At 53.9% G+C, this 141,631-nt stretch overlaps 12 protein-coding genes across 13 annotated transcripts in view; 10 read left to right on the top strand and 2 right to left on the bottom strand.

Moving 5' to 3' along the window:
* The first annotated feature begins 37,213 nt into the window (after positions 1 to 37,213).
* LOC138242606 (mucin-2-like) lies at positions 37,214 to 52,335 on the top strand. Its single transcript, XM_069198148.1, has 9 exons — positions 37,214 to 37,265; positions 38,207 to 38,469; positions 38,651 to 42,100; positions 42,695 to 45,698; positions 45,939 to 46,459; positions 46,694 to 46,947; positions 47,017 to 47,502; positions 47,917 to 51,594; positions 52,158 to 52,335. Exons 1-9 carry the CDS (start codon positions 37,214 to 37,216, stop codon positions 52,333 to 52,335), a joined length of 11,886 nt encoding a protein of 3,961 aa, XP_069054249.1.
* Positions 52,336 to 56,878: 4,543 nt separating this feature from the next.
* Positions 56,879 to 59,955, top strand: LOC138242605 (mucin-2-like; the record flags this gene model as incomplete). Its single annotated transcript, XM_069198147.1, has 4 exons — positions 56,879 to 58,146; positions 58,266 to 58,509; positions 58,634 to 59,214; positions 59,778 to 59,955. Coding segments are annotated over 4 exons (2,271 nt in total), but the record flags the coding sequence as incomplete, so codon positions are not given.
* A 1,000-nt stretch (positions 59,956 to 60,955) lies between these two features.
* LOC138242604 (uncharacterized) lies at positions 60,956 to 63,033 on the top strand (the record flags this gene model as incomplete). Its single annotated transcript, XM_069198145.1, has 3 exons — positions 60,956 to 61,724; positions 61,938 to 62,333; positions 62,801 to 63,033. Coding segments are annotated over 3 exons (1,398 nt in total), but the record flags the coding sequence as incomplete, so codon positions are not given.
* An 868-nt stretch (positions 63,034 to 63,901) lies between these two features.
* LOC138242603 (salivary glue protein Sgs-3-like) lies at positions 63,902 to 66,027 on the top strand (the record flags this gene model as incomplete). The annotated part of the gene is made up of 2 exons (XM_069198144.1): positions 63,902 to 64,583; positions 65,762 to 66,027. Coding segments are annotated over 2 exons (948 nt in total), but the record flags the coding sequence as incomplete, so codon positions are not given.
* Positions 66,028 to 67,357: 1,330 nt separating this feature from the next.
* Positions 67,358 to 68,686, top strand: LOC138243055 (mucin-2-like; the record flags this gene model as incomplete). The annotated part of the gene is made up of 1 exon (XM_069198548.1): positions 67,358 to 68,686. A coding segment is annotated over one exon (1,329 nt), but the record flags the coding sequence as incomplete, so codon positions are not given.
* A 294-nt stretch (positions 68,687 to 68,980) lies between these two features.
* LOC138243056 (salivary glue protein Sgs-3-like) lies at positions 68,981 to 69,547 on the top strand (the record flags this gene model as incomplete). Its single annotated transcript, XM_069198549.1, has 1 exon — positions 68,981 to 69,547. A coding segment is annotated over one exon (567 nt), but the record flags the coding sequence as incomplete, so codon positions are not given.
* Positions 69,548 to 70,897: 1,350 nt separating this feature from the next.
* On the top strand, positions 70,898 to 71,590 carry LOC138242602 (salivary glue protein Sgs-3-like; the record flags this gene model as incomplete). Its single annotated transcript, XM_069198143.1, has 1 exon — positions 70,898 to 71,590. A coding segment is annotated over one exon (693 nt), but the record flags the coding sequence as incomplete, so codon positions are not given.
* Positions 71,591 to 71,771: 181 nt separating this feature from the next.
* On the top strand, positions 71,772 to 76,140 carry LOC138242601 (mucin-2-like). Its single transcript, XM_069198142.1, has 3 exons — positions 71,772 to 73,207; positions 74,138 to 74,985; positions 75,882 to 76,140. Exons 1-3 carry the CDS (start codon positions 72,038 to 72,040, stop codon positions 76,138 to 76,140), a joined length of 2,277 nt encoding a protein of 758 aa, XP_069054243.1. The 5' UTR covers positions 71,772 to 72,037.
* Positions 76,141 to 78,289: 2,149 nt separating this feature from the next.
* LOC138242600 (mucin-2-like) lies at positions 78,290 to 87,693 on the top strand (the record flags this gene model as incomplete). The annotated part of the gene is made up of 3 exons (XM_069198141.1): positions 78,290 to 81,721; positions 83,828 to 86,490; positions 87,591 to 87,693. Coding segments are annotated over 3 exons (6,198 nt in total), but the record flags the coding sequence as incomplete, so codon positions are not given.
* Positions 87,694 to 87,853: 160 nt separating this feature from the next.
* On the top strand, positions 87,854 to 97,771 carry LOC138242599 (mucin-2-like; the record flags this gene model as incomplete). The annotated part of the gene is made up of 9 exons (XM_069198140.1): positions 87,854 to 88,424; positions 88,707 to 89,729; positions 90,624 to 92,842; positions 93,265 to 93,329; positions 93,420 to 93,562; positions 93,667 to 94,436; positions 95,293 to 95,357; positions 95,456 to 95,610; positions 96,588 to 97,771. Coding segments are annotated over 9 exons (5,184 nt in total), but the record flags the coding sequence as incomplete, so codon positions are not given.
* A 2,462-nt stretch (positions 97,772 to 100,233) lies between these two features.
* On the bottom strand, positions 100,234 to 133,472 carry LOC138243206 (uncharacterized). Its single transcript, XM_069198726.1, has 11 exons — positions 133,149 to 133,472; positions 132,232 to 132,281; positions 109,876 to 109,896; positions 108,936 to 109,208; positions 108,403 to 108,687; positions 106,286 to 106,582; positions 103,283 to 103,546; positions 102,583 to 102,719; positions 101,744 to 101,842; positions 101,523 to 101,606; positions 100,234 to 101,258 (listed from the first exon to the last, which is right to left on the bottom strand). The coding sequence occupies exons 1-11, from the start codon at positions 133,310 to 133,312 to the stop codon at positions 101,154 to 101,156; spliced, it is 1,779 nt and encodes a 592-aa protein (XP_069054827.1). The 5' UTR covers positions 133,313 to 133,472; the 3' UTR covers positions 100,234 to 101,153.
* Positions 133,473 to 135,918: 2,446 nt separating this feature from the next.
* The window catches only part of LOC138243046 (uncharacterized), a 9,556-nt gene continuing 3,843 nt past the window's right edge, over positions 135,919 to 141,631 (bottom strand). The window contains exons 4-11 of one of the 2 annotated variants that reach the window (XM_069198535.1): positions 141,290 to 141,386; positions 141,067 to 141,241; positions 140,461 to 140,525; positions 139,215 to 139,363; positions 138,743 to 138,990; positions 138,197 to 138,261; positions 137,937 to 138,085; positions 135,919 to 136,844 (exon numbers count right to left, since the gene is read on the bottom strand). In XM_069198535.1, coding sequence (XP_069054636.1) covers positions 136,684 to 136,844; positions 137,937 to 138,085; positions 138,197 to 138,261; positions 138,743 to 138,990; positions 139,215 to 139,363; positions 140,461 to 140,525; positions 141,067 to 141,241; positions 141,290 to 141,386 — 1,109 coding nt within the window. In that variant the 3' untranslated portion in view covers positions 135,919 to 136,683. Of the gene's footprint in view, positions 136,845 to 137,936; positions 138,086 to 138,196; positions 138,262 to 138,742; positions 138,991 to 139,214; positions 139,364 to 140,460; positions 140,526 to 141,066; positions 141,387 to 141,631 lie in introns of both variants that reach the window. The other variant, XM_069198534.1, reaches the window with a different exon arrangement.

Raw genomic sequence — 141,631 nt, 5'->3', positions numbered from 1 at the left:
TTATAATAATAGTACTACCCTCTATGTCCTGAAGCCCCACAGTCATTCAGTGTAAACCTGTCGATACCTAAGCGCTTTGTACCATTAATGCTGGACGTGCTTTGCCTCAAAAGTTCCATCTCACTTCATTATTTCACATCACCAAAACCACAAAACCTTTACAGAAAACCTTTAACTAATCCAAAAGTGTACAAACTGTTTTTCACAAAACCGATTTTAGAAATTGCATTGGACCCCCCACAGGGCCACACGTGTGCTGTCCCCGGCGTGGTCGTGCACGTCCGCGGGGGGAATCAATATATACCTTTCATTTTTTATCGTTTTTTACCAACAAAACCAAAAAAAAACATGTTATCAATCGAAAAAGGACAACCGGAGCTTTAAAAAAAACGTGTTTTTTTTTTAAACCAAGACAATCGATCACAAAGTCACTTTCTATCCGATGAGGCACTTTCAAACTTCCAGTATGCATCAATAACGCAATCAATAAGCCAGACCGCAAAAGCAAAACCCAGCAAAATATATATATATATATCCCATGTTTTTACCTTATTCCGAAGCTGATATATATCCAGAGTACCCAGACCAGCTCATCTCCACACCTGCACGCTATCGACTCTGTAGTACAGAGATCAAGCGATCTGATTGGTCAACAGCGCCGTTATTCACTGTGTTTCCAGCCATTCGGAGCCCTGAGGGGGTGAGACTTCCTCTGGAAGCCTCAGGCTGTGTTCCGCCCGCCTTCTAGCTGTCAATCATTGACTCAGAAGGGGTAATCGATCAGTTTCTTATCAGTGCTCCTTTTTTCACACCAGACTGCAGCTCTGAGGTGTTTTTCACTGCCTAACAGCAGATAAAGGCTCTCTAGCAGTGTCTAAAGGTTTTTACAGCAATTCCAATGGTTTATTGTTATTATTTTCATGATTTTTTATTACAGGTGTGAAATGTCATTCCAGGTCCAGTTTTGTGTCCAGTCAATCACAAAACATGATGTAGAATTTTTTCTAATTGATCCATTTGTCCCAGATTTTTATCCAAGCTAGTAGTCACCTAGAACAAGGTCTTCACATCATTCCCAGGACCCTGACAGGCCTAAAACTGAAAATTCTGACCTCTGAAGACCAAAACAACATTTCTGCCTGCTGTTTTTTTCTATATGTTTGTCTGCTGAGTGGAAACATTAAGACATATCAGAAATTTGACTGTCCACCCTCAAAGCCAAGGGGGTTAGCTTCAGTTTAAGACCTGAACCGGGCTCCTGCTGTGTTCTGCTGCAGAGATATACCAAAGGGGAGGAAATTCCAGGCGGACTAAATACTTCATCTTCCTTTGTACAAAACACACCGCAGGTGATCTCTTCCTGTCACGATTGTAGTCCCTCCCCCTTAAGGACGCTCCGTCTCTTTCACTTCTGACTTCATTTTGTGCACCTGCCCCCTGTTCCAGCCCACCTTAAAAGCCAGACGCGCACTCTGTTCTGGGCTCTGCCTGGTCCGGAACCTGTAATAATAATAATAATAATAATAATAATAATAATAATAGCTCTTTACAGGTCATCGGGATCCCACTACCGCCACCAGTGTGCAGCTCTTGAAAGGTCCTGGGGATCCCACTACCGCCACCAGTGTGCAGCTCTTTACAGGTCATGGGGATCCCACTACCACCACCAGTGTGCAGCCCCACCTTGATGATGCTCCAGTCCACTCCCCACACACTAGCTCTCAGTGGGGAGGAGAGCTGAGGGATGAAGCCAGTTCAGAGAGGGGGGTTATTAGGAGGCCATGATGGATAAAGACCAGGGGGGTAATTTGGCCAGGACACCAGGGTGACACCCCTACTCTTCTCGAGAGACACCCTGGGATTGTTAATGACCACAGAGAGTCAGGACCTTGGTTTGACGTCTCATCCGCAGGACGGCGCCTGTTTACAGCCCAGTGTCCCCGTCACTATACTGGGGCATCAGGACCCACACAGAGCGCAGGGTGAGAGCGCCCCCTGCTGGCCCCACTTACACCTCTCCCAGCAGCAGCCTCAGTGTTTTCCCAGGAGTCTCCCCTCCAGGTACTGGCCAGGCTCACACCTGCTGGGTTCCAGTAGGGCTGCCAGCTGGGAGCTGCAGGGTGATAGGGCTGCTGGCAACCTGCATCGCCCAGTCCTCCCCGCATTGTGTCGTCTGCGTAGAGTCAGTTACAGTTCCCATGTATGACAGAAGTTTCCTCTGTCGATTGCTGGAGCTCTGCGTCAGAAACGCCCTGCCTCGACTGCCTGCAGGGTGAGGCTGAACTGGTCCGATGAAATGTCCTTCTTGCATCCAATATTCCGAGTTTTAACATGGTCTCACTTTCCCACATAGTCCCACTGGCCTGCAGACTATAATAATAATAATGCCAATACTCATCGTCATAATCATCTTTATTGTATATAGCGCCTTTACAAGTGGCTTTTCGAGACGTGATACAGCACGAAATAAAGCACACAGCAGAACAAACACCGTGTCAACAGGAGTCTGGGATACAGGAGGAGTCAGGGTTCAAGAGAAGGGACCGGACTCACCCAGCTCGGACCCACACCACTCGTCGAAGGGATCGTTTTAAAGGAAGCCCTTCCAGCCGGGCTAGAGACCCCCACACGTAATGTTAATGGAGAAAAAGAGAAGACAGGAAACACGCCGGTTTCTGACCAGCCCGCTCTGTCGCCTTTATAACATCATTCCGAACAGGAGTGCCACTCCGCAGCCTCGTCTCAAGGAAACTCACGTTTCCCACCGTTTTCTCCCTCCAACAACAGGCTACCCTTCCTGATGGCAGCAACAAAACAGCCCCACACCGTCACCGAAGGCGGCTCCACAGCCCAAACGCTGTGTCTCTTTTCCAGCAGGGAATAAGACCTCTCCCTGATCCTGGGCTGCCTTACTGGCTCTGTGAAGTCATCGGGACAGTACGGTGACACGGTGACATCATCTTGAGGATATCATAATACACAGCGGGCGACATCATCTTGAGGATATCATAATACACAGCGGGCGACATCATCTTGAGGATATCATAATACACAGCAGGTGACATAAGGTTAATCATTAAGGACGACGATACGAGAGTAGATGCGACGCTGATAATACTGGCACAGGGCATGACCTCGCATTACGTGCTGACTGCCATCAGGGAAAAGACTGAGGTCAGCTGGCACCAAGACCACAAGACCACAAGACAGGCAGTGACTCTTAATAATCACCCCCGTTAAATCACTTAAAGTTGTGTGATTAAAACTGAATATTGGTTAGTTCGTTTACAACCACGGCATTACGTGTATGAATGATTATATAATCTGTATGTGGTTATTTAATATGGACGGTTTAATGATCACTTATAAATACGTATAGATGGATGGGGTTATCACAGGTAGGTAGAGTCCTGACACGTGCAGGTAGTGCAGTGTGTGTTTTTCCTCTGTTTGCTGAGATGCAGTTCGTGTTTTGTGTGTCTGTGTATACGGGGTGTGTTTGTGTGCGATTAGTGTGTGAGCCACCCACCAAGTCCCGTTCCTTGTGACAACTTATTCAGCCAATAAAGCGATCAATCGATCAATCTCAATTGGACTGTGTGCGACTCTGAAACTCGACAGCGATATCGCCAGATTGCCATCGTGACGTCACGGGATGACATGTGATGTCATCGTGTGATGTCATTGCGCCGACAGAGTGATGATGCTCGATGTGACCCGCCACCGGGGAGGGGCGGCGCTGAGCCAGGCCGGGCCGGTTCGGGGTGGATCCGCTCAGGAGCCCAGCTTGTCGGAGGTGAAGACAAAGGCGGAGTCCGGGAGCCCATCGGAGAGGGGGAGATGGGTGCAGGGCTCGTCGGCCTGGAGGGGCAGGACGTCCTGGGGGAGGAGGAAGAGAGGCGGTGTGAGGGAGCCCAGCAGGGGGCGCTGTTGACACACTGTTGACTCCCGATCCACCCATACGGTCCACCCTGTACAGTCCAGAGAGCCGTACGGACCCCCGATCCGCCCTGACTACGGTACAGAGAGCCCTACGGACCCCCGATCCGCCCCGACTACGGTACAGAGAGCCGTACGGACCCCCGATCTGCCCCGACTACGGTGCAGAGAGCCCTACGGACCCACGATCTGCCCCGACTACGCTCCAGAGAGCTGTACGGACCCCCGATCCGCCCCGACTACGGTACAGAGAGCCCAACGGACACCCGATCCGCCCCGACTATGGTACAGAGAGCCGTACGGCCCCCCGATCCGCCCCGACTACGGTACAGAGAGCCGAACGGACCCCCGATCTGCCCCGACTATGGTACAGAGAGCCCTACGGACCCCCGATCCGCCCCGACTACGGTACAGAGAGCCCTACGGACCCCCAATCTGCCCCGACTATGGTACAGAGAGCCGTATGGATCCCCGATCTGCCCCGACTACGGTACAGAGCACTACGGACCCCCGATCCGCCCCGACTACGGTACAGAGAGCCGTACGGACCCCCGATCTGCCCCGACTACGCTCCAGAGAGCTGTACGGACCCCCGATCCGCCCCGACTACGGTACAGAGAGCCCAACGGACCCCCGATCTGCCCCGACTACGGTACAGAGAGCCCTACGGACCCCTGATCCGCCCCGACTACGGTACAGAGAGCCGTACGGACCCCCGATCCGCCCCGACTACGGTACAGAGAGCCGTACGGACCCCCGATCCGCCCCGACTACGGTACAGAGAGCCGAACGGACCCCCGATCTGCCCCGACTACGCTCCAGAGTGCCGTACGGACCCCCGATCCGCCCCGACTACGGTACAGAGAGCCGTACGGACCCCCGATCAGCCCCGACTACGGTACAGAGAGCCATACGGACCCCCGATCCGCCCCGACTACGGTAAGTAGAGCCGTACGGACCCCCGATCCGCCCCGACAACGGTACAGAGAGCCGAACGGACCCCCGATCCGCCCCGACTACGGTACAGAGAGCCGAACGGACCCCCGATCCGCCCCGACTACGGTACAGAGAGCCGAACGGACCCCCGATCTGCCCCGACTACGCTCCAGAGTGCCGTACGGACCCCCGATCTGCCCCGACTACGGTACAGAGAGCCGTACGGACCCCCGATCAGCCCCGACTACGGTACAGAGAGCCGTACGGACCCCCGATCCGCCCCGACTACGGTACAGAGAGCCGTACGGACCCCCGATCCGCCCCGACTACGGTACAGAGAGCCCTACGGACCCCCGATCCGCCCCGACTATGGTACAGAGAGCCGTACGGACCCCCGATCCGCCCCGACTACGGTACAGAGAGCCGTACGGACCCCCGATCAGCCCCGACTACGGTAAAGAGAGCCCTACGGACCCCCGATCTGCCCCGACTACGGTACAGAGAGCCGAACGGACCCCCGATCAGCCCCGACTACGGTACAGAGAGCCCAACGGACCCCAGATCAGCCCCGACTACGGTACAGAGAGCCGTACGGACCCCCGATCCGCCCCGACTACGGTACAGAGAGCCGTACGAACCCCCGATCCGCCCCGACTACGGTGCAGAGAGCCGTACGGACCCCCGATCCGCCCCGACTACGGTACAGAGAGCCGTACGGACCCCCGATCCGCCCCGACTACGGTACAGAGAGCCGTACGGACCCCCGATCCGCCCCGACTACGGTACAGAGAGCCGAACGGACCCCCGATCCGCCCCGACTACGGTACAGAGAGCCGTACGGACCCCCGATCCGCCCCGACTACGGTACAGAGAGCCGTACGGACCCCCGATCCGCCCCGACTACGGTACAGAGAGCCGAACGGACCCCCGATCCGCCCCGACTACGGTACAGAGAGCCCAACGGACCCCAGATCAGCCCCGACTACGGTACAGAGAGCCGTACGGACCCCCGATCCGCCCCGACTACGGTACAGAGAGCCGAACGGACCCCCGATCCGCCCCGACTACGGTACAGAGAGCCGTACGGACCCCCGATCCGCCCCGACTACGGTACAGAGAGCCGTACGGACCCCCGATCCGCCCCGACTACGGTACAGAGAGCCGTACGGACCCCCGATCCGCCCCGACTACGGTACAGAGAGCCGAACGGACCCCCGATCTGCCCCGACTACGCTCCAGAGTGCCGTACGGACCCCCGATCTGCCCCGACTACGATACAGAGAGCCCAACGGACCCCCGATCAGCCCCGACTATGGTACAGAGAGCCGTACGGACCCCCGATCCGCCCCGACTACGGTACAGAGAGCCGAACGGACCCCCGATCTGCCCCGACTACGCTCCAGAGTGCCGTACGGACCCCCGATCTGCCCTGACTACGGTACAGAGAGCCGTACAGACCCCCGATCCGCCACGACTACGGTACAGAGAGCCCTATGGACCCCCGATCCGCCCCGACTACGGTACAGAGAGCCGAACGGACCCCCGATCAGCCCCGACTACGGTACAGAGCCCTACGGACCCCCGATCCGCCCCGACTACGCTCCAGAGTGCCGTACGGACCCCCGATCCGCCCCGACTACGGTACAGAGAGCCGAACGGACCCCCGATCCGCCCCGACTACGGTACAGAGAGCCGTACGGACCCCCGATCCGCCCCGACTACGGTACAGAGAGCCGTACGGACCCCCGATCCGCCCCGACTACGGTACAGAGAGCCGTACGGACCCCCGATCCGCCCCGACTACGGTACAGAGAGCCGTACGGACCCCCGATCCGCCCCGACTACGGTACAGAGAGCCGAACGGACCCCCGATCCGCCCCGACTATGGTACAGAGAGCCGTACGGACCCCCGATCCGCCCCGACTACGGTACAGAGAGCCGAACGGACCCCCGATCTGCCCCGACTACGCTCCAGAGTGCCGTACGGACCCCCGATCTGCCCTGACTACGGTACAGAGAGCCGTACAGACCCCCTATCCGCCACGACTACGGTACAGAGAGCCCTATGGACCCCCGATCCGCCCCGACTACGGTACAGAGAGCCGAACGGACCCCCGATCAGCCCCGACTACGGTACAGAGCCCTACGGACCCCCGATCCGCCCTGACTACGCTCCAGAGTGCCGTACGGACCCCCGATCTGCCCTGACTACGGTACAGAGAGCCGTACGGACCCCCGATCCGCCCCGACTACGGTACAGAGAGCCCTATGGACCCCCGATCTGCCCCGACTACGGTACAGAGAGCCGTACGGACCCCCGATCCGCCCCGACTACGGTACAGAGAGCCCAACGGACCCCCGATCTGCCCCGACTACGGTACAGAGAGCCCAACGGACCCCCGATCAGCCCCGACTACGGTACAGAGAGCCGTACGGACCCCCGATCCGCCCCGACTACGGTACAGAGAGCCGTACGGACCCCCGATCCGCCCCGACTACGGTATAAAGAGCCGTACGGACCCCCGATCCGCCCCGACTACGGTACAGAGAGCCGAACAGACCCCCGATCTGCCCCGACTACGCTCCAGAGTGCCGTACGGACCCCCGATCTGCCCCGACTACAGTACAGAGAGCCCAACGGACCCCCGATCAGCCCCGACTACGGTACAGAGAGCCCTACGGACCCCCGATCCGCCCCGACTACGGTACAGAGAGCCGTACGGACCCCCGATCCACCCCGACTACGGTACAGAGAGCCGTACGGACCCCCGATCCGCCCCGACTACGGTACAGAGAGTCGAACGGACCCCCGATCAGCCCCGACTACGGTACAGAGAGCCCAACGGACCCCAGATCAGCCCCGACTACGGTACAGAGAGCCGTACGGACCCCCGATCCGCCCCGACTACGGTACAGAGAGCCGTACGGACCCCCGATCCGCCCCGACTACGGTACAGAGAGCCGTACGGACCCCCGATCCGCCCCGACTACGGTACAGAGAGCCGAACGGACCCCCGATCCGCCCCGACTACGGTACAGAGAGCCGTACGGACCCCCGATCCGCCCCGACTACGGTACAGAGAGCCGTACGGACCCCCGATCCGCCCCGACTACGGTACAGAGAGCCGAACGGACCCCCGATCTGCCCCGACTAAGCTCCAGAGTGCCGTACGGACCCCCGATCCGCCCCGACTACGGTACAGAGAGCCGTACGGACCCCCGATCCGCCCCGACTACGGTACAGAGAGCCCTACGGACCCCCGATCCACCCCGACTACGGTACAGAGAGCCGTACGGACCCCCGATCCGCCCCGACTACGGTACAGAGAGCCGTACGGACCCCCGATCCGCCCCGACTACGGTACAGAGAGCCGAACGGACCCCCGATCTGCCCCGACTAAGCTCCAGAGTGCCGTACGGACCCCCGATCCGCCCCGACTACGGTACAGAGAGCCGTACGGACCCCCGATCCGCCCCGACTACGGTACAGAGAGCCCTACGGACCCCCGATCCACCCCGACTACGGTACAGAGAGTCGTACGGACCCCCGATCCGTCCCGACTACGGTACAGAGCCCTACGGACCCCCGATCAGCCCCGACTACGGTACAGAGAGCCCTACGGACCCCCGATCTGCCCCGACTACGGTACAGAGAGCCGTACGGACCCCCGATCCGCCCCGACTACGGTACAGAGAGCCGAACGGACCCCCGATCCGCCCCGACTACGGTACAGAGAGCCGTACGGACCCCCGATCCGCCCCGACTACGGTACAGAGAGCCGTACGGACCCCCGATCCGCCCCGACTACGGTACAGAGAGCCGAACAGACCCCCGATCTGCCCCGACTACGCTCCAGAGTGCCGTACGGACCCCCGATCTGCCCTGACTACGGTACAGAGAGCCGAACGGACCCCCGATCTGCCCCGACTACGGTACAGAGAGCCGAACGGACCCCCAATCCGCCCCGACTACGGTACAGAGAGCCGTACGGACCCCCGATCCGCCCCGACTACGGTACAGAGAGCCGAACGGACCCCCGATCTGCCCCGACTACGCTCCAGAGTGCCGTACGGACCCCCGATCTGCCCCGACTACGATACAGAGAGCCCAACGGACCCCCGATCAGCCCCGACTATGGTACAGAGAGCCGTACGGACCCCCGATCCGCCCCGACTACGGTACAGAGAGCCGAACGGACCCCCGATCTGCCCCGACTACGCTCCAGAGTGCCGTACGGACCCCCGATCTGCCCTGACTACGGTACAGAGAGCCGTACGGACCCCCGATCCGCCCCGACTACGGTACAGAGAGCCCTATGGACCCCCGATCCGCCCCGACTACGGTACAGAGAGCCGAACGGACCCCCGATCAGCCCCGACTACGGTACAGAGCCCTACGGACCCCCGATCCGCCCCGACTACGCTCCAGAGTGCCGTACGGACCCCCGATCTGCCCTGACTACGGTACAGAGAGCCGTACGGACCCCCGATCCGCCCCGACTACGGTACAGAGAGCCCTATGGACCCCCGATCTGCCCTGACTACGGTACAGAGAGCCGTACGGACCCCCGATCCGCCCCGACTACGGTACAGAGAGCCCAACGGACCCCCGATCTGCCCCGACTACGGTACAGAGAGCCCAACGGACCCCCGATCAGCCCCGACTACGGTACAGAGAGCCGTACGGACCCCCGATCCGCCCCGACTACGGTACAGAGAGCCGTACGGACCCCCGATCCGCCCCGACTACGGTATAGAGAGCCGTACGGACCCCCGATCCGCCCCGACTACGGTACAGAGAGCCGAACAGACCCCCGATCTGCCCCGACTACGCTCCAGAGTGCCGTACGGACCCCCGATCTGCCCCGACTACAGTACAGAGAGCCCAACGGACCCCCGATCAGCCCCGACTACGGTACAGAGAGCCCTACGGACCCCCGATCCGCCCCGACTACGGTACAGAGAGCCGTACGGACCCCCGATCCACCCCGACTACGGTACAGAGAGCCGTACGGACCCCCGATCCGCCCCGACTACGGTACAGAGAGCCGTACGGACCCCCGATCCCCCCCGACTATGGTACAGAGAGCCCTACGGACCCCCGATCTGCCCCGACTACGGTACAGAGAGCCGAACGGACCCCCGATCTGCCCCGACTATGCTCCAGAGTGCCGTACGGACCCCCGATCTGCCCTGACTACGGTACAGAGAGCCGTACGGACCCCCGATCCGCCCCGACTACGGTACAGAGAGCCCTATGGACCCCCGATCCGCCCCGACTACGGTACAGAGAGCCGAACGGACCCCCGATCAGCCCCGACTACGGTACAGAGCCCTACGGACCCCCGATCCGCCCCGACTACGCTCCAGAGTGCCGTACGGACCCCCGATCTGCCCTGACTACGGTACAGAGAGCCGTACGGACCCCCGATCCGCCCCGACTACGGTACAGAGAGCCCTATGGACCCCCGATCTGCCCTGACTACGGTACAGAGAGCCGTACGGACCCCCGATCCGCCCCGACTACGGTACAGAGAGCCCAACGGACCCCCGATCCGCCCCGACTACGGTACAGAGAGCCCAACGGACCCCCGATCAGCCCCGACTACGGTACAGAGAGCCGTACGGACCCCCAATCCGCCCCGACTACGGTACAGAGAGCCGTACGGACCCCCGATCCGCCCCGACTACGGTATAGAGAGCCGTACGGACCCCCGATCCGCCCCGACTACGGTACAGAGAGCCGAACAGACCCCCGATCTGCCCCGACTACGGTACAGAGAGCCGAACAGACCCCCGATCTGCCCCGACTACGCTCCAGAGTGCCGTACGGACCCCCGATCTGCCCCGACTACAGTACAGAGAGCCCAACGGACCCCCGATCAGCCCCGACTACAGTACAGAGAGCCCTACGGACCCCCGATCCGCCCCGACTACGGTACAGAGAGCCGTACGGACCCCCGATCCACCCCGACTACGGTACAGAGAGCCGTACGGACCCCCGATCCGCCCCGACTACGGTACAGAGAGCCGTACGGACCCCCGATCCACCCCGACTACGGTACAGAGAGCCCTACGGACCCCCGATCTGCCCCGACTACGCTCCAGAGTGCCGTACGGACCCCCCATCTGCCCCGACTACGGTACAGAGAGCCCTACGGACCCCCGATCCGCCCCGACTATGGTACAGAGAGCCCTTCGGACCCCCGATCTGCCCCGACTACGGTACAGAGAGCCTTACGGACCCCCGATCAGCCCCGACTACGGTACAGAGAGCCCTACGGACCCCCGATCCGCCCCGACAATGGTACAGAGAGCCGTACGGACCCCCGATCCGCCCCGACTACGGTACAGAGAGCCCTATGGACCCCCGATCTGCCCCGACTACGGTACAAAGAGCCGTACGGACCCCCGATCCGCCCCGACTACGGTACAGAGAGCCCAACGGACCCCCGATCTGCCCCGACTACGGTACAGAGAGCCCAACGGACCCCCGATCTGCCCCGACTACGGTACAGAGAGCCGTACGGACCCCCGATCCGCCCCGACTACGGTACAGAGAGCCCAACGGACCCCCGATCTGCCCCGACTACGGTACAGAGAGCCCAACGGACCCCCGATCAGCCCCGACTACGGTACAGAGAGCCGTACGGACCCCCGATCCGCCCCGACTACGGTACAGAGAGCCGTACGGACCCCCGATCCGCCCCGACTACGGTATAGAGAGCCGTACGGACCCCCGATCCGCCCCGACTACGGTACAGAGAGCCGAACAGACCCCCGATCTGCCCCGACTACGCTCCAGAGTGCCGTACGGACCCCCGATCTGCCCCGACTACAGTACAGAGAGCCCAACGGACCCCCGATCAGCCCCGACTACGGTACAGAGAGCCCTACGGACCCCCGATCCGCCCCGACTACGGTACAGAGAGCCGTACGGACCCCCGATCCACCCCGACTACGGTACAGAGAGCCGTACGGACCCCCGATCCGCCCCGACTACGGTACAGAGAGCCCAACGGACCCCCGATCTGCCCCGACTACGGTACAGAGAGCCCAACGGACCCCCGATCAGCCCCGACTACGGTACAGAGAGCCGTACGGACCCCCGATCCGCCCCGACTACGGTACAGAGAGCCGTACGGACCCCCGATCCGCCCCGACTACGGTATAGAGAGCCGTACGGACCCCCGATCCGCCCCGACTACGGTACAGAGAGCCGAACAGACCCCCGATCTGCCCCGACTACGCTCCAGAGTGCCGTACGGACCCCCGATCTGCCCCGACTACAGTACAGAGAGCCCAACGGACCCCCGATCAGCCCCGACTACGGTACAGAGAGCCCTACGGACCCCCGATCCGCCCCGACTACGGTACAGAGAGCCGTACGGACCCCCGATCCACCCCGACTACGGTACAGAGAGCCGTACGGACCCCCGATCCGCCCCGACTACGGTAGAGAGAGCCGTACGGACCCCCGATCTGCCCCGACTATGCTCCAGAGTGCCGTACGGACCCCCGATCTGCCCTGACTACGGTACAGAGAGCCGTACGGACCCCCGATCCGCCCCGACTACGGTACAGAGAGCCCTATGGACCCCCGATCCGCCCCGACTACGGTACAGAGAGCCGAACGGACCCCCGATCAGCCCCGACTACGGTACAGAGCCCTACGGACCCCCGATCCGCCCCGACTACGCTCCAGAGTGCCGTACGGACCCCCGATCTGCCCTGACTACGGTACAGAGAGCCGTACGGACCCCCGATCCGCCCCGACTACGGTACAGAGAGCCCTATGGACCCCCGATCTGCCCTGACTACGGTACAGAGAGCCGTACGGACCCCCGATCCGCCCCGACTACGGTACAGAGAGCCCAACGGACCCCCGATCTGCCCCGACTACGGTACAGAGAGCCCAACGGACCCCCGATCAGCCCCGACTACGGTACAGAGGGCCGTACGGACCCCCGATCCGCCCCGACTACGGTACAGAGAGCCGTACGGACCCCCGATCCACCCCGACTACGGTATAGAGAGCCGTACGGACCCCCGATCCGCCCCGACTACGGTACAGAGAGCCGAACAGACCCCCGATCTGCCCCGACTACGCTCCAGAGTGCCGTACGGACCCCCGATCTGCCCCGACTACAGTACAGAGAGCCCAACGGACCCCCGATCAGCCCCGACTACGGTACAGAGAGCCCTACGGACCCCCGATCCGCCCCGACTACGGTACAGAGAGCCGTACGGACCCCCGATCCACCCCGACTACGGTACAGAGAGCCGTACGGACCCCCGATCCGCCCCGACTACGGTACAGAGAGCCGTACGGACCCCCGATCCCCCCCGACTATGGTACAGAGAGCCCTACGGACCCCCGATCTGCCCCGACTACGGTACAGAGAGCCGAACGGACCCCCGATCTGCCCCGACTATGCTCCAGAGTGCCGTACGGACCCCCGATCTGCCCTGACTACGGTACAGAGAGCCGTACGGACCCCCGATCCGCCCCGACTACGGTACAGAGAGCCCTATGGACCCCCGATCCGCCCAGACTACGGTACAGAGAGCCGAACGGACCCCCGATCAGCCCCGACTACGGTACAGAGCCCTACGGACCCCCGATCCGCCCCGACTACGCTCCAGAGTGCCGTACGGACCCCCGATCTGCCCTGACTACGGTACAGAGAGCCGTACGGACCCCCGATCCGCCCCGACTACGGTACAGAGAGCCCTATGGACCCCCGATCTGCCCTGACTACGGTACAGAGAGCCGTACGGACCCCCGATCCGCCCCGACTACGGTACAGAGAGCCCAACGGACCCCCGATCTGCCCCGACTACGGTACAGAGAGCCCAACGGACCCCCGATCAGCCCCGACTACGGTACAGAGAGCCGTACGGACCCCCAATCCGCCCCGACTACGGTACAGAGAGCCGTACGGACCCCCGATCCGCCCCGACTACGGTATAGAGAGCCGTACGGACCCCCGATCCGCCCCGACTACGGTACAGAGAGCCGAACAGACCCCCGATCTGCCCCGACTACGCTCCAGAGTGCCGTACGGACCCCCGATCTGCCCCGACTACAGTACAGAGAGCCCAACGGACCCCCGATCAGCCCCGACTACGGTACAGAGAGCCCTACGGACCCCCGATCCGCCCCGACTACGGTACAGAGAGCCGTACGGACCCCCGATCCACCCCGACTACGGTACAGAGAGCCGTACGGACCCCCGATCCGCCCCGACTACGGTACAGAGAGCCGTACGGACCCCCGATCCACCCCGACTACGGTACAGAGAGCCCTACGGACCCCCGATCTGCCCCGACTACGCTCCAGAGTGCCGTACGGACCCCCCATCTTCCCCGACTACGGTACAGAGAGCCCTACGGACCCCCGATCCGCCCCGACTATGGTACAGAGAGCCCTACGGACCCCCGATCTGCCCCGACTACGGTACAGAGAGCCTTACGGACCCCCGATCAGCCCCGAGTACGGTACAGAGAGCCCTACGGACCCCCGATCCGCCCCGACAATGGTACAGAGAGCCGTACGGACCCCCGATCCGCCCCGACTACGGTACAGAGAGCCCTACGGACCCCCGATCTGCCCCGACTACGCTCCAGAGAGCCGTACGGACCCCCGATCCGCCCCGACTACGGTACAGAGAGCCGTTCGGACCTCCGATCCGCCCCGACTACGGTACAGAGAGCCGTACGGACCCCCGATCTGCACCGACTACGGTACAGAGAGCCGTACGGACCCCCGATCTGCCCCGACTACGCTCCAGAGTGCCGTACGGACCCCCCATCTGCCCCGACTACGGTACAGAGAGCCCTACGGACCCCCGATCTGCCCCGACTACGGTACAGAGCCGAACGGACCCCCGATCTGCCCCGACTACGCTCCAGAGAGCCGTACAGATTCTCTCAGTCTGTCTCAGGTACCTGTTTGTCCTCTGGTCTGGGGATCTTCTCTGACGAGGCACTGGGAGACGGGACCTGATCATCATCAGTCACACTGGGGTGCACCTGAACCACAGTTAGAACCATTCAGATCAGAGAACTATTTAATAAGACCGGATCAGAACCACTGGACCAGCTGTCCTCCTGGTGTAACCGGACCGGACCCGAACCGACTGCCTTCACTCTGCGTGTCGGCTCCCCCTCTAAAAGTCCACAGTACCTTTCTCTCCTCTCGTCTGGGTCTCCTCTCTGCGGGTCGGCTCTCCGGGTCCTGTCCAGAACACAGCATGGCGTCCTCGTCCACGAGGCTGGCCGGCTCCTGACGGGAAACACACAGCTGTCAGCTACAGCACAGCATCTGCTGGTGAAACTGGACCGGAACCACCGGACCGGCTGTCCTCCTGGTCTAACAGGGCCGGACCTGACCCAGCTGTCCTCCTGATGTAACAGGACTGAACCTGAACCACTGGACCGGCTGTCCTCCTGGTCTAACAGGGCCGGACCTGACCCAGCTGTCCTCCTGATGTAACAGGACTGGACCTGAACCACTGGACCGGCTGTCCTCCTGGTCTAACAGGGCCGGACCTGACCCAGCTGTCCTCCTGATGTAACAGGACCGGACCTGAACCACCAGACTGGCTGTCCTCCTGGTGTAACAGGACCGGATCAGAACCACCAGACTGGCTGTCCTCTTGATGTAACAGGACCGGATCAGAACCACAGCTGTCCTCCTGGTGTAACAGGACCAGACCTGAACCACCGGACCAGCTGTCCTCCTGATGTAACAGGACCGGATCAGAACCACAGCTGTCCTCCTGGTATAACAGGACCGGATCAGAACCACAGCTGTCCTCCTGGTGTAAGAGGACTGGACCTGAACCACTGGACCAGCTGTCCTCCTGGTCTAACAGGACCGGATCAGAACCACAGCTGTCCTCCTGGTCTAACAGGACCGGACCTGAACCTCTGGACCAGCTGTCCTCCTGGTCTAACAGGACTGGACCTAAACCGCTGGACCGGCTGTCCTCCCAGCGTGACAGGACCGGATCAGAACCACAGCTGTCCTCCTGATGTAACAGGACCGGACCTGAACCACCAGACCGGCTGTCCTCCTGGTGTAACAGGACCGGATCAGAACCACAGCTGTCCTCCTGGTCTAACAGGACCGGACCTGAACCTCTGGACCAGCTGTCCTCCTGGTCTAACAGGACTGGACCTAAACCGCTGGAACGGCTGTCCTCCCAGCGTGACAGGACCGGATCAGAACCACAGCTGTCCTCCTGGTGTAACAGGACCGGACCTGAACCACCGGACCAGCTGTCCTCTTGATGTAACAGGACTGGATCAGAACCACAGCTGTCCTCCTGGTGTAACAGGACCGGACCTGAACCACCGGACCGGCTGTTCCCCTGGTGTAACAGGACCGGATCAGAATCACAGCTGTCGTCCCAGTGAACCCAGCCCGCCGCGGTTCCCCACACACCTGTCCCGGCTGTTCCCTGGCCCGGCGGGCCTCCCCGCAGCTCATCTGCAGGAAGGTGACGATGGAGGCGCAGATCACGACGGCGGCCACGGTGGCGAAGGTGATGAGTACGATGGAGTACGGCGGCAGGTCGAAGGCTGCGAGGGGGCAGGAAGTCTGGTTAGCCCCGCCTCCGGGGGGGAGGGGCTGGGCCGCGTCGCCCCTGGCAACGGCGCGTTATTGGCCGGCCAGGTGAGTGAGTGACGCTGGAGCGGTCAGGTGGGAACGACGAGGGGAACATCCACTGGTGATGGGCCATCGAGAACGTTTTTAATTGATGTACGTTTAGACGTTTGTTAGAGTTACAATCAGGTGTCTTTTGGGGTAAATAAAGTTTCATTGGATCGAGAAAAGAGATATAATCGGCCAACCCACGGAATGACAAACAAGCAAACACTAAGCGCTAGAGGCACTGCTGTACACAGAGAGGAGCGGGAGAGGGGAACAAGCCGATACCCTGGCTTCTCTCCAGACACAGCTGGGTGAGCTCCTCCAGTCAGGACAGGGGGCTCTACTGTACACAGAGAGGGGTGGGAGGGGGGAACAAGCTGATACCCTGGCTTCTCTCCAGAAACAGCTGGGTGAGCTCCTCCAGTCAGGACAGGGGGCTCTACTGTACACAGAGAGGGGTGGGAGGGGGGAACAAGCTGATACCCTGGCTTCTCTCCAGACACAGCTGGGTGAGCTCCTCCAGTCAGGACAGGAGGCTCTACTGTACACAGAGAGGGGCGGGAGGGGGTGAAGGAGAAGTCGGACTCACGCTCCACCTCCAGACTCAGGCTGTGAAGGACGTTGCCCTCCAGGTCTCGCACCTCGTAGACGCCCTGGTCTCTCGGGGTGACGCGGGCCAGCGTGAGCGTGTCGGGGCTCAGGGCGAGGCATCCGGCATACTGCCGGTCCACGACGGCCCCGTCCCGGGCCAGCAGCCTGGGGGCGCCCCCCGGCCTTGGCCGGAAGAGGAGGGAGACGCCGGCCGGGAGGGTGAGGGAGTCCTTGTAGCCCAGGCGCGCCCGCCGGCGGGTCCCTGCGCGGGGGCGAGACGCGGCAGCCCGTGTTACCGCGGTTACGGAGTCGCCGCATGACCGAAGACAGCGCCTCTTTCTTTGGAACGAGAAAGCATGAGACGACCCCTGTGTGTGAGGGAGACCCTTAAAAAGATATATATGTGTAAATAAAAATACACGAATGGATATACTGCCGTGTCAGTGACATTCTTAGGTGACACTTCCGATGAATGTCCACTAGGTGGCGACACGTGTACACCAGTCGAATGAGGCTGAAACATTGTGTTCAGAAGCTCAGTTTGGGCTGCAAATTCAAACACATCCAGAGGCCTAGAGAGCACTTAGTGACCCTGAGCTCAGCTGCCCCACAATGCCCTGGGACAGACGTCCTTGGCTACTGGACTTGACATCTTGCGCCCGGTGGAACTTCATGTTTGTCAAGACGGGACCTGAGTTTTCAAAGGTCAGCTTTAGCGTCTTCTCCCGGCGATGTCATTCAGACGTATCACAGATTCCCGGTGGAGTCCGAGCCTGGCTCTGGGGTTTACAGGGTGAGGTGCTGGTCCAGATCTGCAGCCTGACCTCACACTCCCCCTGCTGCGGACCTCCTGGAGATCTCCCTCTTCGCCCACCTTCACCTGCATCTCCGAACCATCTCTGACGTTCCGGGCCACTTCAGCCGAACCCGAGCCCGAGCCACTGCTGTCACAGGTGTGGAGCTTCAAAGCGGTCGTCGTCGGATGTTCTCCCAGGGCCACTAACACGTTCCCTTGCTGGCCTTTGTATCCTTGGTCAACAGGTGAGGGGTCCACCGTGACTATAACTCAAGGGAAGGGGGCAAAACTTTGTCATTCCTGAACACACCCGGCACAGATCTGCTCAGTTAACAAGACGGGGACGAAAGACCAGGTGATGATTCCTTTAAGAAATGCAGGTCCACCTTTGAGACGGAGGGCAAGGGCTTCGTACCCGTTTCACTGTTTCAATAAAGTTTTCATTGGACCGAGAAATAACCGGCCGACCCACAGAATGACAGACGAGCAAACGCGAAGCGCTGGAGGCGCTGCTGTGCACAGAGAGGGGCGGGAGGGGGGAACGAGCTGCCCAGCCCTATTGCTGAAGCTGATGCTGGGGCCAAGGCCATCAAACGACAGGAAGAAACCGGACCCCGAAACTCCGGGGACCCTCGGGATCTGAGAATATGTTTGACAGGGCCACAGGTGTGGGAAACTGGCCACTAACTGCCCCCTGATACACACGCCGAGCTCTCAAGGCAGCTAGGAGGACAGATTTCTGGGTTGTCTGGCCTCTTAACTGGTTTCTTTGCAGCAGGTCTCCCTGGTAGGCCAGCGACACGCACAGATGGCCAAGAACAACCCAGGACTCAAGGGGGCGCACTCAAACTTGTGACCGGTGCCGTACACGGTGTGTTATTGTAATGTACATGATAAATAATGACATCCGTCTTCTCCTGAATTGACTACTGCAATCCTCTACTCTCTGGGGTATCTAAACCTACACTGAACAAACTCCAGTATGTCCAAACCGCAGCAGCCAGAATCCTGACCAGGTCTGGTCCAAGTGATCACATCACTCCTATCCTGGAGTCCCTGCACTGGCTTCCGGTCAAATTCCGTGAGGACTTTAAAATCCTCCTGCTCACCTAAAAGGCTTTACATGGCTTGGCACCTCAGTACCTGTCTGAACTATTATCGCCCTACTCTCCACCTCACAACCTTCGCTCTGCTAATTCTGCCCTCCTTACTGTCCCCCAAGCCCCTCTACACTCTTTGGGTGACAGGGCCTTCTCCTGTTCTGCCCCCAAGCTCTGGAACTCTCTCCCCAAGGATATCAGAGAGTCACCTTCTCTAAACTCCTTCAGATCCAGACTCCAAACCCTCTTCTTCAGAAAAGCCTTTACTGAACTGGTTCTGTTCTTCACTCCTCTGCTCTTCTTAGTACCACCATCCAAAGTCTCCTCTGTGTATTGTAATTGTTTTATCTTGTGTATTTTTCTTACTTATTGTTGTTGTCATTCTGTAAAGCGCTTAGAGAAGCCACCTTTATAGGTGCTATATAAAATAGTTTATTATTATATTATTACAATGTAATATACATTATATAATGTACATAAATATATGTATATATATGTGTAAATATACGGGAGCATCACCCAGGTGGGGCTGCACATTGGTGGTAGTAGTGGGATTCCCCATTACCTGTGAAGAAAGATGTGAAGACGGGGGTTTGAATTTAATCTTTTCTGTAGGGGGTTTAGACTTCCAAGTCACAAGCTGGGGTTTATGGCAGGAAAGGGGGTTAACTGATAAGGATTGCAGATGCCAGCTAGGAACCCCCCTGGGTGTAATGTTAAACTGACCATTTGCCCAGAACATCGTAGACTGGCCAAATACCATGAACCCCCCTCTTTACCATCAGACCGAGTGACGTCAGAAACGGAGAAGAAAACTGTATATAACCCAAAAGTTTGTAACAGTACGGGGAACAATACTTCGGTTTTGTTGTTTCTTGCGGGAAACAAGACTTCGGCTTTATTGTTCCTTGCATGCAATAAACTCATCTGTTTTACTTCATCTCGGGATCAAGAACCTTATTTCTTCTGTTACAACAAATTTGGCGTAGTCGGCGGATGCTCCAGAAGGCGCAGAACTTCCCATCGGCAGGAGAGACGGTCAGCGCGCACATAACTAAGAGGTAAGGACTCCTCTTTTATTTAAAAGTCCCGACTCTCTCTGACCGATTGGGAAATCTCTGCTCCCTGCGAGAATCGCCCGAGATGACGGAGTAAACGTGAGTTTCTGAATTCCTCTGGCCCGGGGAAGGCACCGGTGTATGTAATGGGTTGGTTGCTGTAAGACCAGAATTTGGTCTGGCAGGGGTTCCGCGGTATTGTGTACAGGCATTCGAAGCTGGTGTATGCCTTAATTGCGCGTGGAGTTTTGAACGGGTTTTGGACCCTTACCGTGAAGTTCAGGACTGGTGTGGGTCTTAATTGCACCCGGAGTTCTGAAGGTCAGAACTGGTTTGGGTCTTAATTGCACCCGGAGTTCTGGTGCTGAGTGGTGCATTAAATGCATGTATAATCCAGGATTGGTGTGGGCTTTAATTACGCCCGGGGTCCTGAGATTAGCTACGCCTTGATCGTGCACAGATTGGAGTGGCGTGGTTTCTGGCGTGGCGTGGTTTTTTTTTTTGTTTTAAAGGAAACAGGAGTAGAAGAGATATATGTATGTATGTTTTTGGTGTTTTCCTTGTTTGTGAAATACATATACACACGCACGACACTAACATAAACACACCTCATAATAAAAGAGCAAAGCATTAAGTAGCAGGATTTAAAGGACTTTGAGACCCGAGAATCGCCCTGATTGAGCTCAGTGCGTAAGTCCACCCCGGGGCAAAAGCAGCGATGCTGGCGTTCTGGGGATGGTGAATTACTGATCAAGAAAGGGGGTTTTCGAGGTCTCGTTTCTTACCTGTGAACAGTGCGGTGTAAATCCTCTCTAAAGTCTCTGAGAGGTATTTAGATCCGGAGGTAACAGACGCCCTTGGCTGAATGAGTGCAGGAATGCACAGGTTTTTCAAGTCAAAGCATCCCCCTACTGAATGAGCTGTTACCTCACACACGACAAAAGTAAATCTTAAAGAGACCGAACATGTGCGCTAACTGATGGTTTGAGAAAGTGGTGGAAGGGTCCGTTTAAATATCGGAAAAGTGTAAGTTGACGGAAAAGAAGGAGAAAAATATGGAAAAAGCTGAGTTTGTCAGAGGGAATTTGGGGCGAAGACGCCTGTAAAGAAAGCATATATGAGTACTGATTGGCAAAAGCACAAGCATATAGCTCCCACCCTGGTGCACGGCCGGCACCAGTGGTGGCAGATACATGACGAAAAAGAAAGAAATTGGGATGTGACTTAAAAGTGTGTTTACGGGGAAAATAAAAACCCGGAAGAAAATATACTTTACTCGCTACGAAAGAGTATAGGAAAAAGCTAGAAGAGGCAGTAAAGGAGAATGAGAAACTAAAGAAGGAATTAACTCCTGGTCACGCTGCACTGGTTAATGTGCTGCAGCCGGCGACTAAGTTATATCCTGCTCTCCCACAGGGGAACAAACAGGCAGGAAACGAAAATAATTGGGATCAATTCCCTCAGTGGCCATATGGAGAAGGGGGGTCTGATTGGGATAACACTTGGTATGAGTGTGATAAAGACGGATCAGGGTCTCCCCTGTTAGAGGGAGGGCGCCCGCAGATCTGTACTCTCACTCGAAGTGGGAAAGGACTTGATGTAGCAGGGGCTGGCGCCGTTGATGACAGCGCCACTCTAACACTGTCTCGCACCCCATCGAGGGGGTCTGCACTCGCACCTACCTTCCCTGATTTCCCCCATACGATCAAATCCAAAACTGTAAGATATTGACCGGTGGGCTAAAGTACCGCACCCGAAATTAGAAATGCAGCGAACCTGGAGTGCGCTTCAGGAATTAAAAGGATTCATGTAGAAGTAAAACAAGAATACAGCACATTGTATTACGAAGAGAAAAATATATTCTCGATGTGTACAGTATGTGTGTTTTATGAATTTGTGTGCCGGCATGTATGTGTGTAACTGTGAGTTTTGGTCTACTAAATGACGGTGTGAGTGTGTTTAGCCAGCGGGACTGGCTAGAGACGTAACTAAAGAGACTTGACGAAAATCAACTTGGAAAATATAAGAGCGTCTGAAACGTATAAGTACAGTACAGGTGGACGTTAAAGTAGTTAAACAGTTTTTTTTATTTTTATACAATTAGTTGCAATAATGGAAACAATTTGGTTTTATTCGAATGTCTCGAAACCAGACATGCTGAAACGACTGTAGGTTTAGAATCGAGACTGGGGAGAATAACGTCTTGTGAGAAATCTGTTTACCTAACGATTAGATCCTGTAAATCCCTTGTAGCCTCCCTAAGTCTGTCCCAGTCCAGTGGATAAAAATGTACTGTTAATGGAGTGTTGGTTTCTCTGTTAGGGGATACTGGAGCACTACTGTCCTGCTTGTTTCACTCCTCTGTTCAACAGTGTGCTATAGAGTAATGCATATAGGAAGACGGCAGGAGGCCACAGGAGTATTGGGACAGCAAGTTTTACTTGCCGAGTACCAGATTTTAATGGGTGGTTTTATCCCAGATCTATTGGGTTGGAATATTATGCATTACAAAGAATGACTATGCAGAACAGGGTATCACGTGGCTTCAACTGGCTGTGATCACTCAGTATGTTGATGGTATTCTGAGTGCTTCCCCTGACGAGGAAACCCACAAGTCTGAGTTGCTTCAGCTTTAGAGTGTCTAATAGAAGCAGTTATGATAAGGCCCTTTTGTGTCTAGCATTGTGAAATTTTAACAGGGCCTGGGTGCAATGTTTTTTACAGGGTGAGCACAACTCTTAACAGATCTGCTTAAGGGGGGAGTGCAGTACAAGGACAAGATTGCCTTGGTTCCCGCAGCAAAAGCCGCCTTTAATAATTTGAAACAAGTTCTCTTACAGGTGCTGAGACTGGGGTTTCCTCAGATGGGTCAACCATTCCTTTGTATTATTGCAAGTTGCTGACAGAGGCCACCCAAGGAGCCCGCGAGCAGGTCCTGGAGGCGTGGGGACCACCACCTGAAGGAGGGCACGACCTCATCCCAGGAGAGTGGGTGTGGATCAGGAAATTTCCTTCACAGGTTCTCCAGCCCAGGTGGGACGGACCCTACCAGATCCTGTTGACAACCGAGTCTGCGGTTCGAGTGGAAGGAAAAGATCGCTGGATCCACGCGCCACACTGCCGACGAGCCTCATCCCCATTTACAGACTCAGAATGAAATCATTTCTGTTTATAACAATAATTGTTGCTGTAGGACTATGTTCCGCAGGAATTAATGATCATCTCTCCCACAAAGGAGAACATGGAATTAATTCCTTTTTAGGCCTCTCCTATCTGACAGCTAAGAAAACCAACCAAAGTGCCTGCTGGGTGTGTGCCGCATTACCCAAATATGTACAGGGAGGACTTCCTATGGGAGCCATTCCTTGGCGTCGCGAGGAAGTCATAGGCAGGATCATTTGGAGGGATAATTTAGGAGATTTTAATATGACAAACTATGGGGGGTTGCCATAACATGACTTTAACCTGCACAACATTACAATATCTACAGGAGCGAGGCTTAGAGCCCACGGGTTTCACAGGCTCTTACGCTTCTAAATATAACAGAAGCCATACACCACCATACCTGACTCTCAATAAGGAACGTGAGGGAAACATATGTTTTCAGCACACTAATGGTCTGCACTTGGTTGGATGGAGTCGTTGCAACCTTACCATCGCTGCAAATATATCCACCTCTACCTTCCAAATTCCAGGATGGGATCGGCACACCCCACAATTCAGTATAAGCTTCTTATTTTCAGAGGCATGGGGAGCGCCAAACGGAACATCTTTCATTTGTGGAAAACGAGCCTACCCATGGTGCCAGCCCAGTGGTCTGGCTCATGTTATTTAGGATATGTGGTTCCTCATATCCGTGTTCAAATCCACAGCCCCTTCGGACCTAACCACAGACCACAAAGAAAATTGGCTGATTGGGAATATTATTTAGGTATAATATTTCCACAGCCGGCATGAACTTTCTGAGTCGAGAGTTAATTCAAATGGCCTCGACTTTAGAAGAATTAGCAAATTCTACCTCATCTAGTCTGAAGGCTGTTAATGATGAGATGGTAGCCCTCAGAACAGTGGCCATGCAGAACCGACTAGCTTTAGATTATGTACTGGCGGCCCAAGGAGGAACTTGTGCAGTAATTGGCACTGAATGCTGCACATATATCCCTGATAATTCTGAGCACATCTCAGATCTGGCCCAACACATTTACAATGAGGGACAGAAATATCAGGACTATTATACTGAAAATTGGGGAATTGGGCCTTGGGTAAAGTCTGTGTTTGGGGCCTGGGGTGGAACCTTTTTATAGTGTTTATCTGTAGGAGTAGTATTGTTTATATGTATAATTGTAATCATCACATTCACAAAAACATGTATCACATCTTGCTATGCAGGCCTGCGGGCGAAATCAACCAAGCAGCAACTTTATACAAATAGGAAGGAAAGCCAGTAGTGCAATAGTAATAATGTAAAACACAGTGAAATCACCCAAAAACACGATTGAATGCGCCGAGAGTAGGCGCAGGTTAAACGAGACAGATGACAGAAACTAAAACAAAAATACAAATAGCAAGGAAAGCTAGTAGAGCACAGAGAAAAAAACAAAACGACAAAACCCTCAAGATTGTTCCTGGTGAGAAACGACCGGCCGAGGCAGACAGGAAGTTATAAAAGGAAGCCGTAGTCCTCTCTACACGAAGAGGTGAGAGCTTCAGTCTCGGGAATAATCCGGGATTCCGGGAGAAATGAATACGCGAACATCCGGCCTGCGATTTTAATATTTCCACACGCGTTTTCTGCGATTTGAGAAACACGATTGAACGCGCCGAGAGTAAGCGCAGGTTAAACGAGACAGACGACAGAAACTAAAACAAAACAAAAAAAAAACACCTTTTTCCGCACGCTTTAATTTCATTTAAGACGTCTCCGACCGGTGTAACCGGGTCTCTAATTTAGGATTGAACCCCAGTGCGTGACATACTGCAGTCCCGGGCGACGACGTGTCCTGATGCTGTACAAGCCCGTAAATTTCAGGAGAGGACGGGTCCCCCGCTGGGGACTCGAACCCGGGCTTCCGGCGTCACTCAACAGGGACCCAGCCCGGTGAGGCTGAAGGCTGCGGTCCCAGCTCTTCACAGGGAAGGGCGGTGACGTCACCTGCGCTACAATACTACATTTCTTTTCATCTGGATTTTATTTCTTCCGCCCGACGCAGACGTACAAGATGGCGTCTTCTTACAGCCACAGGTGTTGAATATCCCGGCCACTGTCGAGAGCACGGTTTCTTGACTACAGACTGACTACAGCGGCAGTGGCCGAGGCAGGAGAGAGCGAGGTCTGAAGGGGCTTTGGTTCGGCCCAGAAACCCACCCTGTGACATTGCGCAAGTGGGGAGTCCTAGCGCGCGGGAATCCGAGGGGCTCCGTTATGAACGGGGGTACCGGGGACACCTGGTCGCACGGCTCGGGGTCAAAGTGTTCAGGGCGAGCGCAGCCAACGAAGGGAATTCAAGCTTCTGTGCGACCAAACACACGTCCCCCAAAACCACACACATCTCTCGTCTGTCCCGGGACAGAACTGACGGCCCGTTTCACCTGAAAGAGACGGGCGCAGAGTACAGCAGCCCAGCTCACCCGCGCTGTTAAAACGACACGCGTGGGAGTCGATCTGCCGTGTACAACACACACCCCGCGGGGAGCTACTCATCAGCGCAAGAGCTCTGTTTAAAAACCCCGCACCTCCAACACTCCCAGCGGGAACCCGAGGTTGTCTGAACATTAATAGCACAAATTTGTAAACGGTGTCTGTTTTATTATTAATTATTATTATTATTATTATTATTAATGTTATTATTGTTATTTATTATTATTATTAAAAATACCTTTTTATTATTCGCGTATTTATTCCCTATCCTAAAAGGCTCTGTACTATTCGATACTGTTGTCTTCAGAAGTACAGAACGCCAAGCTGGGGTATACAGCTATTCATCGGTCTTCTCCGCTTTCACAGGTGGGAGCAGACAACGTCCCGCGAGGTACCGGGGGGGGGCACTGTGGGGGTGACCCATCTCCCCCTCCCCCCCCCCAGCGCAGCCAGACTGGGACCACGGCGTTTGCGTCTTGTGAGCCGGGCTCTTTAAAAGAAAGCGCCAGATAGCTTCAGGACGGCTGCGGTTTTCACACCGGCCAGTCGACGCTCCGCTCTGGCAGAAGACGACACGGTTCGTCACCCCCCCGTGTCCAGAACCGATTGTACCAGATAGCAGCGAGTATATTTTCCATTTTCGTGCATGTTTTTTTTGTTTGTGTCCTGTTCAAAGCGGGTTTCTGCACCGCGGTCGCCTTCTTAAAAAAAATCGATCGCGGATCCCGCTTCCTGTGGAACAACAACATCATCGACTGGTAAAGCAACAGCAGTTCTCTAGAGGCACCTGCCTGGACCCGCGATATGGACGAGTAGCCTTAAAACACACGCGAGTGCTGCTTTCGAAAAGCGCTATATGCAACAGTTTATTATTATTATTATTATTATTATTATTATTATTAATAATAATAATAATAATAATAATAATAATAATGCCAAGACCGGGGTAAAGCTAGCTTGAAGTTCGAAAACGACGTTGGCCCGCCTGTAGCACTTTCTCGAAACCTCCTCGGGCTACGAGAACACCTGTATAGAGGACACGGTGGCTGTTTTCCCAGCCCCCGCTGTGTGGTTTTTGTGCCATTCTGTTTGCCCACGCAGGAATATTCTTGTGTCCAGATCTTCGTAAAGGAAACACAGAAAGCCAGATGCGTTTTAAAGACCTCGACTTGTGAAAAGTTTCACAGCCCCTCCAGAAATGTATCAGTGAGCTAATTATTCTTTCCGGACACTCGGGGTTCTGATTGATGCGCAATTACTCATGATCTGGGACACTGGGGGACCGCTGTGTACATACAGTACTTTCACAATGCAAGAAATACCACTCAATAGAGTTTCACGCGAAAAACCCGTATATGACCATAGGAAGAACAGAGCAGCGCAGTCTCCATCACCCAGACTGTGAGCAGGAATAATACAGCTTTGTGTGACCTCTGAAACCCTTTCTTTATAAATAGATAGATACTTGATTGATCCAGAGAGGGAAATTGCAGATTGTGCATTATGTCCTGTTTTCACTCAGGTGAGGCTCAGCTATACTCACAACACTGCTGATAGCAGGGAGATTCAAGTGTTCTCAGTAAAAACAGCTCCCATGATGTGCAAACTGCTTGTTTACACACAGAGAGGACTGACACAGCTCTGCGTTGTCAATCTTTTTCTCCACTCTGCTCTGGGACAGGGGGATGCTGCTCACAAGCCAGTAGCATTTAAACCACAGCACCCAGTGCTGCAAGCGAGTGTTTCACACACTAAACAGCTCCTCTGACCTTTCCCAGCCTTGCGTTGGCCTGTGAAACCTTTCTTGAATTTTGTATGATTAAAACATTAGTCTCGATTTCTCACTAGGTTTGGCCAAACACGGATATCACGAATTGTGCGAGCAGTTCAAAATCAAGTCAAGTGTTCTCAGTGCTTAAAAACCCAGCCCCCCGTGATCATTTTGTTCAGGACAATAGCCACTGAAGACTTAAAGTGAAATGGATTATTATATTGTCACTTACTTTATTATCAATAATAAATAATAATTGTCATCAATAAAACAACAGAAACCCTTCCTGGATGGAAAGAGCTCCGATATTGTGCTCTCATCTTTATGCATTTGTGAAATATCTGCTGTATGTCTGTGGAGAAAATGTACATTTTCGGAATCTGTTTCAATCGTATTCAGATGGAACCGCTGTCAGAGAACAACCAAAAAGGTGAATTAAAATGGTCGCGGGGTCACAAATCTTTCATTATCTTTGATTTACAGTTAAAGGTTTGCTCTCGCTGGACAGGGTCAGTTAAAAAAGTTGCCAATGAGGGATTTAAAGGCTGTAAAATTAGAGAACAGTCTTCATCCTAAAGTAAAAAGGGACTAACTTCCACGATTATGGGAAGACTAAGATGGAATGAAGAACGTTTATGCATTTTATATAGTAATATAATAATAAACTATTTTATATAGCACCTATAAAGGTGGCTTCTCAAAGCCAGAACAGAACGACGACAACAATAAATAAGAGGAATACACAAGATAAAACACAATTACAACACACAAAGGAGACTTTGGATGGTGGTATTAAGAGCAGAGGGGTGAAGAATGGAACCAGTTCAGTAAAGGCTTTTCTGAAGAAGAGGGTTTGAGTCTGGATCTGAAGGAGTTTAGAGAAGGTGACTCTCTGATATCCTTGGGGAGAGAGTTCCAGAGCTTGGGTGCAGAACAGGAGAAGCCCCTGTCACCCCAAGAGTGTATGTAACTCAGTTAAAGTTGAACAATTAAAACAAAAAAAAATAAACCATCTTATTTACCGAAATTGTATATACAGAAATGTTTTTCCACACGATGGAAATGTGGTCTTTCACTGGTAGAAAGGTGAATTTCAATATTACCTAACTGATCAAAATACAAATATTGTAAATGGTTTTGCTTCCCTGTGTTTTTGCTTCTTTGATTATAAGAGAGAGCAGAGCGGAGGTTGTGAGGTGGAGAGTAGGGCGATAATAGTTCAGACAGGTACTGAGGTGCCAAGCCATGCAGAAACTTACAGGTGAGCGTGAGGATTTTAAAGTCCACACAGAATTTGACTGGCAGCCAGTGCAGGGACTCCAGGACAGGAGTGATGTGGTCTCCTGCACTAGAGCTGGTCTGGACTATAACAAAAATGAACCGCACAAGTGGAATGCGACTACAGCGAAATCCATTTAGTCAACCAAAAGCACGATTCTAGCGGGGGTCTAGCCAACCAAGTGACAGAAATGCGCGCGACTGCAACGTGCCTAAATCAGAAATCGCCACTGGACTGAAGGCAAAGGAACGGCATCCTCAAGAAAGGCCGAGGGAACGGAGCTCTCACCCACCTCGGACCCGCAGCCGGGTGACGTTGCCGAACCGCGGTCTCCCCCCCTGCTCGGCCGAGCAGACGTACAGGCCCGCGTCGCGCCGGGTGAGGTTGTGGAGCCGCAGGTGGACGGAGCGCGCCGCGGGGGTGAACAGCGCCGACACGCGCGGGCCGGCGCGGTAGTAGTCCACGGCCGGGTCCGAGAGGCTGCTGACCAGCAGGGGCACGGGCGCCCAGTCCGCCGGCAGCCGGTACCAGGTGACGCGGTGGGAGGGGACGGCGCACCGCAGCGTCACGGCGGCGCCCGGGGGCGCGCACGTCTCCTCCGGCGGCGCCCGGGGGCGCGCACGTCTCCTCCGGCGGCGCGGGTCCCGAGGCTGGGACTGGAGAGAGAGGCGGGTCAGGTATCACACTCACACACCCTGGACAGGACACCAGCCCATCACAGGACACACACACACACACACACTCACAGACCTTGGACAGGACACCAGCCCATCACAGGACACACACACACACACACACACACACACACACACACACACACACACACACACACACACACACACACACACACACACACACGCACACCATGGACAGGACACCAGTCCATCACAAGACACTCACACACACACCTGGGACAGGACTCCAGCCCATCACAGGACACACATACACACACCCTGGACAGGACACCAGTCCATCACAGGACACACACACACACCCTGGACAGGACACCAGTCCATCACAGGACACACACACACACACACACACACACACACACACCCTGGACAGGACACCAGTCCATCACAGGACACACACACACACACACACACACACACCCTGGACAGGACACCAGTCCATCACAGGACACACACACACACACCCTGGACAGGACACCAGCCCATCACAGGACACAAACACACACACCCTGGACAGGACACCAGCCCATCACAGGACACAAACACACACACACACACTCACAGACCTTGGACAGGACACCAGCCCATCACAGGACACACACACACACACACACACACACACACACACACACACACACACACACACACACACACACACACACACACACACCTGGACAGGACACCAGCCCATCACAGGACACAAACACACACACTCACAGACCTTGGACAGGACACCAGCCCATCACAGGACACACACACACACACACCCTGGACAGGACACCAGTCCATCACAGGACACACACACTCACACACTTTGGACAGGACACCAGCCCATCACAGGACACACACACACACCCTGGACAGGACACACACACACACACACACCCTGGACAGCACACCAGTCCATCGCAGGACAGATAGATACACTCACCCTGAGACAGAAACACTCAATAACACAGACATACACACACTGACACACACAAATTCACTATCCCAGCAAGCAATGGGCATAAGACAGGACACACACACACACCCTGGACAGGATGCTAGTACATCACGAGACAGACCGATACAGACACACACACGTGCACACAACAGTGTCAATTTTCCCAGAAGCCAATTAATCCACCAGCATGTCTGAGGACTGTGGGAGAAGAACACGCAAACTCCACCCAGACAGCCCCGCAGGAATCGAACCCAGAGCAGTGCTGAGCCCACATACCTGCCGAAGGAAACGTGCTATTTCCCGAACAGCTCGGACAAAGGGACGAAGCACAGATCACGAGGACCGCCAGGGCGCCGCGCAGACGAGCTGCCATCTCTGCTGCGCCTCAGGACAGGACTGGACCGGCGCTCAGGGGCAGTGAGCTCACTCCAGCGGGAGAGAGGCATCACAGGGCAGGAAGAGGAACACCCTGTGGTTTCAGCTGCTGAGCCCCCGGTCTCTGACCACACGCTGCCGGCCTGACACAGAGGGGGGCGGGCGAGGAACAGACAGCCCAGCCCTGCTGTTGAAGCCGATACCCTGGCCTCTCTCCAGACACAGCTGGGTGAGCTCCTCCAGTCAGGACAGGAGGCTCTACTGTACACAGAGAGGGGTGGGAGGGGGGAACAAGCTGATACCCTGACTTCTCTCCAGACACAGCTGGATGAGCTCCTCCAGTCAGGACAGGAGGCTCTACTGTACACAGAGAGGGGTGGGAGGGGGGAACAAGCTGCCTAGCTCTAGAAACTTCTCTCTTGTGTGAGGTTTCTTCGACGTCTGAGTGCTCAGCGGCAGGCAGTGACGTCTGCGACGTCAGGTCCTTGTGTAGCTGAGGAGGAACCTGTCCTGACAGGTTTTCATATATCAAGCTGAGGAATGTGGTTCCACATGTCTGTCATGTCTGTGGTTATCACGGAGATGTTTAGCTGAAATAATTTAAGGTCTTTTTCCTGCATAGTCACTATGTCAAGAGCTAAAGAGATACTGTGATATTACATGTGATATAAAATTGGATACACAGTGTGAGATGAAGTGTGATATATTCAGATATTCAAATATGAGCTATTGAGATATTCAGTGCGATATAAAGTGAGACATTCAGTGTGGTATAAAGTAAGATATTGAGATATTCAGTGTGGTATAAAGTGAGATATTGAGATATTCAGTGTGGTATAAAGTGAGATAATCAGTGTGGTGTAAAGTGAGATATTGAGATATTCAGTGTGGTATAAAGTTAGATATTGAGATATTCAGTGTGGTATAAAGTGAGATATTCATGTGGAATAAAGTGAGATATTCAGTGTGGTATAAAGTGAGATATTGAGATATTCACTGTGGTATAAAGTGAGATATTGAGATTTTCAGTGTGGTATAAAGTGATATATTGAGATATTCAGTGTGGTATAAAGTGAGATATTCAGTGTGGTATAAAGTAAGATATTGAGATATTCACTGTTGTATAAAGTGAGATATTGAGATATTCACTGTGGTATAAAGTGAGATATTCAGTGTGGTATAAAGTAAGATATTGAGATATTCAGTGTGGTATAAAGTGAGATATTCACTGTTGTATAAAGTGAGATATTGAGATATCCACTGTGGTATAAAGTGAGATATTGAGATAATCAGTGTGGTATAAAGTGATATATTGAAATATTCAGTGTGGTATAAAGTGAGATATTCAGTGTGGTATAAAGTGAGATATTCAGTGTGGTATAAAGTGACATATTGAGATATTCAGTGTGGTATAAAGTGAGATATAGAGATATTCAGTGTGATATAAAGTGAGACATTCAGTGTGGTATAAAGTAAGATATTGAGATATTCAGTGTGGTATAAAGTGAGATAATCAGTGTGGTATAAAGTGAGATATAGAGATATTCACTGTGGTATAAAGTGAGATATAGAGATATTCAGTGTGGTATAATGTGAGATATTGAGATATTCAGTGTAAAGGTCAAGCAGACAGAAAACAAAAGCCTTGCGAGTCATAAAATTGAACGTTGTGAGTCACAGTATTTCAGCCTTACCCTGTGAATACCACAGAAATCAGCCTGAGGGCTGGACTCCCACACACACACACAGACACACACACACACACACACGCACACACACACACACACTGACACTGGTCCCTAGCCTCCGGGACACAACACACACACACACTGACACTGGTCCCCAGCCTCCGGGACACAACACACACACACACTGACACTGGTCCCAAGCCTCCGGGACACAACACACACACACACACTGACACTGGTCCCCAGCCTCCGGAACACAACACACACACACACTGACACTGGTCCCCAGCCTCCGGGACACAACACACACACACACTGACACTGGTCCCAAGCCTCCGGGACACAACACACACACACTGACACTGGTCCCCAGCCTCCGGAACACAACACACACACACACTGACACTGGTCCCAAGCCTCCGGGACACAACACACACACACTGACACTGGTCCCCAGCCTCCGGAACACAACACACACACACACTGACACTGGTCCCAAGCCTCCGGGACACAACACACACACACTGACACTGGTCCCCAGCCTCCGGAACACAACACACACACACTGACACTGGTCCCCAGCCTCTGGGACACAACACACACACACACTGACACTGGTCCCCAGCCTCCGGGACACAACACACACACACCCTGACACTGGTCCCAAGCCTCCGGGACACAACACACACACTGACACTGGTCCCCAGGCTCTGGAACACAACACACACACACACTGACACTGGTCCCCAGCCTCCGGGACACAACACAACACACACACACACACTGACACTGGTCCCCAGCCTCTGGAACACAACACACACACACACTGACATTGGTCCGCAGCCTCCGGGACACAACACAACACACACACACTGACACTGGTCCCCAGCCTCCAGAACACAACACACACACACCCTGACACTGGTCCCCAGCCTCCAGAACACAACACACACACACCCTGACACTGGTCCCCAGCCTCCGGGACACAACACACACACACACTGACACTGGTCCCCAGCCTCCGGGACACAACACACACACACACTGACACTGGTCCCCAGCCTCCGGAACACAACACACACACACACTGACACTGGTCCCCAGCCTCCGGGACACAACACACACACACCCTGACACTGGTCCCCAGCCTCCGGGACACAACACACACACACACACTGACACTGGTCCCCAGCCTCCGGGACACAACACACACACACACACACACTGACACTGGTCCCCAGCCTCCGGGACACAACACACACACACTGACACTGGTCCCCAGCATCCGGGACACAACACACACACACTGACACTGGTCCCCAGCCTCCGGGACACAACACACACACACTGACACTGGTCCCCAGCCTCCGGGACACAACACACACACCCTGACACTGGTCCCCAGCCTCCGGGACACAACACACACACACCCTGACACTGGTCCCCAGCCTCCGGGACACAACACACACACACACACACTGACACTGGTCCCCAGCCTCCGGGACACAACACACACACACTGACACTGGTCCCCAGCCTCCGGGACACAACACACACACACCCTGACACTGGTCCCCAGCCTCCGGGACACAACACACACACACACTGACACTGGTCCCCAGCATCCGGGACACAACACACACACACTGACACTTGTCCCCAGCCTCCGGGACACAACACACACACACCCTGACACTGGTCCCCAGCCTCCGGGACACACCACACACACACACTGACACTGGTCCCAAGCCTCCGGGACACAACACACACACACTGACACTGGTCCCCAGCCTCCGGAACACAACACACACACACACTAACACTGGTCCCCAGCCTCCGGAACACAACACACACACACACTGACACTGGTCCCCAGCCTCCGGGACACAACACACACACACCCTGACACTGGTCCCCAGCCTCCGGGACACAACACACACACACTGACACTGGTCCCCAGCCTCCGGGACACAACACACACACACCCTGACACTGGTCCCCAGCCTCCGGGACACAACACACACACACCCTGACACTGGTCCCCAGCCTCCGGGACACAACACACACACAAACTGACACAGGTCCCCAGCCTCCGGAACACAACACACACACACCCTGACACTGGTCCCCAGCCTCCGGGACACAACACACACACACACTGACACTGGTCCCCAGCCTCCGGGACACAACACACACACACACTGACACTGGTCCCCAGCCTCCGGGACACAACACACACACACACACTGACACTGGTCCCCAGCCTCCGGGACACAACACACACACACACACTGACACTGGTCCCCAGCCTCCGGGACACAACACACACACACCCTGACACTGGTCCCCAGCCTCCGGGACACAACACACACACACACTGACACTGGTCCCAAGCCTCCGGGACACAACACACAAACACACTTACACTGGTCCCCAGCCTCCGGGACACAACACACACACACCCTGACACTGGTCCCCAGCCTCCGGGACACAACACACACACACTGACACTGGTCCCCAGCCTCCGGGACACAACACACACACACTCACACTGGTCCCCAGCCTCCGGGACACAACACACACACACTGACACTGGTCCCCAGCCTCCGGGACACAACACACACACACCCAGACACTGGTCCCCAGCCTCCGGGACACAACACACACACACTGACACTTGTCCCCAGCCTCCGGGACACAACACACACACACCCTGACACTGGTCCCCAGCCTCCGGGACACACCACACACACACACTGACACTGGTCCCAAGCCTCCGGGACACAACACACACACACTGACACTGGTCCCCAGCCTCCGGAACACAACACACACACACAACTACACAGACACACCCAACACCTACACAGACACAGACACCGACACACACACACCCCACAACTACACAGACACAGACACACACACCCCACAATTACACAGACGCAGACAGAGACACCCCACAATTACAGACTGTATTGGGATACAGTAGTGTGTGTGTACAGGTGTAAGGAGGTACAGTAGTGTGTGTGTGAACATGTGTAAGGAGGTACAGCAGTGTGTGTGTACAGGTGTAAGGAGGTACAGTTATCATGTGTGGCTGTGGTTAAGTGCTGAGAATTGATATTGACTCTTCAGACTCTCCCCGATTCTTCCTGTTAAACCTGTATCTGTGTAGGAATTCGATGTGGATTCCAGAGCACTGCTGATTTGTGGCCGAACCACATACCTCCTCTTTTCTGCCCCATTTGAGGTCCGCGCGATGCGAGGATATCGCAGGAAAGGGCGGGGCTTTTCAGAGAGCGTCAGGGGGTTTGGGGGTGATGCCTACAGCTCGCTGCACGAGTGTTTAGTTTGGAATGTGAGAGCCATCGGTCCGGTCCGTACCCAGGTTATAAGAGCCGGGAGACGCAGGACCTGACAGAGACAGATCACAGGTGAGACAGTGCAGGTGGATCAGCCCTCTGGAATAACAGGACATCTCCAGCTGGACCGGACCAGACCAGAACTCGCAGGACTCCTGCTGCCCCAGGTGAGTCCAGACCTGTGAACTCCCAGCTGGGAGCTGAGAGAGAGAGACACAGGAGGACAGAGACCCCACACTCTCTGTGTCTGCTCAGGGTGAAACAGCACAGTATACTGTCATTTACTGCAGTGTGCTCCAGCACAGTATACTGTAGTTTACTGCAGTGTGCTCCAGTACAGTATACTGTAGTTTACTGCAGTGTGCTCCAGTACAGTATACTGTAGTTTACTGCAGTGTGATACAGTACAGTATACTGTAGTTTACTGCAGCGTGATACAGTACGGTATATTGTAGTTTACTGCAGTGTGCTCCAGCACGGTATACTGTAGTTTACCGCAGTGTGGTACAGGACAGTATACTGTAGTTTGCTGCAGTATAATACATAGATTATAGTATAATAATTCAGATTATATTATAGTTTACCATATTGTTGTATTGTATACCGTAATTTCCAACAGTGTATTATATAGTAGAATATCATACTATTAATACTATAATAGAGAGTAAGCTGAACGATAGGATAATATATTCATAACAGAGAAGAGTCTGTCGGAATTGTAGAATAATATTTTTATAACAGATTGTGGTTAACTCCTCATGATGAGTAGTGTAGTGCAGTAGAGTTTAGAAGAGTGTGGTAACATCTGAATAATAATACAGCATATATAACAGAGATAAATCTGTCTGAACTATGTTAATATCACAAAATATTATATATAACATATTTATAACAGAGACAATCTGTTTGAAGCACATAACAATATATTTAAAACAGACACGACTCTGTCTGAACTGTGTAATAAAATATTTATGACAGAGATGACTGTGCCTGAACTGTGTACCAATGTATTTAGAACAGAGATGAGTCTATCTGAAACAAACTAACAGAGCCTACTCTGCTTGAACTATCTAAAAATGCATCCCTTACACAAATGAGAATATCTGACGCATACAAAACATATTTATAATGGAGATGACTCTGTCTGAACTATGGAACAATGTGTTCATAACAGAAATGAGTCTAATTACTACATAATAAGACTTTAAGGAGATGAATGAGTCTGAACTACAGTACATTTCTAAGAGAGCTGAGCCTGAGTGAAGTGTAATATGATAATTATTTATAATAGACAAATCGGTCGGTAATACAATAGTATCTTGTAACAGAGATGACTGAGCGTGACCGATATTGCATTTCGAACTCCTCCAGGTCGTCACCATGGGGACGATGGGGACGATGGTGGGACCTGTCCTGATTCTCCTGCTGGCCAGTGAGTATCTCACTCAGAGAAACAGCACTGCGTCGAGCTGACAAGTATTCAAGTAATCAGTAATCGTTACCAGTAACCCTGTCCTAAGACGAGTACGAGCAATACTGGGTGTTGGTACTCATGCTCAGAAATTATTGCTTGCGAAAACAGAATAAATATTTTTACATCGGCAAACCCTTCACATGAATGTAACAACCAAAGAGCCTGCAGAGACGACTATGTCATGTGTTAGGATGAAGTTAAACCTCACTATCTCTTCTCCCATAGCAACAGCTGTGGCAAAAACTGAAGACACGACCTCAGCAGCAACTGTGGCACAAAATGAAACCTCAGTAACAACTGAGCCTAACACAACAACTACACCTCCCACTACAACGACACCTCCCAATACAACAACCGAGCCTCCCACAACAACTACACCTCCCACTACAACCACACCACCCACTACAACAACTGAGCCTCCAACTACAATACCTCCCATTACAACTGAGCCTCCCACTACAACAAGCACACCTCCCCCCACAACCACACCTCCCACTACAACAACCACACATCCCACTACAACAACCGAGCCTCCCACTACAACAACCACACCTCCCACTACAACAACTGAGCCTCCCACTACAACAACTGAGCCTCCCACTACAATAACCACACCTCCCACTACAACTACACCTCCCACTACATCAACCGAGCCTCCCACTACAACCGAGCCTCCCACTACAACAACCATACCTCCCACTACAACAACTGAGCCTCCCACTACAACAACTACACCTCCCACTACAACAACCGAGCCTCCCACTACAACAACCGAGCCTCCAAATACAACAACTGAACCTCCCACTACAACAACCACACCTCCCACTACAACAACCACACCTCCCACTACAACTAAACCTCCCACTACAACAACTGAGCCTCCTACTACAACAACCGAGCCTCCCACTACAACTACATCTCCCACTACATCAACCGAGCCTCCCACTACAACAACCGAGACTCCAACTATAACAACCACACCTCCCACTACAACAACCGAGCCTCCCACTACAACAACCACACCTCCCAATACAACAACCAAGCCTCCCACTACAACTACACCTCCCACTACAACAACCGAGCCTCCCACTACATCTACACCTCCCACTACAACAACCGATCCTCCCCCTACAACAACCACACCGCCCACTACAACAACCGAGTATCCCACAACAACAACTGAGCCTCCCACTACAACAACCACACCTCCCACTACAAAAACCGAGCTTCCCACTACAACCACAACTCCCACTACAACTACACCTCCCACTACAACAACCGAGCCTCCTACTACACCAACCACACTTTCCACTACAACCACTACTCCCACTAAAACAACCGAGCCTCCCACTACAACAACCACACCTCCCACTACAACAGACCCTCCCACTACAACCACACCTCCTACTACAACAACCGAGCCTCCCACTACAACTACACCTCCCACTACAACAACCGAGCCTCCCACTACAACTACACCTCCCACTACAACAACCGAGCCTCCCCCTACAACAACCACACCGCCCACTACAACAACCACACCGCCCACTACAACAACCGAGCATCCCACAACAACAACTGAGCCTCCCACTACAACAACCACACTTCCCACTACAACCACTACTCCCACTACAACAACCGAGCCTCCCACTACAACTACACCTCCCGATACAACAACCGAGCCTCCCACTACAACTACAGAGCCTCCCACCACAACAACTACACCTCCCACTACAACCACACCTCCCACTACAACAACCGAGCCTCCCACTACAACAACCACACCTCCCACTACAACAACCGAGCTTCCCACTACAACTACAGAGCCTCCCACCACAACAACTACACCTCCCACTACAACCACACCTCCCACTACAACAACCGAGCCTCCCACTACAAAAACCGAGCCTCCCACTACAACCACAACTCCCACTACATCAACCGAGCCTCTCACTACAACAACCGAGCCTCCCACTACAACAACCACACTTCCCACTACAACCACTACTCCCACTACAACAACCGAGCCTCCCACTACAACAAAGCCACCCACTACAACAACAGAGCCTCCCACTACAACTACAGAGCCTCTCACCACAACAACAACACCTCCCACTACAACCACACCTCCCACTACAACAACCGAGCCTCCCACTACAACAACTACACCTCCCACTACAACAACCGAGCCTCCCACTACAACTATGCCTACCACTACAACAACCGAACCTCCCACTACAACTAAACCTCCCACTACATCAACCGAGCCCCCCACTACAACAACCGAGCCTCCCACTACAATAACCGAGCCTCCAACTACAACAACCACACCTCCCACTACAACAACCACACCTCCCACTACAACAACTGAGCCTCCCACTACAACTAAACCTCCCACTACAACAACTGAGCCTCCTACTAAAACAACCGAGCCTCCCACTGCAACTACACCTCCCACTACATCAACCGAGCCTCCCACTACACCAACCGAGCCTCCCACTACAATAACCGAGCCTCCAACTACAACAACCACACCTCCCACTACAACAACCACACCTCCCACTACAACAACCGAGCTTCCCACTACAACCACAACTCCCACTACAACTACACCTCCCACTACAACAACCGAGCCTCCTACTACACCAACCACACTTTCCACTACAACCACTACTCCCACTAAAACAACCGAGCCTCCCACTACAACAACCACACCTCCCACTACAACAGACCCTCCCACTACAACCACTGCTCCTACTACAACAACCGAGCCTCCCACTACAACTACACCTCCCACTACAACAACCGAGCCTCCCACTACAACTACACCTCCCACTACAAGATCCGAGCCTCCCCCTACAACAACCACACCGCCCACTACAACAACCACACCTCCCACTACAACAACCGAGCTTCCCACTACAACCACAACTCCCACTACAACTACACCTCCCACTACAACAACCGAGCCTCCTACTACACCAACCACACTTTCCACTACAACCACTACTCCCACTAAAACAACTGAGCCTCCCACTACAACTACACCTCCCGCTACAACAACCGAGCCTCCCACTACAATTACAGAGCCTCCCACCACAACAACTACACCTCCCACTACAACCACACCTCCCACTACAACAACCGAGCCTCCCACTACAACAACCACACCTCCCACTACAACAACCGAGCTTCCCACTACAACTACAGAGCCTCCCAGCACAACAACAACACCTCCCACTACAACCAAACCTCCCACAACAACAACCGAGCCTCCCACTACAACAACCGAGCCTCCCACTACAACCACAACTCCCACTACATCAACCGAGCCTCTCACTACAACAACCGAGCCTCCCACTACAACAACCACACTTCCCACTACAACCACTACTCCCACTACAACAACCGAGCCTCCCACTACAACAAAGCCACCCACTACAACAACAGAGCCTCCAACTACAACTACAGAGCCTCTCACCACAACAACAACACCTCCCACTACAACAACTACACCTCCCACTACAACAACCGAGCCTCCCACTACAACTATGCCTACCAGTACAACAACCGAGCCTCCCACTACAACTAAACCTACCACTACATCAACCGAGCCCCCCACTACAACAACCGAGCCTCCCACTACAATAACCGAGCCTCCAACTACAACAACCACACCTCCCACTACAACAACCACACCTCCCACTACAACAACCGAGCTTCCCACTACAACCACAACTCCCACTACAACTACACCTTCCACTAAAACAACCGAGCCTCCTACTACACCAACCACACTTTCCACTACAACCACTACTCCCACTAAAACAACCGAGCCTCCCACTACAACAACCACACCTCCCACTACAACAGACCCTCCCACTACAACCACTGCTCCTACTACAACAACCGAGCCTCCCACTACAACTACACCTCCCACTACAACAACCGAGCCTCACACTACAACTACACCTCCCACTACAACAACCGAGCCTCCCCCTACAACAACCACACCGCCCACTACAACAACCGAGCATCCCACTACAACAACCGAGCCTCCCACTACAACTACACCTTCCGCTACAACAACCGAACCTCCCACTACAACTACACCTCCCACTACAACAACCGAGCCTCCCCCTACAACAACCAAACCTCCCACTACAACAACCACATCTCCCACTACAACAACCGAGCCTCCCACTACAACAACCGAGCCTCCCACTACAACCACAACTCCCACTACATCAACCGAGCCTCCCACTACAACCACAACTCCCACTACATCAACCGAGCCTCTCACTACAACAACCGAGCCTCCCACTACAACTACACCTCCCACTACAACAACCGAGCCTCCCACTACAACTACACCTCCCACTACAACAACCGAGCCTCCCCCTACAACAACCACACCGCCCACTACAACAACCACACCGCCCACTACAACAACCGAGCATCCCACAACAACAACTGAGCCTCCCACTACAACAACCACACTTCCCACTACAACCACTACTCCCACTACAACAACCGAGCCTCCCACTACAACTACACCTCCCGATACAACAACCGAGCCTCCCACTACAACTACAGAGCCTCCCACCACAACAACTACACCTCCCACTACAACCACACCTCCCACTACAACAACCGAGCCTCCCACTACAACAACCACACCTCCCACTACAACAACCGAGCTTCCCACTACAACTACAGAGCCTCCCACCACAACAACTACACCTCCCACTACAACCACACCTCCCACTACAACAACCGAGCCTCCCACTACAACAACCGAGCCTCCCACTACAACCACAACTCCCACTACATCAACCGAGCCTCTCACTACAACAACCGAGCCTCCCACTACAACAACCACACTTCCCACTACAACCACTACTCCCACTACAACAACCGAGCCTCCCACTACAACAAAGCCACCCACTACAACAACAGAGCCTCCCACTACAACTACAGAGCCTCTCACCACAACAACAACACCTCCCACTACAACCACACCTCCCACTACAACAACCGAGCCTCCCACTACAACAACTACACCTCCCACTACAACAACCGAGCCTCCCACTACAACTATGCCTACCACTACAACAACCGAACCTCCCACTACAACTAAACCTCCCACTACATCAACCGAGCCCCCCACTACAACAACCGAGCCTCCCACTACAATAACCGAGCCTCCAACTACAACAACCACACCTCCCACTACAACAACCACACCTCCCACTACAACAACTGAGCCTCCCACTACAACTAAACCTCCCACTACAACAACTGAGCCTCCTACTACAACAACCGAGCCTCCCACTGCAACTACACCTCCCACTACATCAACCGAGCCTCCCACTACACCAACCGAGCCTCCCACTACAATAACCGAGCCTCCAACTACAACAACCACACCTCCCACTACAACAACCGAGCCTCCCACTACAACTACACCTCCCACTACAAGATCCGAGCCTCCCCCTACAACAACCACACCGCCCACTACAACAACCACACCGCCCACTACAACAACCGAGCATCCCACAACAACAACTGAGCCTCCCACTACAACAACCACACTTCCCACTACAACTACTACTCCCACTACAACAACCGAGCCTCCCACTACAACTACACCTCCCGCTACAACAACCGAGCCTCCCACTACAATTACAGAGCCTCCCACCACAACAACTACACCTCCCACTACAACCACACCTCCCACTACAACAACCGAGCCTCCCACTACAACAACCACACCTCCCACTACAACAACCGAGCTTCCCACTACAACTACAGAGCCTCCCAGCACAACAACAACACCTCCCACTACAACCAAACCTCCCACAACAACAACCGAGCCTCCCACTACAACAACCGAGCCTCCCACTACAACCACAACTCCCACTACATCAACCGAGCCTCTCACTACAACAACCGAGCCTCCCACTACAACAACCACACTTCCCACTACAACCACTACTCCCACTACAACAACCGAGCCTCCCACTACAACAAAGCCACCCACTACAACAACAGAGCCTCCCACTACAACTACAGAGCCTCTCACCACAACAACAACACCTCCCACTACAACAACTACACCTCCCACTACAACAACCGAGCCTCCCACTACAACTATGCCTACCAGTACAACAACCGAGCCTCCCACTACAACTAAACCTCCCACTACATCAACCGAGCCCCCCACTACAACAACCGAGCCTCCCACTACAATAACCGAGCCTCCAACTACAACAACCACACCTCCCACTACAACAACCACACCTCCCACTACAACAACCGAGCTTCCCACTACAACCACAACTCCCACTACAACTACACCTTCCACTACAACAACCGAGCCTCCTACTACACCAACCACACTTTCCACTACAACCACTACTCCCACTAAAACAACCGAGCCTCCCACTACAACAACCACACCTCCCACTACAACAGACCCTCCCACTAAAACCACTGCTCCTACTACAACAACCGAGCCTCCCACTACAACTACACCTCCCACTACAACAACCGAGCCTCCCACTACAACTACACCTCCCACTACAACAACCGAGCCTCCCCCTACAACAACCACACCGCCCACTACAACAACCGAGCATCCCACTACAACAACCGAGCCTCCCACTACAACTACACCTTCCGCTACAACAACCGAACCTCCCACTACAACTACACCTCCCACTACAACAACCGAGCCTCCCCCTACAACAACCAAACCTCCCACTACAACAACCACACCTCCCACTACAACAACCGAGCTTCCCACTACAACTACAGAGCCTCCCACCACAACAACTACACCTCCCACTACAACAACCGAGCCTCCCCCTACAACAACCACACCGCCCACTACAACAACCACACCGCGCACTACAACAACCGAGCATCCCACAACAACAACTGAGCCTCCCACTACAACAACCACACTTCCCACTACAACCACTACTCCCACTACAACAACCGAGCCTCCCACTACAACTACACCTCCCGCTACAACAACCGAGCCTCCCACTACAACTACAGAGCCTCCCACCACAACAACTACACCTCCCACTACAACCACACCTCCCACTACAACAACCGAGCCTCCCACTACAACAACCACACCTCCCACTACAACAACCGAGCTTCCCACTACAACTACAGAGCCTCCCACCACAACAACTAAACCTCCCACTACAACCACATCTCTCACTACAACAACCGAGCCTCCCACTACAACAACCGAGCCTCCCACTACAACCACAACTCCCACTACATCAACCGAGCCTCTCACTACAACAACCGAGCCTCCCACTACAACAACCACACTTCCCACTACAACCACTACTCCCACTACAACAACCGAGCCTCCCACTACAACAAAGCCACCCACTACAACAACAGAGCCTCCCACTACAACTACAGAGCCTCTCACCACAACAACAACACCTCCCACTACAACCACACCTCCCACTACAACAACCGAGCCTCCCACTACAACAACTACACCTCCCACTACAACAACCGAGCCTCCCACTACAACTATGCCTACCACTACAACAACCGAACCTCCCACTACAACTAAACCTCCCACTACATCAACCGAGCCCCCCACTACAACAACCGAGCCTCCCACTACAATAACCGAGCCTCCAACTACAACAACCACACCTCCCACTACAACAACCACACCTCCCACTACAACACCTGAGCCTCCCACTACAACTAAACCTCCCACTACAACAACTGAGCCTCCTACTACAACAACCGAGCCTCCCACTGCAACTACACCTCCCACTACATCAACCGAGCCTCCCACTACAACAACCGAGCCTCCCACTACAATAACCGAGCCTCCAACTACAACAACCACACCTCCCACTACAACAACTACACCTCCCACTACAACAACCGAGCCTCCTACTACACCAACCACACTTTCCACTACAACCACTACTCCCACGAAAACAACCGAGCCTCCCACTACAACAACCACACCTCCCACTACAACAGACCCTCCCACTACAACCACTGCTCCTACTACAACAACCGAGCCTCCCACTACAACTACACCTCCCACTACAACAACCGAGCCTCCCACTACAACCACAACTCCCACTACATCAACCGAGCCTCTCACTACAACAACCGAGCCTCCCACTACAACAACCACACTTCCCACTACAACCACTACTCCCACTACAACAACCGAGCCTCCCACTACAACAAAGCCACCCACTACAACAACAGAGCCTCCCACTACAACTACAGAGCCTCTCACCACAACAACAACACCTCCCACTACAACAACTACACCTCCCACTACAACAACCGAGCCTCCCACTACAACTATGCCTACCAGTACAACAACCGAGCCTCCCACTACAACAACCGAGCCTCCCACTACAATAACCGAGCCTCCAACTACAACAACCACACCTCCCACTACAACAACCGAGCCTCCCACTACAACTATGCCTACCAGTACAACAACCGAGCCTCCCACTACAACAACCGAGCCTCCCACTACATCAACCGAGCCCCCCACTACAACAACCGAGCCTCCCACTACAATAACCGAGCCTCCAACTACAACAACCACACCTCCCACTACAACAACCACACCTCCCACTACAACAACCGAGCTTCCCACTACAACCACAACTCCCACTACAACTACACCTTCCACTACAACAACCGAGCCTCCTACTACACCAACCACACTTTCCACTACAACCACTACTCCCACTAAAACAACCGAGCCTCCCACTACAACAACCACACCTCCCACTACAACAGACCCTCCCACTACAACCACTGCTCCTACTACAACAACCGAGCCTCCCACTACAACTACACCTCCCACTACAACAACCGAGCCTCCCACTACAACTACACCTCCCACTACAACAACCGAGCCTCCCCCTACAACAACCACACCGCCCACTACAACAACCGAGCCTCCCACTACAACTACACCTCCCGCTACAACAACCGAGCCTCCCACTACAACTACAGAGCCTCCCACCACAACAACTACACCTCCCACTACAACCACACCTCCCACTACAACAACCGAGCCTCCCACTACAACAACCACACCTCCCACTACAACAACCGAGCTTCCCACTACAACTACAGAGCCTCCCACCACAACAACTACACCTCCCACTACAACCACATCTCCCACTACAACAACCGAGCCTCCCACTACAACAACCGAGCCTCCCACTACAACCACAACTCCCACTACATCAACCGAGCCTCTCACTACAACAACCGAGCCTCCCACTACAACAACCACACTTCCCACTACAACCACTACTCCCACTACAACAACCGAGCCTCCCACTACAACAAAGCCACCCACTACAACAACAGAGCCTCCCACTACAACTACAGAGCCTCTCACCACAACAACAACACCTCCCACTACAACCACACCTCCCACTACAACAACCGAGCCTCCCACTACAACAACTACACCTCCCACTACAACAACCGAGCCTCCCACTACAACTATGCCTACCACTACAACAACCACACCTCCCACTACAACAACCACACCTCCCACTACAACACCTGAGCCTCCCACTACAACTACACCTCCCACTACATCAACCGAGCCTCCCACTACAACAACCGAGCCTCCCACTACAATAACCGAGCCTCCAACTACAACAACCACACCTCCCACTACAACAACTACACCTCCCACTACAACAACCGAGCCTCCTACTACACCAACCACACTTTCCACTACAACCACTACTCCCACTAAAACAACCGAGCCTCCCACTACAACAACCACACCTCCCACTACAACAGACCCTCCCACTACAACCACTGCTCCTACTACAACAACCGAGCCTCCCACTACAACTACACCTCCCACTACAACAACCGAGCCTCCCACTACAACTACACCTCCCACTACAACAACCGAGCCTCCCCCTACAACAACCACACCGCCCACTACAACAACCACACCGCCCACTACAACAACCGAGCATCCCACAACAACAACTGAGCCTCCCACAACAACAACCACACTTCCCACTACAACTACACCTCCCGCTACAACAACCGAGCCTCCCACTACAATTACAGAGCTTCCCACCACAACAACTACACCTCCCACTACAACCACACCTCCCACTACAACAACCGAGCCTCCCACTACAACAACCACACCTCCCACTACAACAACCGAGCTTCCCACTACAACTACAGAGCCTCCCAGCACAACAACAACACCTCCCACTACAACCAAACCTCCCACAACAACAACCGAGCCTCCCACTACAACAACCGAGCCTCCCACTACAACCACAACTCCCACTACATCAACCGAGCCTCTCACTACAACAACCGAGCCTCCCACTACAACAACCACACTTCCCACTACAACCACTACTCCCACTACAACAACCGAGCCTCCCACTACAACAAAGCCACCCACTACAACAACAGAGCCTCCCACTACAACTACAGAGCCTCTCACCACAACAACAACACCTCCCACTACAACAACTACACCTCCCACTACAACAACCGAGCCTCCCACTACAACTATGCCTACCAGTACAACAACCGAGCCTCCCACTACAACTAAACCTCCCACTACATCAACCGAGCCCCCCACTACAACAACCGAGCCTCCCACTACAATAACCGAGCCTCCAACTACAACAACCACACCTCCCACTACAACAACCACACCTCCCACTACAACAACCACACCTCCCACTACAACAACCGAGCTTCCCACTACAACCACAACTCCCACTACAACTACACCTTCCACTACAACAACCGAGCCTCCTACTACACCAACCACACTTTCCACTACAACCACTACTCCCACTAAAACAACCGAGCCTCCCACTACAACAACCACACCTCCCACTACAACAGACCCTCCCACTACAACCACTGCTCCTACTACAACAACCGAGCCTCCCACTACAACTACACCTCCCACTACAACAACCGAGCCTCCCACTACAACTACACCTCCCACTACAACAACCGAGCCTCCCCCTACAACAACCACACCGCCCACTACAACAACCACACCGCCCACTACAACAACCGAGCATCCCACTACAACAACCGAGCCTCCCACTACAACTACACCTCCCGCTACAACAACCGAACCTCCCACTACAACTACACCTCCCACTACAACAACCGAGCCTCCCACTACAACTACACCTCCCACTACAACAACCGAGCCTCCCCCTACAACAACCACACCGCCCACTACAACAACCACACCGCCCACTACAACAACCGAGCAACCCACTACAACAACCGAGCCTCCCCCTACAACAACCAAACCTCCCACTACAACAACCACACCTCCCACTACAACAACCGAGCTTCCCACTACAACTACAGAGCCTCCCACCACAACAACTACACCTCCCACTACAACCACACCTCCCACTACAACAACCGAGCCTCCCACTACAACAACCGAGCCTCCCACTACAACCACAACTCCCACTACATCAACCGAGCCTCTCACTACAACAACCGAGCCTCCCACTACAACAACCACACTTCCCACTACAACCACTACTCCCACTACAACAACCGAGCCTCCCACTACAACAAAGCCACCCACTACAACAACAGAGCCTCCCACTACAACTACAGAGCCTCTCACCACAACAACAACACCTCCCACTACAACCACACCTCCCACTACAACAACCGAACCTCCCACTACAACTACACCTCCCACTACAACTACCGAGCCTCCCACTACAACTATGCCTACCACTACAACTATGCCTTCCACTACAACAACCGAGCCTCCCACTACAACAAAAACACCTCCCACTACAACAACTGAGCCTCCCACTACAACTAAACCTCCCACTACAACAACTGAGCCTCCTACTACAACAACCGAGCCTCCCACTACAACAACTATGCCTACCACTACAACAACTGAGCCTACCACATCAAATACACCTCCCACTACAACCACACCTCCCACTACAACAACCGATCCTCCCACTACAACAACCGAGCCTCCCACTACAACCACACCTCCCACTACAACAACAGAGCCTCCCACTACAACAACCGAGCCTCCCACTATAACAACCACACCTCCCACTACAACAACTGAGCCTCCCACTTCAACCGAGACTCCCACTACAACTACACCTCCCACTTCAACAACAGAGCCTCCCACTACAACAACCGAGCCTCCCACTACAACCACACCTCCCACTACAACAACAGAGCCTCCCACTACAACAACCGAGCCTCCCACTATAACAACCACACCTCCCACTACAACAACTGAGCCTCCCATTACAACAACCGAGCCTCCCACTTCAACCGAGCCTCCCACTACAACTACACCTCCCACTACAACAACCGAGCCTCCCACTACAACCACAACTCCCACTACAACAACCACACCTCCCACTACAACAACCGAGCATCCCACAACAACAACTGAGCCTAGCACTACAACAACCACACTTCCCACTACAACTACTACTCCCACTACAACAACCGAGCCTCCCACTACAACTACACCTCCCGCTACAACAACCGAGCCTCCCACTACAATTACAGAGCCTCCCACCACAACAACTACACCTCCCACTAAAACCACACCTCCCACTACAACAACCGAGCCTCCCACTACAACAACCACACCTCCCACTACAACAACCGAGCTTCCCACTACAACTACAGAGCCTCCCAGCACAACAACAACACCTCCCACTACAACCAAACCTCCCACAACAACAACCGAGCCTCCCACTACAACAACCGAGCCTCCCACTACAACCACAACTCCCACTACATCAACCGAGCCTCTCACTACAACAACCGAGCCTCCCACTACAACAACCACACTTCCCACTACAACCACTACTCCCACTACAACAACCGAGCCTCCCACTACAACAAAGCCACCCACTACAACAACAGAGCCTCCCACTACAACTACAGAGCCTCTCACCACAACAACAACACCTCCCACTACAACAACCGAGCCTCCCACTACAACAACTACACCTCCCACTACAACAACCGAGCCTCCCACTACAACTAAACCTCCCACTACATCAACCGAGCCCCCCACTACAACAACCGAGCCTCCCACTACAATAACCGAGCCTCCCACTACAACAACCGAGCATCCCACAACAACAACTGAGCCTAGCACTACAACAACCACACTTCCCACTACAACTACTACTCCCACTACAACAACCGAGCCTCCCACTACAACTACACCTCCCGCTACAACAACCGAGCCTCCCACTACAATTACAGAGCCTCCCACCACAACAACTACACCTCCCACTACAACCACACCTCCCACTACAACAACCGAGCCTCCCACTACAACAACCACACCTCCCACTACAACAACCGAGCTTCCCACTACAACTACAGAGCCTCCCAGCACAACAACAACACCTCCCACTACAACCAAACCTCCCACAACAACAACCGAGCCTCCCACTACAACAACCGAGCCTCCCACTACAACCACAACTCCCACTACATCAACCGAGCCTCTCACTACAACAACCGAGCCTCCCACTACAACAAAGCCACCCACTACAACAACAGAGCCTCCCACTACAACTACAGAGCCTCTCACCACAACAACAACACCTCCCACTACAACAACCGAGCCTCCCACTACAACAACTACACCTCCCACTACAACAACCGAGCCTCCCACTACAACTATGCCTACCAGTACAACAACCGAGCCTCCCACTACAACTAAACCTCCCACTACATCAACCGAGCCCCCCACTACAACAACCGAGCCTCCCACTACAATAACCGAGCCTCCAACTACAACAACCACACCTCCCACTACAACAAGCACACCTCCCACTACAACAACCGAGCTTCCCACTACAACCACAACTCCCACTACAACTACACCTTCCACTACAACAACCGAGCCTCCTACTACACCAACCACACTTTCCACTACAACCACTACTCCCACTAAAACAACCGAGCCTCCCACTACAACAACCACACCTCCCACTACAACAGACCCTCCCACTACAACCACTGCTCCTACTACAACAACCGAGCCTCCCACTACAACTACACCTCCCACTACAACAACCGAGCCTCCCACTACAACTACACCTCCCACTACAACAACCGAGCCTCCCCCTACAACAACCACACCGCCCACTACAACAACCACACCGCCCACTACAACAACCGAGCATCCCACTACAACAACCGAGCCTCCCACTACAACTACACCTTCCGATACAACAACCGAACCTCCCACTACAACTACACCTCCCACTACAACAACCGAGCCTCCCACTACAACTACACCTCCCACTACAACAACCGAGCCTCCCCCTACAACAACCACACCGCCCACTACAACAAACACACCGCCCACTACAACAACCGAGCATCCCACTACAACAACCGAGCCTCCCACTACAACTACACCTCCCACTACAACAACCGAGCCTCCCCCTACAACAACCAAACCTCCCACTACAACAACCACACCTCCCACTACAACAACCGAGCTTCCCACTACAACTACAGAGCCTCCCACCACAACAACTACACCTCCCACTACAACCACACCTCCAACTACAACAACCGAGCCTCCCACTACAACAACCGAGCCTCCCACTACAACCACAACTCCCACTACATCAACCGAGCCTCTCACTACAACAACCAAGCCTCCCACTACAACAACCACACTTCCCACTACAACCACTACTCCCACTACAACAACCGAGCCTCCCACTACAACAAAGCCACCCACTACAACAACAGAGCCTCCCACTACAACTACAGAGCCTCTCACCACAACAACAACACCTCCCACTACAACCACACCTCCCACTACAACAACCGAGCCTCCCACTACAACTACACCTCCCACTACAACTACCGAGCCTCCCACTACAACTATGCCTACCACTACAAGAACCGAGCCTCCCACTACAACTAAACCTCCCACTACATCAACAGAGCCCCCCACTACAACAACCGAGCCTCCCACTACAACTATGCCTTCCACTACAACAACCGAGCCTCCCACTACAACAAAAACACCTCCCACTACAACAACTGAGCCTCCCACTACAACTAAACCTCCCACTACAACAACTGAGCCTCCTACTACAACAACCGAGCCTCCCACTACAACAACTGAGCCTACCACATCAAGTACACCTCCCACTACAACCACACCTCCCACTACAACAACCGATCCTCCCACTACAACAACCGAGCCTCCCACTACAACCACACCTCCCACTACAACAACAGAGCCTCCCACTACAACAACCAAGCCTCCCACTATAACAACCACACCTCCCACTACAACAACTGAGCCTCCCATTACAACAACCGAGCCTCCCACTTCAACCGAGCCTCCCACTACAACTACACCTCCCACTTCAACAACAGAGCCTCCCACTACAACAACCGAGGCTCCCACTACAACCACACCTCCCACTACAACAACAGAGCCTCCCACTACAACAACCGAGCCTCCCACTATAACAACCACACCTCCCACTACAACAACTGAGCCTCCCATTACAACAACCGAGCCTCCCACTTCAACCGAGCCTCCCACTACAACAACCACACCTCCCACTACAACAACCGAGCCTCCCACTACAACAACTGAGCCTCCCATTACAACAACCGAGCCTCCCACTTCAACCGAGCCTCCCACTACAACAACCACACCTCCCACTACAACAACCGAGCCTCCCACTACAACAACTGAGCCTCCCATTACAACAACCGAGCCTCCCACTTCAACCGAGCCTCCCACTACAACAACCACACCTCCCACTATAACAACCACACCTCCCACTACAACAACTGAGCCTCCCATTACAACAACCGAGCCTCCCACTTCAACCGAGCCTCCCACTACAACAACCACACCTCCCACTACAACAACCGAGCCTCCCACTACAACAACCGAGCCTCTCACTACAACAACCGAGCCTCCCACTACATCAACATCTCCCACTACAACCACACCTCCCACTACAACCACTGAGCCTCCCACTACAACTTCACGTCCCACTACAACAACCGAGCCTGCCACTACAACAACCACACCACCCACTACAACCTCACCTCCCACTACATCAACCGATACTCCCACTACAACCACACCTCTAACTACAACTACTGAGCCTCCCACTACAACAACCACACCTCCCACTACAACAACCGAGCCTCACACTACAACAACCGAGCCTCCCACTACAACAACCACACCTCCCACTACAACAACCGAGCCTCCCGAGCCTCCCACTACAACAACCGAGCCTCCCACTACAACCACACCACCCACTACAACAACCGAGCCTCCCACTACAACCACACCACTCACTACAGCAACCGAGCCTCCCACTACAACCACACCTCCCACTACATCAACCGAGCCTCCCACTACAACTTCACCTCCCACTACAACATCTGAGTCTCCCACTACAACCACACTTCCCACTACAACCAAGCCTCCCACTACAACAACCGAGCCTCCCACTACAACCACACCTCCCACTACAACAACCGAGCCTCCCACTACAACCACACCTCCCACTACAACAACAGAGCCTCCCACTACAACAACCGAGCCTCCCACTACAACAACTGAGCCTCCCACCACAACAACCAAGCCTCCCACTACAACCACACCTCCCGCTACAACAACCGAGCCTCCCACTACAACCACACCTCCCGCTACAACAACCGAGCCTCCCACTACAACAACCACACATCCCACTACAACAACCGAGCTTCTCACTATAACAACCACACCTCCCACTACAACAACCGAGCCTCCCACTACAACCACACCACCCACTAGAACAACCAAGCCTCCCATTACAACAACAGCTCTAACTACCACAACCGAGCCTCCCCCTTCAACATCCGAGCCTCCCACTACAACAACCGAGCCTCCCACTACAACCACACCTCCCACTACAACAACTGAGCCTCCCACTACAACCACTACTCCCACTACAACAACCCAGACTCCCACTACAACCACACCTCCCACTACAACAACCGAGCCTCCCACTACATCAACCACACCTCCCAGTACAACAACCGACCCTCCCACTACAACTACACCTCCCACTACAACATATGAGCCTCCCACTACAACAACCGAGCTTCCCACTACAACAACCACACCTCCCACTACAACCACACCACCCACTATAACAACGGAGCCTCCCACTACAACCACACCTCCCACTACAACAACCGAGCCTCCCACTACAACAACCGAAGCTCCCACTACAACAACCGAACCTCCCACTAAAACAACCATACCTCCCACTACAACAAGCGAGCCTCCCACTACAACAACTGAGCCTCCCGCTACTACTACTCCTCCCACTACAACAACCGAGCCACCCACTACATCAACCACACCTCCCACTACAACAACTGAGCCTCCCGCTACTACTACTCCTCCCACTACAACAACCGAGCCACCCACTACATCAAACACACCTCCCACTACAACAAGCGAGCCTCCCACTACAACCACTAAGCCTCCCAATACAACCGAGCCTCCCTCTACAACTAAATCTCCCCCTACAACCACACCTCCCACTACAACAACAGAGCCTCCCACTACAACCACACCTCCCACTACAACAACAGAGCCTCCCACTACAACAACAGAGCCTCCCACTACAACAACCGAGCCTCGCACTACAACAACCGAGCCTCCCACTACACCATCCGAGCCTCCCACTACAACAACCGAGCCTCCCACTACAACCACACCTCCCAATACAACAACCGAGCCACCCACTACAACAACCGAGCCTCCCACTACAACTTTACCTCCCACTACTACAAGCGAGCCTCCCACTACCACACCTCCCACTACAACAAGCAAGCCTCCCACTACCACACATCCCACTACAACAACCACTCCTCCCACTACAACAACCGAGCCTCCCACTACAACCACACCTCCCACTACAACAACCGAGCCTCCCACTACAACAACCGAGCCTCCCACTACAACCACTAAGCCTCCCAATACAACCGAGCCTCCCTCTACAACTACATCTCCCCCTACAACCACACCTCCCACTACAAAAACCGAGCCTCCCACTACAACAACCGAGCCTCCCACTATAACAACCACACCTCCCACTACAACAACCGATCCTCCCACTACAACTACACCTCCCACTACAACAACCGAGCCTCCCACTACAACTACACCTCCCACTACAACAACAGAGCCTCCCACTACAACCACACCTCCCACTACAACAACAGAGCCTCCCACTACAACAACCGAGCCTCCCACTACAACCACACCTCCCACTACAACAACCGAGCCTCCCACTACAACAACCGAGCCTCCCACTACAACCACACCTCCCACTACAACAACAGAGCCTCCCACTACAACCACACCTCCCACTACAACTACACCTCCCACTACAACAACAGAGCCTCCCACTACAACCACACCTCCCACTACAACAACAGAGCCTCCCACTACAACAACACCTCCCACTACAACAACAGAGCCTCACACTACAACAACCGAGCCTCGCACTACAACAACCGAGCCTCCCACTACAACAACCGAGCCTCCCACTACAACTACACCTCCCACTACAACAACAGAGCCTCCCACTACAACAACAGAGCCTCCCACTACAACAACACCTCCCACTACAACAACAGAGCCTCACACTACAACAACCGAGCCTCGCACTACAACAACCGAGCCTCCCACTACAACAACGACACCTCCCACTACACCATCCGAGCCTCCCACTACATCAACCGAGCCTCCCACTAAAACCACACCTCCCACTACAACAACCGAGCCTCTCACTACAACAACCACACCTCCCACTACAACAACCGAGCCTCCCACTACAACTACACCTCCCACTACAACAACAGAGCCTCCCACTACAACCACACCTCCCACTACAACAACACCTCCCACTACAACAACCGAGCCTCCCACTACAACCACACATCCCACTACAACAACCGAGCCTCCCACTACAACTACACCTCCCACTACAACCACTAAGCCTCCCACTACTACTACTACTCCTCTCACTTCAACAACCGCGCCTCCCACTACAACAACCGAGCCTCCCACTACCACACCTCCCACTACAACAACCGAGCCTCCCACTACAACAACCGAAGCTCCCACTACAACAACCGAAACTCCCACTAAAACAACCACACCTCCCACTACAACAAGTGAGCCTCCCACTACATCAACCACACCTCCCACGACAACAAGCGAGCCTCCCACTACCACACCTCCCACTACAACAACCACACCTCCCACTACAACAACCGAGCCTCCCACTACAACCACACCGCCCACTACAACAACCGAGCCACCCACTACAACAACCGAGCCTCCCACTACAACCACACCTCCCACTACAACAACCGAGCCACCCACTACAACAACCGAGCCTCCCACTACAACCACACCTCCCACTACAACAACCGAGCCACCCACTACAACAACCGAGCCTCCCACTACAACAACTGAACCACCCACTTCTACTACACCTCCCACTACAACAAGCGAGCCTCCCACTACCACACCTCCCACTACAACAAGCAAGCCTCCGACTACCACACATCCCACTACAACAACCACTCCTCCCACTACAACAACCGAGCCTCCCACTACAACCACTAAGCCTCCCAATACAACCGAGCCTCCCTCTACAACTACATCTCCCCCTACAACCACACCTCCCACTACAACAACCGAGCCTACCACTACAACAACCGAGCCTCCCACTACAACAACCACGCCTCCCACTACAACAACCGATCCTCCCACTACAACTACACCTCCCACTACAACAACTGAGCCTCCCACTAGAACTACACCTCCCACTACAACAACAGAGCCTCCCACTACAACCACACCTCCCACTACAACAACAGAGCCTCCCACTACAACAACCGAGCCTCCCACTACAACCACACCTCCCACTACAACAACCGAGCCTCCCACTACAACAACCGAGCCTCCCACTACAACCACACCTCCCACTACAACAACAGAGCCTCCCACTACAACCACACCTCCCACTACAACACCAGAGCCTCCCACTACAACAACACCTCCCACTACTACAACAAAGCCTCCCACTACAACAACCGAGCCTCGCACTACAACAACCGAGCCTCCCACTACAACAACCGAGCCTCCCACTACAACAACCACAACTCCCACTACACCATCCGAGCCTCCCACTACATCAACCGAGCCTCCCACTACAACCACACCTCTCACTACAACAACCGAGCCTCCCACTACAACAACCGAGCCTCCCACTACAACCACAACTCCCACTACATCAACCGAGCCTCTCACTACAACAACCGAGCCTCCCACTACAACAACCACACTTCCCACTACAACCACTACTCCCACTACAACAACCGAGCCTCCCACTACAACAAAGCCACCCACTACAACAACAGAGCCTCCCACTACAACTACAGAGCCTCTCACCACAACAACAACACCTCCCACTACAACAACCGAGCCTCCCACTACAACAACTACACCTCCCACTACAACAACCGAGCCTCCCACTACAACTATGCCTACCAGTACAACAACCGAGCCTCCCACTACAACTAAACCTCCCACTACATCAACCGAGCCCCCCACTACAACAACCGAGCCTCCCACTACAATAACCGAGCCTCCCACTACAACAACCGAGCATCCCACAACAACAACTGAGCCTAGCACTACAACAACCACACTTCCCACTACAACTACTACTCCCACTACAACAACCGAGCCTCCCACTACAACTACACCTCCCGCTACAACAACCGAGCCTCCCACTACAATTACAGAGCCTCCCACCACAACAACTACACCTCCCACTACAACCACACCTCCCACTACAACAACCGAGCCTCCCACTACAACAACCACACCTCCCACTACAACAACCGAGCTTCCCACTACAACTACAGAGCCTCCCAGCACAACAACAACACCTCCCACTACAACCAAACCTCCCACAACAACAACCGAGCCTCCCACTACAACAACCGAGCCTCCCACTACAACCACAACTCCCACTACATCAACCGAGCCTCTCACTACAACAACCGAGCCTCCCACTACAACAAAGCCACCCACTACAACAACAGAGCCTCCCACTACAACTACAGAGCCTCTCACCACAACAACAACACCTCCCACTACAACAACCGAGCCTCCCACTACAACAACTACACCTCCCACTACAACAACCGAGCCTCCCACTACAACTATGCCTACCAGTACAACAACCGAGCCTCCCACTACAACTAAACCTCCCACTACATCAACCGAGCCCCCCACTACAACAACCGAGCCTCCCACTACAATAACCGAGCCTCCAACTACAACAACCACACCTCCCACTACAACAAGCACACCTCCCACTACAACAACCGAGCTTCCCACTACAACCACAACTCCCACTACAACTACACCTTCCACTACAACAACCGAGCCTCCTACTACACCAACCACACTTTCCACTACAACCACTACTCCCACTAAAACAACCGAGCCTCCCACTACAACAACCACACCTCCCACTACAACAGACCCTCCCACTACAACCACTGCTCCTACTACAACAACCGAGCCTCCCACTACAACTACACCTCCCACTACAACAACCGAGCCTCCCACTACAACTACACCTCCCACTACAACAACCGAGCCTCCCCCTACAACAACCACACCGCCCACTACAACAACCACACCGCCCACTACAACAACCGAGCATCCCACTACAACAACCGAGCCTCCCACTACAACTACACCTCCCGATACAACAACCGAACCTCCCACTACAACTACACCTCCCACTACAACAACCGAGCCTCCCACTACAACTACACCTCCCACTACAACAACCGAGCCTCCCCCTACAACAACCACACCGCCCACTACAACAAACACACCGCCCACTACAACAACCGAGCATCCCACTACAACAACCGAGCCTCCCACTACAACTACACCTCCCACTACAACAACCGAGCCTCCCCCTACAACAACCAAACCTCCCACTACAACAACCACACCTCCCACTACAACAACCGAGCTTCCCACTACAACTACAGAGCCTCCCACCACAACAACTACACCTCCCACTACAACCACACCTCCAACTACAACAACCGAGCCTCCCACTACAACAACCGAGCCTCCCACTACAACCACAACTCCCACTACATCAACCGAGCCTCTCACTACAACAACCAAGCCTCCCACTACAACAACCACACTTCCCACTACAACCACTACTCCCACTACAACAACCGAGCCTCCCACTACAACAAAGCCACCCACTACAACAACAGAGCCTCCCACTACAACTACAGAGCCTCTCACCACAACAACAACACCTCCCACTACAACCACACCTCCCACTACAACAACCGAGCCTCCCACTACAACTACACCTCCCACTACAACTACCGAGCCTCCCACTACAACTATGCCTACCACTACAAGAACCGAGCCTCCCACTACAACTAAACCTCCCACTACATCAACAGAGCCCCCCACTACAACAACCGAGCCTCCCACTACAACTATGCCTTCCACTACAACAACCGAGCCTCCCACTACAACAAAAACACCTCCCACTACAACAACTGAGCCTCCCACTACAACTAAACCTCCCACTACAACAACTGAGCCTCCTACTACAACAACCGAGCCTCCCACTACAACAACTGAGCCTACCACATCAAGTACACCTCCCACTACAACCACACCTCCCACTACAACAACCGATCCTCCCACTACAACAACCGAGCCTCCCACTACAACCACACCTCCCACTACAACAACAGAGCCTCCCACTACAACAACCAAGCCTCCCACTATAACAACCACACCTCCCACTACAACAACTGAGCCTCCCATTACAACAACCGAGCCTCCCACTTCAACCGAGCCTCCCACTACAACTACACCTCCCACTTCAACAACAGAGCCTCCCACTACAACAACCGAGGCTCCCACTACAACCACACCTCCCACTACAACAACAGAGCCTCCCACTACAACAACCGAGCCTCCCACTATAACAACCACACCTCCCACTACAACAACTGAGCCTCCCATTACAACAACCGAGCCTCCCACTTCAACCGAGCCTCCCACTACAACAACCACACCTCCCACTACAACAACCGAGCCTCCCACTACAACAACTGAGCCTCCCATTACAACAACCGAGCCTCCCACTTCAACCGAGCCTCCCACTACAACAACCACACCTCCCACTACAACAACCGAGCCTCCCACTACAACAACTGAGCCTCCCATTACAACAACCGAGCCTCCCACTTCAACCGAGCCTCCCACTACAACAACCACACCTCCCACTATAACAACCACACCTCCCACTACAACAACTGAGCCTCCCATTACAACAACCGAGCCTCCCACTTCAACCGAGCCTCCCACTACAACAACCACACCTCCCACTACAACAACCGAGCCTCCCACTACAACAACCGAGCCTCTCACTACAACAACCGAGCCTCCCACTACATCAACATCTCCCACTACAACCACACCTCCCACTACAACCACTGAGCCTCCCACTACAACTTCACGTCCCACTACAACAACCGAGCCTGCCACTACAACAACCACACCACCCACTACAACCTCACCTCCCACTACATCAACCGATACTCCCACTACAACCACACCTCTAACTACAACTACTGAGCCTCCCACTACAACAACCACACCTCCCACTACAACAACCGAGCCTCACACTACAACAACCGAGCCTCCCACTACAACAACCACACCTCCCACTACAACAACCGAGCCTCCCGAGCCTCCCACTACAACAACCGAGCCTCCCACTACAACCACACCACCCACTACAACAACCGAGCCTCCCACTACAACCACACCACTCACTACAGCAACCGAGCCTCCCACTACAACCACACCTCCCACTACATCAACCGAGCCTCCCACTACAACTTCACCTCCCACTACAACATCTGAGTCTCCCACTACAACCACACTTCCCACTACAACCAAGCCTCCCACTACAACAACCGAGCCTCCCACTACAACCACACCTCCCACTACAACAACCGAGCCTCCCATTACAACCACACCTCCCACTACAACAACAGAGCCTCCCACTACAACAACCGAGCCTCCCACTACAACAACTGAGCCTCCCACCACAACAACCAAGCCTCCCACTACAACCACACCTCCCGCTACAACAACCGAGCCTCCCACTACAACCACACCTCCCGCTACAACAACCGAGCCTCCCACTACAACAACCACACATCCCACTACAACAACCGAGCTTCTCACTATAACAACCACACCTCCCACTACAACAACCGAGCCTCCCACTACAACCACACCACCCACTAGAACAACCGAGCCTCCCATTACAACAACAGCTCTAACTACCACAACCGAGCCTCCCCCTTCAACATCCGAGCCTCCCACTACAACAACCGAGCCTCCCACTACAACCACACCTCCCACTACAACAACTGAGCCTCCCACTACAACCACTACTCCCACTACAACAACCCAGACTCCCACTACAACCACACCTCCCACTACAACAACCGAGCCTCCCACTACATCAACCACACCTCCCAGTACAACAACCGACCCTCCCACTACAACTACACCTCCCACTACAACATATGAGCCTCCCACTACAACAACCGAGCTTCCCACTACAACAACCACACCTCCCACTACAACCACACCACCCACTATAACAACGGAGCCTCCCACTACAACCACACCTCCCACTACAACAACCGAGCCTCCCACTACAACAACCGAAGCTCCCACTACAACAACCGAACCTCCCACTAAAACAACCATACCTCCCACTACAACAAGCGAGCCTCCCACTACAACAACTGAGCCTCCCGCTACTACTACTCCTCCCACTACAACAACCGAGCCACCCACTACATCAACCACACCTCCCACTACAACAACTGAGCCTCCCGCTACTACTACTCCTCCCACTACAACAACCGAGCCACCCACTACATCAAACACACCTCCCACTACAACAAGCGAGCCTCCCACTACAACCACTAAGCCTCCCAATACAACCGAGCCTCCCTCTACAACTAAATCTCCCCCTACAACCACACCTCCCACTACAACAACAGAGCCTCCCACTACAACCACACCTCCCACTACAACAACAGAGCCTCCCACTACAACAACAGAGCCTCCCACTACAACAACCGAGCCTCGCACTACAACAACCGAGCCTCCCACTACACCATCCGAGCCTCCCACTACAACAACCGAGCCTCCCACTACAACCACACCTCCCAATACAACAACCGAGCCACCCACTACAACAACCGAGCCTCCCACTACAACTTTACCTCCCACTACTACAAGCGAGCCTCCCACTACCACACCTCCCACTACAACAAGCAAGCCTCCCACTACCACACATCCCACTACAACAACCACTCCTCCCACTACAACAACCGAGCCTCCCACTACAACCACACCTCCCACTACAACAACCGAGCCTCCCACTACAACAACCGAGCCTCCCACTACAACCACTAAGCCTCCCAATACAACCGAGCCTCCCTCTACAACTACATCTCCCCCTACAACCACACCTCCCACTACAAAAACCGAGCCTCCCACTACAACAACCGAGCCTCCCACTATAACAACCACACCTCCCACTACAACAACCGATCCTCCCACTACAACTACACCTCCCACTACAACAACCGAGCCTCCCACTACAACTACACCTCCCACTACAACAACAGAGCCTCCCACTACAACCACACCTCCCACTACAACAACAGAGCCTCCCACTACAACAACCGAGCCTCCCACTACAACCACACCTCCCACTACAACAACCGAGCCTCCCACTACAACAACCGAGCCTCCCACTACAACCACACCTCCCACTACAACAACAGAGCCTCCCACTACAACCACACCTCCCACTACAACTACACCTCCCACTACAACAACAGAGCCTCCCACTACAACCACACCTCCCACTACAACAACAGAGCCTCCCACTACAACAACACCTCCCACTACAACAACAGAGCCTCACACTACAACAACCGAGCCTCGCACTACAACAACCGAGCCTCCCACTACAACAACCGAGCCTCCCACTACAACTACACCTCCCACTACAACAACAGAGCCTCCCACTACAACAACAGAGCCTCCCACTACAACAACACCTCCCACTACAACAACAGAGCCTCACACTACAACAACCGAGCCTCGCACTACAACAACCGAGCCTCCCACTACAACAACGACACCTCCCACTACACCATCCGAGCCTCCCACTACATCAACCGAGCCTCCCACTAAAACCACACCTCCCACTACAACAACCGAGCCTCTCACTACAACAACCACACCTCCCACTACAACAACCGAGCCTCCCACTACAACTACACCTCCCACTACAACAACAGAGCCTCCCACTACAACCACACCTCCCACTACAACAACACCTCCCACTACAACAACCGAGCCTCCCACTACAACCACACATCCCACTACAACAACCGAGCCTCCCACTACAACTACACCTCCCACTACAACCACTAAGCCTCCCACTACTACTACTACTCCTCTCACTTCAACAACCGCGCCTCCCACTACAACAACCGAGCCTCCCACTACCACACCTCCCACTACAACAACCGAGCCTCCCACTACAACAACCGAGGCTCCCACTACAACAACCGAAACTCCCACTAAAACAACCACACCTCCCACTACAACAAGTGAGCCTCCCACTACATCAACCACACCTCCCACGACAACAAGCGAGCCTCCCACTACCACACCTCCCACTACAACAACCACACCTCCCACTACAACAACCGAGCCTCCCACTACAACCACACCGCCCACTACAACAACCGAGCCACCCACTACAACAACCGAGCCTCCCACTACAACCACACCTCCCACTACAACAACCGAGCCACCCACTACAACAACCGAGCCTCCCACTACAACCACACCTCCCACTACAACAACCGAGCCACCCACTACAACAACCGAGCCTCCCACTACAACAACTGAACCACCCACTTCTACTACACCTCCCACTACAACAAGCGAGCCTCCCACTACCACACCTCCCACTACAACAAGCAAGCCTCCGACTACCATACATCCCACTACAACAACCACTCCTCCCACTACAACAACCGAGCCTCCCACTACAACCACTAAGCCTCCCAATACAACCGAGCCTCCCTCTACAACTACATCTCCCCCTACAACCACACCTCCCACTACAACAACCGAGCCTCCCACTACAACAACCGAGCCTCCCACTACAACAACCACGCCTCCCACTACAACAACCGATCCTCCCACTACAACTACACCTCCCACTACAACAACTGAGCCTCCCACTAGAACTACACCTCCCACTACAACAACAGAGCCTCCCACTACAACCACACCTCCCACTACAACAACAGAGCCTCCCACTACAACAACCGAGCCTCCCACTACAACCACACCTCCCACTACAACAACCGAGCCTCCCACTACAACAACCGAGCCTCCCACTACAACCACACCTCCCACTACAACAACAGAGCCTCCCACTACAACCACACCTCCCACTACAACAACAGAGCCTCCCACTACAACAACACCTCCCACTACTACAACAAAGCCTCCCACTACAACAACCGAGCCTCGCACTACAACAACTGAGCCTCCCACTACAACAACCGAGCCTCCCACTACAACAACCACAACTCCCACTACACCATCCGAGCCTCCCACTACATCAACCGAGCCTCCCACTACAACCACACCTCTCACTACAACAACCGAGCCTCTCACTACAACAACCACACCTCCCACTACAACAACCGAGCCTCCCACTACAACTACACCTCCCACTACAACAACAGAGCCTCCCACTACAACCACACCTCCCACTACAACAACACCTCCCACTACAACAACCGAGCCTCCCACTACAACCACACCTCCCACTACAACAACCGAGCTTCCCACTACAACTACACCTCCCACTACAACAACCGGGCCTCCCACTACAATCACACCTCTCACTACAACAACCAAGCCTCCCAATACAACAACTAAGCCTCCCACTACAATAACCGAGCCTCCCACTACAACAACCGAGCCTCCCACTACAACCACTAAGCCTCCCAATACAACAACTGAGCCACCCACTACAAAAACCGAGCCTCCCACTACAACTTTACCTCCCACTACAACAAGTGAGCCTCCCACTACAACAACTGAGCCACCCACTACTACTACACCTCCCACGACAACAAGCGAGCCTCCCACTACCACACCTCCCACTACAACAACCACACCTCCCACTACAACCACACCTCCCACTACAACAAGCGAGCCTCCCACTACCACACCTCCCACTACAACAAGCGAGCCTCCCACTACCACACATCCCACTGCAACAACCACTCCTCCCACTACAACAACCGAGCCTCCCACTACAACCACACCTCCCACTACAACAACCGAGCCTCCCACTACAACCACTAAGCCTCCCAAAACAACCGAGCATCCCTCTACAACTACATCTCCCCCTACAACCACACCTCCCACTACAACAACCGAGCCTCCCACTACAACAACCGAGCCTCCCACTATAACAACCACGCCTCCAACTACAACTACACCTCCCACTACAACAACCGAGCCTCCCACTACAACCACACCTCCCACTACAACAACAGAGCCTCCCACTACAACAACCGAGCCGCCCACTACAACCACACCTCCCACTACAACAACAGAGCCTCCCACTACAACAACCGAACCTCCCACTACAACCACACCTCCCACTACAACAAGAGAGCCTCCCACTACAACCACACCTCCCACTACAACAACAGAGCCTCCCACTACAACAACCGAGCCTCCCACTATAACAACCACGCCTCCCACTACAACAACAGAGCCTCCTACTACAACCACACCTCCCACTACAACAACAGAGCCTCCCACTATAACAACCACGCCTCCCACTACAACAACAGAGCCTCCCACTACAACCACACCTCCCACTACAACAACAGAGCCTCCCACTACAACAACCGAGCCTCCCACTATAACAACCACGCCTCCCACTACAACAACCGAGCCTCCCACTACAACTACACCTCCCACTACAACAACCGAGCCTCCCACTACAACTACACCTCCCACTACAACAACAGAGCCTCTCACTACAACCACACCTCCCACTACAACAACAGAGCCTCCCACTACAAGAACCGAGCCTCCCACTACAACCACACCTCCCACTACAACAACAGAGCCTCCCACTACAACAACCAAGCCTCCCACTACAACCACACCTCCCACTACAACAACAGAGCCTCTCACTACAACCACACCTCCCACTACAACAACAGAGCCTCCCACTACAAGAACCGAGCCTCCCACTACAACCACACCTCCCACTACAACAACAGAGCCTCCCACTACAACCACACCTCCCACTACAACAACAGAGCCTCCCACTACAACAACAGAGCCTCCCACTACAACAACCGAGCCTCCCACTATAACAACCACGCCTCCCACTACAACAACAGAGCCTCCCACTACAACCACACCTCCCACTACATCAACAGAGCCTCCCACTACAACAACCGAGCCTCCCACTATAACAACCACGCCTCCCACTACAACAACAGAGCCTCCCACTACAACCACACCTCCCACTACAACCACAGAGCCTCCCACTACAACAACCGAGCCTCCCACTATAACAACCACGCCTCCCACTACAACAACCGAGCCTCCCACTACAACTACACCTCCCACTACAACAACCGAGCCTCTCACTACAACCACACCTCCCACTACAACAACCGAGCCTCCCACTATAACAACCACACCTCCCACTACAACAACCGAGCCTCTCACTACAACTACACCTCCCACTACAACAACCGAGCCTCCCACTACAACTACACCTCCCACTACAACAACAGAGCCTCTCACTACAACCACACCTCCCACTACAAGAACCGAGCCTCCCACTACAACCACACCTCCCACTACAACAACAGAGCCTCCCACTACAACAACCAAGCCTCCCACTACAACCACACCTCCCACTACAACAACAGAGCCTCTCACTACAACCACACCTCCCACTACAACAACAGATCCTCCCACTACAACAACAGAGACTCCCACTACAACCACACCTCCCACTACAACAACAGAGCCTCCCACTACAACTACACCTCCCACTACAACAACAGAGCCTCTCACTACAACCACACCTCCCACTACAACAACAGAGCCTCCCACTACAACAACAGAGCCTCCCACTACAACCACACCTCCCACTACAACAACAGAGCCTCCCACTACAACAACCGAGCCTCCCACTATAACAACCACGCCTCCCACTACAACAACAGAGCCTCCCACTACAACCACACCTCCCACTACATCAACAGAGCCTCCCACTACAACAACCGAGCCTCCCACTATAACAACCACGCCTCCCACTACAACAACAGAGCCTCCCACTACAACCACACCTCCCACTACAACAACAGAGCCTCCCACTACAACAACCGAGCCTCCCACTATAACAACCACGCCTCCCACTACAACAACCGAGCCTCCCACTACAACTACACCTCCCACTACAACAACCGAGCCTCTCACTACAACTACACCACCCACTACAACAACAGAGCCTCCCACTACAACCGAGCCTACAACTACAACAACCACACCTCCCACTACAACCACACCTCCCACTGCAACAACCGAGCCTCCCACTATAACTACACCTCCCATTACAACAACTGAGCCTCCCACTACAACAACCACACCTCCCACTACAACCGAGACTCCCACTACAACAACCACACCTCCCACTACAACAACCGAGCCTCCCACTACAACTACACCTCCCACTACAACAACAGAGCCTCCCACTACAACCACACCTCCCACTACAACAACAGAGCCTCCCACTACAACAACACCTCCCACTACAACAACCGAGCCTCCCACTACAACCACACCTCCCACTACAACCACACCTCCCACTACAACAACCGAGCCTCCCACTACAACCACACCTCCCACTACAACAACCGAGCCTCCCACTACAACTACACCACCCACTACACCAACAGAGCCTCCCACTACAACCGAGCCTCCCACTACAACAACTGAGCCTCCCACTACATCAACCACACCTCCCACTACAACAACCGAGCCTCCCACTACAACAACCACACCACCCACTACAACAACCGAGCCTCCCCCTACAACAACCCAGCCTCCCACTACAACCACACCTCCCACTACATCAACCGAGCCTCCCACTACATCAACCACACCTCCCACTACAACAACCGAGCCTCCCACTACAACCACACCTCCCACTACAACAACCGAGCCTCCCCCTACAACAACCGAGCCTCCCACTACAACAACTGAGCCTCCCACTACATCAACCACACCTCCCACTACAACAACCGAGCCTCCCACTACAACCACACCACCCACTACAACAACCGAGCCTCCCACTACAACTACACCTCCCACTACAACAACCGAGCCTCCCACTACAACTACACCTCCCACTACAACAACCGAGCTTCCCACTACAACAACCGAGCCTCCCACTACAACCACTAAGCCTCCCAATACAACCGAGCCTCCCTCTACAACTACATCTCCCACTACAACCAAACCTCCCACTACAACAACAGAGCCTCCCACTACAACAACCGAGCCTCCCACTACAACCACACCTCCCACTACAACAACCAAGCCTCCCAATACAACAACCGAGCCTCCCACTACAACCACACCTCCCACTACAACAACCGAGCCTCCCACTACAACCACACCTCCAACTACAACAACCGAGCCTCCCACTACAACCACACCTCCCACTACAACAACAGAGCCTCCCACTACAACCACACCTCCCACTACAACAACAGAGCCTCCCACTACAACAACCGAGCCTCCCACTACAACCACACCTCCCACTACAACAACAGAGCCTCCCACTACAACAACCGAGCCTCCCACTACAACCACACCTCCCACTACAACAACCGAGCCTCCCACTACAACCACACCTCCCACTACAACAACCGAGCCTCCTACTACAACAACACCTCCCAGTACAACGACTGAGCCTCCCACTACAACAACTGAGCCTCTCACTACAACAACCGAGCCTCCCACTACATCTACATCTCCCACTACAAACACACCTCCCACTACAACCACTGAGCCTCCCACTACAACTACACCTCCCACTACAACAACCGAGCCTCCCACTACAACTTCACCTTCCACTACAACAACCGAGCCTGCCACTACAACAACCACACCTCCCACTACAACAACCGAGCTTCCCACTACAACATCCACACCTCCCACTACAACAAACGAGCCTCCCACTGCAACCACACCACCAACTACAACAACCGAGCCTCCCACTACAACCACACCTCCCACTACAACAACCGAGCCTCCCACTACAACCACACCTCCCACTACAACAACCGAGCCTCCCACTACAACAACCACACCTCCTAGTACAACAACCGAGCCTCCCACTACAACAACAGAGCCTCCCACTACAACCACTCCTCCCACTACAACAACCGAGCTTCCCACTATAACAACCACACCTCCCACTACAACATCCGAGCCTCCCACTACAACAACCGAGCCTCCCACTAAAACCACACCACCCACTATAACAACGGAGCCTCCCACTACAACCACACCTCCCACTACAACAACCGAGGCTCCCATTACAACAACCGAGCCTCCCACTACAACAACCACACCTCCCACTACAACAACCGAGCCTCCCACTACAACCACACCTCCCACTACAACAACCGAGCCTCCCACTACAACAACCACACCTCCTAGTACAACAACCGAACCTCCCACTACAACAACAGAGCCTCCCACTACAACCACACCTCCCACTACAACAACACCTCCCACTACAACGACTAAGCCTCCCACTACAACAACCGAGCCTCTCACTACAACAAACGAGCCTCCCACTACATCTACATCTCCCACTACAACCACACCTCCCACTACAACCACTGAGCCTCCCACTACAACTACACCTCCCACTACAACAACCGAGCCTCCCACTACAACAACCACACCACCCACTACAACAACCGAGCCTCCCACTACAACCACACCTCCCACTACAACCACACCTCCCACTACATCAACCGAGCCTCCCCCTTCAACATCCGAGCCTCCCACTACAACAACCGAGCCTCCCACTACAACCACACCTCCCACTACAACAACTGAGCCTCCCACTACAACCACTACTCCCACTACAACAACTGAGCCTCCCACTACAACCACTACTCCCACTACAACAACCCAGACTCCCACTACAACCACACCTCCCACTACAACAACCGAGCCTCCCACTACATCAACCACACCTCCCAGTACAACAACCGACCCTCCCACTACAACTACACCTCCCACTACAACATCTGAGCCTCCAACTACAACGACTGAGCCTCCCACTACAACAACCGAGCTTCCCACTACAACAACCACACCTCCCACTACAACAACCGAGCCTCCCACTACAACCACACCTCCCACTACAACAACAGAGCCTCCCACTACAACCACACCTCCCACTACAACAACACCTCCCACTACAACGACTAAGCCTCCCACTACAACAACCGAGCCTCTCACTACAACAAACGAGCCTCCCACTACATCTACATCTCCCACTACAACCACACCTCCCACTACAACCACTGAGCCTCCCACTACAACTACACCTCCCACTACAACAACCGAGCCTCCCACTACAACAACCACACCACCCACTACAACAACCGAGCCTCCCACTACAACCACACCTCCCACTACAACCACACCTCCCACTACATCAACTGATACTCCCGCTACAACCACACCTCTAACTACAACAATCGAGCCTCCCACTACAACATCTGAGTCTCAAACTACAACAACACTTCCCACTACAACCAAGCCTCCCACTACAACAACCGAGCCTCCCACTACAACAACCGAGCCTCCCACTACAACCACACCTCCCACTACAACAACCGAGCCTCCCACTACAACCACACCTCCCACTACAACAACAGAGCCTCCCACTACAACAACCAAACCTCCCACTACAACAACTGAGCCTCCCACTACAACAACCAAGCCTCCCACTACAACCACACCTCCCGCTACAACAACCGTGCCTCCCACTACAACCACACCTCCCGCTACAACAACCGAGCCTCCCACTACAACCACACCTCCCGCTACAACAACCGAGCCTCCCACTACAACCACACCTCCCGCTACAACAACCGAGCCTCCCACTACAACGACTGAGCCTCCCACTACAACAACCACACCTCCCACTACAACAACCGAGCTTCTCACTATAACAACCACACCTCCAACTACAACAACCGAGCCTCCCACTACAACCACACCACCCACTAGAACAACCGAGCCTCCCATGACAACAACACCTCTAACTACAACAACCGAGCCTCCCCCTTCAACATCCGAGCCTCCCACTACAACAACCGAGCCTCCCACTACAACCACACCTCCCACTACAACAACTGAGCCTCCCACTACAACCACTACTCCCACTACAACAACTGAGCCTCCCACTACAACCACTACTCCCACTACAACAACCCAGACTCCCACTACAACCACACCTCCCACTACAACAACCGAGCCTCCCACTACATCAACCACACCTCCCAGTACAACAACCGACCCTCCCACTACAACTACACCTCCCACTACAACATCTGAGCCTCCAACTACAACGACTGAGCCTCCCACTACAACAACCGAGCTTCCCACTACAACAACCACACCTCCCACTACAACAACCGAGCTTCCCACTATAACAACCACACCTCCCACTACAACATCCGAGCCTCCCACTACAACAACCGAGCCTCCCACTACAACAACCACACCTCCTAGTACAACTACCGAGCCTCCCACTACAACAACAGAGCCTCCCACTACAACCACTCCTCCCACTACAACAACCGAGCCTCTCACTACAACAAACGAGCCTCCCACTACATCTACATCTCCCACTACAACCACACCTCCCACTACAACCACTGTGCCTCCCACTACAACTACACCTCCCACTACAACAACCGAGCCTCCCACTACAACTTCACCTCCCACTACAACAACCGAGCTTCCCACTACAACAACCACACCACCCACTACAACAACAGAGCCTCCCACTACAACCACACCTCCCACTACAACCACACCTCCCACTACATCAACCGATACTCCCGCTACAACCACACCTCTAACTACAACAATCGAGCCTCCCACTACAACAACCGAGCCTCCCAGTACAACCACACCTCTAACTACAACAACCGGGCCTCCCACAACAACAACCACACCTCCCACTACAACAACCGAGCCTCCCACTACAACAACCGAGCCTCCCACTACAACCACACCACCCACTAAAACAACAGAACCTCCCACTACAACCACACCACTCACTACAGCAACCGAGCCTCCCACTACAACCACACCTCCCACTACAACCAAGCCTCCCACTACAACAACCGAGCCTCCCACTACAACAACCAAACCTCCCACTACAACCACACCTCCCGCTACAACAACCGTGCCTCCCACTACAACCACACCTCCCGCTACAACAACCGAGCCTCCCACTACAACCACACCTCCCGCTACAACAACCGAGCCTCCCACTACAACGACTGAGCCTCCCACTACAACAACCACACCTCCCACTACAACAACCGAGCTTCTCACTATAACAACCACACCTCCAACTACAAAAACCGAGCCTCCCACTACAACCACACCACCCACTACAACAACCGAGCTTCCCACTACAACAACCACACCTCCCACTACAACAACCGAGCTTCCCACTATAACAACCACACCTCCCACTACAACATCCGAGCCTCCCACTACAACAACCGAGCCTCCCACTACAACCACACCACCCACTATAACAACGGAGCCTCCCACTACAACCACACCTCCCACTACAACAACCGAGGCTCCCATTACAACAACCGAGCCTCCCACTACAACCACACCTCTAACTACAACAACCGAGCCTCCCCCTACAACAACCGAGCCTCCCCCTACAACAACCCAGCCTCCCACTACAACCACACCTCCCACTACATCAACCGAGCCTCCCACTACATCAACCACACCTCCCACTACAACAACCGAGCCTCCCACTACAACCACACCTCCCACTACAACAACCGAGCCTCCCCCTACAACAACCGAGCCTCCCACTACAACAACTGAGCCTCCCACTACATCAACCACACCTCCCACTACAACAACCGAGCCTCCCACTACAACAACCGAGCCTCCCACTACAACTACACCTCCCACTACAACAACCGAGCCTCCCACTACAACTACATCTCCCACTACAACAACCGAGCTTCCCACTACAACAACCGAGCCTCCCACTACAACCACTAAGCCTCCCACTACAACCACTAAGCCTCCCAATACAACCGAGCCTCCCTCTACAACTACATCTCCCACTACAACCAAGCCTCCCACTACAACAACAGAGCCTCCCACTACAATAACCGAGCCTCCCAATACAACCACACCTCCCACTACAACAACCAAGCCTCCCAATACAACAACCGAGCCTCCCACTACAACCACACCTCCCACTACAACAACCGAGCCTCCCACTACAACCACACCTCCAACTACAACAACCGAGCCTCCCACTACAACCACACCTCCCACTACAACAGAGCCTCCCACTACAACCACACCTCCCACTACAACAACAGAGCCTCCCACTACAACAACCGAGCCTCCCACTACAACCACGCCTCCCACTACAACAACAGAGCCTCCCACTACAACAACCGAGCCTCCCACTACAACCACACCTCCCACTACAACAACCGAGCCTCCCACTACAACAACCGAGCCTCCCACTACAACCACACCTCCCACTACAACGACTGAGCCTCCCACTACAACAACTGAGCCTCTCACTACAACAACCGAGCCTCCCACTACATCTACATCTCCCACTACAACCACACCTCCCACTACAACCACTGAGCCTCCACCTACAACTACACCTCCCACTACAACAACCGAGCCTCCCACTACAATTTCACCTCCCACTACAACAACAGAGCCTCTCACTACAACCACACCTCCCACTACAACAACAGAGCCTCCCACTACAACAACAGAGCCTCCCACTACAACCACACCTCCCACTACAACAACAGAGCCTCCCACTACAACTACACCTCCCACTACAACAACAGAGCCTCTCACTACAACCACACCTCCCACTACAACAACAGAGCCTCCCACTACAACAACAGAGCCTCCCACTACAACCACACCTCCCACTACAACAACAGAGCCTCCCACTACAACAACCGAGCCTCCCACTATAACAACCACGCCTCCCACTACAACAACAGAGCCTCCCACTACAACCACACCTCCCACTACATCAACAGAGCCTCCCACTACAACAACCGAGCCTCCCACTATAACAACCACGCCTCCCACTACAACAACAGAGCCTCCCACTACAACCACACCTCCCACTACAACAACAGAGCCTCCCACTACAACAACCGAGCCTCCCACTATAACAACCACGCCTCCCACTACAACAACCGAGCCTCCCACTACAACTACACCTCCCACTACAACAACCGAGCCTCTCACTACAACTACACCACCCACTACAACAACAGAGCCTCCCACTACAACCGAGCCTACAACTACAACAACCACACCTCCCACTACAACCACACCTCCCACTGCAACAACCGAGCCTCCCACTATAACTACACCTCCCATTACAACAACTGAGCCTCCCACTACAACAACCACACCTCCCACTACAACCGAGACTCCCACTACAACAACCACACCTCCCACTACAACAACCGAGCCTCCCACTACAACTACACCTCCCACTACAACAACAGAGCCTCCCACTACAACCACACCTCCCACTACAACAACAGAGCCTCCCACTACAACAACACCTCCCACTACAACAACCGAGCCTCCCACTACAACCACACCTCCCACTACAACAACCGAGCCTCCCACTACAACCACACCTCCCACTACAACAACCGAGCCTCCCACTACAACTACACCACCCACTACACCAACAGAGCCTCCCACTACAACCGAGCCTCCCACTACAACAACTGAGCCTCCCACTACATCAACCACACCTCCCACTACAACAACCGAGCCTCCCACTACAACCACACCTCCCACTACAACAACAGAGCCTCCCACTACAACAACCGAGCCTCCCACTATAACAACCACGCCTCCCACTACAACAACCGAGCCTCCCACTACAACTACACCTCCCACTACAACAACCGAGCCTCTCACTACAACTACACCACCCACTTCAACAACAGAGCCTCCCACTACAACCGAGCCTACAACTACAACAACCACACCTCCCACTACAACCACACCTCCCACTGCAACAACCGAGCCTCCCACTATAACTACACCTCCCATTACAACAACTGAGCCTCCCACTACAACAACCACACCTCCCACTACAACCGAGACTCCCACTACAACAACCACACCTCCCACTACAACAACCGAGCCTCCCACTACAACTACACCTCCCACTACAACAACAGAGCCTCCCACTACAACCACACCTCCCACTACAACAACAGAGCCTCCCACTACAACAACACCTCCCACTACAACAACCGAGCCTCCCACTACAACCACACCTCCCACTACAACAACCGAGCCTCCCACTACAACCACACCTCCCACTACAACAACCGAGCCTCCCACTACAACTACACCACCCACTACACCAACAGAGCCTCCCACTACAACCGAGCCTCCCACTACAACAACTGAGCCTCCCACTACATCAACCACACCTCCCACTACAACAACCGAGCCTCCCACTACAACAACCACACCACCCACTACAACAACCGAGCCTCCCCCTACAACAACCCAGCCTCCCACTACAACCACACCTCCCACTACATCAACCGAGCCTCCCACTACATCAACCACACCTCCCACTACAACAACCGAGCCTCCCACTACAACCACACCTCCCACTACAACAACCGAGCCTCCCCCTACAACAACCGAGCCTCCCACTACAACAACTGAGCCTCCCACTACATCAACCACACCTCCCACTACAACAACCGAGCCTCCCACTACAACCACACCACCCACTACAACAACCGAGCCTCCCACTACAACTACACCTCCCACTACAACAACCGAGCCTCCCACTACAACTACACCTCCCACTACAACAACCGAGCTTCCCACTACAACAACCGAGCCTCCCACTACAACCACTAAGCCTCCCAATACAACCGAGCCTCCCTCTACAACTACATCTCCCACTACAACCAAACCTCCCACTACAACAACAGAGCCTCCCACTACAACAACCGAGCCTCCCACTACAACCACACCTCCCACTACAACAACCAAGCCTCCCAATACAACAACCGAGCCTCCCACTACAACCACACCTCCCACTACAACAACCGAGCCTCCCACTACAACCACACCTCCAACTACAACAACCGAGCCTCCGACTATAACCACACCTCCCACTACAACAACAGAGCCTCCCACTACAACCACACCTCCCACTACAACAACAGAGCCTCCCACTACAACAACCGAGCCTCCCACTACAACCACACCTCCCACTACAACAACAGAGCCTCCCACTACAACAACCGAGCCTCCCACTACAACCACACCTCCCACTACAACAACCGAGCCTCCCACTACAACCACACCTCCCACTACAACAACCGAGCCTCCTACTACAACAACACCTCCCAGTACAACGACTGAGCCTCCCACTACAACAACTGAGCCTCTCACTACAACAACCGAGCCTCCCACTACATCTACATCTCCCACTACAACCACACCTCCCACTACAACCACTGAGCCTCCCACTACAACTACACCTCCCACTACAACAACCGAGCCTCCCACTACAACTTCACCTTCCACTACAACAACCGAGCCTGCCACTACAACAACCACACCTCCCACTACAACAACCGAGCCTCCCACTACAACATCCACACCTCCCACTACAACAAACGAGCCTCCCACTGCAACCACACCACCAACTACAACAACCGAGCCTCCCACTACAACCACACCTCCCACTACAACAACCGAGCCTCCCACTACAACCACACCTCCCACTACAACAACCGAGCCTCCCACTACAACAACCACACCTCCTAGTACAACAACCGAGCCTCCCACTACAACAACAGAGCCTCCCACTACAACCACTCCTCCCACTACAACAACCGAGCTTCCCACTATAACAACCACACCTCCCACTACAACATCCGAGCCTCCCACTACAACAACCAAGCCTCCCAATACAACCACACCACCCACTATAACAACGGAGCCTCCCACTACAACCACACCTCCCACTACAACAACCGAGCTTCCCACTATAACAACCACACCTCCCACTACAACATCCGAGCCTCCCACTACAACAACCGAGCCTCCCACTAAAACCACACCACCCACTATAACAACGGAGCCTCCCACTACAACCACACCTCCCACTACAACAACCGAGGCTCCCATTACAACAACCGAGCCTCCCACTACAACAACCACACCTCCCACTACAACAACCGAGCCTCCCACTACAACCACACCTCCCACTACAACAACCGAGCCTCCCACTACAACAACCACACCTCCTAGTACAACAACCGAACCTCCCACTACAACAACAGAGCCTCCCACTACAACCACACCTCCCACTACAACAACACCTCCCACTACAACGACTGAGCCTCCCACTACAACAACCGAGCCTCTCACTACAACAAACGAGCCTCCCACTACATCTACATCTCCCACTACAACCACACCTCCCACTACAACCACTGAGCCTCCCACTACAACTACACCTCCCACTACAACAACCGAGCCTCCCACTACAACAACCACACCACCCACTACAACAACCGAGCCTCCCACTACAACCACACCTCCCACTACAACCACACCTCCCACTACATCAACTGATACTCCCGCTACAACCACACCTCTAACTACAACAATCGAGCCTCCCACTACAACATCTGAGTCTCAAACTACAACAACACTTCCCACTACAACCAAGCCTCCCACTACAACAACCGAGCCTCCCACTACAACAACCGAGCCTCCCACTACAACCACACCGCCCACTACAACAACCGAGCCTCCCACTAAAACCACACCACCCACTACAACAACAGAGCCTCCTACTACAACAACCAAACCTCCCACTACAACAACTGAGCCTTCCACTACAACAACCAAGCCTCCCACTACAACCACACCTCCCGCTACAACAACCGTGCCTCCCACTACAACCACATCTCCCGCTACAACAACCGAGCCTCCCACTACAACCACACCTCCCGCTACAACAACCGAGCCTCCCACTACAACCACACCTCCCGCTACAACAACCGAGCCTCCCACTACAACGACTGAGCCTCCCACTACAACAACCACACCTCCCACTACAACAACCGAGCTTCTCACTATAACAACCACACCTCCAACTACAACAACCGAGCCTCCCACTACAACCACACCACCCACTAGAACAACCGAGCCTCCCATGACAACAACACCTCTAACTACAACAACCGAGCCTCCCCCTTCAACATCCGAGCCTCCCACTACAACAACCGAGCCTCCCACTACAACCACACCTCCCACTACAACAACTGAGCCTCCCACTACAACCACTACTCCCACTACAACAACCCAGACTCCCACTACAACCACACCTCCCACTACAACAACCGAGCCTCCCACTACATCAACCACACCTCCCAGTACAACAACCGACCCTCCCACTACAACTACACCTCCCACTACAACATCTGAGCCTCCAACTACAACGACTGAGCCTCCCACTACAACAACCGAGCTTCCCACTACAACAACCACACCTCCCACTACAACAACCGAGCTTCCCACTATAACAACCACACCTCCCACTACAACATCCGAGCCTCCCACTACAACAACCGAGCCTCCCACTACAACCACACCTCCCACTACAACAACCGAGCCTCCCACTACAACAACCACACCTCCTAGTACAACTACCGAGCCTCCCACTACAACAACAGAGCCTCCCACTACAACCACTCCTCCCACTACAATAACCGAGCCTCTCACTACAACAAACGAGCCTCCCACTACATCTACATCTCCCACTACAACCACACCTCCCACTACAACCACTGTGCCTCCCACTACAACTACACCTCCCACTACAACAACCGAGCCTCCCACTACAACTTCACCTCCCACTACAACAACCGAGCTTCCCACTACAACAACCACACCACCCACTACAACAACCGAGCCTCCCACTACAACCACACCTCCCACTACAACCACACCTCCCACTACATCAACCGATACTCCCGCTACAACCACACCTCTAACTACAACAATCGAGCCTCCCACTACAACAACCGAGCCTCCCAGTACAACCACACCTCTAACTACAACAACCGGGCCTCCCACTACAACAACCACACCTCCCACTACAACAACCGAGCCTCCCACTACAACAACCACACCTCCCACTACAACGACTGAGCCTCCCACTACAACAAAACCTCCCACTACAACGACTGAGCCTCCCACTACAACAACCGAGCCTCTCACTACAACAAACGAGCCTCCCACTACATCTACATCTCCCACTACAACCACACCTCCCACTACAACCACTGAGCCTCCCACTACAACTTCACCTCCCACTACAACAACCGAGCCTGCCACTACAACAACCACACCTCCCACTACAACAACCGAGCTTCCCACTACAACAACCACACCACCAACTAAAACAACCGAGCCTCCCACTACAACCACACCTCCCACTACAACCACACCTCCCACTACATCAACCGATACTCCCGCTACAACCACACCTCTAACTACAACAATCGAGCCTCCCACTACAACAACCGAGCCTCCCAGTACAACCACACCTCTAACTACAACAACCGGGCCTCCCACTACAACAACCGAGCCTCCCACTACAACAACCGAGCCTCCCACTACAACCACACCACCCACTAAAACAACAGAACCTCCCACTAAAACCACACAACTCACTACAGCAACCGAGCCTCCCACTACAACCACACCTCCCACTACATCAACCGAGCCTCCCACTACAACTTCACCTCCCACTACAACATCTGAGTCTCCCACTACAACCACACTTCCCACTACAACCAAGCCTCCCACTACAACAACCGAGCCTCCCACTACAACAACCGAGCCTCCCACTACAACCACACCTCCCACTACAACAACCGAGCCTCCCACTACAACCACACCTCCCACTACAACAACAGAGCCTCCCACTACAACAACCAAACCTCCCACTACAACAACTGAGCCTCCCACTACAACCACACTTCCCGCTACAACAACCGAGCCTCCCACTACAACGACTGAGCCTCCCACTACAACAACCACACCACCCACTACAACAACCGAGCCTCCCACTACAACCACACCTCCCACTACAACCACACCTCCCACTACATCAACCGATACTCCCGCTACAACCACACCTCTAACTACAACAATCGAGCCTCCCACTACAACAACCGAGCCTCCCAGTACAACCACACCTCTAACTACAACAACCGGGCCTCCCACAACAACAACCACACCTCCCACTACAACAACCGAGCCTCCCACTACAACAACCGAGCCTCCCACTACAACCACACCACCCACTAAAACAACCGAGCCTCCCACTACAACAACCGAGCCTCCCACTACAACAACCGAGCCTCCCACTACAACCACTAAGCCTCCCAATACAACCGAGCCTCCCTCTACAACTACATCTCCCCCTACAACCACACCTCCCACTGCAACAACCGAGCCTCCCACTACATCTACACCTCCCAGTACAACAAGCGAGCCTCCCACTACAACAACCAGACCTCCCACTACAACAACCAGACCTCCCACTACAACAACCGAGCCTCCCACTACAACCACACCTCCCACTACAACCACACCTCCCACTAAAACAACCGAGCCTCCCACTACAACCACACCTCCCACTACAACAACCGAGCCTCCCACTACAACCACACCTCCCACTACAACAACCGAGCCTCCCACTACACCAACCGAGCCTCCCACTACAAAAACCACACCTCCCACTACAACAACCGAACCTCCCACTACAACAACCGAACCTCCCACTACAACAAGTGAGCCTCCCACTACAACTACATCTCCCACTACAACAACCGAGCCTCCCACTACATCAACCACACCTCCCACTACAACAACTGAGCCTCCCAATACTAGTCCTCCCATCACTACAACAACCGAGCCTCCCATTACTACTACTACAACACCTCCCACTACGACAAGTGAGCCTCCCACTACATCAACCACACCTCCCACTACAACAAGCGAGCCTCCTTCTACAACCACTAAGCCTCCAACTACTATTACTCCTCTCACTACAACATCCGAGCCTCCCACTACATCAACCACACCTCCCACTACAACAAGCGAGCCTCCCACTACAACGACTAAGCCTCCCACTACTACTACTCCTCTCACTACAACAACCGCGCCTCCCACTACAACAACCGAGCCTCCCACTACAACATCCGAGCCTCCCACTACAACAACCGAGCCTCCCACTACAACCACTAAGCCTCCCAATACAACAACTGAGCCTCCCACTACAACAACCGAGCCTCCCACTACAACCACACCTCCCACTACAACAACCGAGCCTCCCACTACAAAAACCACACCTCCCACTACAACAACCGAACCTCCCACTACAACAACCGCGCCTCCCACTACAACCACACCTCCCACTACAACAACCGAGACTCCCACTACAACCACACCTCTCACTACAACAACCGAACCTCCCACTACAACAACCGCGCCTCCCACTACAACCACACCTCCCACTACAACAACCGAGACTCCCACTACAACCACACCTCTCACTACAACAACCAAGCCTCCCACTTCAACAACTGAGCCTCCCACTACAACATCCGAGCCTCCCACTACAACAACCGAGCCTCCCAGTACAACCACTAAGCCTCCCACTACAACAACCGAGCCTCCCACTACAACAACCGAGCCTCCCACTACAACTACACCTCCCACTACAACAAGTGAGCCTCCCACTACAACAACCGCTCCTCCCACTACAACAGCCGCGCCTCCCACTACAACCACACCTCCCACTACAACAACCGAGCCTCCCACTACAACCACACCTCTCACTACAACAACCAAGCCTCCCACTTCAACAACTGAGCCTCCCACTACAACATCCGAGCCTCCCACTACAACAACCGAGCCTCCCAGTACAACCACTAAGCCTCCCAATACAACAACCGAGCCTCCCACTACAACAACTGAGCCACCCACTACTACTACACCTCCCACTACAACAAGCGAGCCTCCCACTACATCAACCACACCTCCCATGACAACAAGCGAGCCTCCCACTACCACACCTCCCACTACAACAACCACACATCCCACTACAACAACCGAGCCTCCCCCTACAACAACCGAGCCTCCCACTACAACCACACCTCCCACTACAACAACCGAGCCTCCCACTACAACAACCACACCTCCCACTACAACAACCGAGCCTCCCACTACAACAACCGAGCCTCCCACTACAACAACCACACCTCCCACTACAACAACCGAGCCTCTCACTACATCAACCACACCTCCCACTACAGCAAGCGAGCCTCCCACTACAACCACTAAGCCTCCCACTACTACTACTCCTCTCACTACAACAACCGAGCCTCCCACTACTACTAATACTACACCTCCCACTACGACAAGTGAGCCTCCCACTTCAACAACCGATCCACCCACTACAACTACACCTCCCACTACAACAACCGAGCCTCCCACTACAACAACCACGCCTCCCACTACAACAACCGCGCCTCCCACTACAACAACCGAGCCTCCCACTACAACCACACCTCCAACTACAACAACCGAGCCTCCCACTACAACCACACCTCCCACTACAACAACCGAGCCTCCCACTACAACAACCGAGCCTCCCACTGCAACCACTAAGCCTCCCACTGCAACCGAGCCTCCCACTACAACAAGCGAGCCTCCCACTACATCAACCACACCTCCCACGACAACAAGCGAGCCTCCCACTACAACAACCGAGCCTCCCACTGCAACCACTACTCCCACTACAACAACCACACCTCCCACTACAACAACTGAGCCTCCCACTACAACAACCGAGCCTCCCACTACAACTACACCTCCCACTACAACAACCGAGCCTCCCACTACAACAACCGAGCCTCCCACTACTACTACACCTCCCACGACAACCACACCTCCCACTACAACCACTGAGCCTCCCACTACAACAACCGAGCGTCCCACTACTACAGCTCCCACTACAACAAGTGAGCCTCCCACTACAACAACCGAGCCACCAACTACAACAACCATGCCTCCCACTACAAGAACCACGCCTCCCACTACATCAACCAAGCCTCCCACTACAACCACACCTCCCACTACAACAACCGAGCCTCCCACTACAACAACCGAGCCTCCCACTACTACACCTCCCACTACAACAAGTGAGCCTCCCACTACAACAACCGAGCCTCCCACTTCAACCACACCTCCCACTACAACAACCGAGCTTCCCACTACAACAACCACACCTCCCACTACAACAACCGAGCTTCCCACTATAATAACCACACCTCCCACTACAACAACTGAGCCACCCACTACTACTACACCTCCCACTACTACAACCGAGCCTCCCACTACAGCAACCGAGCCTCCCACTACAACAACCACACCTCCCACTACAACAACCGAGCCTCCCACTACAACCACTGAGCCTCCCACTACAACTACACCTCCCACTACAACAACCGAGCCTCCCACTACAACTTCACCTCCCACTACAACAACCGAGCCTGCCACTACAACAGCCACACCTCCCACTACAACAAGCAAGCCTCCCACTACCACACCTCCCACTACAACAACCACACCTCCCACTACAACAAGCGAGCCTCCCACTACAACCACACCTCCCACTACAACAAGCGAGCCTCCCACTACAACAGCCACACCTCCCACTACAACAACCACACATCCCACTACAACAACCGAGCCTCCCCCTACAACAACCGAGCCTCCCACTACAACCACACCTCCCACTACAACAACCGAGCCTCCCACTACAACAACCACACCTCCCACTTCAACAACCGAACCTCCCACTACAACAACCGAGCCTCCCACTACAACAACCACACCTCCCACTACAACAAGCGAGCCTCCCACTACAACCACTAAGCCTCCCACTACTACTACTCCTCTCACTACAACAACCGAGCCTCCCACTACTACTACTACACCTCCCACTACGACAAGTGAGCCTCCCACTTCAACAACCGAGCCACCCACTACAACTACACCTCCCACTACAACAACCGAGCCTCCCACTACAACAACCACACCTCCCACTACAACAACCGCGCCTCCCACTACAACAACCGAGCCTCCCACTACAACCACACCTCCAACTACAACAACCGAGCCTCCCACTACAACCACACCTCCCACTACAACAACCGAGCCTCCCACTACAACAACCGAGCCTCCCACTGCAACCACTAAGCCTCCCAATACAACCGAGCCTCCCACTACAACAAGCGAGCCTCCCACTACATCAACCGAGCGTCCCACTACTACAGCTCCCACTACAACAAGTGAGCCTCCCACTACAACAACCGAGCCACCAACTACAACAACCATGCCTCCCACTACAAGAACCACGCCTCCCACTACATCAACCAAGCCTCCCACTACAACCACACCTCCCACTACAACAACCGAGCCTCCCACTACAACAACCGAGCCTCCCACTACTACACCTCCCACTACAACAAGTGAGCCTCCCACTACAACAACCGAGCCTCCCACTTCAACCACACCTCCCACTACAACAACCGAGCTTCCCACTACAACAACCACACCTCCCACTACAACAACCGAGCTTCCCACTATAATAACCACACCTCCCACTACAACAACTGAGCCACCCACTACTACTACACCTCCCACTACTACAACCGAGCCTCCCACTACAGCAACCGAGCCTCCCACTACAACAACCGAGCCTCCCACTACAACCACTGAGCCTCCCACTACAACTACACCTCCCACTACAACAACCGAGCCTCCCACTACAACTTCACCTCCCACTACAACAACCGAGCCTGCCACTACAACAGCCACACCTCCCACTACAACAAGCAAGCCTCCCACTACCACACCTCCCACTACAACAACCACACCTCCCACTACAACAAGCGAGCCTCCCACTACAACCACACCTCCCACTACAACAAGCGAGCCTCCCATTACCACACCTCCCACTACAACAAGCGAGCCTCCCACTACCACTCCTCCCACTACAACAACCACTCCTCCCACTACAGCAACCGAGCCTCCCACTACAACCTCACCTCCCACTACAACAACCGAACCTCCCACTACAACAACCGAGCCTCCCACTACAACAACCGAGCCTCCCACTACAACCACTAAGCCTCCCAATACAACCGAGCCTCCCTCTACAACTACATCTCCCCCTACAACCACACCTCCCACTGCAACAACCGAGCCTCCCACTACATCTACACCTCCCAGTACAACAAGCGAGCCTCCCACTACAACAACCAGACCTCCCACTACAACAACCGAGCCTCCCACTACAACCACACCTCCCACTAAAACAACCGAGCCTCCCACTACAACCACAACTCCCACTACAACAACCGAGCCTCCCACTACAACCACACCTCCCACTACAACAACCGAGCCTCCCACTACAACAACCGAGCCTCCCACTACAAAAACCACACCTCCCACTACAACAACCGAACCTCCCACTACAACAACCGAACCTCCCACTACAACAAGTGAGCCTCCCACTACAACTACATCTCCCACTACAACAACCGAGCCTCCCACTACATCAACCACACCTCCCACTACAACAACTGAGCCTCCCAATACTAGTCCTCCCATCACTACAACAACCGAGCCTCCCATTACTACTACTACAACACCTCCCACTACGACAAGTGAGCCTCCCACTACATCAACCACACCTCCCACTACAACAAGCGAGCCTCCTTCTACAACCACTAAGCCTCCAACTACTATTACTCCTCTCACTACAACATCCGAGCCTCCCACTACATCAACCACACCTCCCACTACAACAAGCGAGCCTCCCACTACAACGACTAAGCCTCCCACTACTACTACTCCTCTCACTACAACAACCGCGCCTCCCACTACAACAACCGAGCCTCCCACTACAACATCCGAGCCTCCCACTACAACAACCGAGCCTCCCACTACAACCACTAAGCCTCCCAATACAACAACTGAGCCTCCCACTACAACAACCGAGCCTCCCACTACAACCACACCTCCCACTACAACAACCGAGCCTCCCACTACAAAAACCACACCTCCCACTACAACAACCGAACCTCCCACTACAACAACCGCGCCTCCCACTACAACCACACCTCCCACTAAAACAACCGAGACTCCCACTACAACCACACCTCTCACTACAACAACCAAGCCTCCCACTTCAACAACTGAGCCTCCCACTACAACATCCGAGCCTCCCACTACAACAACCGAGCCTCCCAGTACAACCACTAAGCCTCCCACTACAACAACCGAGCCTCCCACTACAACAACCGAGCCTCCCACTACAACTACACCTCCAACTACAACAAGTGAGCCTCCCACTACAACAACCGCTCCTCCCACTACAACAGCCGCGCCTCCCACTACAACCACACCTCCCACTACAACAACCGAGCCTCCCACTACAACCACACCTCTCACTACAACAACCAAGCCTCCCACTTCAACAACTGAGCCTCCCACTACAACATCCGAGCCTCCCACTACAACAACCGAGCCTCCCAGTACAACCACTAAGCCTCCCAATACAACAACCGAGCCTCCCACTACTACTACACCTCCCACTACAACAAGCGAGCCTCCCACTACATCAACCACACCTCCCATGACAACAAGCGAGCCTCCCACTACCACACCTCCCACTACAACAACCACACATCCCACTACAACAACCGAGCCTCCCCCTACAACAACCGAGCCTCCCACTACAACCACACCTCCCACTACAACAACCGAACCTCTCACTACATCAACCACACCTCCCACTACAGCAAGCGAGCCTCCCACTACAACCACTAAGCCTCCCACTACTACTACTCCTCTCACTACAACAACCGAGCCTCCCACTACTACTACTACACCTCCCACTACGACAAGTGAGCCTCCCACTTCAACAACCGAGCCACCCACTACAACTACACCTCCCACTACAACAACCGAGCCTCCCACTACAACAACCACGCCTCCCACTACAACAACCGCGCCTCCCACTACAACAACCGAGCCTCCCACTACAACAACCACACCTCCCACTACAACAACCGAACCTCTCACTACATCAACCACACCTCCCACTACAGCAAGCGAGCCTCCCACTACAACCACTAAGCCTCCCACTACTACTACTCCTCTCACTACAACAACCGAGCCTCCCACTACTACTACTACACCTCCCACTACGACAAGTGAGCCTCCCACTTCAACAACCGAGCCACCCACTACAACTACACCTCCCACTACAACAACCGAGCCTCCCACTACAACAACCACGCCTCCCACTACAACAACCGCGCCTCCCACTACAACAACCGAGCCTCCCACTACAACCACACCTCCAACTACAACAACCGAGCCTCCCACTACAACCACACCTCCCACTACAACAACCGAGCCTCCCACTACAACAACCGAGCCTCCCACTGCAACCACTACTCCCACTACAACAACCACACCTCCCACTACAACAACTGAGCCTCCCACTACAACAACCGAGCCTCCCACTACAACTACACCTCCCACTACAACAACCGAGCCTCCCACTACAACAACCGAGCCTCCCACTACTACTACACCTCCCACGACAACCACACCTCCCACTACAACCACTGAGCCTCCCACTACAACAACCGAGCGTCCCACTACTACAGCTCCCACTACAACAAGTGAGCCTCCCACTACAACAACCGAGCCACCAACTACAACAACCATGCCTCCCACTACAACAACCACGCCTCCCACTACATCAACCAAGCCTCCCACTACAACCACACCTCCCACTACAACAACCGAGCCTCCCACTACAACAACCGAGCCTCCCACTACTACACCTCCCACTACAACAAGTGAGCCTCCCACTACAACAACCGAGCCTCCCACTTCAACCACACCTCCCACTACAACAACCGAGCTTCCCACTACAACAACCACACCTCCCACTACAACAACCGAGCTTCCCACTATAATAACCACACCTCCCACTACAACAACTGAGCCACCCACTACTACTACACCTCCCACTACTACAACCGAGCCTCCCACTACAGCAACCGAGCCTCCCACTACAGCAACCACACCTCCCACTACAACAACCGAGCCTCCCACTACAACCACTGAGCCTCCCACTACAACTACACCTCCCACTACAACAACCGAGCCTCCCACTACAACTTCACCTCCCACTACAACAACCGAGCCTGCCACTACAACAGCCACACCTCCCACTACAACAACCGAGCTTCCCACTACAACAATCACACCACCCACTACAACAACCGAGCCTCCCACTACAACCACACCTCCCACTACAACCACACCTCTCACTACAACAACCAAGCCTCCCACTTCAACAACTGAGCCTCCCACTACAACATCCGAGCCTCCCACTACAACAACCGAGCCTCCCAGTACAACCACTAAGCCTCCCAATACAACAACCGAGCCTCCCACTACAACAACTGAGCCACCCACTACTACTACACCTCCCACTACAACAAGCGAGCCTCCCACTACATCAACCACACCTCCCATGACAACAAGCGAGCCTCCCACTACAACAGCCACACCTCCCACTACAACAACCACACATCCCACTACAACAACCGAGCCTCCCCCTACAACAACCGAGCCTCCCACTACAACCACACCTCCCACTACAACAACCGAGCCTCCCACTACAACAACCACACCTCCCACTTCAACAACCGAACCTCCCACTTCAACAACCGAGCCTCCCACTACAACAACCACACCTCCCACTACAACAACCACACCTCCCACTTCAACAACCGAACCTCCCACTACAACAACCGAGCCTCCCACTACAACAACCACACCTCCCACTACAACAACCACACCTCCCACTACAACAACCGAGCCTCTCACTACATCAACCACACCTCTCACTACAACAACCGAGCCTCCCACTACTACTACTACACCTCCCACTACGACAAGTGAGCCTCCCACTTCAACAACCGAGCCACCCACTACAACTACACCTCCCACTACAACAACCGAGCCTCCCACTACAACAACCACACCTCCCACTACAACAACCGCGCCTCCCACTACAACAACCGAGCCTCCCACTACAACCACACCTCCAACTACAACAACCGAGCCTCCCACTACAACCACACCTCCCACTACAACAACCGAGCCTCCCACTACAACAACCGAGCCTCCCACTGCAACCACTAAGCCTCCCAATACAACCGAGCCTCCCACTACAACAAGCGAGCCTCCCACTACATCAACCACACCTCCCACGACAACAAGCGAGCCTCCCACTACAACAACCGAGCCTCCCACTGCAACCACTACTCCCATTACAACAACCACACCTCCCACTACAACAACTGAGCCTCCCACTACAACCACACCTCCCACTACAACAACCGAGCCTCCCACTACAACCACACCTCCCACTTCAACAACCGAGCCCCCCACTACAACAACCGAGCCTCCCACTACAACCACTACTCCCACTACAACAACCACATCTCCCACTACAACAACCGAGCCTCCCACTACAACAACCGAGCCTCCCACTACAACCACTCCTCCCACTACAACAACCACACCTCCCACTACAACAACTGAGCCTCCCACTACAACAACCGAGCCTCCCACTACAACTACACCTCCCACTACAACAACCGAGCCTCCCACTACTACTACACCTCCCACGACAACCACACCTCCCACTACAACCACTGAGCCTCCCACTACAACAACCGAGCGTCCCACTACTACAGCTCCCACTACAACAAGTGAGCCTCCCACTACAACAACCGAGCCACCAACTACAACAACCATGCCTCCCACTACAACAACCACGCCTCCCACTACATCAACCAAGCCTCCCACTACAACCACACCTCCCACTACAACAACCGAGCCTCCCACTACAACAACCGAGCCTCCCACTACTACACCTCCCACTACAACAAGTGAGCCTCCCACTACAACAACCGAGCCTCCCACTACAACCACACCTCCCACTACAACAACCGAGCCTCCCACTACAACAACCGAGCCTCCCACTACTACTACACCTCCCACGACAACCACACCTCCCACTACAACCACTGAGCCTCCTTCTACAACAACCGAGCGTCCCACTACTACACCTCCCACTACAACAAGTGAGCCTCCCACTACAACAACCGAGCCTCCCACTTCAACCACACCTCCCACTACAACAACCGAGCTTCCCACTACAACAACCACACCTCCCACTACAACAACCGAGCTTCCCACTATAATAACCACACCTCCCACTACAACAACTGAGCTACCCACTACTACTACACCTCCCACTACAACAACCGAGCCTCCCACTACAGCAACCGAGCCTCCCACTACAGCAACCGAGCCTCCCACTACAACAACCGAGCCTCCCACTACAACAACTACATCTCCCACTACAACCACTACTCCCACTACAACAACTGCGCCTCCCACTACTACTACACCTCCCACTAAAACAACCGAGCCTCCCACTACAACAACCACATCTCCCACTACAACAATCGAGCCTCCTTCTACAACTACACCTCCCACTACAACAACCGAGCCTCCCACTACAACAACTGAGCCTACCACAACAACTACACCTCCCACTACAACAACCGAGCCTCCCACTACAACACCCACACCTCCCACTACAACAACCGAGCCTCCCACTACAACTACAACTCCCACTACAACAACCGAGCCTCCCACTACAACAACCGTGCCGACTACCACAACAACTACACCTCCCACTACAACTACACCTCCCACTACAACAACCGAACCTCCCACTACAACAACCAAGCCTCCCACTACAACAACCACACTTCCCACTACAACAACTACACCTCCCACTACAACAACCGAGCCTCCCACTTCAACTACACCTCCCGCTACAACAACCGAGCCTCCATCCACAACAACCACACCTCCCACTATAACAACCACACCTCCCACTACAACAACCAAGCCTCCCACTACAACAACCACACTTCCCACTACAACAACCACACCTCCCACTACAACAACCGAGCCTCCCACTACAACAAATACACCTCCCACTACAACAACCGAACCTCCCACTACAACAACTACACCTCCCACTACAACTGAGCCTCCCACCACAACAACCACACCTCCCACTACAACATCCGAGCTTCCCACTACAACAACCACACCTCCTACTACAACAACTGAGCCTCCCACTACAACAACCACAGTTCCCACTACAACTACACCTCCCACTACAACAACCGAGCCTCCCACTTCAACTACACCTCCCACTACAACAACCGAGCCTCCATCCACAACAACCACACCTCCCACTATAACAACCACACCTCCCACTACAACAACCAAGCCTCCCACTACAACAACCACACTTCCCACTACAACAACCACACCTCCCACTACAACAACCGAGTCTCCCACTACAACAACTACAGCTGGTTCTACATCTACTACAACCTCCGCTGTCCTGGAGATCTCCCGTGCTGTCATGTTCAGAATCGATCAACTTTTCTCCCAAGATCTGAAGGACCCGACCAGCAGCCTTTACAAACAGATGAAGGCTAATATAACCAGTGAGGTATGTACGTCTGCGTTTCCCTGCTTGTGGCGGAACGGACTGAGTGAAATAGTGCTGATGAACTAGTAGGAAACGGGAGCTCATTCCCTGTGGACGGGTCAGACCCAGGCGCCGCTCTGGCACCGTGACTGAAATAACACCTCGTGTGCGTCTCACTCCTCGATGCCCCTTAAAACTTTCGAACCCTCCGCAGGGCGCTTGTCCTGCAGGGGTCTCAGAGGGGCTGTTCCTGCACCGCTAGCGTTACCTTCACAACGGCGGGCGAGACGCTGGAAGGATTGAGCTGTGTCTCCCGTCTCAGAGTTCCACCAGCTCTGCCCCACTCTCTCTCTCTCTCCTGGGGTCCCCCCGGACTGCGGCAGTGTCTGAGGGTGGGGTGTGTTCCTTGTGTTCCCTGTGCTGACTCTCCTGTCTCCCCGCAGACGGAGCACGTTCTCCGGGCCGCGTTCGGGAAGCCCTTCCTGCGCTCCGAGGTGATCGGGTTCAGGTGAGTGTCGCCCCCTCACCCCCCCCTCCCTCCCTTCCTCGCTCCACGAGCACAGCTCTCACCCGCACCCCTCGCCCTCTCCCCCTGCAGGTCGGGCTCCGTCATCGTCGACCTGGACGCCGTGTTCACAGTCCCGGCGCCCACGACGGCGGAAGTGGTCTGGGCCCTGAACACGTCGGCGGAGAACAACGCGTTCAGCTTCCCCGTGCTCTCCGGCTCCGTTCTGCCCCGAGGTTGGTGTACAGCTCCTGCGCAGGAACGTTGTGCCTCTGTGCTCTGCGCTCTTTTGTGAACTGAGCTGGATATTGTCTTTCATCTTTCTCTTTCTCCCTTACAGCACTGTTTTCTACAGAAGCTCCCACTACAACTACAACAACTGCTACAACAACTGAGCCTCCCACTACAACAACCACACCCCACACTACAACAAGAACCACAACACCTCTCACTACAACAACTACAACTCAGCCTCCCACTACAACAACTACAGCTTCCACAACTACAACTGAGCCTCCCACTTCCACAACAACCACAACAACTCCCACTACAACCACAACACCCACAACACCTCCCACATCAACACCAATCACAACACCTCCCATATCAACAACTACAGCTTCCACAACTACAACTGAGCCTCCCACTTCCACAACAACCACAACAACTCCCACATCAACCACCACCACCACCACAACACCTCCCACTTCCACATCGAGAACAACCACACCTCCCAGATCAACCACCATAAGAACACCTCCCACTTCCACAACAAGAACAACCACACCTCCCACTTCCACAACAAGAACAACACCTCCCACATCAACCACTACAAGAACAACCACACCTCCCACATCAACCACCACAAGAACAACAACACTTCCCACATCAACCACCACCACCACAACAAGAACAACAAGAACAACAACAATGACAACGACACCTTCAACTAGAGCAACAACCACCACAGCCCTGACAAGGGCGACGATCCCAGTCACACACACCGCCATCATTCAGCTCTTCTGCAGCCTGGACAAAACTTTTACAGACGATCTGCTGGACAGCTTGTCAGCGGCGTACCTAGCGCTGGCAGCGCAGGTGGCGAGCGAGGTGGGTCGGGTTCACGCCGCCGAGACCGATGGCGCCGGGCACCGGCGCTCAGGCCGGCTCCTGAGCAAGGGGGTGTACGTTGGCGTCTGTAAGCCTGCGCCCATGGCACTCTGGGCCCGGCTGCAGATGAGTCCACTCCGGGTTTTCCCAGCTGCAGGTTAGGGTTAGTCCAGCCCAGAATCCTGCAGCCGGGTCTTGCCGTGACTCTGTCCAGATTCTGGACAAAGGGGGAGGGACAGAATTCCGACGACAAGAGAGAGGCAGGCAGGATCTTCCCAGCGGGGATCCTGATGGATCCTCAGTGTGGGATCGGCTGAGCCGGGCCGGTAGCAGGGTGACTGAACGCAGCTTGTTGGGGGTGTCAGGCTGAGTCTGACATGGGGACTGGCTGCTGTACCACACCTGTCCACCAGGGGGAGCTCCTGCACACAGACACAGTCACATGACAGCACTGCAGGACTGTACCTCACCAGCCCACCAGGGGGAGCTCCTGAACACAGACACAGTCACATGACAGGACTGTACCTCACCAGCCCACCAGGGGGAGCTCCTGCACACAGACAGTCACATGACAGGACAGTACCTCACCAGCCCACCAGGGGGAGCTCCTGCACACAAACAGTCACAGACAGCACTGCAGGACTGTACCTCACCAGCCCACCAGGGGGAGCTCCTGCACACAGACACAGTCACATGACAGGACCACAGTACTGTACCTCACCAGCCCACCAGGGGGAGCTCCTGCACACAGACACAGTCACATGACAGCACTGCAGGACTGTAATAATAATGGGTCTCAATCGTGTTCTGCATCTGTACGTCTAGGAAATGTCTAACTTTTGTTTTTCACTTGCAGTTTGATGAAGTTTACAGGAGGAGGTATCCAGACACCTACAGAGGATACAAAGTGAAAAAGTTTGGGTGAGTCTGGGGGTCACATCTGCTGTTTCTCTCGGTGTCAAAGCGTCTCTGTGGGCTGTGTCCCGCCTGCATTGACACCTCTGTCTCCGTCCCTGCAGGAAGGGATCCATCACTGTGGACGGGGAGCTGAGTTTCTCAAACACCACGATCGTTCCAACGGACAGTGAAGTCGTCGAGGTTCTGAGGACAGCGGTTATAAGCAACAGCACTACATTCCTCATGCTTCTGAACACCACCACCATCAGCGTGAGCCGTAAGTCCCTGGGTGTGAGTTCGGCTCTGTGCCTGGAGAGCCAACTCCCCTGCACTGGGGGTCTTGTAGGACGTCCTGTAGGACTGTCTGTTCCCTCCCCCTGGAGCCCCAGGCCTCAGCTCACATCATCAGGTCTGGGGTGGGCTTGTTAAAGTGGGGGCAGTTCTCTCATTGGGCAGGAAGAGCTGCCCCAGTATCACAGCGAGCTCCGGCCCTGCCCTGCTCTCCAGCTCGGAGTCTCAGCACTGAGGAGAGACTCAGGGAGGGACGAGTCCCTGGGCAGGCCAGGAGGACACAGCTCCTTGTCAGCCCAGGTGTCCAGCTGTTGTTAGAGAGGTAGAGCTCCACTGACAGAGGGATGAGGCAGCGTTTCTCTGAGAGTGAGGAACGAGCTCCTCTCGAAACCAGCAGCAATATCACCCTGCAGCTCCCAGCTGGCGGCCCTACTGGAGCCCAGCAGGGGTGAGCCTGGCCAGTACCTGGAGGGGAGACTCCTGGGAAAACACTGAAGCTGCTGCAGGGGGCAGGGGGCGCTCTCACCCTGCGCTCTGTGTGGGTCCTGATGCCCCAGTATAGTGACGGGGACACTGGACTGTAAACAGGTGCCGTCCTGCGGATGAGACGTCAAACCAAGGTCCTGACTCTCTGTGGTCATTAACAATCCCAGGGTGTCTCTCGAGAACAGTAGGGGTGTTACCCCAGTGTTCTGGCCAAATTACCCCCCTGGTCTTTATCCATCATGGCCTAATAACCCCCCTCTCTGAACTGGCTTCATCCCTCTGCTCTCCTCCCCACTGAGAGCTGGTGTGTGGGGAGAGGACTGGAGCATCACCCAGGTGGGGCTGCACACTGGTGGCGGTAGTGGGATCCCCAGGACCTGTAAAGAGCTCTGAGAGGAGAGTCCAGAAAAGAGCTATAGAAGTGTAAGGAGTTATTATTATTATTAGCTCACCAGGACCCTTGTGTTTCTCTCACAGTGAAGGAGGTGATACCCCCCACCACTGTGCCCACCAGCTCAACAACAAAGTCCGGAGCAGCGCCCCTCCTCCACCCCGTCTCCAGCGCGGTGTTCTGGGTGGTCACCGTCGCCCCCGCTGTGCTGCTGGTCAGCATGATGGAGGGGCTGTTTCCTCTGAGGGTCTTCGCCTGACCCAAGACTGGACTCTTCAGCGCCCTGTCCTGAGTCTGTGCTGTCCTGACACTGGGCTCTTCAGCGCTGTGTCCTGAGTCTGTGCTGTCCTGACACTGGGCTCTTCAGCGCTGTGTCCTGAGTCTGTGCTGTCCTCACTCTGTGCTCTTCAGCGCTGTGTCCTGTGTCTGTGCTGTCCTGACGCTGGGCTCTTCAGCGCTGTGTCCTGAGTCTGTGCTGTCCTCACTCTGTGCTCTTCAGCGCTGTGTCCTGAGTCTGTGCTGTCCTGACGCTGGGCTCTTCAGCGCTGTGTCCTGAGTCTGTGCTGTCCTCACTCTGTGCTCTTCAGCGCTGTGTCCTGAGTCTGTGCTGTCCTGACGCTGGGCTCTTCAGCGCTGTGTCCTGAGTCTGTTCTGTCCTGACACTGGGCTCTTCAGCGCTGTGTCCTGAGTCTGTGCTGTCCTGACGCTGGGCTCTTCAGCGCTGTGTCCTGAGTCTGTGCTGTCCTCACTCTGTGCTCTTCAGTGCTGTGTCCTGAGTCTGTGCTGTACTGTCGCTGGGCTTTTCAGTGCTGTGTCCTGAGTCTGTTGTGTCCCGAGTCTGTGCTCTTCAGAACTGTGTCCTGTCTCTGTGCTGTATCTTCTGCCTGAGGGGAGAGTGGGGGTGGATGAACTGGCCCTTTCTGTGCTCAGAGCTGTGCTGCTCTGTGTGGTGTGATGAGGTCACCTGTGCCGAGGGAGACCCCTGAGGTCCAGGAGAGCTTCACAGACAGGTCTCCCGGACTCTCTCTGTGTCTCTGCCTGTCCGAGCTCTGTGTCTGTCTGGGCAGAGTCTGCATGTTCCCCCGGTCCTCCAGCTTGGAGGAACAGGGAACACAAGGAATTCTTGATCCTGCACTCTCTTTGTGTGTCACATATATATATATACAGTAATATCCGTATAATACTGTTTCAATGTCTAAATAAACGTATTCTGCGCTGTTATTTATAGATATATAACTGGCTTGTGCTATTGTCGTGACAATAAAGTCTATTTTGAATATGCACAGCGCTGTCTGGTGTGATTGGACTGAAGACAAAAGTTTCAGTGAGTCATAATAATAATTATAATAATAGTACTACCCTCTATGTCCTGAAGCCCCACAGTCATTCAGTGTAAACCTGTCGATACTAAGCGCTTTGTACCATTAATGCTGGACGTGCTTTGCCTCAAAAGTTCCATCTCACTTCATTATTTCACATCACCAAAACCACAAAACCTTTACAGAAAACCTTTAACTAATCCAAAAGTGTAGAAACCGTTTTTCACAAAACCGATTTTAGAAATTGCATTGGACCCCCCACAGGGCCACACGTGTGCTGTCCCCGGCGTGGTCGTGCACGTCCGCGGGGGAAATCAACATCTACCTTTCATTTTTAATCGTTTTTTACCAACAAAACCACAAAACCATGTTATCAATCGAAAAAGGACAACCGGAGCTTTAAAAAAAACGTTTTTTTTTAAACCAAGATAATCGATCACAAAGTCACTTTCTATCCGATGAGGCACTTTCAAACTTCCAATATGCATCTATAACACAATCAATAAGCCAGACCGCAAAAGCAAAACCCAGCAAAATATATATATCCCATGTTTTTACCTTATTCCGAAGCTGATAAATATCCAAAGTACCCAGACCAGCTCATCTCCACACCTGCACGCTATTGACTCTGTAGTACGTGTTTGAAGCAGGGCTGCCAGAGATCAAGCGATCTGATTGGTCAACAGCGCCGTTATTCACTGTGTTTCCAGCCATTCGGAGCCCTGAGGGGGTGAGACTTCCTCTGGAAGCCTCAGGCTGTGTTCCGCCCGCCTTCTAGCTGTCAATCATTGACTCAGAAGGGTAATCGATCAGTTTCTTATCAGTGCTCCTTTTTTCACACCAGACTGCAGCTCTGAGGTGTTTTTCACTGCCTTACAGCAGATAAAGGCTCTCTAGCAGTGTCTAAAGGTTTTTTCAGCAATTCCAATGGTTTTTATTGTTATTATTTTCATGATTTTTTATTACAGGTGTGAAATGTCATTCCAGGTCCAGTTTTGTGTCCAGTCAATCACAAAACATGATGTCGAATTTTTTCTAATTGATCCATTTGTCCCTGATTTGTATCCAAGCTAGTAGTCACCTAGAACAAGGTCTTCACATCATTCCCAGGACCCTGACAGGCCTAAAACTGAAAATTCTGACCTCTGAAGACCAAAACAACATTTCTGCCTGCTGTTTTTTTCTATATGTTTGTCTGCTGAGTGGAAACATTAAGACATATCAGAAATGTGACTGTCCACCCTCAAAGCCAAGGGGGTTAGCTTCAGTTTAAGACCTGAACCGGGCTCCTGCTGTGTTCTGCTGCAGAGATATACCAAAGGGCAGGAAATTCCAGGCGGACTAAATACTTAATCTTCCTTTGTACAAAACACACCGCAGGTGATCTCTTCCTGTCACGATTGTAGTCCCTCCCCCTTAAGGACGCTCCGTCTCTTTCATTTCTGACTTCATTTTGTGCACCTGCCCCCTGTTCCAGCCCACCTTAAAAGCCAGACGCGCACTCTGTTCTGGGCTCTGCCTGGTCCGGAACCTGTAATAATAATAATAATAATAATAATAGCTCTTTACAGGTCATCGGGATCCCACTACCGCCACCAGTGTGCAGCTCTTGAAAGGTCCTGGGGATCCCACTACCGCCACCAGTGTGCAGCTCTTTACAGGTCATGGGGATCCCACTACCACCACCAGTGTGCAGCCCCACCTTGATGATGCTCCAGTCCACTCCCCACACACTAGCTCTCAGTGGGGAGGAGAGCTGAGGGATGAAGCCAGTTCAGAGAGGGGGGTTATTAGGAGGCCATGATGGATAAAGACCAGGGGGGTAATTTGGCCAGGACACCAGGGTGACACCCCTACTCTTCTCGAGAGACACCCTGGGATTGTTAATGACCACAGAGAGTCAGGACCTTGGTTTGACGTCTCATCCGCAGGATGGCGCCTGTTTACAGCCCAGTGTCCCCGTCACTATACTGGGGCATCAGGACCCACACAGAGCGCAGGGTGAGAGCGCCCCCTGCTGGCCCCACTCACACCTCTCCCAGCAGCAGCCTCAGTGTTTTCCCAGGAGTCTCCCCTCCAGGTACTGGCCAGGCTCACACCTGCTGGGCTCCAGTAGGGCTGCCAGCTGGGAGCTGCAGGGTGATAGGGCTGCTGGCAACCTGCATCGCCCAGTCCTCCCCGCATTGTGTTGTCTGCGTAGGGTCAGTTACAGTTCCCATGTATGACAGAAGTTTCCTCTGTCGATTGCTGGAGCTCTGCGTCAGAAACGCCCTGCCTCGACTGCCTGCAGGGTGAGGCTGAACTGGTCCGATGAAATGTCCTTCTTGCATCCAATATTCCGAGTTTTAACATGGTCTCACTTTCCCACATAGTCCCACTGGCCTGCAGACTATAATAATAATAATGCCAATACTCATCGTCATAATCATCTTTATTGTATATAGCGCCTTTACAAGTGGCTTTTCGAGATGTGATACAGCAGGAAATAAAGCACACAGCAGAACAAACACCGTGTCAACAGGAGTCTGGGATACAGGAGGAGTCAGGGGTCAAGAGAAGGGACCGGACTCACCCAGCTCGAACCCACACCGGGCTAGAGACCCCCACACGTAATGTTAATGGAGAAAAAGAGAAGACAGGAAACACGTCGGTTTCTGACCAGCCCGCTCTGTCGCCTTTATAACATCATTCCGAACAGGAGTGCCACTCCGCAGCCTCGTCTCAAGGAAACTCACGTTTCCCACCGTTTTCTCCCTCCAACAACAGGCTACCCTTCCTGATGGCAGCAACAAAACAGCCCCACACCGTCAGGTCCCTTTACACACCTCAACAGATCCCTCCTCTCACGCCCGAAGGCGGCTCCACAGCCCAAACGCTGTGTCTCTTTTCCAGCAGGGAATAAGACCTCTCCCTGATCCTGGGCTGCCTTACTGGCTCTTTGACGTCATCGGGACAGTACGGTGACACGGTGACATCATCTTGAGGATATCATAATACACAGCGGGCGACATCATCTTGAGGATATCATAATACACAGCGGGCGACATCATCTTGAGGATATCATAATACACAGCAGGTGACATAAGGTTAATCATTAAGGACGACGATACGAGAGTAGATGCGACGCTGATAATACTGGCACAGGGCATGACCTCGCGCTACGTGCTGACTGCCATCAGGGAAAAGACTGAGGTCAGCTGGCACCAAGACCACAAGACCACAAGACAGGCAGTGACTCTTAATAATCACCCCCGTTAAATCACTTAAAGTTGTGACCCGCCACCGGGGAGGGGCGGCGCTGGGCCAGGCCGGGCCGGTTCCGGGTGGATCCGCTCAGGAGCCCAGCTTGTCGGAGGTGAAGACACAGGCGGAGTCCGGGAGCCCATCGGAGAGGGGGAGATGGGTGCAGAGCTCGTCGGCCTGGAGGGGCAGGACGTCCTGGGGGAGGAGGAAGAGAGGCGGTGTGAGGGAGCCCAGCAGGGGGCGCTGTTGACACACTGTTGACTCCCGATCCACCCATACGGTCCACCCTGTACAGTCCAGAGAGCCGTACGGACCCCCGATCCGCCCCGACTACGGTACAGAGAGCCGTACAGACCCCCGATCCGCCCCGACTACGGTACAGAGAGCCGTACGGACCCCCGATCTGCCCCGACTACGCTCCAGAGAGCCGTACAGATTCTCTCAGTCTGTCTCAGGTACCTGTTTGTCCTCTGGTCTGGGGATCTTCTCTGACGAGGCACTGGGAGACGGGACCTGATCATCATCAGTCACACTGGGGTGCACCTGAACCACAGTTAGAACCATTCAGATCAGAGAACTATTTAATAAGACCGGATCAGAACCACTGGACCAGCTGTCCTCCTGGTGTAACCGGACCGGACACTCTGCGTGTCGGCTCCCCCTCTAAAAGTCCACAGTACCTTTCTCTCCTCTCGTCTGGGTCTCCTCTCTGCGGGTCGGCTCTCTGGGTCCTGTCCAGAACACAGCATGGCGTCGTCGTCCACGAAGCTGGCCGGCTCCTGACGGGAAACACACAGCTGTCAGCTACAGCACAGCATCTGCTGGTGAAACTGGACCGGAACCACCGGACCGGCTGTCCTCCTGGTCTAACAGGGCCGGACCTGACCCAGCTGTCCTCCTGATGTAACAGGACTGGACCTGAACCACCGGACCGGCTGTCCTCCTGGTCTAACAGGGCCGGACCTGACCCAGCTGTCCTCCTGATGTAACAGGACCGGACCTGAACCACCAGACCGGCTGTCCTCCTGGTGTAACAGGACCGGATCAGAACCACCAGACCGGCTGTCCTCTTGATGTAACAGGACCGGATCAGAACCATGGCTGTCCTCCTGGTGTAACAGGACCGGACCTGAACCACCAGACCGGCTGTCCTCTTGATGTAACAGGACCGGATCAGAACCACAGCTGTCCTCCTGCTGTAACAGGACCGGACCTGAACCACTGGACCAGCTGTCCTCTTGATGTAACAGGACCGAATCAGAACCACAGCTGTCCTCCTGGTGTAACAGGACCGGATCAGAACCACAGCTGTCCTCCTGGTGTAAGAGGACTGGACCTGAACCACTGGACCAGCTGTCCTCCTGGTCTAACAGGACCAGATCAGAACCACAGCTGTCCTCCTGGTCTAACAGGACCGGACCTGAACCTCTGGACCAGCTGTCCCCCTGGTGTAACAGGACCGGATCAGAACCACAGCTGTCCTCCCAGTGAACCCAGCCCGCCGCGGTTCCCCACACACCTGTCCCGGCTGTTCCCTGGCCCGGCGGGCCTCCCCGCAGCTCATCCGCAGGAAGGTGACGATGGAGGCGCAGATCACGACGGCGGCCACGGTGGCGAAGGTGATGAGTACGATGGAGTACGGCGGCAGGTCGAAGGCTGCGGGGGGGCAGGAAGTCTGGTTAGCCCCGCCTCCGGGGGGGAGGGGCTGGGCCGCGTTGCCCCTGGCAACGGCGCGCTATTGGCCGGCCAGGTGAGTGAGTGACGCTGGAGCGGTCAGGTGGGAATGACGAGGGGAACATCCACTGGTGATGGGCCATCGAGAAGGTTTTTAATTGATGTACGTTTAGACGTTTGTTAGAGTTACAGTCAGGTGTCTTTTGGGGTAAATAAAGTTTCATTGGATTGAGAAAAGAGATATAATCGGCCAACCCACGGAATGACAAACAAGCAAACACTAAGCGCTAGAGGCACTGCTGTACACAGAGAGGAGCGGGAGAGGGGAATAAGCCGATACCCTGGCTTCTCTCCAGACACAGCTGGGTGAGCTCCTCCAGTCAGGACAGGAGGCTCTGCTGTACACAGAGAGGGGTGGGAGGGGGGAACAAGCTGATACCCTGGCTTCTCTCCAGAAACAGCTGGGTGAGCTCCTCCAGTCAGGACAGGAGGCTCTACTGTACACAGAGAGGGGCGGGAGGGGGTGAAGGAGAAGTCGGACTCACGCTCCACCTCCAGACTCAGGCTGTGAAGGACGTTGCCCTCCAGGTCTCGCACCTCGTAGACGCCCTGGTCTCTCGGGGTGACGCGGGCCAGCGTGAGCGTGTCGGGGCTCAGGGCGAGGCGCCCGGCGTACTGCCGGTCCACGATGGCCCCGTCCCGGGCCAGCAGCCTGGGGGCGCCCCCCGGCCTCGGCCGGAAGAGGAGGGAGACCCCGGCCGGGAGGGTGAGGGAGTCCTTGTAGCCCAGGCGCGCCCGCCGGCGGGTCCCTGCGCGGGGGCGAGACGCGGCAGCCCGTGTTACCGCGGTTACGGAGTCGCCGCATGACCAAAGACAGCGCCTCTTTCTTTGGAACGAGAAAGCATGAGACGACCCCTGTGTGTGAGGGAGACCCTTAAAAAGATATAAATGTGTAAATAAAAATACACGAATGGATATACTGCCGTGTCAGTGACATTCTTAGGTGACACTTCCGACGAATGTCCACTAGGTGGCGACACGTGTACACCAGTCTAATGAGGCTGAAACAGTTGTGTTCAGAAGCTCAGTTTGGGCTGCAAATTCAAACGCATCCAGAGGCCTAGAGAGCACTTAGTGACCCTGAGCTCAGCTGCCCCACAATGCCCTGGGACAGACGTCTTTGGCTACTGGACTTGACATCTTGCGCCCGGTGGAACTTTATGTTTGTCAAGACGGGACCTGAGTTTTCAAAGGTCAGCTTTAGCGTCTTCTCCCGGCGATGTCATTCAGACGTATCACAGATTCCCGGTGGAGTCCGAGCCTGGCTCTGGGGTTTACAGGGTGAGGTGCTGGTCCAGATCTGCAGCCTGACCTCACACTCCCCCTGCTGCGGACCTCCTGGAGATCTCCCTCTTCGCCCACCTTCACCTGCATCTCCGAAACATCTCTGACGTTCCGGGCCACTTCAGCCGAACCCGAGCCCGAGCCACTGCTGTCACAGGTGTGGAGCTTCAAAGCGGTCATCGTCGGATGTTCTCCCAGGGCCACTAACACGTTCCCTTGCTGGCCTTTGTATCCTTGGTCAACAGGTGAGGGGTCCACCGTGACTATAACTCAAGGGAAGGGGGGCAAAACTTTGTCATTCCTGAACACACCCGGCACAGATCTGCTCAGTTAACAAGACGGGGACGAAAGACCAGGCGATGATTCCTTTAAGAAATGCAGGTCCACCTTTGAGACGGAGGGCAAGGGCTTTGTACCCGTTTCACTGTTTCAATAAAGTTTTCATTGGACCGAGAAATAACCGGCCGACCCACAGAATGACAGACGAGCAAACGCGAAGCGCTGGAGGCGCTGCTGTGCACAGAGAGGGGCGGGAGGGGGGAACGAGCTGCCCAGCCCTATTGCTGAAGCCGATGCTGGGGCCAAGGCCATCGAACGACAGGAAGAAACCGGACCCCGAAACTCCGGGGACCCTCGGGATCTGAGAATATGTTCGACAGGGCCACAGGTGTGGGAAACCGGCCACTAACTGCCCCCTGATACACACGCCGAGCTCTCAAGGCAGCTAGGAGGACAGATTTCTGGGTTGTCTGGCCTCTTAACTGGTTTCTTTGCAGCAGGTCTCCCTGGTAGGCCAGCGACACGCACAGATGGCCAAGAACAACCCAGGACTCAAGGGGGCGCACTCAAACTTGTGACCGGTGCCGTACACGGTGTGTTATTGTAATGTACATGATAAATAATGACATCCGTCTTCTCCTGAATTGACTACTGCAATGCTCTACTCTCTGAGGTATCTAAACCTACACTGAACAAACTCCAGTATGTCCAAACCGCAGCAGCCAGAATCCTGACCAGGTCTGGTCCAAGTGATCACATCACTCCTATCCTGGAGTCCCTGCACTGGCTTCCGGTCAAATTCCGTGAGGACTTTAAAATCCTCCTGCTCACCTATAAGGCTTTACATGGCTTGGCACCTCAGTACCTGTCTGAACTATTATCGCCCTACTCTCCACCTCACAACCTTCGCTCTGCTAATTCTGCCCTCCTTACTGTCCCCCAAGCCCCTCTACACTCTTTGGGTGACAAGGCCTTCTCCTGTTCTGCCCCCAAGCTCTGGAACTCTCTCCCCAAGGATATCAGAGAGTCACCTTCTCTAAACTCCTTCAGATCCAGACTCCAAACCCTCTTCTTCAGAAAAGCCTTTACTGAACTGGTTCTGTTCTTCACCCCTCTGCTCTTCTTAGTACCACCATCCAAAGTCTCCTCTGTGTATTGTAATTGTTTTATCTTGTGTATTTTTCTTACTTATTGTTGTTGTCATTCTGTAAAGCGCTTAGAGAAGCCACCTTTATAGGTGCTATATAAAATAGTTTATTATTATATTATTACAATGTAATATACATTATATAATGTACATAAATAAATGTATATATATGTGTAAATATACGGGAGCATCACCCAGGTGGGGCTGCACATTGGTGGTAGTGGTGGGATTCCCCATTACCTGTGAAGAAAGATGTGAAGACGGGGGTTTGAATTTAATCTTTTCTGTAGGGGGTTTAGACTTCCAAGTCACAAGCTGGGGTTTATGGCAGGAAAGGGGGTTAACTGATAAGGATTGCAGTTGCCAGCTAGGAACCCCCCTGGGTGTAATGTTAAACTGACCATTTGCCCAGAACATCGTAAACTGGCCAAATACCATGAACCCCCCTCTTTACCATCAGACCGAGTGACGTCAGAAACAGAGAAGAAGACACTATATAACCCAAAAGTTTGTAACAGTACGGGGAACAATACTTCGGTTTTGTTGTTTCTTGCGGGAAACAAGACTTCGGCTTTATTGTTCCTTGCATGCAATAAACTCATCTGTTTTACTTCATCTCGGGATCAAGAACCTTATTTCTTCAGTTACAACACCTGTAAAGCGCTATATGAGTGTAGGAATTATTATTATTCTATATATTAGATCTAACACTTGCTATGATATTATTATAAGTATGACTACCGAGAGGAGTGGGAGGCAGGCGGTCAGCAGGACTCACCCTTGAGCCACAGGCAGGTGGCTCTCAGCAGGCGGCCCTGGGCGTCCCTCAGCCTGAACTGGCCCTGGTCCTGGAAGGTCAGCTTGTGGAGCGTCAGGCTCCTGTTGCCCAGCGAGAGGCGCTCTCCGAATTCGCTGAACGGGGGCGGGCCGGGACCCCCCCGGCGGTCCAGCAGGACCCGGACTGGGGGCTGACCGGCCTGCAAGGGCTCGAACTCCAGCAGCACCGCTGGCCAGTCCTGCTCCAGGGGGATGAGCAGCTGTCCCCTATAGGACAGAGATATCCGCTCGGAGCACCCTGGAGCAGAAGGACACACACACAGTTCATGAGCACAGAGATAGACACACACACACACACACACACACACACACACACACACACACACACACACACACTGTGTGCTGGGATCAGGTCTCCTGTCTCTCAGTAGCGCCCCCCTGTGGTCTCGGACCTGTCCACAGCTGTCTGACAATGACAGTGACAGTGATGATGATGAGAAATAGTGACGGTGATGATAATGATGAAGATGTTAGTGAGAGTGATAATTATGATTGTGATGGTGATGATAATGATAGTGGCAGTGATGATAGTGACAGTGATGATGACGGTGATGATGATGAGAAATAGTGACGGTGATGATAGTGATGAAGATGATAGTGACAGTAATGGAGATGAGTGACAGTGACGGTGATGATAGTGATGAAGGTGATAGTGACATTGATAATGATGATTGTGATGGTGATGATAATGATAGTGGCAGTGATGATAGTGACAGTGATGATGATGGTGATGATGATGAGAAATAGTGACGGTGATGATAGTGATGAAGATGATAGTGACAGTGATGGAGATGAGTGACAGTGACGGTGATGATAGTGATGAAGGTGATAGTGACATTGATAATGATAATTATGATGGTGATGATGATGATAGTGGCAGTGATGATGACGGTGGATAGTGATGGAGATGATAGTGACAGTGATGGAGATGATAGTGACAGTGATGGAGATGATAGTGATGAAGATAATAGTGACATTGATAATGATGATGATAGTCAGTGATGATAACGAGAAATAGTGACAGTGATGGAGATGATAGTGATGAAGATGATAGTGACAGTAATGGAGATGAGTGACAGTGACGGTGATGATAGTGATGAAGGTGATAGTGACATTGATAATGATGATGATGATAGTGGCAGTGATGATAGTCAGTGATGATAACGAGAAATAGTGACAGTGATGGAGATGATAGTGATGAAGATGATAGTGACAGTAATGGAGATGAGTGACAGTGACGGTGATGATAGTGATGAAGGTGATAGTGACATTGATAATGATGATTGTGACGGTGATGGAGATGAGTGACAGTGACGGCGATGATAGTGATGGAGATGATAGTGACAGTGATGGAGATGAGTGACAGTGACTGTGATGATAGTGATGAAGATGATAGTGACATTGATAATGATGATGATGATAGTGGCAGTGATGATAGTCAGTGATGATAATGAGAAATAGTGACAGTGATGGAGATGAGTGACAGTGACGGCGATGATAGTGATGAAGATGATAGTGACAGTAATGGAGATGAGTGACAGTGACGGTGATGATAGTGATGAAGGTGATAGTGACATTGATAATGATGATGATGATAGTGGCAGTGATGATAGTCAGTGATGATGACGGTGATGATGATGAGAAATAGTGACAGTGATGGAGATGAGTGACAGTGACGGCGATGATAGTAATGAAGATGATAGTGACAGTGATGGAGATGAGTGACAGTGACGGCGATGATAGTGATGGTGATGATAGTGATGAAGATGATAGTGACATAGTGACGTTGATAATTATGATGATAGTGGCAGTGATGATAGTCAGTGATGATGACGGTGATGATGATGAGAAATAGTGACAGTGATGGAGATGAGTGACAGTGACGGTGATGATAGTGATGAAGATGATAGTGACATTGATGATGATGATAGTGGCAGTGATGATAGTCAGTGATGATGACGGTTATGATAGTGGCAGTGATGATAGTGACAGTGATGGAGGTGAGTGACAGTGACGGCGATGATAGCGAAGGCAACGCTGACGGCGATCTGGTCTCACCTCTCACCACCAGACACACCCTGTCCAGCTCTCTGCCCTCCCAGTCGCGCACGATGTAGACCCCCTGGTCTCCGGCCGTCACGGCGTGCAGACTCCAGTGCCGGCTGCCCACGGAGACGCGCGCGCGGTACCGCGGGTCCGGCGTCTGGCTGCGGTTCAGCAGCACCAGGGTCTCGTTCCCTCCGAACGGCAAGGGCTCGAACTCCAGGAGCAGCCTGGAGACGTCCTCTGTCAGCGCGAGCTCCAGGGAGCCTCCGGTCTGCACCAGGTGCTCGGCGAAGCAGTCTGACACGGCAGAGGGGAGAGAGACAGAGGGGGGTCGTCTTGCAGCATTCCTGTCTCTCTCTCAGCCTGTCTGTCTCTCCAGGCTCTTACCTCTCACCATCATGGTGATGTTGTGGGTGTGCTGTGCCTCTCTCTCTCTCAGCCTGTCTGTCTCTCCAGGCTCTTACCTCTGACCATCACAGTGATGTTGTGGGTGTGCTGTGCCTGTCTCTCTCTCTCTCAGCCTGTCTGTCTCTCCAGGCTCTTACCTCTGACCACCACAGTGATGTTGGCGATGTACCAGGACTGCCTCAGCCTCACCAGGTAGACCCCACTGTCGGCCGCGGTGATGTTTCTCAGGACCAGCAGGCCGGACTCGTTGTGGAAGAGACACCTGGGCTCCAGGACGCGTCCCTCCGCCATCAGGGCCCTGGAGGAGTCTGGGTCGGTCCCGGGCTGGAACAGCACCTCGGCCGACTCGTTCGTGGGCACTGGGATGTAGAGGTCTTCACCGAGGAGAAGAGTCTTAGTCTCCTCCGTCCCTGGAAGAAGAAACAGACAGGAAGAGCAGAGCTCACAGACCGTCTGGCCTGGCTTGCTTGCTCGTTAGAAGAACGTTGATCGGAGGACCAGGGTATCAGCAGCTTGTTCCTTCCTCCCACCTCCCTCGGTGTAAAGTAGGGCCTCCTGTGCTGACTGGAGGAGCTCATCCAGCTGTACACAGAGGGGAGTGGGAGGGGGGAACAAGCTGATACCCTGGCTTCTCTCCAGACACAGCTGGGTGAGCTCCTCCAGTCAGGACAGGAGGCTCTACTGTACACAGAGAGGGGTGGGAGGGGGGAACAAGCTGATACCCTGGCTTCTCTCCAGACACAGCTGGGTGAGCTCCTCCAGTCAGGACAGGAGGCTCTACTGTACACAGAGAGGGGCGGGAGGGGGGAACAAGCTGATACCCTGGCTTCTCTCCAGACACAGCTGGGTGAGCTCCTCCAGTCACGACAGGAGGCTCTACTGTACACAGAGAGGGGTGGGAGGGGGGAACAAGCCGATACCCTGGCTTCTCTCCAGACACAGCTGGGTGAGCTCCTCCAGTCAGGACAGGAGGCTCTGCTGTACACAGAGGGGGGTGGGAGGGGGGAACAAGCTGTCCAGCCCTGTTGCTGAAGCTGATCCAGGAGCAGCAGAGACAGTGTGAGTCTGGAGTCTTACCGGACTGAGCTGACGACTGACCTGGAGAGAGAGAAAGGGGAGAGACAAGCCATTACCCAGAGCTGTCATGAGCTCATCGCCGCTGCGCTGTGGGGAGATAATGAAGAGTCACTGACTCTCTCCCCACCCCTGCAGGAAATCTCAAGGCTCAATCACGCCCTCCGCCCTCTCTTCCAGTCCGCTTGTCTGCACACAGGCTCCTCACTGTGTCTCTGGGGCGTGATCAGTCTGTACGTGCGTGTCTCTGTCTCTCTGTCTCTCTTTACTATCAGTGTGTGTGTGTCCCCTCTGCTGACTGACACTGGCACAGCTGTGATCAGGACAGACTGACACTGTGACACAGCTGTGATCAGGACAGACTGAGAGACACTGGGACACAGCTGTGATCAGGACAGACTGACACTGTGACACAGCTGTGATCAGGACAGGCTGAGAGACACTGGGACACAGCTGTGATCAGGACAGGCTGAGAGACACTGTGACACAGCTGTGATCAGGACAAGCTGACACTGTGACCCAGCTGTGATCAGGACAGGCTGAGAGACACTGGGACACAGATGTGATCAGGACAGGCTGAGAGACACCGGGACACAGCTGTGATTAGGACAGACTGACACTGGGACACAGCTGTGATCAGGACAGGCTGAGAGACACTGGGACACAGCTGTGATCAGGACAGACTGACACTGTGACACAGCTGTGATCAGGACAGACTGAGAGACACTAGGACACAGCTGTGATCAGGACAGACTGACACTGTGACACAGCTGTGATCAGGACAGGCTGAGAGACACTGTGACACAGCTGTGATCAGGACAGTCTGAGAGACACTGGGACACAGCTGTGATCAGGACAGGCTGAAACACACTGACACAGCTGTGTTCAGGACAGGCTGAGAGACACTAGGACACAGCTGTAATCAGGAGAGACTGAGAGACACTGGGACACAGCTGTGATCAGGAGAGACTGAGAGACACTGGGACACAGCTGTGATCAGGACAGGCTGAAATACACTGTGACACAGCTGTGTTCAGGACAGACTGAGAGACACTGGGACAGCTGTGATCAGGACAGGCTGGGAGACACTGGGACACAGCTGTGATCAGGACAGGCTGAGGGACACTGGGACACAGCTGTGATCAGGACAGACTGAGAGACACTGGGACACAGCTGTGATCAGGACAGGCTGAGGGACACTGGGACACAGCTGTGATCAGGACAGGCTGAGAGACACTGGGACACAGCTGTGATCAGGACAGGCTGAGAGACACTGGGACACAGCTGTGATCAGGACAGTCTGAGAGACACTGGGACACAGCTGTGATCAGGACAGGCTGAAACACACTGACACAGCTGTGTTCAGGACAGGCTGAGAGACACTAAGACACAGCTGTGATCAGGACAGACTGAGAGACACTGGGACACAGCTGTGATCAGGACAGGCTGAAACACACTGTGACACAACTGTGTTCAGGACAGACTGAGAGACACTGGGACAGCTGTGATCAGGACAGGCTGGGAGACACTGGGACACAGCTGTGATCAGGACAGACTGAGAGACACTGGGACACAACTGTGATCAGGACAGACTGACACTGTGACACAGCTGTGATCAGGACAGGCTGAGGGACACTGGGACACAGCTGTGATCAGGACAGACTGAGAGACACTGGGACACAGCTGTGATCAGAACAGACTGACACTGTGACACAGCTGTGATCAGGACAGGCTGAGAGACACTGGGACACAGCTGTGATCAGGACAGGCTGAAACACACTGTGACACAGCTGTGTTCAGGACAGGCTGAGAGACACTGGGACACAGCTGTGATCAGTACAGACTGAGAGACACTGGGACACAGCTGTGATCAGGACAGACTGGGAGACACTGGGACACAGCTGTGATCAGGACAGACTGGGAGACACTGGGATACAGCTGTGATCAGGACAGATTGATACTGTGACGCAGCTGTGATCAGGACAGGCTGAGAGACACTGGGACACAGCTGTGATCAGGACAGGCTGACACTGTGACACAGCTGTGATCAGGACAGGCTGAGAGACACTGTGACACAGCTGTGATCAGGACAGACTGACACTGTGACACAGCTGTGATCAGGACAGGCTGAGAGACACTGGGACACAGCTGTGATCAGGACAGGCTGAGAGACACTGTGACACAGCTGTGATCAGGACAGACTGAGACACACTAGGACACAGTTGTGATCAGGACAGGCTGAGAGACACTGGGACACAGCTGTGATCAGGACAGGCTGAGAGACACTGGGACACAGCTGTGATCAGGACAGGCTGACACTGTGACACAGCTGTGATCAGGACAGGCTGAGAGACACTGTGACACAGCTGTGATCAGGACAGACTGAGACACACTAGGACACAGCTGTGATCAGGACAGGCTGAGAGACACTGGGACACAGCTGTGATCAGGACAGGCTGACACTGTGACACAGCTGTGATCAGGACAGGCTGAGAGACACTAGGACACAGCTGTGATCAGGACAGGCTGAGAGACACTGGGACACAGCTGTGATCAGGACAGGCTGAAACACACTGGGACACAGCTGTGATCAGGACAGGCTGAAACACACTGACACAGCTGTGTTCAGGACAGGCTGAGAGACACTAAGACACAGCTGTGATCAGGACAGACTGAGAGACACTGGGACACAGCTGTGATCAGGACAGACTGACACTGGGACACAGCTGTGATCAGGACAGGCTGAAACACACTGTGACAAAACTGTGTTCAGGACAGACTGAGAGACACTGGGACAGCTGTGATCAGGACAGGCTGGGAGACACTGGGACACAGCTGTGATCAGGACAGACTGAGAGACACTGGGACACAACTGTGATCAGGACAGACTGACACTGTGACACAGCTGTGATCAGGACAGGCTGAGGGACACTGGGACACAGCTGTGATCAGGACAGACTGAGAGACACTGGGACACAGCTGTGATCAGAACAGACTGACACTGTGACACAGCTATGATCAGGACAGGCTGAGAGACACTGGGACACAGCTGTGATCAGGACAGGCTGAAACACACTGTGACACAGCTGTGTTCAGGACAGGCTGAGAGACACTGGGACACAGCTGTGATCAGTACAGACTGAGAGACACTGGGACACAGCTGTGATCAGGACAGACTGGGAGACACTGGGACACAGCTGTGATCAGGACAGACTGGGAGACACTGGGATACAGCTGTGATCAGGACAGATTGATACTGTGACACAGCTGTGATCAGGACAGGCTGAGAGACACTGGGACACAGCTGTGATCAGGACAGGCTGACACTGTGACACAGCTGTGATCAGGACAGGCTGAGAGACACTGTGACACAGCTGTGATCAGGACAGACTGACACTGTGACACAGCTGTGATCAGGACAGGCAGAGAGACACTGGGACACAGCTGTGATCAGGACAGGCTGAGAGACACTGTGACACAGCTGTGATCAGGACAGACTGAGACACACTAGGACACAGTTGTGATCAGGACAGGCTGAGAGACACTGGGACACAGTTGTGATCAGGACAGGCTGAGAGACACTGGGACACAGCTGTGATCAGGACAGGCTGACACTGTGACACAGCTGTGATCAGGACAGCCTGACACTGTGACACAGCTGTGATCAGGACAGACTGAGACACACTAGGACACAGCTGTGATCAGGACAGGCTGAGAGACACTGGGACACAGCTGTGATCAGGACAGGCTGACACTGTGACACAGCTGTGATCAGGACAGGCTGAGAGACACTAGGACACAGCTGTGATCAGGACAGGCTGAGAGACACTGGGACACAGCTGTGATCAGGACAGGCTGAAACACACTGTGACACAGCTGTGATCAGGACAGACTGAGAGACACTGTGACACAGCTGTGATCAGGACAGGCTGAGAGACACTGGGACACAACTGTGATCAGGACAGACTGACACTGGGACACAGCTGTGATCAGGACAGGCTGAGAGACACTGTGACACAGCTGTGATCAGGACAGGCTGAGAGACACTAGGACACAGCTGTGATCAGTACAGACTGAGAGACACTGGGACAGCTGTGATCAGGACAGGCTGGGAGACACTGGGACACAGCTGTGATCAGGACAGACTGAGAGACACTGGGACACAGCTGTGATCAGGACAGGCTGAGGGACACTGGGACACAGCTGTGATCAGGACAGGCTGAGAGACACTGTGACACAGCTGTGATCAGGACAGGCTGAGAGACACTGTGACACAGCTGTGATCAGGACAGGCTGAGAGACACTAGGACACAGCTGTGATCAGTACAGACTGAGAGACACTGGGACAGCTGTGATCAGGACAGGCTGGGAGACACTGGGACACAGCTGTGATCAGGACAGACTGAGAGACACTGGGACACAGCTGTGATCAGGACAGGCTGAGGGACACTGGGACACAGCTGTGACCAGGACAGTCTGAGAGACACTGGGACACAGCTGTGATCAGGACAGGCTGAAACACACTGACACAGCTGTGTTCAGGACAGGCTGAGAGACACTAGGACACAGCTGTGATCAGGACAGACTGAGAGACACTGGGACACAGCTGTGATCAGGACAGACTGACACTGGGACACAGCTGTGATCAGAACAGGCTGAAACACACTGTGACACAGCTGTGTTCAGGACAGGCTGAGAGACACTGGGACAGCTGTGATCAGGACAGGCTGGGAGACACTGGGACACAGCTGTGATCAGGACAGGCTGAGGGACACTGGGACACAGCTGTGATCAGGACAGACTGAGAGACACTGGGACACAGCTGTGATCAGGACAGGCTGAGGGACACTGGGACACAGCTGTGATCAGGACAGGATGAGAGACACTTGGACACAGCTGTGATCAGGACAGACTGACACTGTGACACAGCTGTGATCAGGACAGTCTGAGAGACACTGGGACACAGCTGTGATCAGGACAGGCTGAAACACACTGACACAGCTGTGTTCAGGACAGGCTGAGAGACACTAAGACACAGCTGTGATCAGGACAGACTGAGAGACACTGGGACACAGCTGTGATCAGGACAGACTGACACTGGGACACAGCTGTGATCAGGACAGGCTGAAACACACTGACACAGCTGTGTTCAGGACAGGCTGAGAGACACTAAGACACAGCTGTGATCAGGACAGACTGAGAGACACTGGGACACAGCTGTGATCAGGACAGACTGACACTGTGACACAGCTGTGATCAGGACAGACTGAGAGACACTGGGACACAACTGTGATCAGGACAGACTGACACTGTGACACAGCTGTGATCAGGACAGGCTGAGGGACACTGGGACACAGCTGTGATCAGGACAGACTGAGAGACACTGGGACACAGCTGTGATCAGGACAGACTGACACTGTGACACAGCTGTGATCAGGACAGTCTGAGAGACACTGGGACACAGCTGTGATCAGGACAGGCTGAAACACACTGTGACACAGCTGTGTTCAGGACAGGCTGAGAGACACTGGGACACAGCTGTGATCAGTACAGACTGAGAGACACTGGGACACAGCTGTGATTAGGACAGACTGGGAGACACTGGGACACAGCTGTGATCAGGACAGATTGATACTGTGACACAGCTGTGATCAGGACAGGCTGAGAGACACTGGGACACAGCTGTGATCAGGACAGGCTGACACTGTGACACAGCTGTGATCAGGACAGGCTGAGAGACACTGGGACACAGCTGTGATCAGGACAGACTGACACTGTGACACAGCTGTGATCAGGACAGGCTGAGAGACACTGTGACACAGCTGTGATCAGGACAGGCTGAGAGACACTGGGACACAGCTGTGATCAGGACAGGCTGAAACACACTGTGACACAGCTGTGTTCAGGACAGGCTGAGAGACACTGGGACACAGCTGTGATCAGTACAGACTGAGAGACACTGGGACACAGCTGTGATCAGGACAGACTGGGAGACACTGGGACACAGCTGTGATCAGGACAGACTGGGAGACACTGGGATACAGCTGTGATCAGGACAGATTGATACTGTGACGCAGCTGTGATCAGGACAGGCTGAGAGACACTGGGACACAGCTGTGATCAGGACAGGCTGACACTGTGACACAGCTGTGATCAGGACAGGCTGAGAGACACTGTGACACAGCTGTGATCAGGACAGACTGACACTGTGACACAGCTGTGATCAGGACAGGCTGAGAGACACTGGGACACAGCTGTGATCAGGACAGGCTGAGAGACACTGTGACACAGCTGTGATCAGGACAGACTGAGACACACTAGGACACAGTTGTGATCAGGACAGGCTGAGAGACACTGGGACACAGCTGTGATCAGGACAGGCTGAGAGACACTGGGACACAGCTGTGATCAGGACAGGCTGACACTGTGACACAGCTGTGATCAGGACAGGCTGAGAGACACTGTGACACAGCTGTGATCAGGACAGACTGAGACACACTAGGACACAGCTGTGATCAGGACAGGCTGAGAGACACTGGGACACAGCTGTGATCAGGACAGGCTGACACTGTGACACAGCTGTGATCAGGACAGGCTGAGAGACACTAGGACACAGCTGTGATCAGGACAGGCTGAGAGACACTGGGACACAGCTGTGATCAGGACAGGCTGAAACACACTGGGACACAGCTGTGATCAGGACAGGCTGAAACACACTGACACAGCTGTGTTCAGGACAGGCTGAGAGACACTAAGACACAGCTGTGATCAGGACAGACTGAGAGACACTGGGACACAGCTGTGATCAGGACAGACTGACACTGGGACACAGCTGTGATCAGGACAGGCTGAAACACACTGTGACAAAACTGTGTTCAGGAAAGACTGAGAGACACTGGGACAGCTGTGATCAGGACAGGCTGGGAGACACTGGGACACAGCTGTGATCAGGACAGACTGAGAGACACTGGGACACAACTGTGATCAGGACAGACTGACACTGTGACACAGCTGTGATCAGGACAGGCTGAGGGACACTGGGACACAGCTGTGATCAGGACAGACTGAGAGACACTGGGACACAGCTGTGATCAGAACAGACTGACACTGTGACACAGCTATGATCAGGACAGGCTGAGAGACACTGGGACACAGCTGTGATCAGGACAGGCTGAAACACACTGTGACACAGCTGTGTTCAGGACAGGCTGAGAGACACTGGGACACAGCTGTGATCAGTACAGACTGAGAGACACTGGGACACAGCTGTGATCAGGACAGACTGGGAGACACTGGGACACAGCTGTGATCAGGACAGACTGGGAGACACTGGGATACAGCTGTGATCAGGACAGATTGATACTGTGACACAGCTGTGATCAGGACAGGCTGAGAGACACTGGGACACAGCTGTGATCAGGACAGGCTGACACTGTGACACAGCTGTGATCAGGACAGGCTGAGAGACACTGTGACACAGCTGTGATCAGGACAGACTGACACTGTGACACAGCTGTGATCAGGACAGGCAGAGAGACACTGGGACACAGCTGTGATCAGGACAGGCTGAGAGACACTGTGACACAGCTGTGATCAGGACAGACTGAGACACACTAGGACACAGTTGTGATCAGGACAGGCTGAGAGACACTGGGACACAGTTGTGATCAGGACAGGCTGAGAGACACTGGGACACAGCTGTGATCAGGACAGGCTGACACTGTGACACAGCTGTGATCAGGACAGGCTGACACTGTGACACAGCTGTGATCAGGACAGGCTGAGAGACACTGTGACACAGCTGTGATCAGGACAGACTGAGACACACTAGGACACAGCTGTGATCAGGACAGGCTGAGAGACACTGGGACACAGCTGTGATCAGGACAGGCTGACACTGTGACACAGCTGTGATCAGGACAGGCTGAGAGACACTAGGACACAGCTGTGATCAGGACAGGCTGAGAGACACTGGGACACAGCTGTGATCAGGACAGGCTGAAACACACTGTGACACAGCTGTGATCAGGACAGACTGAGAGACACTGTGACACAGCTGTGATCAGGACAGGCTGAGAGACACTGGGACACAACTGTGATCAGGACAGACTGACACTGGGACACAGCTGTGATCAGGACAGGCTGAGAGACACTGGGACACAGCTGTGATCAGGACAGGCTGAGAGACACTAGGACACAGCTGTGATCAGTACAGACTGAGAGACACTGGGACAGCTGTGATCAGGACAGGCTGGGAGACACTGGGACACAGCTGTGATCAGGACAGACTGAGAGACACTGGGACACAGCTGTGATCAGGACAGGCTGAGGGACACTGGGACACAGCTGTGATCAGGACAGGCTGAGAGACACTGTGACACAGCTGTGATCAGGACAGGCTGAGAGACACTGTGACACAGCTGTGATCAGGACAGGCTGAGAGACACTAGGACACAGCTGTGATCAGTACAGACTGAGAGACACTGGGACAGCTGTGATCAGGACAGGCTGGGAGACACTGGGACACAGCTGTGATCAGGACAGACTGAGAGACACTGGGACACAGCTGTGATCAGGACAGGCTGAGGGACACTGGGACACAGCTGTGACCAGGACAGTCTGAGAGACACTGGGACACAGCTGTGATCAGGACAGGCTGAAACACACTGACACAGCTGTGTTCAGGACAGGCTGAGAGACACTAGGACACAGCTGTGATCAGGACAGACTGAGAGACACTGGGACACAGCTGTGATCAGGACAGACTGACACTGGGACACAGCTGTGATCAGAACAGGCTGAAACACACTGTGACACAGCTGTGTTCAGGACAGGCTGAGAGACACTGGGACAGCTGTGATCAGGACAGGCTGGGAGACACTGGGACACAGCTGTGATCAGGACAGGCTGAGGGACACTGGGACACAGCTGTGATCAGGACAGACTGAGAGACACTGGGACACAGCTGTGATCAGGACAGGCTGAGGGACACTGGGACACAGCTGTGATCAGGACAGGATGAGAGACACTTGGACACAGCTGTGATCAGGACAGACTGACACTGTGACACAGCTGTGATCAGGACAGTCTGAGAGACACTGGGACACAGCTGTGATCAGGACAGGCTGAAACACACTGACACAGCTGTGTTCAGGACAGGCTGAGAGACACTAAGACACAGCTGTGATCAGGACAGACTGAGAGACACTGGGACACAGCTGTGATCAGGACAGACTGACACTGGGACACAGCTGTGATCAGGACAGGCTGAAACACACTGACACAGCTGTGTTCAGGACAGGCTGAGAGACACTAAGACACAGCTGTGATCAGGACAGACTGAGAGACACTGGGACACAGCTGTGATCAGGACAGACTGACACTGGGACACAACTGTGATCAGGACAGACTGACACTGTGACACAGCTGTGATCAGGACAGGCTGAGGGACACTGGGACACAGCTGTGATCAGGACAGACTGAGAGACACTGGGACACAGCTGTGATCAGGACAGACTGACACTGTGACACAGCTGTGATCAGGACAGTCTGAGAGACACTGGGACACAGCTGTGATCAGGACAGGCTGAAACACACTGTGACACAGCTGTGTTCAGGACAGGCTGAGAGACACTGGGACACAGCTGTGATCAGTACAGACTGAGAGACACTGGGACACAGCTGTGATTAGGACAGACTGGGAGACACTGGGACACAGCTGTGATCAGGACAGATTGATACTGTGACACAGCTGTGATCAGGACAGGCTGAGAGACACTGGGACACAGCTGTGATCAGGACAGGCTGACACTGTGACACAGCTGTGATCAGGACAGGCTGAGAGACACTGGGACACAGCTGTGATCAGGACAGACTGACACTGTGACACAGCTGTGATCAGGACAGGCTGAGAGACACTAGGACACAGGTGTGATCAGGACAGGCTGACACTGTGACCCAGCTGTGATCAGGACAGGCTGAGAGACACTGGGACACAGCTGTGATCAGGACAGACTGACACTGTGACACAGCTGTGATCAGGACAGACTGACACTGGGACACAGCTGTGATCAGGACAGTCTGAGAGACACTGGGACACAGCTGTGATCAGGACAGGCTGAAACACACTGACACAGCTGTGTTCAGGACAGGCTGAGAGACACTAGGACACAGCTGTGATCAGGACAGACTGAGAGACACTGGGACACAGCTGTGATCAGGACAGACTGACACTGGGACACAGCTGTGATCAGAACAGGCTGAAACACACTGTGACACAGCTGTGTTCAGGACGGGCTGAGAGACACTGGGACAGCTGTGATCAGGACAGGCTGGGAGACACTGGGACACAGCTGTGATCAGGACAGGCTGAGGGACACTGGGACACAGCTGTGATCAGGACAGACTGAGAGACACTGGGACACAGCTGTGATCAGGACAGGCTGAGGGACACTGGGACACAGCTGTGATCAGGACAGGCTGAGAGACACTGGGACACAGCTGTGATCAGGACAGACTGAGAGACACTGGGACACAGCTGTGATCAGGACAGACTGACACTGTGACACAGCTGTGATCAGGACAGTCTGAGAGACACTGGGACACAGCTGTGATCAGGACAGGCTGAAACACACTGACACAGCTGTGTTCAGGACAGGCTGAGAGACACTAAGACACAGCTGTGATCAGGACAGACTGAGAGACACTGGGACACAGCTGTGATCATTACAGACTGACACTGGGACACAGCTGTGATCAGGACAGGCTGAAACACACTGTGACACAGCTGTGTTCAGGACAGACTGAGAGACACTGGGACAGCTGTGATCAGGACAGGCTGGGAGACACTGGGACACAGCTGTGATCAGGACAGACTGAGAGACACTGGGACACAACTGTGATCAGGACAGACTGACACTGTGACACAGCTGTGATCAGGACAGGCTGAGGGACACTGGGACACAGCTGTGATCAGGACAGACTGAGAGACACTGGGACACAGCTGTGATCAGGACAGACTGACACTGTGACACAGGTGTGATCAGGACAGTCTGAGAGACACTGGGACACAGCTGTGATCAGGACAGGCTGAAACACACTGTGACACAGCTGTGATCAGGACAGGCTGAGAGACACTGGGACACAGCTGTGATCAGGACAGGCTGAAACACACTGTGACACAGCTGTGATCAGGACAGACTGAGAGACACTGTGACACAGCTGTGATCAGGACAGGCTGAGAGACACTGGGACACAACTGTGATCAGGACAGACTGACACTGGGACACAGCTGTGATCAGGACAGGGTGAGAGACACTGTGACACAGCTGTGATCAGGACAGGCTGAGAGACACTGGGACAGCTGTGATCAGGACAGGCTGGGAGACACTGGGACACAGCTGTGATCAGGACAGACTGACACTGTGACACAGCTGTGATCAGGACAGGCTGAGAGACACTGGGACACAGCTGTGATCAGGACAGGCTTGGAGACACTGGGACACAGCTGTGATCAGGACAGACTGAGAGACACTGGGACACAGCTGTGATCAGGACAGGCTGAGGGACACTGGGACACAGCTGTGATCAGGACAGGCTGAGAGACACTGTGACACAGCTGTGATCAGGACAGGCTGAGAGACACTGTGACACAGCTGTGATCAGGACAGGCTGAGAGACACTAGGACACAGCTGTGATCAGTACAGACTGAGAGACACTGGGACAGCTGTGATCAGGACAGGCTGGGAGACACTGGGACACAGCTGTGATCAGGACAGACTGAGAGACACTGGGACACAGCTGTGATCAGGACAGGCTGAGGGACACTGGGACACAGCTGTGACCAGGACAGTCTGAGAGACACTGGGACACAGCTGTGATCAGGACAGGCTGAAACACACTGACACAGCTGTGTTCAGGACAGGCTGAGAGACACTAGGACACAGCTGTGATCAGGACAGACTGAGAGACACTGGGACACAGCTGTGATCAGGACAGACTGACACTGGGACACAGCTGTGATCAGAACAGGCTGAAACACACTGTGACACAGCTGTGTTCAGGACAGGCTGAGAGACACTGGGACAGCTGTGATCAGGACAGGCTGGGAGACACTGGGACACAGCTGTGATCAGGACAGGCTGAGGGACACTGGGACACAGCTGTGATCAGGACAGACTGAGAGACACTGGGACACAGCTGTGATCAGGACAGGCTGAGGGACACTGGGACACAGCTGTGATCAGGACAGGATGAGAGACACTTGGACACAGCTGTGATCAGGACAGACTGACACTGTGACACAGCTGTGATCAGGACAGTCTGAGAGACACTGGGACACAGCTGTGATCAGGACAGGCTGAAACACACTGACACAGCTGTGTTCAGGACAGGCTGAGAGACACTAAGACACAGCTGTGATCAGGACAGACTGAGAGACACTGGGACACAGCTGTGATCAGGACAGACTGACACTGGGACACAGCTGTGATCAGGACAGGCTGAAACACACTGACACAGCTGTGTTCAGGACAGGCTGAGAGACACTAAGACACAGCTGTGATCAGGACAGACTGAGAGACACTGGGACACAGCTGTGATCAGGACAGACTGACACTGTGACACAGCTGTGATCAGGACAGACTGAGAGACACTGGGACACAACTGTGATCAGGACAGACTGACACTGTGACACAGCTGTGATCAGGACAGGCTGAGGGACACTGGGACACAGCTGTGATCAGGACAGACTGAGAGACACTGGGACACAGCTGTGATCAGGACAGACTGACACTGTGACACAGCTGTGATCAGGACAGTCTGAGAGACACTGGGACACAGCTGTGATCAGGACAGGCTGAAACACACTGTGACACAGCTGTGTTCAGGACAGGCTGAGAGACACTGGGACACAGCTGTGATCAGTACAGACTGAGAGACACTGGGACACAGCTGTGATTAGGACAGACTGGGAGACACTGGGACACAGCTGTGATCAGGACAGATTGATACTGTGACACAGCTGTGATCAGGACAGGCTGAGAGACACTGGGACACAGCTGTGATCAGGACAGGCTGACACTGTGACACAGCTGTGATCAGGACAGGCTGAGAGACACTGGGACACAGCTGTGATCAGGACAGACTGACACTGTGACACAGCTGTGATCAGGACAGGCTGAGAGACACTGTGACACAGCTGTGATCAGGACAGGCTGAGAGACACTGGGACACAGCTGTGATCAGGACAGGCTGAAACACACTGTGACACAGCTGTGTTCAGGACAGGCTGAGAGACACTGGGACACAGCTGTGATCAGTACAGACTGAGAGACACTGGGACACAGCTGTGATCAGGACAGACTGGGAGACACTGGGACACAGCTGTGATCAGGACAGACTGGGAGACACTGGGATACAGCTGTGATCAGGACAGATTGATACTGTGACGCAGCTGTGATCAGGACAGGCTGAGAGACACTGGGACACAGCTGTGATCAGGACAGGCTGACACTGTGACACAGCTGTGATCAGGACAGGCTGAGAGACACTGTGACACAGCTGTGATCAGGACAGACTGACACTGTGACACAGCTGTGATCAGGACAGGCTGAGAGACACTGGGACACAGCTGTGATCAGGACAGGCTGAGAGACACTGTGACACAGCTGTGATCAGGACAGACTGAGACACACTAGGACACAGTTGTGATCAGGACAGGCTGAGAGACACTGGGACACAGCTGTGATCAGGACAGGCTGAGAGACACTGGGACACAGCTGTGATCAGGACAGGCTGACACTGTGACACAGCTGTGATCAGGACAGGCTGAGAGACACTGTGACACAGCTGTGATCAGGACAGACTGAGACACACTAGGACACAGCTGTGATCAGGACAGGCTGAGAGACACTGGGACACAGCTGTGATCAGGACAGGCTGACACTGTGACACAGCTGTGATCAGGACAGGCTGAGAGACACTAGGACACAGCTGTGATCAGGACAGGCTGAGAGACACTGGGACACAGCTGTGATCAGGACAGGCTGAAACACACTGGGACACAGCTGTGATCAGGACAGGCTGAAACACACTGACACAGCTGTGTTCAGGACAGGCTGAGAGACACTAAGACACAGCTGTGATCAGGACAGACTGAGAGACACTGGGACACAGCTGTGATCAGGACAGACTGACACTGGGACACAGCTGTGATCAGGACAGGCTGAAACACACTGTGACAAAACTGTGTTCAGGAAAGACTGAGAGACACTGGGACAGCTGTGATCAGGACAGGCTGGGAGACACTGGGACACAGCTGTGATCAGGACAGACTGAGAGACACTGGGACACAACTGTGATCAGGACAGACTGACACTGTGACACAGCTGTGATCAGGACAGGCTGAGGGACACTGGGACACAGCTGTGATCAGGACAGACTGAGAGACACTGGGACACAGCTGTGATCAGAACAGACTGACACTGTGACACAGCTATGATCAGGACAGGCTGAGAGACACTGGGACACAGCTGTGATCAGGACAGGCTGAAACACACTGTGACACAGCTGTGTTCAGGACAGGCTGAGAGACACTGGGACACAGCTGTGATCAGTACAGACTGAGAGACACTGGGACACAGCTGTGATCAGGACAGACTGGGAGACACTGGGACACAGCTGTGATCAGGACAGACTGGGAGACACTGGGATACAGCTGTGATCAGGACAGATTGATACTGTGACACAGCTGTGATCAGGACAGGCTGAGAGACACTGGGACACAGCTGTGATCAGGACAGGCTGACACTGTGACACAGCTGTGATCAGGACAGGCTGAGAGACACTGTGACACAGCTGTGATCAGGACAGACTGACACTGTGACACAGCTGTGATCAGGACAGGCAGAGAGACACTGGGACACAGCTGTGATCAGGACAGGCTGAGAGACACTGTGACACAGCTGTGATCAGGACAGACTGAGACACACTAGGACACAGTTGTGATCAGGACAGGCTGAGAGACACTGGGACACAGTTGTGATCAGGACAGGCTGAGAGACACTGGGACACAGCTGTGATCAGGACAGGCTGACACTGTGACACAGCTGTGATCAGGACAGGCTGACACTGTGACACAGCTGTGATCAGGACAGGCTGAGAGACACTGTGACACAGCTGTGATCAGGACAGACTGAGACACACTAGGACACAGCTGTGATCAGGACAGGCTGAGAGACACTGGGACACAGCTGTGATCAGGACAGGCTGACACTGTGACACAGCTGTGATCAGGACAGGCTGAGAGACACTAGGACACAGCTGTGATCAGGACAGGCTGAGAGACACTGGGACACAGCTGTGATCAGGACAGGCTGAAACACACTGTGACACAGCTGTGATCAGGACAGACTGAGAGACACTGTGACACAGCTGTGATCAGGACAGGCTGAGAGACACTGGGACACAACTGTGATCAGGACAGACTGACACTGGGACACAGCTGTGATCAGGACAGGCTGAGAGACACTGGGACACAGCTGTGATCAGGACAGGCTGAGAGACACTAGGACACAGCTGTGATCAGTACAGACTGAGAGACACTGGGACAGCTGTGATCAGGACAGGCTGGGAGACACTGGGACACAGCTGTGATCAGGACAGACTGAGAGACACTGGGACACAGCTGTGATCAGGACAGGCTGAGGGACACTGGGACACAGCTGTGATCAGGACAGGCTGAGAGACACTGTGACACAGCTGTGATCAGGACAGGCTGAGAGACACTGTGACACAGCTGTGATCAGGACAGGCTGAGAGACACTAGGACACAGCTGTGATCAGTACAGACTGAGAGACACTGGGACAGCTGTGATCAGGACAGGCTGGGAGACACTGGGACACAGCTGTGATCAGGACAGACTGAGAGACACTGGGACACAGCTGTGATCAGGACAGGCTGAGGGACACTGGGACACAGCTGTGACCAGGACAGTCTGAGAGACACTGGGACACAGCTGTGATCAGGACAGGCTGAAACACACTGACACAGCTGTGTTCAGGACAGGCTGAGAGACACTAGGACACAGCTGTGATCAGGACAGACTGAGAGACACTGGGACACAGCTGTGATCAGGACAGACTGACACTGGGACACAGCTGTGATCAGAACAGGCTGAAACACACTGTGACACAGCTGTGTTCAGGACAGGCTGAGAGACACTGGGACAGCTGTGATCAGGACAGGCTGGGAGACACTGGGACACAGCTGTGATCAGGACAGGCTGAGGGACACTGGGACACAGCTGTGATCAGGACAGACTGAGAGACACTGGGACACAGCTGTGATCAGGACAGGCTGAGGGACACTGGGACACAGCTGTGATCAGGACAGGATGAGAGACACTTGGACACAGCTGTGATCAGGACAGACTGACACTGTGACACAGCTGTGATCAGGACAGTCTGAGAGACACTGGGACACAGCTGTGATCAGGACAGGCTGAAACACACTGACACAGCTGTGTTCAGGACAGGCTGAGAGACACTAAGACACAGCTGTGATCAGGACAGACTGAGAGACACTGGGACACAGCTGTGATCAGGACAGACTGACACTGGGACACAGCTGTGATCAGGACAGGCTGAAACACACTGACACAGCTGTGTTCAGGACAGGCTGAGAGACACTAAGACACAGCTGTGATCAGGACAGACTGAGAGACACTGGGACACAGCTGTGATCAGGACAGACTGACACTGGGACACAACTGTGATCAGGACAGACTGACACTGTGACACAGCTGTGATCAGGACAGGCTGAGGGACACTGGGACACAGCTGTGATCAGGACAGACTGAGAGACACTGGGACACAGCTGTGATCAGGACAGACTGACACTGTGACACAGCTGTGATCAGGACAGTCTGAGAGACACTGGGACACAGCTGTGATCAGGACAGGCTGAAACACACTGTGACACAGCTGTGTTCAGGACAGGCTGAGAGACACTGGGACACAGCTGTGATCAGTACAGACTGAGAGACACTGGGACACAGCTGTGATTAGGACAGACTGGGAGACACTGGGACACAGCTGTGATCAGGACAGATTGATACTGTGACACAGCTGTGATCAGGACAGGCTGAGAGACACTGGGACACAGCTGTGATCAGGACAGGCTGACACTGTGACACAGCTGTGATCAGGACAGGCTGAGAGACACTGGGACACAGCTGTGATCAGGACAGACTGACACTGTGACACAGCTGTGATCAGGACAGGCTGAGAGACACTAGGACACAGGTGTGATCAGGACAGGCTGACACTGTGACCCAGCTGTGATCAGGACAGGCTGAGAGACACTGGGACACAGCTGTGATCAGGACAGACTGACACTGTGACACAGCTGTGATCAGGACAGACTGACACTGGGACACAGCTGTGATCAGGACAGTCTGAGAGACACTGGGACACAGCTGTGATCAGGACAGGCTGAAACACACTGACACAGCTGTGTTCAGGACAGGCTGAGAGACACTAGGACACAGCTGTGATCAGGACAGACTGAGAGACACTGGGACACAGCTGTGATCAGGACAGACTGACACTGGGACACAGCTGTGATCAGAACAGGCTGAAACACACTGTGACACAGCTGTGTTCAGGACGGGCTGAGAGACACTGGGACAGCTGTGATCAGGACAGGCTGGGAGACACTGGGACACAGCTGTGATCAGGACAGGCTGAGGGACACTGGGACACAGCTGTGATCAGGACAGACTGAGAGACACTGGGACACAGCTGTGATCAGGACAGGCTGAGGGACACTGGGACACAGCTGTGATCAGGACAGGCTGAGAGACACTGGGACACAGCTGTGATCAGGACAGACTGAGAGACACTGGGACACAGCTGTGATCAGGACAGACTGACACTGTGACACAGCTGTGATCAGGACAGTCTGAGAGACACTGGGACACAGCTGTGATCAGGACAGGCTGAAACACACTGACACAGCTGTGTTCAGGACAGGCTGAGAGACACTAAGACACAGCTGTGATCAGGACAGACTGAGAGACACTGGGACACAGCTGTGATCATTACAGACTGACACTGGGACACAGCTGTGATCAGGACAGGCTGAAACACACTGTGACACAGCTGTGTTCAGGACAGACTGAGAGACACTGGGACAGCTGTGATCAGGACAGGCTGGGAGACACTGGGACACAGCTGTGATCAGGACAGACTGAGAGACACTGGGACACAACTGTGATCAGGACAGACTGACACTGTGACACAGCTGTGATCAGGACAGGCTGAGGGACACTGGGACACAGCTGTGATCAGGACAGACTGAGAGACACTGGGACACAGCTGTGATCAGGACAGACTGACACTGTGACACAGGTGTGATCAGGACAGTCTGAGAGACACTGGGACACAGCTGTGATCAGGACAGGCTGAAACACACTGTGACACAGCTGTGATCAGGACAGGCTGAGAGACACTGGGACACAGCTGTGATCAGGACAGGCTGAAACACACTGTGACACAGCTGTGATCAGGACAGACTGAGAGACACTGTGACACAGCTGTGATCAGGACAGGCTGAGAGACACTGGGACACAACTGTGATCAGGACAGACTGACACTGGGACACAGCTGTGATCAGGACAGGGTGAGAGACACTGTGACACAGCTGTGATCAGGACAGGCTGAGAGACACTGGGACAGCTGTGATCAGGACAGGCTGGGAGACACTGGGACACAGCTGTGATCAGGACAGACTGACACTGTGACACAGCTGTGATCAGGACAGGCTGAGAGACACTGGGACACAGCTGTGATCAGGACAGGCTTGGAGACACTGGGACACAGCTGTGATCAGGACAGACTGAGAGACACTGGGACACAGCTGTAATCAGGACAGACTGACACTGACACAGCTGTGATCAGGACAGGCTGAGAGACACTAGGACACAGCTGTGATCAGTACAGACTGAGAGACACTGGGACAGCTGTGATCAGGACAGGCTGGGAGACACTGGGACACAGCTGTGATCAGGACAGACTGACACTGTGACACAGCTGTGATCAGGACAGGCTGAGGGACACTGGGACACAGCTGTGATCAGGACAGACTGACACTGGGACACAGCTGTGATCAGGACAGTCTGAGAGACACTGGGACACAGCTGTGATCAGGACAGGCTGAAACACACTGACACAGCTGTGTTCAGGACAGGCTGAGAGACACTAGGACACAGCTGTGATCAGGACAGACTGAGAGACACTGGGACACAGCTGTGATCAGGACAGACTGACACTGAGACACAGCTGTGATCAGGACAGGCTGAAACACACTGTGACACAGCTGTGTTCAGGACAGGCTGAGAGACACTAGGAAACAGCTGTGATCAGTACAGACTGAGAGACACTGGGACAGCTGTGATCAGGACAGGCTGGGAGACACTGGGACACAGCTGTGATCAGGACAGACTGAGAGACACTGGAACACAACTGTGATCAGGACAGACTGACACTGTGACACAGCTGTGATCAGGACAGGCTGAGGGACACTGGGACAAAGCTGTGATCAGGACAGACTGACACTGGGACACAGCTGTGATCAGGACAGGCTGAGGGATACTGGGACACAGCTGTGATCAGGACAAACTGACACTGTGACACAGCTGTGATCAAGACAGGCTGAGAGACACTGGGACACAGCTGTGATCAGGACAGGCTGAGAGACACTGGGACACAGCTGTTTTCAGGACAGGCTGAGAGACACTGGGACACAGCTGTGATCAAGACAGGCTGAGAGACACTGGGACACAGCTGTGATCAGGACAGGCTGAGAGACACTGGGACACAGCTGTTTTCAGGACAGGCTGAGAGACACTGGGACACAGCTGTGATCAGTACAGACTGAGAGACACTGGGACACAGCTGTGATCAGGACAGGCTTGGAGACACTGGGACACAGCTGTGATCAGGACAGACTGAGAGACACTCGGACACAGCTGTAATCAGGACAGACTGACACTGACACAGCTGTGATCAGGACAGGCTGAGAGACACTAGGACACAGCTGTGATCAGGACAGACTGAGAGACACTGGGACACAGCTGTGATCAGGACAGACTGACACTGGGACACAGCTGTGATCAGGACAGGCTGAAACACACTGTGACACAGCTGTGTTCAGGACAGGCTGAGAGACACTAGGACACAGCCTTGATCAGTACAGACTGAGAGACACTGGGACAGCTGTGATCAGGACAGGCTGGGAGACACTGGGACACAGCTGTGATCAGGACAGACTGAGAGACACTGGAACACAACTGTGATCAGGACAGACTGACACTGTGACACAGCTGTGATCAGGACAGGCTGAGGGACACTGGGACAAAGCTGTGATCAGGACAGACTGACACTGGGACACAGCTGTGATCAGGACAGGCTGAGGGACACTGGGACACAGCTGTGATCAGGACAAACTGACACTGTGACACAGCTGTGATCAAGACAGGCTGAGAGACACTGGGACACAGCTGTGATCAGGACAGGCTGAGAGACACTGGGACACAGCTGTTTTCAGGACAGGCTGAGAGACACTGGGACACAGCTGTGATCAAGACAGGCTGAGAGACACTGGGACACAGCTGTGATCAGGACAGGCTGAGAGACACTGGGACACAGCTGTTTTCAGGACAGGCTGAGAGACACTGGGACACAGCTGTGATCAGTACAGACTGAGAGACACTGGGACACAGCTGTGATCAGGACAGGCTTGGAGACACTGGGACACAGCTGTGATCAGGTCAGACTGAGAGACACTGGGACACAGCTGTAATCAGGACAGACTGACACTGACACAGCTGTGATCAGGACAGGCGGAGAGACACTGGGACACAGCTATGATCAGGACAGGCTGGGAGACACTCGGACACAGCTGTGATAATAATAATAATAATAATAATAATAATAATAAACTTTATTTTATATAGCGCCTTTAAAGGTGGCTTCTCAAAGCGCTTTACAGGATGACAATAACAATAAATAAGAAGACTACAACAATAAATAAAAAAATTTCACAAGACAGGACACAATTATAATTACAACAGTACACCAATAACAATAGAGGAGACCGTGGAAGATGGTATTAAGAAGAGCAGAGGGGTGAAGAATGGAAGCAGTTAAGTAAAGGCTTTTCTGAAGAAGAAGGTTTTGAATCTGGATTTGAAGGAGTTTAGAGAAGGTGACTCTCTAATATCCTTGGGCAAGGAGTTCCAGAGCTTGGGGGCATAGCAGGAGAAGGCCCTGTCGCCCATACAATGTAGACGGGCTTGGGGGACAGTAAGGAGGGCAGAATTTGAAGAGCGGAGGTTGCGAGGTGGGGAGTAGGGCGATAAAAGTTCAGACAGGTATTGAGGTGCCAAGCCATGTAAAGCCTTGTAGGTGAGCATGAGGATTTTAAAGTCTACGCGGAATTTGACCGGAAGCCAGTGCAAGGACTCCAGGATAGGAGTAATGTGAACACTTGCACTAGATCTGGTCAGGATTCTGGCTGCTGAATTTTGGACATACTGCAGCTTGTTCAGAGTAGATTTAGATACCCCAGGGAGCAGAGCATTGCAGTAGTCAATTCGAGAGAATACAAATATGTTGATCAGCTTTTCAGCCACAGTTAATGATAGCATAGGGCGTAGTCTTGCGATATTTCTAAGGTGAAAAAAAGATGTTTTGACAGTATGCTGTACATGTGGGTCGAATGTTAAGCCAGAATCGAATATAACCCCAAGGTTTTTCAATTTTGATTGGAGCTCAAGTACAGAGCCATCTACAGACAGGGTTACAGGACTGGCTTTACGAAGTTGATGGGGGGTGCCAATAAGCATGACTTCAGTCTTGTCACAGTTAAGATGAAGGAAGTGATCAGGACAGACTGACACTGTGACACAGCTGTGTTCAGGACAGACTGACACTGGGACACAGCTGTGATCAGGACAGGCTGAGAGACACTGGGACACAGCTGTGATCAGGACAGACTGAGAGACACTGTGATACAGCTGTGATCAGGACAGACTGACACTGGGACACAGCTGTGATCAGGACAGGCTGGGAGACACTGGGACACAGCTGTGATCAGGACAGACTGAGAGACACTGTGACACAGCTGTGATCAGGACAGACTGACACTGTGACACAGCTGTGATCAGGACAGACTGAGAGACACTGGGACACAGCTGTGATCAGGACAGACTGAGAGACACTGGGACACAGGCTGACTCTAAGACACAGAGAGATGAGCGAGTCATTAGCAGAAGAAAGGGTTTTAAAACACTCACCAGCCCACAGCGGAGCAGAGAGCAGGACCCAGCCCATCATCAGCAGAGCCCTGGGGACAGCAGGAATAATTCATCAGCCATCTGGATAATTCATGCAGGTTTCCATGAGCCCTAATGGCTCTCTAATGACATAATTGCTGCTCTGTCTCATTAAGGCAAACCACTCACATCTCGCTTGTAAGTGGACTGTGGAGAAACCACAGAGCTGTGTCAGCAGAGAGAGGAAAGTCCACACCCTGAGAGAGTCTGCAGTGAGAACAGGGTGAAAACACGGGACAGTGCGGAAAAATACACTGAGATCCAGGTTAAACACAGGACAGCCCAGTGAGATCCGGGTAAAAACACAGGACAGCGCAGTACAGCCCAGTGAGATCAGGGTAAAACCACAGTAAAGCGCAGTACAGCCCAGTGAGATCAGGGTAAAAACACGGTACAGCACAGGACAGCCCAGTGAGATCAGGGTAAAAACACAGGACAGCCCAGTGAGATCAGGGTAAAAACACAGGACAGCGCAGTACAGCGCAGTGAGATCAGGGTAAAAACACAGGACAGCGCAGTACAGCCCAATGAGATCAGGGTAAAAACACAGGACAGCGCAGTACAGCCCAGTGAGATCAGGGTAAAAACACAGGACAGCGCAGTACAACCCAGTGAGATCAGGGTAAAAACACAGTAAAGCGCAGTACAGCCCAATGAGATCAGGGTAAAAACACAGGACAGTGCAGTAAAGCCCAGTGAGATCAGGGTAAAAACACAGTAAAGCGCAGTACAGCCCATTGGGATCAGGGTTAAAAACACAGTAAAGCCCAGTGAGATCACGGTAAAAGTCGCTACAACCCCGAGGCACTCACTGTACTTTACAGCGCACAGGGGCTCAACCCAGGCAGTCTCGGCACCAGCTCGGTCTGTCGGCTCACCTGTTGCGGTTGGAGTCCGCCCGCCCCGGGCTCGGGATCGAGCTGCTCGGAGCCGGGCAGCGGTACCGGTTCGCCGCGCTCGGGCGTCCGCGCATCTCCGTGGGCGTGTCCCCCACTCCGGTCTCCGCGCGTGGGTTTTTTTGTATTTTTATCGCAACAGACATTTAACGACAAAAAAAAGAGAAGGGGTGGAGAGGAGGGAGAATTCACGCCCCACTCGAGAGTCCTGTGTCGGAGTTCACGCCACGCGGGAGCAACTTCGCGAGTGTCCTGCGCCTCCACGACCCGTCCAGCTGAAACACAAACACACGCTCACACACAGGCTCGCCGGCGCTCGGGAATCTCCGGGGACGCTCGGGAATCTCCGTGACCGCGGCGGGCGGGGACGGAGAGAGAGAGAGACGGGCCGGCGCTCGGGAATCTCCGGAGGCGCTCGGGAATCTCCGTGACCGCGGCGGGCGGGGACGGAGAGAGAGAGAGACGGGCCGGCGCTCGGGAATCTCCGGAGGCGCTCGGGCTTCTCCGTGACCGCGGCGGGCGGGGACGGAGAGAGAGAGAGACGCGCCGGCGCTCGGGAATCTCCGGAGGCGCTCGGGAATCTCCGTGACCGCGGCGGGCGGGGACGGAGAGAGAGAGAGACGCGCCGGCGCTCGGGAATCTCCGGAGGCGCTCGGGCTTCTCCGTGACCGCGGCGGGTGGGGACGGAGAGAGAGAGACGCGCCGGCGCTCGGGAATCTCCGGGGGCGCTCGGGCTTCTCCGTGAGACTCCGTGGGAGTCGGTGATCTCCGAGAGGGAGAGAGAGAGACGCGCAGGGGAGGGGTCGCGGCTCGCCTCCCGGGGGGGGCACAGTACGTCGGAGCAGGCGGGGGGGGGGCGGCGAGTCTGCTGCCGCTGAGGTCTGTCTCTGATAGTTGTTACTGTTGGGGCCCTCGGATGGGCGAGAGGAATTTGTGTCAGAACAGAAACGACGATCAGAGACGCCCCCCAACCTGTAGGCACGAGTACGAAACCCGCCACAACCTCCTTCAGGGCGAGACGGGTTTCAGCTGAGAGGAGGCGATCAGTTCCCCCCTCCCGCCCCTCTCTGTGTACAGTAGAGCCTCCTGTCCTGACTGGAGGAGCTCACCCAGCTGTGTCTGGAGAGAAGCCAGGGTATCGGCTTGTTCCCCCCTCCCACCCCTCTCTGTGTACAGTAGAGTCTCCTGTCCTGACTGGAGGAGCTCACCCAGCTGTGTCTGGAGAGAAGCCAGGGTATCGGCTTGATCCCCTCTCCCACCCCTCTCTGTGTACAGTAGAGTCTCCTGTCCTGACTGGAGGAGCTCATCCAGCTGTGTCTGGAGAGAAGCCAGGGTATCGGCTTGTTCCCCCCTCCCACCCCTCTCTGTGTACAGCACAGCTGGCATGGGATGAGTGTAGTGGTGCATCATCCAGGTGGGGATCCCCAGGACCTGTAAAGCAGTTTGAGTGGAGAGTCCAGAAAAGAGCTATAGAAGTGTAAGTATTATTATTATTTTATTATGAACAGCAGTGACAGGGTGATGCTGCTGTCCAAGTCTGTGTTGCGTTAAATTACCTGTGATGCAAGAGCACCACCTGGTGGCCGCCGTGTGAACTGACTGAGTTTATTGTCAATATTATAATGTTGAACAGAGCTGGGGAGCCAGCTTGGAGCGGACCTGGCCCAGTGATACCAGACACCCTCCTCTCGCACGAGGGTGCTGCAGAAGATGAAACAAAATGAACGTTCAGACACAAAGTCTGGTCCCGACTCCATCTGGCGGTGTCTGTTGAAACTGGGACCACCTGCACAGCCCCAGGAGCAGCAGTGTCTCCTCGGATCTCAAAGACCAGTGCTGATCGATCGACATGAACAGGAACACCACTGAACTACCACACTGCCTTTCACAGAAGCAGGAAACAGATGTCAGTGTGTATCTCAGTTGAGATCACACTATCTCACACCTCACTTATCACTTGTCAAGATTAATGGATCCTTTGGAACAGCACAGACTTGACAAACGTGTTCCAGGCCTGCAGATCCACATTCTCCAGCTTGATATATGAACACCTATCAGGACAGATTCCTCCTCAGCTACACAAGGAACTGGACTGAGTCCCCAACGACACTGCTTGCCGCTGAGCGCTCAGACGTCAGAAGAAACCTTGAACAAGAGAGAAGCTTCTAGAGCTAGGCAGCTTGTTCCCCCCTCCCACTCCTGTCTGTGTAAAGTAGAGCCTCCTGTCCTGACTGGAGGAACTCATCCAGCTGTGTCTGGAGGGAAGCCAGTTGTGTTACAGGACAGTATACTGTAGCAGTGTATCATATGTTGTGTTACAGGACAGTGTACTATAGCAGTGTATACTGCGTTGTGTTACAGTACACTATAGCAGTGTATACTATTCTAGTAGTGTATCCTAGACTGTAAACATTCCCCCCCTGGTCTTTACCCATCATGGCCTCCTAATAACCCCCCTCTCTGAACTGGCTCCATCCCTCTGCTCTCCTCCCCACTGAGAGCTGGTGTGTGGGGAGAGGACTGGAGCATCACCCAGGTGGGGCTGCACACTGGTGGCGGTAGTGGGATCCCCATGACCTGTAAAGAGCTGCACACTGGTGGCGGTAGTGGGATCCCCAGGACCTGTAAAGAGCTCCGAGTGGAGAGTCCAGGAAAGAGCTATAGAAGTGTGAGGAGTTATTTATGATTATTATGAATTAGTTCCGTTTGACACTGCAGGAGAGTTTCGGAAAGAGAAGAAACTTCAAGGCCATTTGTTCTGAGCAACTTTATTCAGATACTGGACATGTAGAAAACAGTAGCTTCACCTGAGGAGTGACAACAGCCCGAGCACGACAGAGAACAGAGAACCAATTATATATTATATATATATCTCTCAGCCGGGTCTGTCTTCAAAATACAATAACAATGAGAAGCTTTGTTCTATATAGCGCCTTTACAAGTGGTTTCTCAAAGCACTTTCACAGAACCCCCCCCCCCCCAAAAAAAAAACAAAACACAGGCTTGATTTCTTGATTTTAGAAGGATGTTAAATAGTTAAATAGATGGAAGTTAAAGAGAAGCTCTTCTAAAAAATGAAAGTTTTGCATGAAAATATTCCAGCTCTCCCGCAGTTGCTAACAGAAAAATGCAGTGAAAATATTTGGATTCCTTCAGAATCTGAAACATGCAGACTCCACCCAGACCTGTGCTCACTGTCCACCTGTCAGTGTGCAGGACTGCTGCACAGAAATCCAGGGATCACACCTGGACCTCAGGGGTCTCCCTCAGCTCAGGGGACCCCATCACACACACAGAGCAGCACGGCCACTGAGCACAGTCACTGAGCACAGAAAGGGCCAGTTCATTCACACTCACTCTCACCTCAGGCAGGGGATACAACACAGACTCGCGACACAGAGCCCAGAGTCAGGACACAACAGACTCAGGACACAGCGCTGAAGAACATAAAGTGAGGACACAACAGACTCAGGACAGCACAGACTCCGGACAGGGCGCTGAAGAGCCCAGTCTTGGGTCAGGCGAAGACCCTCAGAGGAAACAGCCCCTCCGTCAGGCTGACCAGCAGCACAGCGGGGGCGACGGTGACCACCCAGAACACCGCGCTGGAGACGGGGTGGAGGAGGGGCGCTGCTCCGGACTTTGTCGTTGAGCTGGTGGGGTTGATCACCTGCTTCACTGTGAGAGAGAGAGAAGGTTCCTGGTGAGCTCTCTGAGCGAACATAGATCTCTACTGCACACACAGCTGCTGATTCAGTCTCTCGGAATAATAATAATACATGTCTATAGCTCTAATTAATAATAATACACTTCTATTGCTCATTTCTGGACACTCCTCTCAGAGCTCTTTACAGGTCATGGGGATCCCACTACCCCCACACAGAGCTCTTCACAGGTCATAGGGATCCCACTACCACCACCAGTGTGCAGCCCCACCTGGATGATGCTCCAGTCCTCTCCCCACACACCAGCTCTCAGTGGGGAGGAGAGCAGAGGGATGGAGCCAGTTCAGAGAGGGGGGTATTAGGCCATGATGGGTAAAAACCAGGGGGTAATTTGGCCAGAACACTGGGGTAACACCCCTACTCTTCTCGAGAGACACCCTGGGATTGTTAATGACCACAGAGAGTCAGGACCTCGGTTTGACATCTCATCCGCAGGACGGTGCCTGTTTACAGTCCAGTGTCCCCATCACTATACTGGGGCATCAGGACCCACACAGACCGCAGGGTGAGAGCGCCCCCTGCCCCCAGCAGAAGCCTCAGTGTTTTCCCAGGAGTCTCCCCTCCAGGTACTGGCCAGGCTCACCCGTGCTGGGCTCCAGTAGGGTGACCAGCTGGGGGCTGCAGGGTGATATTGCTGCTGGTTTCTAAAAGAACTCGTTCCTCACTCTCAGAGAAACGCTGCCTCTTCCCTCTGTCAGTGGAGCTCTACCTCTCTAACAACAGCTGGACACCCGGGCTGACAAGGAGCTGTGTCCTCCTGGCCTGCCCAGAGACTCGTCCCTCCCTGAGTCTCTCCTCAGTGCTGAGACTCCGAGCTGGAGAGCAGGGCAGGGCCGGAGCTCGCTGTGATACTGGGGCAGCTCTTCCTGCCCAATGAGAGAACTGCCCCCACTTTAACAAGCCCACCCCAGACCTGATGATGTGAGCTGAGGCCTGGGGCTCCAGGGGGAGGGAACAGACAGTCCTACAGGACGTCCTACAAGACCCCCAGTGCAGGGGAGTTGGCTCTCCAGGCACAGAGCCGAACTCACACCCAGGGACTTACGGCTCACGCTGATGGTGGTGGTGTTCACAGGCAGAGTCACGTCACCGTTCTGCACAGCTTTCTTGAGGACCTGAGCGATCTCAGCATTAGAGGGAACGGTGGATGTGTTTGTGAAGGTAATCTCTCCACTTTGAACAACTGATCCTGGCCTGCAGGGAGAGACAAATGCAGACAATTCCAGACAGAGAGAGAGGGGTTAATACAGACACACTGACTGGACACTGAGGAAATTCATGCAAGAAATGTGTAACAAAACTCACCAAAATCTTTTGACTTTGTACCCCCTGAAAGAGGTTGGATATGTTTTCAGGTATGTAGCATTAAACTGCAAGTAGAAAAGGTGACTCCATCACACATGTTATCAGGAACAACAGTTCAGAGCAGAGACAGTGGGATTTCAATAAGTTTTGTTTTTAACCTCCTGCCCTCAGAGACACACTCTGTATCGCCCCCTGGTGGGCTGGTGAGGTACGGTCCTGCGGTCCTGTCATGTGACTGTGTCTGTGTGCAGCAGCTCCCCCTGGTGGGCTGGTGAGGTACAGTCCTGTCATGTGACTGTGTCTGTGTGCAGGAGCTCCCCCTGGTGGGCTGGTGAGGTACAGTCCTGTCATGTGACTGTGTCTGTGTGCAGTAGCTCCCCCTGGTGGGCTGGTGAGGTACAGTCCTGTCATGTGACTGTGTCTGTGTGCAGGAGCTCCCCCTGCTGGGTGGAAGAGGTATTGTGACTCTTTCCTGCACAACAGCTACTCTAGACTCTTCTTCTGTCCTGACAAGCGAAGGACCAGTCGTCTGTCAAACAGACCCACCTGTGCCTCCACATTCCCCGACAGGTTTTGGAACCCTGCGGAGCTGCTGTTCGAGAGATCGTTTGTGAAGTTCTGGTTCAGGCTGCAGTTCAGCTCCATCAGGATGACGGCAGTCACTGGGACAGGAGCCCCTGTGGTGGTTGAAGTTACAGCTGTTGTGTTGGACGCAGAGGTCATAGTTGTGTTGGACGCTGGGGTCGCAGTTGTGTTGGACGCTGGGGTGGCGGTTGGGCTGGACGCTGGGGCAGCTGTTGTACAGATTACACCAGTGTGAGAGAGTGCGCACTCTCACAGATCACACCAGTGTGAGAGAGTGCGCACTCTCACAGATTACACCAGTGTGAGGGAGTGTGCTCTCTCACAGATTACACCAGAAGTGAACAGACAGTCCTACAGGACATCCTATGGGACCCCCCCAGTGCAGGCTGGTTCTTCTCCAGGCACAGAGCTTTACTCGCACACAGGGACTTACGGCTCACGCTGATGGTGGTGGTGTTCACAGGCAGAGTCACATCACCGTTCTGCACAGCTGTCTTGAGGACCTGAGCGACATCATCATTGGAGGGAACGGTGGATGTGTTTGAGAAGGTCAGCTCTCCACTTTGAACAACTGATCCTGGCCTGCAGGGAGAGAGGAATACAGACAATTCCAGACAGAGAGAGAGGGGTTAATACAGACACACTGACTGGACACTCCAGGACATTAAAACTGCACTGAGAGAGAGAGGGGTTCATACAGACACACTGACTGGACACTCCAGTACATGAACACTGCACTGAGAGAGAGAGGGGTTCATACAGACACACTGACTGGACACTCCAGTACATGAACACTGCACTGAGAGAGAGGGGGATTCATACAGACACACTGACTGGACACTCCAGTACATTAACACTGCACTGAGAGAGAGGGGGGTTCATACAGACACACTGACTGGACACTCCAGTACATGAACACTGCACTGAGAGAGAGGGGTTCATACAGACACACTGACTGGACACTCCAGTACATGAACACTGCACTGAGAGAGAGGGGGGTTCATACAGACACACTGACTGGACACTCCAGGACATTAACACTGCACTGAGAGAGAGGGGTTCACACAGACACACTGACTGGACACTCCAGTACATGAACACTGCACTGAGAGAGAGAGGGGTTCATACAGACACACTGACTGGACACTCCAGTACATGAACACTGCACTGAGAGAGAGGGGGGTTCATACAGACACACTGACTGGACACTCCAGTACATTAACACTGCACTGAGAGAGAGGGGGGTTCATACAGACACACTGACTGGACACTCCAGTACATGAACACTGCACTGAGAGAGAGGGGTTCATACAGACACACTGACTGGACACTCCAGTACATGAACACTGCACTGAGAGAGAGGGGGGTTCATACAGACACACTGACTGGACACTCCAGGACATTAACACTGCACTGAGAGAGAGAGGGGTTCATACAGACACACTGACTGGACACTCCAGTACATGAACACTGCACTGAGAGAGAAAGGGGTTCATACAGACACACTGACTGGACACTCCAGTACATGAACACTGCACTGAGAGAGAGAGGGGTTCATACAGACACACTGACTGGACACTCCAGTACATGAACACTGCACTGAGAGAGAGAGGGGTTCATACAGACACACTGACTGGACACTGAGAAAATTAATGCAAGAAATGTGCAACAAAACTCACCAAAATCTTTTGACTTTGTACCCCCTGAAGGAGGTTGGATATTTTTTCAGGTATGTAGCATTAAACTGCAAATAGAAAAGGTGACTCCATCACACATGTTATCAGGAACAACAGTTCAGAGCAGAGACAGTGGGATTTCAATAAGTTTTGTTTTTAACCTCCTGCCCTCGGAGACACACTCTGTATCGCCCCCTGGTGGGCTGGTGAGGTACGGTCCTGCGGTCCTGTCATGTGACTGTGTCTGTGTGCAGTAGCTCCCCCTGGTGGGCTGGTGAGGTACAGTCCTGTCATGTGACTGTGTCTGTGTGCAGGAGCTCCCCCTGGTGGGCTGGTGAGGTACAGTCCTGTCATGTGACTGTGTCTGTGTGCAGGAGCTCCCCCTGCTGGGTGGAAGAGGTACAGTCCTGTCATGTGACTGTGTCTGTGTGCAGGAGCTCCCCCTGGTGGGCTGGTGAGGTACAGTCCTGTCATGTGACTGTGTCTGTGTGCAGGAGCTCCCCCTGCTGGGTGGAAGAGGTATTGTGACTCTTTCCTGCACAACAGCTACTCTAGACTCTTCTTCTGTCCTGACAAGCGAAGGACCAGTCGTCTGTCAAACAGACCCACCTGTTTCTCCACATTCGCCGACAGGTTTTTGAACCCTGCCGAGCTGCTGTCCGAGAGATCACTTGTGAAGTCCTGGTTCAGGCTGCAGTTCAGCTCCATCAGGATGACGGCCGTCACTGGGACAGGAGCCCCTGTGGTGGTTGAAGTTACAGCTGTTGTGTTGGACGCTGGGGTCGCGGTTGTGTTGGACACTGGGGTCGCGGTTGTGTTGGACGCTGGGGTCATTGTTGTGCTGGACGCTGAGGTCACGGTTGTGTTGGAGCCTGGGGTCGCGGTTGCACTGGACGCTGGGGTCGCGGTTGGGCTGGACGCTGGGGCAGCTGTTGTACAGATTACACCAGTGTGAGAGAGTGCGCACTCTCACAGATCACACCAGTGTGAGAGAGTGCGCACTCTCACAGATTAAACCAGTGTGAGAAGTGTGCTCTCTCACAGATTACGCCAGTGTGAGAGAGTGCGCACTCTCAGAGATGTTAAACTAGTGTGAGAATGTGCACTCTCAGAGAGATTACACCAGTGTGAGAGAGTGTGCACTCTCAGAGAGATTACACCAGTGTGAGAGTGT

Source organism: Lepisosteus oculatus, chromosome 14, assembly GCF_040954835.1.
Source record: "Lepisosteus oculatus isolate fLepOcu1 chromosome 14, fLepOcu1.hap2, whole genome shotgun sequence".
Lineage (NCBI taxonomy): Eukaryota > Metazoa > Chordata > Actinopteri > Semionotiformes > Lepisosteidae > Lepisosteus > Lepisosteus oculatus.
This window is presented reverse-complemented; position numbering and strand designations above follow the sequence as displayed.

Excerpts from the sequence above, each read along its gene's own strand:
- LOC138242606 (XM_069198148.1), top strand. The coding sequence starts at position 37,214 with ATGGGGACGATGGGGACGATGGTGGGACCTGTCCTGATTCTCCTGCTG. Across the intron at positions 37,266-38,206 it reads CCTGATTCTCCTGCTGGCCA|CCTCCCACTACAACTACATC; the intron begins GTGAGTATCTCA and ends ACAACAACCGAG. Across the intron at positions 46,460-46,693 it reads CTACAACAACCGAGCTTCCC|CCACCCACTACAACAACAGA; the intron begins ACTACAACTACA and ends ACTACAACAAAG.
- LOC138243206 (XM_069198726.1), bottom strand. The coding sequence starts at position 133,312 with ATGTCTGTTGCGATAAAAATACAAAAAAACCCACGCGCGGAGACCGGA. Across the intron at positions 132,282-133,148 it reads GCGGACTCCAACCGCAACAG|GGCTCTGCTGATGATGGGCT; the intron begins GTGAGCCGACAG and ends TGCTGTCCCCAG. Across the intron at positions 108,688-108,935 it reads CATCACTGTGGTGGTCAGAG|ACTGCTTCGCCGAGCACCTG; the intron begins GTAAGAGCCTGG and ends CTGCCGTGTCAG.
- LOC138242601 (XM_069198142.1), top strand. The coding sequence starts at position 72,038 with ATGACAACAACACCTCTAACTACAACAACCGAGCCTCCCCCTTCAACA. Across the intron at positions 73,208-74,137 it reads CACCTCCCGCTACAACAACC|CCTCCCACTACAACAACAGA; the intron begins GTGCCTCCCACT and ends ACTACAACCAAG. Across the intron at positions 74,986-75,881 it reads CCTCCCACTACAACAACAGA|AGCCTCCCACTACAACAACC; the intron begins GCCTCCCACTAC and ends CTACAACAACAG.